Genomic DNA, 127,656 nt, shown 5'->3' with positions numbered 1-127,656 from the left:
GCCGTGTTTCCAGTGCCCTGGTGTCACGCTGAGTCACCAGCAGAGGAGAGGAGGCTTTGGCAGGGAACAAGCCCAAGTTTTGATAGTTCTACTGTGGGGAAAAAAAAAAAAAAAAATCAGCGTAATTTCCTAATTAGAGCAGCGCTGGGAACAAAGCAGGTCTGTCCCCATGGCCGGGAATGTGACCTTTGCTGGCTCCTGGTGCCAGACGGGAGCTGCCACTGCTTGGCAGGGCTGAGGTGCCTCGGCAGGGCTGGAGCTGAGATGCCTGAGCAGGGCTGAGATGCCTCGGGAGGGCTGAAAAGCCTCAGCAGGGCCTGCGCTGATGCAGGAGCCAGAATTCTCCTCCTGGGGGACACAGGACCATGGCAATGGGTGGGAGGAGCACTGGGAGGTGGCATTGTCCCCGTGTCAGTGTCACCATTTTTGCTGCCCTGCCCTGCCCTGCTGTGGAATGTGGCTCCTCAAGTCGTGGGTGAAGCCGTGGCCACGCCGGGTGTCCCCAAGGGCCAGCGCTGCCACGTGATGGGTGTCCCCTGCCCGTGTCCATGTCCATGTCCCCAGCCTGTGTCCGTGTCCCCATCCCGTGTCCATGTCCCCAGCCTGTGTCCCCAGCCTGTGTCCGTGTCCCCATCCCGTGTCCCCTGCCATGGCTGTCACTGGGGCAGCCCAGCAGAGCCGTGCCAGGCTGCTCCGGGGCTGGCTCCCTCGTTAATTAGCAGGAGAGGAAACGAGAGCAGAGCAGTGCCAGGGCTGGGCTGTGTCTGAGGCAGGAGGAGCCGCTGGAGATGCCGAGCAGGGAGCTGGGTTTGGCCTTGGGGCTGGAACAGGAGCTGGGGAATTCAGCACCGTGGCTTTCAGGCCTGAGATGCAGCTTTGGGCTGCTCCCCGAGCTGGGATGGGCAGGCACAGCCCTCAGGAGTGCCCGTGGGACAGCAAACGTGCCCGAAGGGCTGTGGGGCTGTGACCAGCCCAGTGCCAGCTTGAGGGGCACAAGGGGGGACACGGGCAGGGGATGGCAGCGCGACCTGAACCTGTCCCTTCTGCCACCTCTCTGTGACTGCATGGTCACAGGCAGGGCTGGGCAGGGGGAGGCGGCCCCAGAGGTGCCCAGAGCCCCCCAAGGTGCCCAGAGCCCCCCAGTTTGCCCAGAGCCCCCAGCAGCACCTCGGCTCTGCCCCGGACGCGTCCCCGAGCTCAGCAACGTGATGCCAAATCCCATCATACCAATTATGCAAATCGCATAAACTATTCCTGCTATTCGGCAGGATCCCCAGAGAGCTCCTTAGCGCTGTAATTCAGCATTACTCACTCGTGGAACAGCAGCTGGGGCAGGTGAGGAGGGACAGTGAGGGGGTCCTGGTGCGTTTTGGGGCTCCCCCAGAGCACAGTGCCCTGCTCCCCCAGCCCCAGGGCCATGGCATGGCTGGGTGTGCTGTGGAGCCCCCAGGGATGGCAGCAGGGATGTGGCACAGCCAGTGCCAGCCTTGCTGCCCTTTGCCCTTGTGCAGCAGCCAGAGCCTCCCTGCACCCCTCATTCCTCCCTGCACCCCTCATTCCCTCCTGTATCCCTCCTTCCCTCCTGTATCCCTCCTTCCCTCCCTCCATTTTCCCAGGCCCAGCACAGCATCCACACTGCTTTGTTCTCCCACCCACTCCGTGTTTCCTCCATCACTCTGGCTCCTCCCTGAGCCTGCCCTCCCCGGGGAGAGCCGAGGCTGCTCCGGCCCTGCCAGGGCAGGGGGACACGCAGGGGACACGGGGCAGGGCTGTCCCCTCGGCCAGGGGGACGCTGCTGGCACCAGGAGTGTCCCAGCCCTGCCCGGCTGCCTGCAGCCCACAGCCATGGGGAACGGTGCTGGGGTCCCTCTGGGGGTGCCACCAGTGTCCCCAGGGGTGGCACCCAGTCCCTCTGACCCTCGCCATGGGCAGGGCCAGGTGCTCGGAGGCACAGAGTGACACGGGTGTCACACCGGGGAGCAGAACTGTCCCCAAATCCCTGGGCACAGCACTCGCACTGCTGGGAGTTTGCTCAGCTGCTGCTCCCAACAGGAGTAGGGGAGCCCTGGGATGATGAGAGGCCAGGTTCTGTGCCGTGCCTCAGTTTCCCCTGGGTGCAATCAGCCCACCCCACTGGCCCAAGCCTGAGGTGGGAGCTGGGATGGCTGGGTCCAGCCTGCAGAAGAAGGGCCTGCGTTGCTCATCCTTGGCTAATCCCCAGTAAATGGCTTTGCTGGGTTTGCTCAGCAGGATTTAACTGCTGCGAGCTGCTGGCACACACAGGATAGCTCCAACCCAGACTCTCCTGAGTCTGAGCATTGGATGGCTCAGGGAGCAGCTCCCACCAGCACCAGCAGTGACAGGATCGTGGAATGGGCTGGGCTGGGTCTCAGGTGTAGCTGGGTGTGAATTCTATCACCATCTGTTAAAGGTGGGGCAGTTATCTTCTGTTAATTGGGCAGTTTTCTTTATCTTTTCCACAGCCAGTCCTCCCTCCAGGAGATCTCTTCTGTTAATGGCCATTTATCATTAACTATCTTCTGTTAATGGGCCATTAATTATTAATTATCTTCTGTCCATGGCCACTGAGTGTCCCTGCCTGGCTGATCCAATCCCAGCATCCCATGGGGAGATGCTCCGCCCAGGGGAGGAGCCAAGCATTCCTCCCTGGATCCAATCTGAGCTTTGGGACACCCCAGCAGCCTTTGCCCCCTGCATTGCCAGAGGAGCAGCTGCCTCTTCCCCTGGAGCTGCAGAGGAAAACTCCCCCCTTGTGCAGGATCCCTGCTGCAGCAGAGCCACAGCTGGCACTGCAGGAGGGCTGAGCCCCCCTGGCATGGGGCTGGGACACACAGGTTGTATTCTCTCCCTATCAGTGGTTTGTATTTGTCTGTACTATTGCATTTATATTTTAGTTTTCCTAATACAGAACTGTTGTTCCTACTTCCATATTTTTGCCTGAGAGCCCCTAAGTTTCAAAATGAAACTATTATAATTCAGAGAAGGGGGTTTCCATTTGCCATTTCACAGGAGGCTCCTGCCCTCCTCAGCAGACACCTGGCTGTTCAAACCCACACAGGTGGGAGGACCTTAAAGCTCATGGGACACTCTGCTACCCCTGGCTGCTCCAAGCCCTGTCCAGCCTGGCCTGGAGCACTTCCAGGGATGGGGCAGCCACAGCTCCTCTGGGAAAGCTGTGCCAGGGCCTGCCCACCTTCACAGGGCAGAATTTATTCCAATATTTATCCTAAACCTGTCAGCTGTCAGCTCGAGGCACCTGCTGGAATCCTGGTGAGCAATGACTGCCCTGCATGGGAGAGGTGAGTTTGGGAGGATGCTCCAAGACCTGGAGCTGTGTGGGGTTTCCTGGCCCAGCTCCTCAATGAGGTGCCCCAGAGGAATGGGGGCACAGCCTGGGGTTGAGGAGGGGCCCCTGAGGAGGGCAGGGGGCAGAACTGAGGGAGGTGTTCAGGGAAAACACATCCTGTGCTCACAGGGGCTGGTTTGGCTCAAACGCACCTGGCTGACTCCCCAGTGACCCCCAGATGTCAGAAAAATCACGTTTGGGTTATTCTAGAAATAAAAACTTCCTGACACAGCACAGGGAGGGCTCACAGTGATGTCAGGGCTCCAATGGAGAAGCCATCTGCCCAGTGCCACAGGACAGGCATTTCCTGGGAATGTCATTAGCACGGTGACACTCTGCACACACCTGCCCTGCTCAGGCTGTGCTGGGCACCCGGGGCTGGCTGGGCTCAGCCTTCCCTCAGCACACCCTGAAAAGAGAGAACCAGGGGCTGCCACAGAGCCAGCAGGAGTGGGAGAGGAGATGGGGATGGGGATGGGGATGGGGATGGGGATGGGGATGGGGATGGAGATGGAGATGGAGATGACTTTTTATCCTGGTCCTGTTCCGTGCCTGGTCTCTCCTGCTCTGGCAGTGCCAGGAGAACCCAGTGACCACCTGGAGCAGCTGGGGCTCGATCTTCCTTGGGAAACTCCGAGCATTTCCTCGGGGACTGTGACAAAAGTCAGCACTGTCCCCTCTGCTTCCTCCTCTCTGTGCTGGCCAGTGCCACATCCCTCTCAAATGCCCCAGGGATTCCAGCCCACCTTTATTTCTCCTCTCTCCTTTCTTTTCAAGTCGCTGAGGATGTGGCACCTCTCGGTGACCCTGCAGTGCCACATTCCCCTCCCTGGGCAGTAATGCTGCCCTGCAGCACCTCCCTGCCGTGTGCCTCCCTGGCAGGCACCGGGGTGGCATTTTGGGAGCAGGGACAGTGTCCCCAGGCTGGGAACAGACAGGGAACTGTCCCTTTGTGCAGCTGTTGTCACTGGCCTCGGACATCACTGCTCCAGCGACTGCTGCCATCGGTTGTCACTGCCCTGGTTGTCAGTGTCACAGCCACCACTGTCGCGGCCATCACTGTCCCATCCCCACCCTCGGTCCCTGTGCCAGGCACTTGCCCCGTCTGGGAGCGCTGGCACGGTGCCACGCTGGTAATTAAGAAGGAACCTAATGAAACTTCGAAAATAGCACAATTTCCTCCCCACACCTGCAGCCGAGCGGGGTGGATTACATAAGTGATTGTTGCCACAGCAACCCCGCTCCACCCGGGGCTGGAGGTGGCCGGTGCTGCTGGGAGGGACGGATGGATGGATGGATGGATGGACGGACGATGGATGGATGGATGGATGGATGGATGGATGGACGGACGATGGATGGATGGACGGACGATGGATGGATGGATGGATGGATGGATGGATGGATGGATGGATGGATGATGGATGGGTGGATGGATGGATGGATGGATGGATGGATGGATGGATGGATGGACGATGGATGGATGGATGGATGGATGGATGGATGGATGATGGATGGATGGATGGATGGATGGATGGATGGATGGATGATGGATGATGGATGGATGGATGGATGGATGGATGATGGATGGACGATGGATGGATGGATGGATGGATGGATGGATGGATGGATGATGGATGGACGGACGGACGGATGGATGGATGATGGATAGATGGATGGATGATGGATGGGTGGATGATGGATGATGGATGGATGGATGGATGGATGGATGGATGGATGGATGATGGATGATGGATGGATGGATGGATGGATGGATGGATGATGGATGATGGATGGATGGATGGATGGATGGATGATGGATGGATGGATGGATGGATGGATGGATGATGGATGATGGATGGATGGATGGATGGATGGACGGATGGATGGATGGACGGACGGATGGGGGATGGATGGATGGACGGATGGGCCCCTGCCAGCCCCGGCGCTGCTCCTGCTCGTCCCACTGCTGTTCCCAGCCTGCCGTGGTGTTCCCCACGCTGCACCCACGGCCCGTGCTGGATGGGCCCGCCCTCACACGGGCACATGGAGCAGGGGGTGCAGGTAACCCACGGGGCTCTGGCACCATGGTTACCCTGGGCACGCTCCAGCTGCCACCGAGCCCCGCCGAGTGAATCACCCTGACAGAGAGGCAGCGAGCAGCAACCAGGAAAAAAAAAAATTTAAAAAATAAATCAAAGGCAATCAAAGCAAAGGCTGAGGCACGAGGCAGAGGCAGGTTTTTCCTGCTGAGAGCTCCCAGGGTGCTGCAGGGTGGCTATGCCACCATGGGCTTGGGCACCGCTCCAGCATGGGCAGCCCTGGGCACTGCCAGCCAGGACTGGGACCTGGCAGGGGCCAGGGACAAGGATAATTCGCTCCATGTGGCTCTGACTGTGGGGAAATGAACTCCCTGGATGCTTCCAGGGGGATCTGAGGGAGAAAGGTTTCCAGCACTCAAATTCCAGGGGATAAGGAGAAGCAGAGCACGGGTAGAAAGTGGAGCGGCTGTCTGCGAGCAGGCCTAGATGGAAGAGATTCTCTGAGGGCCGTCCCAAAAGGCCTCTTTTATTATCAGAAATTACAAATCCTTTTATCTTCCTCACCAGAGGAACAGCTTGTTTGAATTGCTGGGCTGTCACACTGGAATTAGATGCAAGAACCCCCCCACATCCATGACGTAGCGAAGAACTTACATAACGTAACTAAAAATAAGGTGATGGAGAGGCAGGGAGAGGCACTCTACTCCTGGCTGCTTGATGCTGAATCCTTCACTGGAGAGCCAGAGAGGTGCTGGTGTCTGGCTGAGGGAGCTGACTGTGTCTGGCCACGTGGGATGGGAGGGAAAGTGGCACCGTGGTGTCCCAGCAGCCACACAGGCAGCCAGGGATTCCTCGGGGGACACCTCCAGTGCCACAGCTGCTCCCTTTCCTCAGCCCCAGCGGGAAAGGGTTAACTGGGCACTCCAGAAACATGAGAAAAATCCTTCTCAGGGGCTGTAGATTCATCGCTGTGCTCTGGAGTGTGGAACCTCCGAGGCTGAAGCCAAAAGGAGACCCAGAGGCAGCCAGAGGGAGCAGCTGCCCCTCCTGGGCCTTGCCAGGGCTGGGAGGGAGAGCGGGAAGGGGAGCAGACACGGGAGGTTTGGGACCAAGGTATCGACCTGGGCTCCTTGTTCTGGGAACTGATGCATGTGAGGGAGAATAACGCACTCAGCAGCTTAACTGTTTCACTGCTTCTCACAGCAGAGAGCAGGGAGAGGAAGGCTCAGCCCAGGGGCACAGCCTGGCACTGGGGCTCCCTTTAACCACGGCCCACCCTGCGGAGAGCGGCCGTGCCCAGGGATGGGGACACTGGCCCTAGGGCACGGGCCTGCTCCTGGTGTCCCTCAGCAGGGCACAGGGGTGGGGACACTGGCTCTAGGGCCCCTGGTGTCCCTCAGCACCTGGCCAAAATCCACTGTTGTTGGCCCGAGGCATGGGAAGGACAGGGATGGCTTGGGTGTCCCACAGGGACCTGAGAGAGCTCTGGCAGGAGCCTCCCTTGGGAATCCTGGCTGCCCAGGTGGTGGGACAGCCTGGGGACAGCAAGGTGGGTGCCAGGGGCTGCTCTCCCTAGGGCTGAGCATCCCCAGCCGTAGTCATGGTGATGGCTCATCCCACCCTGGAGCATCCCACCCAAGGTCATCCCACCCTGCTCTCCTGGCTCCCTGCACAATGTGCACCCTCCTTCCCGACACCCCACAAACCACGGGCAGCTCTTCCTTCTCATCCCCTGGCCGGGGCACAGCTGGGGACGGAGCACAGCCCCAGAGAGGGGGTACAGCAAGGGATGGAGGGGGGGACAGCTCAGGGATGTGGGGCACAGCGAGAGCCGGGAGTGGGGTAAAGCAGGGGGATGTGTGGGGTTGTGGGCTGTGGGGTGAGGCACGGCAGGAGAGTAGGGTAGGTTATGGGGTGTGGGATGGGCAGTGGGGTGGAGGAGGGACATGGAGTGTGAACGGAATGGGGTGCAGCATGGGGAATGGGGATGGGGAATGGGGAGGGAATGAGAATGGGGAACGGGGAATGGGAATGGGGATGGGGAATGGGGGATGAGGATGGGAAATGAGAATGGGGAACGGGGAATGGGGATGGGGAACGAGCATGGAATGGAGAATGGGGATGGGGATGGGGGATGGGGGATGGGGAATGGGAATAGGGATGGGGAACGGGCATGGGTGATGGGCATGGGGAACGGGCATGTGATGCCGCACGGTGGGCACGGCGCGGTGCATCCCTCCCTCCCTCCCCCGCGCCGCTCGTACTCCCCTCGTTACTCCCAGCCCGGCACGGCCCGGAACAGCGCGGCTCCTCCCCGCGGGGCTGGCCGGGGCGGCGCGGGGCGGGCACGGCTCCGGGAGCCGATAAAAGGCTCGGCTGCCGCCGCTCCGCGCTCTGCCCGCGCTCTGCCCGCCCGGCTCCGCCCGCCCGCAGCCGCCCATGGTGCTGCCCGGCCCGCCCGGCATGGCCCGCTCCGAGGAGGTGCACCGCCTCACCGAGAATGTCTACAAGGTGAGTCCGCAACAGGTGCCCGCCCGCCTGCCTGCCTCGGAGTTATTGGAATTATCGTTGAATTATCGCGTTTCTCCTCCCCGGGACGCGCGGGGGCAGCGCGGGCGGAGGCGCCGCCGGGGCCGGCCCTGGGATGTGCCCGGAGCCGCTCGGCCGGGCCGGTGGGGCCGCTGGGGCACCCCGAGCCTTCCCCGGGTACCCCCGGGCACCCCGAGCCTTCCCCGGGCCCTCCCCGGGTACCTCCGGGCACCCCCGGGCCCTCCCCGGGCACCCCCAGCCTTCCCGGGGGTACCTACGGGCACCGGTGCCCCCGTGGGGATGCCCGAGCCCGGGTGGGCAGCGCTGTCCCCGCATCACCCCGCAGCGGGGCAGCCCCCGGCACTCTGCTCTGCCCCAAACCAGAGCCTTCCCCGTCCCCTGGAGTTCGGGAATTCTCAGTTTTCCCCTCTGCTTTGCTGCCCGCGTCCTGAGAAAACGCAACAATTCAATTTGTGTGGTTCGAGTTCCCCCCGAAGGAAGCGGTTTGTGCTCTGCTGGCTCTGAGAGCAGGAGTAATCAAACTGCTGTGGCCGAACGTGGAACGCAGGATGTCGTTTGTTAAACTGGGAAGCTTGCACGATTTCCTGTGATTTAAGGGCTTGGATTGAGTTACCTGGGAGCGCAGAGCAGGGAAGGAAAAAAAAGGAAAAAAAAAAAAAAAAAAGCTAGAAGAATGTAGTGCAGAAAGTACCGAGGCGGTGAAGTTGTGAAGTGCTGGTTTTGGAGATTCTGGGGTGTAACAGCGGTTCGGGCCGAGCTGTGGCACCCGAAATCTTGGTCGCTCTGAATCTTGGTGGCATTTTGCTGTGGTCCCTGGGGCTCCCTCGCAGCCTGGCAGCAGCTGCTGTGCCCCGACATGCCCCGTGCCCGCTGTCCTTGGGGCAGAGCTGGCACCCCGCGCTGTGCCCTGGCACTGCTGGCACCGCCTGGGCAAACAGGGGCTGGGAGCAGCCCCGGCCGTGACTCAGTTGTTGTTTGAGGTGTGGAGCCCTCGAAGCACGGGGATAATGGCAGGGTTGGGGTGCGGGTCACCGTCACCCCGGGCCCGGCCCAGGGCTGTCCGTCTGTCCCGGCACGTGTGGAGCCCATCCGGGGCTGAGGGGCCGCTGCTGCCCGGCTCTTCTGGGGCAGGGGGTGCCCGGGGTGGCAGCAGCCGGGGCTGGGGCTCTCCATGCGCTCTCCATCTCCAGGGAACTCCTCGGCTCCCCGGGATGCCGGTGGGAGCAGCCCCATGCAGGAGATGGAGCTGCTGGAGATCTCGTGGGTTCCCCCAAGATCAGTGTCTGGGTGCTGGGAGCTGCAGGAGGGTGGTCCTGGCTCCGGTTGTGTTCCTGTGGTGGGCAGAGGCTGCTCTGAAGCCAGCAGTGCTTTCCTGGCCTCCGGAGATGTGTGTGTGCCATGTGGTGCCTGCAGGAGCCTGGCGTGTCCCGGTTCCATTGAGGACTTCGGCCACTCTTGGGGCCACCTGGGGCTGGGGTCTTCTGGACCTGCTTGGGCTTTGGACTCCAAAACCAGTCCGGGTGCTTCAATCCCAGTCCTTCAATCCCCATTCCCCAGGTGGTTTTTTGGCCTGTGCAGGAGCCTGAGCCTTTCCACGGGCAGGAGGAGACAAACCCAGGGAGGGGGGCGATGCCACCGAGCCCCATCCTGCGGGGACCAGGCTGGGTGCCCGACCCTTGCCGTGCCCCCTGCCCATCCCGGGGCACCCCGATCCTTGCCGTGCCCCCTGCCCATCCCGGGGCACCCCGACCCTTGCCGTGCCCCCTGCCCATCCCGGGGCACCCCGACCCTTGCCATGCCGCTGCCCATCCCGGGGCACCCCGATCTTTGCCATGCCGCTGCCCATCCCGGCAGCTTTGGGTTGGCAGCAGCAGCCGCCCATGCCCATCCCCGTGCCCATGCCCGGCTCCGTCTCTCCCGGGCGCGGTGCCGGGAGCCAGCCCATTGTCATGGTTGTGCAGAAGCAGCGCTCGCCCTGGGAGTGAGTGTGCTAATGAGCTGGTGCAGGAGCTGTCAGCCGCCCCCGAGCCGATGCTGCCACTACAGGCAGCTGCCTACACGCGGGGAGTAATTACAGAGGGAGACGGAGGCTGCTGGCACCTTCCGCCAACGTGATCCCACCTTGGGCGCTGCTGATTCACTGCCACAGCCCCGATAGCGGCACAGCTGGGCCGGGCTCTGCCCCGAGCCCCCGGGGTGAGGATGAGGATGGGCAGCTCCCTCCCCGCCCAGCCCCTGCTCGGGATTGTCTTTTTGCAGAAAGCAGGGACTGGCAGATCTTCCTTCCCCCGAAGACAGATCTGTCTCCTCCTGCCAGATGAGATTATTGCCGTTTACAGCCCAACCTCCATTTCATTTTAAAGCCATTTTTCCGTGCGGGAGATGGGTTTGCAGTGGTGCTGTGCGAGTGGCTCTGCCTTTGAAGAGGTGTTTGCCTAACAACAGCCCCAACTCCAGGCTGAATTGTGGTGCAGGAAGGTGTGGACAGGATTCCCGAGGGTCCTTAGCTCCCCATCAGCCGTAATCAATTGTCCAGAAAGGTGTGGACACGATTCCTGAGGGTCCTTAGCTCCCCATCAGCTCTAATCCACGTTACTGGGGCACACAGCCTCTCCTCATGTCCTGAGGGATGGGAGTGATTCCTCCTCAAGGGGCTCTGAAGGGAAACCGTGGCTGCTTTGGTGTGTTTGGAGTGCAGGGATGATGAGTGTGGCACAGGAGGAAGGAGCCGGCCTGTGGCACCCCAAATTCCATGCCCTGGGCTTCCTGCAGCCCAGCCTTGGGAAACCTGGGGGGAGCACCCCAGGGCTCTGTGGTGAGCTGGGCTGTGGCACTGCCAGGGCTCTGAGCTGGGAATGCTGCTCCATCCTTCCATCCATCCTTCCATCCATCCTTCCATCCATCCTTCCATCCATCCTTCCATCCATCCTTCCATGCCAGGCTGGGAGAGCCCTCCTGGCCTCCCTGGAGATGGGACACCTTCAGGCAGGTGGGCAATGAGGTGTTGGCGAGCAGCGGCTCCTGCCTGCCCAGGGTGTCCCACGCTGCTGGAGCTGGGTGCTGCTCCCGGGGTGTCCCTGAGGTGCTGCTCCCCATCCCCAGGTGCTGCTCCCCTCCCCTGGTACTGATGCCCAGGTGCTGCTGTGCCCTCATGCCCGTGGTGCTGAGCCTGCCCTGGGTAAGGTTTCAGCCCTGCTGCTCGTGTTGCAGGGCAGCAGGGCACAGGGCACACAGCTCCTCTGGGCACAGCCTGGGGCTCAGCCCCTGGTGCCACCTCTCCGGGCACCCTCCTGGCTCCTGGGGGAGATGCCAGCCCCAAGGATTTGAGGATGGCCCAGCCTTGCAGGGGTGGGTGCTGAGGGTGTTCCCACAGTGCTGGGGGCTCTGAGCCCCCTCTGGATCCTCATCCCAGCTCTCCTCAAGTCCAGACCCCAACACAGCTCATTCAGAGCTCTTTCCCTGAGTCTTGGGTGCCCTCGTCCTCTGGCATGACAGCCAGGAGAAACTCAATGCCTTTAGATGGGGACTGATTTTTCCTTGACTTTCCCCCCTGATTTTCCCTGGGCTCCTTCTTGACAGAAACTTGGCTCTTGAAACCCCCAGGGCTGTTCCTGATGGTGCCAGGCAGGACAAGCTGTGATGGAGGAGGCAGCACTGGGCTTTGCTGGGCATTAAATATTGATGGCAAAATGATGAAAGTGCTCCTGGAGCGGGGCTGACCCATTTAGGCACAAAACTTCCTTGGGGCTGAGCTGTTCCTGCAGTGTGGCAGTGGCAGGGAGAGTCCCCTGGTGCCGTCCTGTCCCTCCAGCCTGCTCCTCGTGGTCACCCAGGGAATCATGAGTGTAACCCAGGGATGGGGATTACCCAGGGGATCATTGTGGTCAACCAGGGAATCCTCATGGTCACCCAGGGAATCCCTGGCTGGGCCCTGTGCAGGGTCAGCCGTGCAGGGAACCACAAAATCCTTAAAAATGTTGGAAAACCCCTCTGAGCCCATCAGATCCAACCGTTCCCTCAGTGCTGGAGCCACGTCCCCAGATGCCACATCCACGTGGCTTTGGAGCCCTTCCAGGGATGTTTTGGGAATGCTGCCCTTCAGCTGTTGAGCAGGACTTGCCTGAGCCACTTCCAGCTTAAATTCAGGATTGAGGAGCTGGAATTCCATGATCCTTGTGGGCTCCTTCCAGCTCAGGGTGTTTTACTCTTTCCCCTGATCCCAAACTTTTCCTCGTGGGTTAATTTAGGGCTTGGAGCATCCTGGCTGCAGCTGGAGTGTGCTCAGAGGGCAGAAAGGGACCTTGTTTGTGCTGCCTCTTCCCCCAGCCCAGGGAGCAGGGCTGTGTCCTGGAGACCTTGTGCTTTGCATTAGTTTCATTTTTGGCAGCTGAACAAAGCCGTGCCAGTCCCGGGGAGCTGAGTGGTATTACCCAGGGAATTCAGCTCAGTGGAACAAAGCAAAGCCCTTTCAACCCTTGGCTGCCAGGTTTTGTGTCTGTGTTTTTCTGAACTCTGCCCAGGCAGCCCATGGAAGGCAAACAACTTGTGGGTGCTGCTGAGGGGGCAAAAATCTGGGGAAAATGGGATTTGCTTTCATTGCCACAGTGCCACTGGATATTTGCTTTGCTGCTGGTGTCCTGCAAGCCTGGATTCACCTCTCCTGAGGGGGACAGAGCCCTTGGTGCCCCCAGAGAGGGGATGAGCCCTGTGCTGGCAAGGGAGCAGCTCCAGCACGTCCCTGGTGTGAGGGTGATACTGCTGAGCCATCCCATGGCACAAATTGTCCCTGTTCATTCCCCACTGCTCCTCCTTGCCATGGGGGTGATGCTGCTGAGCCATCCCATGGCACAAACCCGTTCATTTCCCAGTTTCTCCTTGCCAGGTCTCTCACCTGGAGCAGGGTGAGAAGGCTCTGGAGTCACCTTCTCTTCCCACCCTGGAGAGAGAGCACGGCTTGCAAAGGGCTATTTTTATTTTTATTTTTATTTTTATCTCTGGGGTGAGGAGCCCTTGTCACTGCTCTCATCCTGCCAGGCTGTTTTTGTTGGAGGCTCCAGACAATGTTTTAAAAACATTCACTTTCAGCAAACTTCCTCCTGGGGGCTGGTGGATTTTATTTGGCCAGCTCAGAGTCACCTTCCCGCTCCTTCAGCCGCCCCACGAGCCCCTCTGGGGGATTTTATCTCTTTATTTGTTGCTTTAAAATGTCTGCTGTGGATCCGCGGGGAGCAGGACCTGCCCTGAGCAGTGCCAGGGCTGGGCTGTGCTTTGATTCCCCCTGCTTTGGGCGAGCTGTGCTGGATTTTGGCCGGTGCTTTGCCCGGGGAGGCTGTTCCATCATTAATTCCCCGGGTTTCATGCTCAGGACGATGTGTTTACACGGGCACTGCTGAGAAAATCACACTATTTACATATCCCCGTGCACGTCCTCGTACACAAACACTGCTCTGAACCTGCGAGCCGCCCAAAAATCTCCTCCCTGCAGAAATTCTGCCAACATTTCTGCTGCTTAACTCTTGCTCAGGCTCAGAGAGCTTGGGCTGAGCCTGAGTGTGGGGCAGGGGATTGTCCCTGTCCCTGCTGTGGGCAGGGCATTGTCCCTGTCCCTGCCATGGCCGCTGATCCCAGCCTCTGGCTGATCCATGGGACAGCCCAGGAGCATTTTGGACTGGAGTTAGACCTGATGTGGGCGGGATGGAGCAATCCTCCAGTGCTAATTAACTGCTCTGCAATTGTCTCCTGCAGGCGGAGAGCACCTGGCTTGTTGCTACAGGTTCGTTTCTCTCCTCTCAGGCTGAGCGCATCCACCAAAGTGCTCTGAGCTGCCCCAAAACGGCTTCCAGGGGCCCTGGTGTTGGCCTGCAGCCTTAATTAGCGGGGCAGCTCCTCGTTAGCCTCCACAGTCATCTCCTGCCCTTTGCAGCGGTGGCTGGTGCTGTGGGGACATCCCCGGCCTGGCAGGACGAGCAGATCCCTCCTGAAACAGCAGCACTGGGGTGATGCCACCCCTCTGGCTGTGCCCCACACGGATCCTGCCCACAGGAGCCCCAGAAGGGCTCTGGCTGAGCCCTGCACACGTGGGGAGACGACAGTTCAGCTGTGGGGAGGCAATTCAGCTGTCAGAGCCGAGGCCCGGGCAGCAGGGACTGACTGGGATAAAAATGCCTCGGGCAGAAAATGAGCTTTATAGTGTTGGGGCAGCCTGAGATGAGGTGACAGATGCTTAATCAGCTTATTCCCTATAAGTGTCTGCCTGCCTTCCCTCCCTGCCCGGGCTGGGGCTGTGCCAGCAGCCTGGGGGTGCAGAGCCCCTGTTCCCAGCAGGGATGCCCCATTCCCATCTGCAATGCCCTGTTCCCAGCAGGGATGCCCCATTCCCATCTGCAATGCCCTGTTCACAGCAGGGATGCCCCATTCCCAGCAGGAATTGCCCCCATTCCCAGCGGCAATTCCTCATTCCCAGCAGCAATGCCCCAGGAATTACCCCTGTTCCCAGCAGGAATTGCCCCCCATTCCCAGCACCAATGCCCGTGGTGCATCCCCCCTCGGGGGCACTCTCAGCTCCATTTTCTGGTGCCACCTGGGCAGGACGGTGTCCCCGAGGTGGGGCAGGGGCTCAGGCCCCGCTCTGGGGCTGGGCTGGGTGCAGAGGATCCAGGCAGGAATGGGGATCTGGGATTTTGGGGTGGGCCGAGGGCCCTGCCAGGGAGGGCTGTGCGCACACAGAGCCCTCCTTGTTCTCCTGAGCCGATTATTCCTCCCCCCATCCGAGCTGAGGGCCCTGGGGCCAGGCAGGAGAGCTCAGGGTGTGTGCACCCTCACCCTGGGCAGTGCCAGGGGACCCTGGTGCCATCCTGGTGTCATCCTGGCGCAGCTCAGGGAGTGCTGCCCACGCTCAGCCCATCCTGGGCAGTGCCAAGGGGCCCTGGTGCCATCCCTGGCACAGCTCAGGGGGTGCTGAGGGCTCTGCTCTGCCCCACCCTGGCTGCACATTTGGGATTCTGTTCTCTGTGCCCATCCTGAGGTTGGGACATCACCTGCCACCATCCCCAGCTCTTGGGTCACCTCCCTGGCTGGTCTGAGGCTGCTGCTGCCCCAAACAGCCACCTACAGTTGCTATTATGGTTATTTTTTATATATCTGGTAATTTTCTGGTTGGTGCGTTCACTTTCCTGGGGAAGCACCTGGTGCTGGGGCACTGCAGACCCCCCTTGTTCCTTATTCCTGTCCCTCGTGGTCTCAGACCCACCATGGTCTTCCTCAGTGGAGGATCCTGGGGCCTCTAGTAGGGAGATGGGAGGATTATTTTTTGTTGTTGTTCTCTTTTTGTATTTATCAGGACAGAGCTGCTCACCCCACTCCCCATGACCCCTGCTAATCCCATGTTCTCTCCCCTTTAGACGATCATGGAGCAGTTCAACCCCAGCCTCAGGAATTTCATTTCTATGGGGAAGACCTATGAAAAAGCCTTAGCAAGTAAGTGACATTGGGGCTGCCAGGCTGGGGAGGGGGAAAGCTGCAAAATCTTTAAGGTTTTTGTGGAAAATCTTTGGGGGGTTTTGTGGAAAATCTTTGGGGGTTTTGTTGAAAATCTTGGGGGTTTTTGTGGAAAAGTTCCTTGTTCCCATGGGGAAGGAATTGGAGGGTGGTGATGTGCAAGGCCATGGATCCAGGAGGGATTGCTGGGAGGCAGCAGGATAACAAAACACATCTGCAAACAGTTCTTTAAATGTTTGTTTAAAGTATTGAGAATGGAGGTTTTAAGCCCTGTTTAAAGAGGTGCTGTTGAAATGTTTAAATTGCCCAGAAGAATGAAGAGAAGGGAAAAGCCCCCAAGTGTTGATGGCAGCTCTTGATTGGGAATGCAGGGAGGTGCCATTAGGGAGGTGTGGATTTAAGTGATCAAAAGGAAGCTAGGAATTGATTAAACCCCAAAATGGGCTATTTTGACTTAAACTGGCTTTGTGCACTGCCTGGGCCCTCCTCGGCTGGGTTTAAAGGAGCTTTAAGCTCTGCTCCACCCAGAGCTGTGTTTTTCCAGGGAGGGCTCTGCACCCTTCAGAGCTGCACGTGTCTCCTGGATTTGATTTTGGAATAATCCCAGTGAAAATGTCCGTGGGGCAGAGCCTGTCATCACCTTCAGCCGGGGGGAAATATTCCCTTTGGTGCCTGAAGCGTCAGGGTTGGGACCTGACCTTTGGGGAGGATCCTGCTCCCTGCCTGCAGCACCTTTCCTTTTTCCTTTTTCCTTTTTCCTTTTTCCTTTTTCCTTTTTCCTTTTTCCTTTTTCCTTTTTCCTTTTTCCTTTTTCCTTTTTCCTTTTTCCTTTTTCCTTTTTCCTTTCCCTTCCCCTCAGGTGAGCTCCTGGCCATTCCCAGGAGGGTTTTTGAGCCCTCCCCCTGTCCCCAGGTGCAGACACAGGACACAGCGTCCTGCCAGCTGGGCACTGCTTTGAGCTGGGGTTTAATGGCTCACCCAGCGTGACGGGGCAGTGCCCGTCCAGCTCCACTGCCCAGGGCCCTCTGAGCCCCGGCAAGGGGGCACAGGGCACCTTCCACACAGGCAGCAGGGGCACAGAAATTCCAGGGGCACAGGGCACCCTCCCCACAGGCAGCAGCTTTCCCCAAATTCCAGGGACACAGAAATTCCAGGGGCACAGGGCATCTCTTTCCATAAATTCCAGGGGCTCAGGGCACCTTTGCCCCTGGCAGCATCTTTCCCCAAATCCCAGGGCATCCCAGCAGAATGGGGCTCCTGGTTTGGCACTGCCTTTCCCTGCTGGTTCCCTCCTGGCAGCACAGTCAGGTCTGACAGGGGAGGAGCTGCTGACCCTTGGGACTGTGTTGGACTGTGGTTTTTATTGATTCTCCTGATGTTTAACCACCTGGGGGAGGTGGAGCTGTTTGTGCTGCCCTGTCCCACCACTCTGGGATGAGCACTGGGATCGCTGCCTCTGTGCCTTTCCCACATCCCTGCTGTGCAGCCAGGGATCTTCCTGTGATTTTTAACTTGGCCTGGCTCATCCCTGCCCTGCTCTGAGCTGGGGCAGCTGGAGGAAGGGCAGAGCCCAGGGGGCAGAGCAGAGGCAGCGCTGGAAGCTGGAGCTGGGGCTGTACAGCGCGTTCTGTGATTAGAGGAAACCCCCTGCTTATCTGATTAGAGTCAGTGTGGAGCTGGAATGTCAACAAACAAGGCTGAGCTGTAATGAAAGTCTGTGATATTCAATTATTCTGCAGTGAGTTCTCCCAGCAGCCCCATGCTTGCGCTGCAATGGAAACCACCACAGTCCTGCGTGCACCTTTTTAAATCCTGAATTACCCTGTAATCTCACTGCTGCAGCTCCCTGTGCTGCCTTTCCTCTGTTTGTTGTGTGCTCCCTCCCCGTGGGGTTGGGCCCTTGGAGGTAATTTAGCCTATTTTAGTGTCCAGAGCCTCCTCAGTGCCCCAGAAGTTCCAACAGCCTTTAAGGAGAGCATAACCTCATTTTTTGGTGCTTTTTAGGCATGACATATGCAGCCAAGGGGTACTTTGATGCCCTGGTGAAGATGGGGGAGCTGGCCAGTGAAAGCCAAGGATCAAAAGAGTTGGGTAAGTCCCCGTTTGCTGCTGAATGGAGATTGCTGGAGATTCCCAGGGCTGAAGCAGATCTTTGGTGCTGCTGGGGAGCGGAGCTCAGCGTGGAGCTGGCCCTGCTGTGTCTCAGTGTCTCTGGATTTACTGATGATGCAGCCTGGAAAGCCCCTGGTACCCTGAGTGTCAGGGCTCCGCCCCAGGGCGGTTTTGTGGTGGTTTGTTCTCATTTGGAGAAGGGGAAGCAGCGGATTTTGGCCGGGGAGCTGGGGCTGAGCTGCCCCTCTGGAGGGGCAGGGGAGAGGAAAAGGGGCACACATGGGGGTCCCCCAGTGCTGTGGGGCTGGAACTGTGCCCTGCCTGCAGCAGCTCTGCCCTGCTGGAGCCTCCCTGTGCCCGCTGCCAGGGTTCGTGTTTGCCCAGTCCGTGGCAAACACCACGAGCTGTGGCTGCTGCTGCCTCCTTCCCCTTTCTTCCCCCTTCATTTCTCAGGAAATCCTTTAAAGGGCAGCTGCTTTTCCAGCCTCCCTCCTGCCCAGGCATCCTCCTGTGTCCTTCCTCCTTACAGCCCTGCTCTGGGGGGACCCTCCAAGGGTCTGAGGGGACCCTCCAAGGTCCTCCCCATGCTTTGAGGGGACCCTCCGAGGTCCCCTCATGGTCTAAGGTGACCATCCCAGGTCCTCCTATAGTTTGAGGGGACCCTCCCAGCTCTCCCCATGGTTTGGGGTGACCCTCCCAGCTCTCCCCATGGTTTGGGGTGACCCTCCCAGCTCTCCCCATGGTTTTGGGGTGACTCTCCCAGGTCCCCCCATGGTATAAGTTGACCTTCCCATCTCAGCCCGTGGTTTGAAGCGACCCTCCAAGGTCCTCCCTCAGTTTGAGGGGACTCTCCCAGCTCCCCCCATAGTTTGGGATGAATCTCCCTGCTCCCCTCATGCTTTGAGGTGGCTGTCCCAGCTGCCCCTGGGATGCTGCACCTTGTTAAGGCTCTCATGGAATGAACTGGGCCTTGGTCTGCTGTGTGTGCAGTCCCAGGTGAGCCCCTCCTCCTCCTCCTCCTCCTCCTCCTCCCCCTCTGCCTCCCGCAGCTCTGGCCAAGCACTCATTAAAGCCTCTCTCCGGGGCAGGCAATTAGCAGAGCTGGAGCTGGAAGGGCTCTGAGGGCTGCAGGCGCCCCTGGGCTCGGCTTTGGTGTCAGAGCTGCTCCCCCAGCCCCGCTGCTGCTGCTGCCTGGGAACGGTGCTGGGGAAGCCGAGGGTGTCTATGGAAACCGAGGCTGGATTAGAGCTGCCTGCAGCAATCTGCTGCTGTTTAATAAATAAAACAAAGAGTCCTGTGTGCTGCAGAGCCTGGAGGAGCTGCCCCTGCTGCTCTCTGGGGCTGGGCACAGCCAGCTCTGCCCTCCTCTCCTGCCAGGGAGCTTGGGGCAGCCTGGGCAGGAGCATGGGCAGTGCCAGGTCTGCTCACACCTGGATTTGGGCACTTCTGGCCTTTTTTCCTCACCCAGGGACAGGGATTTGCTGTCCTTGGTGCCATCTCCATGTATGTGGCTGGAGGATTTTGGTTTGAGATGCTGCTTGGGGCAGCCTGAGCAGGGGCAGGAGCCTGGGCAGCCCCATCCTGGCTTTGGGCACCTCTGGCCACGTTTCTTCACCCAAGGACAAGGATTTGGTGTTCTGCTCACCCTTCACACCTGGCTCTGGGCACTCCTGGCCCTGCTTCTTCGCCCAGAACAGGGGTTTGGTGTCCTTGGTGCCATCTCCCCGTGTGTGGCTGGAGCATTTTGGGGTATGAAGTGTTCCTACATCGCTGCTCCTTCCCCTGCTGGCGTGGGCACATCCCAGGGAGGCTCCTGGCTGTTCCTGAGCCTCTGCTGATGCTGCTGATGTTTGCTGTGATGTGGCAGCTGCCCCGGGCATGAGAGAGCCCAGATAACATTGGTGGCTGCAGCTTGGTGGAGCTGAGAGCAGCTGGGGCAGAGCTCCCTCCCAGCAGGGCTGGCAGTGTCAGCAGGGCTGGGGCTGCTCTGGGCCAGGGTGCTCCAAGCCCCATCCAGCCTGGCCTTGGGCACTGCCCGGGATGGAGAATTCATTTTAGAGCTATAAATAGGAATTCTCTTGATTGCTGCTTCTATTCCAAAATAGGAATTCTCTTAATTGTTCCTTCCAATGGAAGGGACCTTAAAGCCCCTCCAGTGCCACCCCTGCCATGGCAGGGACACCCCATTGTCCCAGGTGCTCCAACCTGGCCTGGGACACTGCCAGGGATGTGGGGAAATCACTTTAGAGCAATAAATAGGAATTCTTTCCATTGCTGTTTCCATTAATGATGTGTCCCCAGCTCCCTCCCTGAGTGGGATTTTCTTCCATGAGTTTTTAGGGAAAGCCGCTTCAAGCAGGGAAGGTGTAGGTTGGATATTGGGAAGAAATTTGTCACCAAAAGAGTAATAAAGCACTGGAATGCTCTTCCCAGGGAGGTGGTACAATCACCATCGCTGGATGTGTTTAAAAAAGGACTGGACATGGCACTGGGTGCTAGAGTTGAGGTGTCAAGGCACAGGTTGGACTTGATCTTAGAGGTCTTTCCCAACCTCATTATTCTGGGATTCTGAGATTCTGTGACACACTCTGACTCCCAGGAGAGCACTGCATTTTGACCTGAGGCCATGGAAAAGGCTCCTAAAATGGATAGATAGCACTGAGATTATGGCTGTGCAGTTGATTAGAAGTGTGTAATGTCACTTTTCTGCCAAAATCCGGCAGGCAGAAAGGCAGGGATGGGACCTGGGATGGAGCTGGAAGGAGAAGTGGGGGGCTGAGATTGGGGCGGCCCAAAGAGCAGATGTTGGAGCTCTGGATGCTGAGGATTTTAGCGTTTCTGTGCTCACACATGTGTTTAAAAAAAGCCTGGCCATGGCACTGGGTGCCACAATCCAGCTGAGGTGTCAGGGCACAGGTTGGACTCGGTGATCTCGGAGCTCTCTTTGAACCTCGTTATTCTGTGGTTGTGTGAAGGTGTCAGCCAGGACTGGGATGCTCTGTCAGGACTGCAGCTCATGTTCCTGCATGGGGAAAAGCTGAGGTGATTGTTTTCCCTGCACACCCTCTCTGTGCTGAGCTGGGTGCTTGTCCCTGCCGTCCCTTCTGCCCCAGGACTTGTCCCAAGGCAGGGGACACCTGCAGGTTCCTCTCCTGGGACACAGAGCCCGCTGGAGCTCAGCTCCTGCCCAGCACGGGGCATTTCCTGAATTCCCCATGGGATTTTGGGAGCTGTGTGCAGACAGGATAATCCTGTGTGGGAAAGGAAGGGTGGCAGCAGGAGCAGCAGTAATGCCCTGCAGCTCTAATCGGCTCTGGGGGCTCAGTTCCAGGTGCAGTGTCTGCTGGGGCTGGCTGGGCTTTGGGGGCGGTAGAACTGGGGCTTTGGGGTGTCCCCAACCCCATGGAGCTGTCATTGTCCCAGGGCAGCAGAAGTCACTCTGCCCTGTGCAGGTCCCTGGCGTTTGGGATGGGCTCTGTGCCCTTGAGAGGCTCCCAGGTCTGTTCTTCGCCCCTTGGATGTGGTGGTTTTAGGGAAAATAATTGGGGAATAATTCTGTAAGTAATAAATAATTTAGGGAAAATAATTTTGGGGAAGATGATCTGAAATGAGGAGCCTATGTCTGCCCAGATAATCTGAAATGAGGAGCCTGTGTCTGCCCAGGGAAGGTTTGCAGCCCCTTCCAACAGCTCCAGCTCCTGCCCGAGTCCTCAGGTGACTTTGGCCCTTGCCCAGCTCCTCCTGGCTCCCTTGGATGCTGCTCAAAATGTCATTTCTTTCGTCCTTCTCGAAAACTGGGCCGTGGCAAAGTCATGGGGAGGGGTTTTGTTGTGCTGCAGAGCAGAGCTGGAGCGTGTCCCCCGGGATGTGGGGCTGAGCAGCTCCTGCAGGCTGGGGGCGCATTTTGGGAGTGCATTTTGCTGTCTGGAGGTGCCTGGGGAGGGTAAAGCTGCCCTGGGTGACACACGGGCTGTGAAAGGGCAGCAATTACCGAGCCATTGTGCAGCTGAAAGGAGCCCCTGGCACATCATGGCTTTTTATTTCCACCCTAAAATCGGGATGTGGCATCTTGATGGCTTGGGAGAGATTTCACAGCTCATCCAGCCCCACCCCTGCCATGGCAGGGACACCTTCCACTGTCCTGGGTGCTCCAAGCCCTGTCTGGGACATTGCCATGCATCCAGGGCCATCCCTGGCTCCAGGCTCTGGCAGTTCAGGGGCTTTGTGCTGCACCAGATCCTTTAGGATCAACCTGGAATTGGGTTTGGGGATGGTTTGGGCAGGTGCTCCCTGCCCTGCAGAGTGTGGATGGGGTGGAGATGGATCCCATAGGGATGGAGAGGGATCCCACAGGTGTGCACAGGGGTGGATATGGATCCCACAGGTGCCCAAGGTCCCCCTGCAGCCCCAAGGGGCTCAGTGACTGCTGGGGCTGGGTTTGGTGCCCACTGGGACCCAGTCAGGGCAGTGCCCAGGGGCACACAGAGCTCCAGGAAATATTTTCCTGTGGTTTGTGGCAGTGTCCCTGCTCTGGAGATGAGCTCCTTTTGGGGATCCTTTAAATTTGGGCTTAACAAGGCACCTGACACCTTGTGGGTGACAGCTTGTGCTGCTGGAGGAAGGGAGGCTGCAGGAATGAGGGTGCAGAGACACCTCTGAAAGACTCTGCTGCCTTGGGAAGGGCTTTTCCAGCCTTCTGCTGCCTTTGATGGGGTTTTTCTGCTGCCTCCATCCCTGCCATGAGGAGCAGACAGCCCAGGCTGGTTCTCTCTCACCACCTGTGTTGGGAGGAGGAGGAGGAGGAGGAGGAGGGTTGTGAATGAGCATCTGCGAGGCCCATGTGGCCTGGCTGGGGCTGCCAGCGAGTGGCAGAGGTGTGCAGAGTCTGGGTGTCACCTTCCCTGCGATGGTGACAGCTCCCAGGGTCCCCACCTGCCCTGGGCCTGGGCTGGGGGTCCTGCAGGGATGCTGGGGGGCACCTGAATTAACCAGTACGGCCCTGAATTAACCAGTACAGCCCTGAATTAACCAGTGCCACCAGTACAGCTCTGAATTAACCAGTACAGCTCTGAATTAACCAGTACAGCTCTGAATTAACCAGTACAGCTCTAAATTAACCAGTACAGCCCTGAATTAACCAGTACAGCCCTGAATTAACCAGTACAGCTCTAAATTAACCAGTACAGCCCTGAATTAACCAGTACAGCTCTAAATTAACCAGTACGGCCCTGAATTAACCAGTACAGCCCTGAATTAACCAGTACAGCTCTAAATTAACCAGTACGGCCCTGAATTAACCAGTACAGCCCTGAATTAACCAGTGCCACCAGTACAGCTCCTGGGCACTCACTGGGCTTGTCCATCCTGGCACAGCCCCAGCCCTGGCCCCATCCAGGGGGGCTGTGGGGGGCACACAACATCCCAGGGGTGCACCCCAGTGCTGTCTCCCTGCTGGAAGGCTCCGTGGCCACTGCCCAGCCTGATGGGACCCATGAGCTGGGAGCCCCATCCAGGCTGCCTCGGGAAGCTCTGCGGCTGCTCCCTTTACCTGATGTGTTATAAACAAAGGAAAATTGCCCCTGGCAGTGCCAGGCGGGGCTGGTGAGTTATCAGCACATGGCCCAGTGCTGGGGCTGGCAGAAGTGAAACCCTGGTGGGGAGGAAAGGGATGAGTCAGCGGCACAGGAGAAGCTGATTGTTTGGTTTCCCCAAGCTGATTGTTGATTCCCCGAGCTGATTGTTCCAACACGATGATTGTGTCCCTAAGCTGATTGTTGTTCCCCAAGCTGATGGTTCCCCCAAGCTGATTGCTGTTCCCTCACACACTCGTGGTTCCCCCATGCTGATGGTTCCCCCAAGCTGATGGTTCCCCCAAGCTGATTGCTGTTCCCTCACACACTCGTGGTTCCCCCAAGCTGATGGTTCCCCTAAGCTGATTGTTGTTCCCTCACACACTCGTGGTTCCCCCATGCTGATGGTTCCCCCATGCTGATTGCTGTTCCCTCACACACTCGTGGTTCCCCCAAGCTGATGGTTCCCCCATGCTGATTGCTGTTCCCTCACACACTCGTGGTTCCCCCATGCTGATGTTCCCCCAAGCTGATTGCTGTTCCCTCACACACTCGTGGTTCCCCCATGCTGATCGCTGTTCCCTCACACACTCGTGGTTCCCCCATGCTGATGGTTTCCCCGCGCCGTCTCCTTCCCCCTGCACACAGATGCTGCAGCTCAGGGCCTGGCCTGGGCTGGAAGGGGCTGCTCTGAGCCTGGGGCACGCTGTGCTGCTCTGGGGGAGCACACAAACCCTGCAGGGGCTCTCAAAAGGAATTGCTCAGGCTGGAAGAGCCCTCAGGGTCACTAAAGCACCCTGCAGGGGTTCCCAGAGGGAGGGCTCAGGCTGTAAAAGCCCTCAGGGTCACCAAGGCCACCTTTACCCCGTGCCCCCAGGTGCCACCTCTGCCTGTGATGGGTTTTGCTTTAAATTTGGCTGCAGCAGATCCTCAGCACCAAGGTGCTGTGTGAGCAGGGTCAGTGCTGGCTGGTGTTTGGGGGATGTGCCCAAGTCCTGACCCTGATCCTGGGGTACCCATGGTGCTGCTGGTGGGAGATGGTCCCTGGCACTGACCCTTGCAGGGCATCCTGGGCTGCTGCAGCCCTGCCCACCTTCTGTCTCTGAGCAGTTTACTCCGTGATTAATGCATCCTTGGTGTTTCCATTACAATTTACCCACATCCTGTTTTACAGGGGGGTCAGAAAATAACCCTGGGTCTGAGGGCTGCAGAGCAAACCCTGGGGAGCTGCCACTGCTGCACCCTGTGCAGGGGCAAAGCCGCCTGTCCTGGTGCCAGCAGGGATGTGGAACAACCTGTTTGCCCGCCGTGGGTGGGTGTGGAAGGGCAGGGCCCTCGGCAGTGCTGTGGTTCCTCTCCAGGGTGACACTGTGAGTCAGCCTGAGCACAGCTCCTCCTCTGTGGCCGTGCTCACAGGGGTCTGAGGGTCTGACTCCGTGCTTCAGAAGGCTTCATTTATTGTTCTAAGATATATATCGCATTAAAACTACACTAAAAAAATAGAAAAAGTTCTCCTCAGAAGGCTAAGCTAAGAATAAAAAAGAAGAAATCAAGGTCTGTGGCTCAGACAGAGAGAAAGCTAGCTCTGCCGTGATTGGCCATTAATTTTAAACATTTACACGACACCAATCACAGATCTACTTGTTGCGTTCTGAAGTAGCAAATAACCATTGTTTACATGTTGTTTCTGAGGCTTCTCAGAAAGAAAAATCGTAAAGAAAGGTTTTTAATGAAAAGATGTGTGTGACACTCCTCGCCATGCCGGGCTCTCTGTGCGCCCTGAGTGGTTTCCCTCCTGCAGGATGTGTGTTCTGGCTCTGTCCTGCGCCCAGGGCAGTTCAGGGGTTAATCCCCAAATCCCTGATGGGAACGGCCCTGCCGTGGGTGGCTCTGCTGCTGCCAGGGCTGCCACACAGCCCCAAACCCGGCCCTGCCACCCTGGGGTGTTCCCCCACAGTTTCACCTTGGCACAGAGCCACAGGCTCCTGTCCAGGGCAGATTTTGGGCTCTTGAGGTTTCCCAGCTGCCGTGGTGTCCCTTGGTCGCAGTTCAGTTCATCCCTGTGGCTCTGGGATGGGTTTGGGGTGAGATGTTCAGTCTCCCATGGTCTGTAGGGTTTTGTGAAGCAGCTCACAGTGTGCAGGTCTGTGACCGTGGTCACAGGGGTTTTCAGGATGAGAGGAGAGACGAGAATGATGACTGTATGATCAGAAGGCTTGATTTATTATTTTTTTATATATATATATTACATTATAACTATACTAAAAAGAAACAGAAGAAAAAGGTTTCTTCAGAAGGCTAGCTAAGCTAAGAATACAAAAGAAGAAAAAAGAATGAAAACAAAGGCAGCTCTCTCGGACTCTTGTCTGAGATAGCTCCTTCTTGATTGGCCATTAATTATAAACATTCAAGATGGCCTAATCAAGAATCTACCTGTTGCATTCCACAGCAGCAGATAACCATTGTTTACATTCATTTTCTGAGGCCTCAGCTTCCCAGAAGGGAAAATCTTAAAGAAAAAATTTTTAGTGAAAAAGATGTCTGCAACACAGGTCCTTTTGTGGGACCCCCTGGGCACCCCCCCTTTGTTTGTGGGGCACCCTGGGCACCTTTCCCTTTGTTTCTGGACACCCTGGGCATCCCTCCCTTTGTGGGGTGCCCCGGGCACCTCTCCCTTTGTTTGTGGGGCACCCTGGGCACTGTTGCAGCCCAGGGGCACAGGGGACAGCGGCCCTGGCACAGGCAGTGCCACAGCCAGGCCTGGCACTGCAGCACAGGGGGCAGAGCCTGCCCAGGAAGGGATTTCAGTGTTTGCAGAAGGGTTTGGGACGCAGAGTGTGGTGCAGAGCAGGGATTGCTGCGGGCAGGAGGGCACAGGGAGGTTGTTCTGGTGGTGCTGACACTCAGCTGGGCCATGGCCCACGTGCCCAGGGACATTGGGGACAGGCTGGGGCTGACCCAGCTGTGCTGGGGGAGGCTCCCCCTCATTGCTCACCCCAGGGAGATGCTGCCTTCATGTACAAACAGCCCCACAGGGGCTGGGAGCCTCCTGGGAAGCTGCAGCCTGCCGTGGTGGGAGGAAAAGCTTCCAGAGGCAGCCCTGAGAGGAGCTGACAGAGCTGGGCTGTCCCTCTGACCCACACACAGGGCTCCTGGTGCTGGCTGTGCTCCTGGGGGATGCTCTGAGTGTGTCTGGGCTGCTGCTGAGGCAGGACACAGCCCTTCCTGCAGGAACAGCGCTGGGCGTGGGCTGCAGCACGGGGAAAACCAGGAAAATGAGAGGAAGTGCCAGAACAGAGCTGGGAGTGCCCGGCTGCAGAGCAGAGCTGGGATCCCCTGGGTGCAGAGCAGAGCTGGGAGTGCCTGGGTGCAGGACAGAGCTGGGATCCCCTGGGTGCAGAGCAGAGCTGGGATCCCCTGGGTGCAGAGCAGAGCTGGGATCCCCTGGGTGCAGAGCAGAGCTGGGAGTGCCTGGCTGCAGAGCAGAGCTGGGATCCCCTGGGTGCAGAACAGAGCTGGGATCCCCTGGGTGCAGAACAGAGCTGGGATCCCATGGGTGCAGAGCAGAGCTGGGATCCCGTGGGTGCAGGACAGAGCTGGGATCCCATGGGTGCAGGGGGGATCCCAGGGCTGTGCCTGTCCTGTGCCCTGCTCTGAGTGCCAGGGCTGTGCCTGTCCCTGTGCTGGGCCTGGGGGCAAGGGTTGCCCCTGGATTTGGGGTCCTGCTCCTGGTTCCCCCTGCCTCCCAAGGTTTGTCAGTCTGTCCCAGTGTCCCAGGTGGGCTCATTGCAGCTCCCCAGGGTGGGCACAGGGGTCCCCCAGGTGTGTCTGGGTGCTCTCCTGGCTGCTGCCTCGCCCTGGGTGCCCCTGTGCTCGGTGCCCCAAGCCCTCCCTGTGCTGTCTTGCAGGGGACGTGCTGTTCCAGATGGCCGAGGTGCACAGGCAGATCCAGAACCAGCTGGAGGAAATGGTGAGTGCCCAGCCTGGCGTGCCAGGGCACTGGGAAATGCATTGTCCAGATGCCACCAGCCCCTCTGGCACGGCTTTGCTGAGCTCCAGAGGCTCTGCAGTGCTTGGGCATCCTCTTTGTGCCCGTCCCAGTGCCCCCCAAGCAATGCCTGTGTGTTTCCTCTCTCCTGCAGCTCAAGTCCTTCCACAACGAGCTCCTGACGCAGCTGGAGCAGAAGGTGGAGCTGGACTCCCGGTACCTGAGTGTGAGTCCGTGTGTCCGTGTGTCTGTCAGTCTGGCACTGCCCTGGGGCTTTCCTGTGGCACAGCGAGCCACAGCTCCTGTCCCTGCCCACAGCTGGGTGGCACCATGCCCAGGACAGTGTCCCCTGTGTGCCCTGGGCTATGGGGGTCCCCCTGTCCCCTGTGTGTCCCCCCTGTGTCCCCTGGGCTTTGAGGGTGCCCCTTTCCCAGAGCTGGGTGTCACTGGTGTCACCATGCCCAGGACAGTGTCCCCTCTGTCCCCTGCGTGCTCTCTGGGTTTTGGGGATCCCTCTGCTCACAGCTGGGTGTCACCACATCCAGGACAGTGTCCCCTGGGCTCTGTGGCTCTGTCCCTGTCCCCCCTGGCACTGGCAGGGCTCAGAGCTGTCCCCTGTGGTTCCAGGCTGCCCTGAAGAAGTACCAGACGGAGCAGAGGAGCAAGGGGGACTCGCTGGACAAGTGCCAGGCTGAGCTGAAGAAGCTGCGCAAGAAGAGCCAGGGCAGCAAGAACCCCCAGAAATACTCGGACAAGGAGCTGCAGGTACGGCTGGGGACACACCTGGGGACATCAGGGGCACAGCGAGAGCTGCAGGTACAGCTGGGGACACACCTGGGGACATCAGGGGGACAGCGAGAGCTGCAGGTACAGCTGGGGACACACCTGGGGACATCAGGGGGACAGCGAGAGCTGCAGGCAGGGCTGGGGACACACCTGGGGACATCAGGGGCACAGTGAGAGCTGCAGGTACAGCTGGGGACACACCTGGGGACATCAGGGGCACAGTGAGAGCTGCAGGTATGGCTGGGGACACACCTGGGGACATCAGGGGCACAGTGAGAGCTGCAGGTACGGCTGGGGACACTGGGGGACACCAGAGGGATAAGGAGCTGCAGGCAGGGCTGGGGACACTGGGGGACACCCCTGGGGCTGGTGGGGCTGTGCCAAGGCCCCGGGGAAGGTGTGGGTGGCAGGGGGTGGCAGCCAGCCCTGGCACAGGCTGTTCCCATGGGCACAGTGGGGCTGGAGCTGCCCACCCCTGCTGCAGCCTCCTGTGCCACTGCTGTCACCCCAGCAATGGCCCCAGGAGCATCAATTCCTGCTGTGCCCGTTCCATGGTGCCCAGGAGGGTGGGGTTTGGTGTTTTCTGGTGGTTTTGGTGGTTTCTTGTGTTTCTGGTGTTTTCCTGTGCATTTTCTGTGCCCGTGCCCCCTCCTGCGGGGGTGGCAGTGGTGAATCAGAGCAGTGTGATGTGTGCTGGGGGTGGGCACGGGGGTGGCACAGCTCCCACGGAGGGGGAGCCAGGCTTGGCTCTCACTGAGGGGCACCCCGGGCACCTCCTGGCAGTGCCCAGGGGCTGTGCCACTCGTGGGATCCAGAATAGGGGTTTGTGCCCTGTGCCCTCTGCTGTGCCCTCCTCCCTGTGGGCTTGGCCCCATCCAGGGATCCCCAGGGGTTCCTGATGCCCCAGGGTGCCCAGGGTGGCACAGAACCAGGGTGGCACCAGGGGTGCTGGGACAGGGAAGGTGAATTCCTGCAGCAGGAATGGTTTGGTCCTGTGCCCAGGGCAGGGGTGTGTGATGTTGGCACCAGGGGCTGTTCCTCACATGTCAGAGATCTGGGTCTGCTGAAGGGCACCTGGACACTGGGGGTGCTCCTGGGGGTGAATTTGGGGGCATTTGGTGATATTTAGTCTCTGGCAGAGTGATGTTTGTGCTGGGGGAGTGGCACAAACTGGTTCATTGCCAGGTGTGTTGAGCTGGCCCCAAGCCACCCCCGTGGCCCCTTGCCCAAGCCCTGGTGGTGTCCTGGGAGCTGCTGCAGCCCCTGGGGATGGCTTGGGGTGCTGATGGGTTTGGGGTGCTGATGCTGTGCTGATGCTGTGCTGATGGGTTTGGGGTGCTGATGCTGCTCCAGGCTGTGCCAGGGGAGCGCAGCCCCACCAGCCAGGGCTGCTGCAGTCTCCCCATGCCCTGGTTCCTTCTCCTCGTGGGAGAAGCTGCTGCTGAGGGAAGTGTCGCCTCCTTGGAGGCAGCAGTCACATCTTGCTCTTCTGGAGGCTGGTGCTGTGAAGCTGCTGGAGCAGCTGCCAGCCAGGAGTCTGGTGCTCTGTCATCATCTCCATTCATGTTTAATGCTGCAGGAAGCAGGGCTGGCTCCTCTCTGCCTCTGCACCACCTGTGGAGTGACCACAGCCTGTCACCACCTGCCAGGGAGAGGGGACACGTGGTGACAGTGACAGGGCTGTCCTGCAGGGACCCCGGGCTTTATGTAATGTGTGCCAGAGTCAGAGCAGCTCTGGGGCCACCCTGGCCCTGCTTTGGCAGGGGGGACAGCCCTGGGCTGTGCTCCCACCCTGCTGGATGGGTCAGAGAGCCCAGAGCAGGAGCTCAGACATCTCAGCTGTCCCATTCACACCTGTCCCACTCAGCTGCTCCCCTTTATAAACAGAAATAAACCCTGGGGTCCAGCAGGGACTGCACACGGGGAGCAGAGGCTTTGGAGCAGGGCTGGAGGGGGTGAGATGCTCACAGGTTCCTGCTGGAGGCTGCTCCTGAGCTGCACCATCCCCTCATGGCATGGACAGGGCTGGTCCGGGCTGCTCTGCACGTCCCAAATCACCTGGCCCTGTCTCCTGCTGCTTTTGGGGAGTTTTCCCAATGAGTGTTGCAGCCCTGGTCTGCAGCCCAGCCTCACTGAGCAGCTGTGAGCCAGCTCCAAGGGCTGCAGGAGCTGTCCCAGCTCCCAGGGCAGCAGCAATGCTGGGGTTGGGGTTATTCCTGCTGAGTGTCACATTAAACCAGGCTTTTACTCCTTGGGAATCAGCCCTGAGCTGCTGTTCCACACCAGGAGTGAGGGCTGGGAGCCTCACGTGCCTCATCTTCCTCACTGAGTGACTGAGGTGGGGCTTGACCCTGCTGAAAACCAGAACAAACCAACCCCACTCACTTCACAGCTCTGATGAAGAGGAATGAGAACAATATTAAGATTAAACAATGGCCAAGGAAGCTCAAGTGGTGTAATTTCATTAAAGGCTGGTAGTGATCAGGCCGTGAAATCAAGGTCATGATGGGTTTGGGACCTGGATTGAATCAGCAGCTCAGCAATGAAGTTATGTCGGTTCAAAGTATTTATCAAATCATATTAGCACTGTGAGCAATTGGATTTCTGCGTGGGGCTGAGACAAAACTGGCTGTAATTCAGCTCAAACAGCAGAGCTGGGGCTGGCTGTTTGTCCTGAAAGGCTCTGCCTGGCCCAGGTGACCCTGGGTGGGCACTGGGGCCGAGCTCAGCCCCTGCCTTCACCCAGCCCTGCTCCAAATGGGAATATCTCAAACATTAAACACCACTGTGCCAAATAACCTGTGGGGTTTTATCAGCTTTTTGTCATTGAAACCTCATTTGGGTATTCCCATCAGGAGAAATAATTTTAGGTGTAGGTCAGGCAGCTGGAAATGGCAGAGTCTGCACAAACCAGGTTATGAGGTTGGTGTGAAAGTCAAATGGGGAAGGACTCTGAGCTCAGCAGCTCCAGGGGACTCTGACCAGGTTTGGCTGGGATTGAGGCTGAGGGAAAACAGAGAAGAGAAGAGAAGAGAAGAGAAGAGAAGAGAAGAGAAGAGAAGAGAAGAGAAGAGAAGAGAAGAGAAGAGAAGAGAAGAGAAGAGAAGAGAAGAGAAGAGAAGAGAAGAGAAGAGAAGAGAAGAGAAGAGAAGAGAAGAGAAGAGAAGAGAAGAGAAGAGAAGAGAAGAGAAGAGCCCCTTCCAGTATCTAAGGCTCCAAGACAGGGACTTGGGACAAAGTGTGGAGTGACAGACAGGGGGAATGGCTGTCCAGAGGGCAGGGCTGGATGGGATATTGGCAGAAATTCCCATTCCAGTCAGGGTGAGGCCCTGGCAGAGGGTGCCAGAGGGGCTGTGGCTGCCCCTGGATCCAGGGGACGTTCCTGTGCAGCTCAGGGCTGTGCCATGAGCCCTTGGTACCAGAACTGTGCAGACTGAGCTGCTGCTCACGCTGTCCCTGCACTGGGGAAGGGTTTGGGTAAGAAAAGGTGAGGCTGGCTGGAGCCAGCATTCCCCTCTGCTCTGCTCTCTGGGTTTTATGTAACAGCCCATGTGTGCAGGGCTGGGGCTGCTGCAGATGTGACAAACCAGGGCAGACAGCCCTGCCCAGGGGAGGGGGCAGCCTGGCGTGCCCAGCTCTGGGGCTGCCTCCCTCCCCTGGCTCCCTGCTCTGCCTTTGCCATCACCCTGGATATCCATCAGCAGCCCTGGCCAGCTCTCATCCCATGGAGCTGAGCAGGGGAGGCTGATGGGGAGCACATCAGGGCTGCCCTCGGTGTTGGGGAGCACATCAGGGCTGCCCTCAGTGATGGGGAGCACATCAGGGCTGCCCTCAGTGATGGGCTGTTCCTGGCTGGACACAGCCCCCAGCCTGCCTGGGTGGCACACGGGGCTGGGGGGCTGCGGGAGGGGACAGTGCCACCCCCAAGGCTGCTCCAGGCCCTGCCAGGTGCCCCACAAGCAGCAGTTTGGGAATGGGGAAAAGCTCTGCGGAATTTGTGAATTTTCCTCATTTTGGGAATGAGGAAAAGGATCCCTCACTTTGCCTCTGTGTGTGCTGGGGTTTCAGCAGCTTTGCCTGCTCAGATGCCCTTCCCCTGCTCATCAACCCAACTTCTATTTTACCCTATCCCATTTCTAGCTCTTCTCCCCCGTGGCTGCCTAAGCAAACCCTCCCTTCTCTCTGTGTTTGCTCCTCCCAGGTATTTCAGGCTGCTGCATCGATCCAGCACAGCCCTCTCCCTTCCCTGACCTTTCCTTTCTCTTTTCTCACTGCTCCTGCCCAACCCTTCCTTGGCATGGGAGCTGCAGTGGGCACAGCCCTCCCTGCCCTGCATCCCTCCTGATGCTGGGTGGAATCGTGCCTGCTGCGTGCTCCCCTTGGCTTTCTGGCCCCAAAATTCAGGGCTGGGCTGTGCTGGTGACCCCAGGACCGCTCCTGCCTGCTCAGGGTCCCCTCCTGTCCCTGGGGCTGGCGCTTGGCTCAGCCTGGTGGGTGCCCAACACACCAGGAATGATCTGGAGTGATGATTTCAGTGTGGAGCTCAGCCCTTGGCTGCTGTTCCCCCTGTCTGCACGTTCCTGGCTGGGATGGCAGCTCTGAACTCAGTTCCCAGCCAGGCTGGGCTGGAGCTGCTCCACCTGCACTGACAGCACTGTGTGCTCCTGCAGCTCCTGCAGCTCAGGGCTCAGCATTTCTCAGCTGCTCCTGGATCTCCATCACTGAGCTGTCGCCGTGCTGGCCTTGGGGAGGTGGCAGGGCTCTGTGCCCTCTCTGCCTTTTTGTGTGCCCTCCCTGCCTTTCTGTGCAGGGTGGCTTTGGCACTGCCACCATGGCAGGGTGGCGCTGGCACTGCCCTCCATGCTAGGGTGGCTTTGGCACAGGCACTGCCCACTGTGGCAGGAATGGATTTGGCTTTGCCAGTGCTCACCATGGCAGGGTGGCTTTGGGACAGTCACTGCCCACCATGGCAGGGTGGCTTTGTCTTTGGCACTGCCCACCGTGGCAGGGTGGCTTTGGCACTGTCACTGCCCTCTGTGGCTCCATCCCCGCTCCTGTGCCCACCATGGGGGTCCCTGGCTGAGCCCCTCTGTACCAGGGGTGCCCAGGAGCCCTGCCTGTGCCAGCCTGGCCCCGTGGCACGTCCTGGCAGGCTCCCAGTGCCCAGGGCTGTGCCCCACGTGCTGACACTGCTAATTAGGTCAGCACTGCACTGGAAGTGTTTGCGGGAGGGGGGCCACGGCACGGGGGAGTTATTTGAGGCCTCTCCAACCTAGAAACCCAGAAAAGGTTTTCAGAGCTCCTGGGTGGCTCTGGGGTGTGCTCTGGCTTTGGGCACAGCCACCAGCCCTGCTTGCATCACAAGTAGGGTTTCTCTCTCCTCCTTCAAACGGGGATTTTATTTAGATGATTCTTAACGTGTTTGAGTTTGGAGCTGACAACCTCAATCAGTCAAGGTCTCAGTTTGCAGTGCTTTGTGCTTGTCAGGGGGGTTTGGAGAAGCTGCTGAGCCTGGCAGGGAAGCCCCTTCCCCCAGCCCTTTCAGGGATCAGGGATGCCATCCAAGCTGTGTTTGGCTGTGCTTCAGTGAGGGGTGGCTGAGATTTCCCCATTTCTGGGGAAGGGAGATGAGAACAGGTCTCCATCCTGCCCTGGGGTCCTGTGGGCACCTGGCTGCAGTGAAACCTCTCTCCTGGGCAAGGCAGAGCCTCTCCTTGGAGTGCAGCCCTGAGATCTCACACTGTGCTTTGTGTGTTGCTCTTCCCCCCGTGCATCTGGCATATTGAACGGGATTTTGATTTAAATCTGCCTTCCTGGGCGTTATCTGCAATCCCACTGTCACTCTGAGCGAACCCAAACTGAAAGCACCCCGCGAGCAGGGAGCGCGGCTCGCCATTTTGTGCTGGAGCGGCGTGTAAAAGCAGGCTGTGGGTAAATCGATGGCACACAGAGCACATTTCCACGAGGTATAGAAAGCTCTGAGCACCCAGTTTGGAGCGTGGGCTCTGCTGCGCTGCGGAGCGGCGTGTTCCGACGGGCTGAGACAGGCTCAGCAACCAGCAGCAGCCCTGCAGAACCAGCCTGGGGTGTCAGTAGGGCTGGGGCCCGTGGGTTTCAGTGCTGCTGGAGCCCTCACGCTGCCAGGATGAGGGTTTGTCCCTCCCTGTTCTGTGTGTGGTGTCTGGGCTGGAGCCTGGCCCGGGCACGGGGATCCTGCAGGGAGTCTGAGCCAAATGAGCTGCAGCTGAGCTCTCCTCGCTCCTCACCTTCTCCTCCTTGGTGGCCCAGTTAGTAAATTAGGCAGGATGGGGGGGGGAAATTGAATTAATTAATTAATGGCAATCAGGGTCTGTGTGTGCTCCTGCTATTTCGGGTGCTGTCAGGGTTGTGCTTTCCTTCCAGAAATGGGGCTGTGCAGGAGGGGGAGCTCTCCTGCCCCTTCCCCTGGGGCAGAACCTGCTTGTGGGGCTGCCCATGGTGTGGGTGAGTGGGGGCAGCAGGGCTTGGTGCATCCAGGCACAGCAGGGCTGAGCTGGAGGGGCTGGGGGCTCTGCAGGCTGGCGCCGGGGCTGGCACTGGGGCTGGGGGCTCTGCAGGCTGGCACCGGGGCTGGCACTGGGGCTGGGGGCTCTCCAGGCTGGCACTGGGGCTGGTACTGGGGCTGGCACCGGGGCTGGGGGCTCTCCAGGCTGGCACTGGGGCTGGCACTCCCCAGCTCCCATCACCAGTGCCAGGCTGCTGCTCTGGGCTCTGTCCCTGTGCTGTTCCAGGCTAATAATACCCGGGAGGAGGCGGCTGCTGCCGTCCTGAGCCCGCTGCTGCAGGAGCCTTCCCCAGTTCTCCTCCTCCTCCTCCTCCTCCTCTGTGTGCCCAGGCTGCTGCTGCCTCCTCCTGTGCCTCTGTGCTGGCGCTGCCTGGCATTCCCAGTGCCATGCCCCGTGCCTCTGCTTTAGGGTGATGCCCAGCCCTCCATCCCTTCCCCCTGTGTGTGCCCAGTGTGGGCTCAGCTCCCTCCGCTGACTCCTCCTCATGGCCACGGGTGTTCGCCCTGGATTTTCTCATTTTGGAGGGAAAAATTCTCTTTGAAATGGGGTTGTTGGTTGCAAAGCGGGTTTTTAATCCATTTCTCACTGGTGCTCTTTCCCTCGGCCGGGTTGGTGCAATGTGGGGAGACCCAAAAGCTGCTGGCTCTGGCACGAGCCCTGCACTGGGTTTTGCTCTTGGGGCTGCTCAGAGCAGGCTGGGAGCCACGAGCAGGTCCAGCCCCAGAATAATCCCCCTTTGAAGTCTGGCATGTCACCGAATCTTGCTGCTTTTGTTGGTTTGCTCCATTTTGTGCATCTCTTAATAAATATTGTAGCACGCTAAAAATAACTGATACCCGTGAAGAGGCAGCAGAGCTGCTCTGGGCCCTGAATTTCCAGTTTAATTCCCAGCTCAGAGAGGCTTGGGCTGCCTGCAGCAGGTCCAGCCTTGCCTGGGCTGGGGCTGTTGTGGCTTTCAGGTGTCGTGGTGCCGCTGTCCCACGGCAGAGGTGGTGGCAGGGAGGTGACAGTGATGGGCACGAGGTGCTGCTCTCAGAGCTGCTCCCCTGGCAGGTGGCAGCTGGGAGCATCCAAAGGGGTGGAGGGAGGGCAAAGTGGCCAGGTCAGGGAGCTGGGGGCACCTCTGTGTGCAGGGAGGCTGGTGCTGCCCCTGGAGTGCCCTGTGCCACCTTTCCATCACACAGGGCAAGGCAGCTGGGCACTGTTCTCCTGTGTGCTGCTGCTGCTGTGCCAGGTGTGGTGCTGGCAGAGCCCAGCGTGGCACAGCCAGGCTGGCACCATCACATTGGGAGAGCAGGAGGCAGCAGAGGAACCTCCAGCTGTGCCAGCCTGGCAGGGCCACCGTGTCTGCCAGCCCAGGGGTGGCACCAGGGAACAGCCAGGGCGACCTGTGCCAGCGTGTGGCACTGCCCAGCAGCACCTCTGTGTCCCCTGTGGAAAATACAGGCTGAAGGTGCTGCTGGCAGTTTCAGGGTGCTGGTGGCCCTGTGTGTGGCAGGGTCCCTGTGCCATCCCTGTGTGTGGCAGGGTCCCCTTGGCACCCCTGTGTGTGGCAGGGTCCCCGTGCCATCCCTGTGTGTGCCAGGGTCCTCGTGCCATCCTAGCAGCAGGCAGGGACCCGGCACAGCCCGGGCAACGCCATAGCAGGCCGGGATCTGCCCTGGTTTGTGCCAGGCTGAGCCGGGGGCTGTGGCAACCCCTGCCAGGTGCCAGGGCAGCCCTGGCAGCGCCCCCGTGCCCGGCGCTGAGCGGGGGCTGCGGGTACAGCTCGTGCCGGGCACCCACGGCTGAGTCAGCTCCACGTGGGGGTGCCGTGAGTAAGGGGCTGAGGGGTGTGCAGGCACACGTGTGTGTCCCTGTGGCTGTCCCTGGGCGTGTGTGTGTGTGTGTGTGTCCCTGTGTGTGTCTGTCCCTGGGGGGTGTGTGTGTGTGTGTGTGTCCCTGTGTGTGTGTCCCTGTGTCTGTCTGTCCCTGTGTCTCTCTGTCCCTGGGGGGTGTGTGTGTGTGTGTGTCCCTGTGTGTGTGTCCCTGTGTGTGTGTCCCTGTGTCTCTCTGTCCCTGGGGTGTGTGTGTGTGTGTGTGTGTCCCTGTGGCTGTCCCTGGGGGGTGTGTGTGTGTGTGTGTCCCTGTGTGTGTGTCCCTGTGTCTGTCTGTCCCTGTGTCTCTCTGTCCCTGGGGGGTGTGTGTGTGTGTGTGTCCCTGTGTGTGTGTCCCTGTGTCTGTCTGTCCCTGGGGGGGGTGTGTGTGTGTGTGTCCCTGTGGCTGTCCCTGGGGTGTGTGTGTGTGTGTGTGTCCCTGTGTGTGTGTCCCTGTGTCTGTCTGTCCCTGGGGTGTGTGTGTGTGTCCCTGTGTGTGTGTCCCTGTGTGTGTGTCCCTGTGTCTCTCTGTCCCTGGGCTGTGTGTGTGTGTGTGTGTCCCTGTGGCTGTCCCTGGGCGTGTGTGTGTGCGCGTATGTATCCCTGTGTCTGTCCTTGTGTGTGTGTGTCCCTGTGTCTGTCTGTCTGTCCCTGTGTGTCTGTGTGTGTCCCTGTGGCTGTCCCTGGGCGTGTGTGTGTCTGTCCCTCTGTGTCTGTCCCTGTGTCTGTCCCTGTCCCATGCCAGGGTCCCTCGCCCCCCTCTCTGCAGCCCTGCCTGCCCCGTGGCACTGCCTGCAGCCCCTTCCCTCTCTGTCTCCTGCAGTACATCGAGGCCATCAGCAACAAGCAAGGGGAGCTGGAGAACTACGTGTCTGATGGCTACAAGACAGCTCTGACGGAGGAGAGGAGACGCTTCTGCTTCCTGGTGGAGAAGCAGTGTGCAGTGGCCAAGAGCGCCATCACCTACCATGCCAAGGTGAGTGTGGCACCCCCAGAGCCTGCCTGGCTGCCCTGGCACTGGGGTGCCATGCCAAGGTGAGTGTGGCACCCCCAGAGCCTGCCTGGCTGGCCTGGCACTGGGAGGGTGCTGCCAGCTCAGGCTGCACCCCACAGAACAGCCTGGGATCCCAAAAACCACAGCTGGAGCAGCCCCACACACACACACACAGGGACAGGGACAAACACAGGGACAGACACACAGGGACACACAGAGTGACACACCCAGGGACACACACAGGGACAGGGACACACACAGGGGACAGACACAGGGACACACAGACACACACACAGGGACAGACCCAGGGAACGACAGGGTGGTGACCAACAGGTGACTCCGGGGAAGATCCTCCCCAGCAGGAGCAGCTGCTCCAAATCCCCCTTGCCCATGGTGACTCCACATCCCTGCTGCCCGTGCTGCCCCCTGGAGCAGGGCTGGAGCTGCCCCTGCCCGCCTGGGGAGCTGCAGCAGCTGCATGGGTGTGCACAGGATCCCCCCAGGATCTGGTGCTGCTCCCGCAGCCTCGTGCTCCCTTCTGGTTGTTCCCCAGCACCGCCCTGCGTGGCTCACAGCAGCCATCTGTCACCACCACGCTTGGCACTGGAGCAGGAGAGGGAGCTGGCATTAGTCAGCTCTGTCCTGGCACATCCACAGCACGGATCCGCGCTTGGGTTGGCGGGCAGAGTGCAGGAAAAGCACCCCCAGGGCTGGTGGTCAGCAGGAACCAACCAAAACCCTGCTGCAGCAGCGCCCACAGGCTGATTTTGCAGGGGGGACTTTGCCGGTGGCTTGTCCATGGTGTGATGTGTGTCCTGCTCAAAGCTCCATCCTGCTGCTGCCCCTGGCTCCTGCAGGATGCTCCACAGGGTCATGAGGCTGGACCTGCTGGCTGGTGTTGGGGAAATATGCAGGGACTTTGAAATTGGATTTAGAGGGGGATTTTGATATGCAGAACTACATTGTGTCTCCAGGTGAGGCAGAGCAGAGACATCGGGTCACCCTTGGGAGTGACCTCGAGGGGGCTGGGACATCTTCCCCCTCTGGGTCACACAGGGGGATGTGCTGGTACATTCTGGGTGAATAAGGACAAGTTTGGCTCCATCTGTTTGCCCCTTGGTGCATGGTGCTGCAGGCAGGGAGCAGTGGGGCTTGGATGCAGCACAGGGGCCTGCAGGCTGCTGGGGCTGAGCCCCCCAAGGAAGCAGCTCATCCCTGGGGATGTGGGGACAGCCTGGAGCATGGGCTGTGCCCTGCCAGGCTTTCAGCCTGGTTTTATTTATTTTATTTATATCTCTGCTCCACGTGGGGCCCAGCTCCCTGCAGCCTGGAGATGCTGCACACCGGATATCTTGATGGGGAGTGATTGGGTTACCTCTCCCTTCCCTCATTGCCATTTTTCATGATTCCTGCTGCCATCAGAGCCTGGAGCAGGGTGTCCCTGGGTGTTATCCTGCCTGTGCCACGCACAGAGCCATCGATCAGTCCCAGCTCAGCCCTGGCTGCCTGTGGTGCTGCCCAGGGAAGGGGGGCACACCAGCTGCACCCCCGTGCCCTCACACCTGGTTTGCTCTTGCAGGGGAAGGAGATGCTGACGCAGAAGCTGCCGCTGTGGCAGCAATCCTGCTCGGACCCCAACAAGATCCCGGAGCGCGCCATCCAGCTGATGCAGCAGATGGCTGCCAGCAGCAATGGCACCATCATGCCCAGCCCTCTGTCCACATCCAAGTCCAACCTCATCATCTCTGATCCCATCCCTGGTGCCAAACCTCTCCCTGTCCCCCCGGAGCTGGCACCTTTTGTAGGAGTAAGTATCCCTGTGCTGGAGCTGCCCTGCCCTTTGAGCAAAGGCGGAGGGACGAGCCCGGGCCGGTGTCACCGCTGTCCTCGGCAAGTTGTCCTTGGATGGGCTGGCACTGGTGGCAGGGATGGCAGCTCTGGGCCATCCTGGGGTGTGGGGAGGAGCCTGACCTGGGCACGGGCAGCCTGTCCCGCCCCATTCCACCAGAGTCATGAGTTCTGGGAGAGCAGAGATCCCAGGTGCTGGACCTGCCTGTCCCACCCCATCCCACTGAGCTCTGCAGAGCAGGGGCTCCCAGGAGCTGTTGGGGAACCCAGGAGCTGGACCTGCCTGTCCAGGCTGGTCCCTGAGCTGTGGGACTGAACCCAGGTACCCCAGAAACTGTAGCGAAAGGCCTGGAGTGACCCATGGGATGAAGGACCCTTCAGAACCGTGTCCCACTGATGTGGGGATATGAGTTGAACACAGAGCTCAGCAGGGAATTGGCAGGTTCAGGGGTGCTCAGAGCAATAAAATACCACAGAGCAGACCCCTCTGCTCCCCCAGAGCAGTCTGGTTTGGCTGGGACTAAACCCAACAGGACAAAGCTCTGATTTGCCTCTGTCCCTGGAGCTGTGTCCCACTGGGGACCTGCAGTGGGGTGTTCCTGGAGCTGCAGGGATGTTCCTGGAGCTGCAGGGATGCTCTGGAGCTGCAGGGATGCTCTGGAGCTGCAGTGGGACATTCCTGGAGCTGCAGGATGCCCTAATGAAGCCTCCGTGTCCCCCTCCCCTCCTGTCTCGCAGCGCATGTCGGCACAGGAGGCCCTGCCGGTGATGAACGGAGTCTCGGGCTCTGACAGCGATGGGTACAACCACTGGTCTGAGATGAAGCCAGCACAGCCCAAATCTTTATCTCCTCCCCAGCCTCAGAAGCAGCTGAGTGACTCTTACTCCAATACACTCCCAGTTCGCAAAAACGTGGCACCAAAAAACAGCTACGCCTCAGGTGAGGCCCCAGCCATGCCAGGGGCCCTGGAGCTGCCGCTGCTGCACCCAGTGCCCAAAGGGGGCTGCTTGGGGATGGTTTTGGGGGTGCTGCTGGTGGGGGACAGTGACCACAGCATCCCTTTGGTGTCAAGTGCTGCTCGTGCCTCCTGACCTGGGCGTTAGGAGATGCTGGAGCTGGGCTCTGCCCTGGCGTTTCACAGGATTTCCAGAAGGAAAATCTTGTGGAATGTGGCGCAGGGAAAGGAAATGCTGGAGCTGGGCTTTGCCCTGGCGTTTCACAGGATTTCCAGAAGGAAAATCTTGTGGAATGTGGCGCAGGGAAAGGAAATGCTGGAGCTGGGCTCTGCCCTGGCGTTTCACAGGATTTCCAGAAGGAAAACCTCGTGGAATGTGGCACAGGGAAAGGAAATGCTGGAGCTGGGCTCTGCCCGGGTGTTTCACAGGATTTCCAGAAGGAAAACCTCGTGGAATGTGGCACAGGGAGCCTGCTGCTCCCTTAGCCATGGCTGGTGGGTGATGCTGAGAGCCTGATCCTGCTGGGTGAGGGGGAAGGTGTGAGTCACACCGAAGGCTGTAGTACAACCACAACCTGGGCTGGAGCAAGGAGGGGTGGGGACCCGTCCTGTGCCTGGGCATGAGGGGGTGCAGGACTCGGGGCACCCACTGGTGTCTCTCCCCCCAGCTGAAAACAAGACCCTGCCACGCTCCAGCTCCATGGCCGCCGGGCTCGAGAGGAACGGCCGGACGAGGGTGCAGGCGATTTTCTCGCACGCTGCCGGGGATAACAGCACCCTCCTGAGCTTCAAGGAGGGAGACCTCATCACCCTGCTGGTGCCCGAGGCCCGCGACGGCTGGCACTACGGAGAGAGCGAGAAAACCAAAATGTGAGTGAGCTGGGCGGCCTGGGGAGCAGCTGTGTCTGGGACGCACCTGGCTTTGGCTTCATCCCCCCTTTGCCTTTCAGGAGGGGCTGGTTTCCTTTCTCCTACACACGGGTCCTTGACAACGATGGCAGCGAGCGGGTGCACACCAGGTAGGAGCTTCGTGTGGGGTGACAGGGTGTCCTTGGGGTGGGAATTAGGAATTCCTTTGGAATAACAGCACGGTGGGGTGATTGCTGGCTCTGTGTGGATGCCATGAGTGGATGGGTGCTCTGGGGGTCTCCACACGGAGCTGACACCTCTGCTCTGGGTCCCCCAGCCTGCAGCAAGGGAAGAGCAGCAGCACTGGCAACCTGCTGGACAAGGATGACATCTCCATCCCACCGCCAGACTATGGCATGGCCTCGCAGGCCTTCCCAGCACAGGGCAGCAACACCTTCAAGCAGCGGCCCTACAGCGTGGCTGTGCCCGCCTTCTCCCAGGTGAGCCTCTCCCACCAGCTTCTCCCACTCTGGGGGGCTTTGGAGCACTGGGGGATGCTGGACAGACCCCTGGGCACTGTCCCTGCTGCCTCAGCTTCCTGTCCCGATGGGATGGGATGGGATGAGATGAGCGGGAGCGTGCCCGGCCCCGGGATGCCTGGGGGTGCCAGGGCAGCTCTCCAACCTCTGTTCGTTGTTTTAGGACTACCTAATGCCCTATGGGTGTGCAATTAAAGACTATGCCAGTGGCCTCTGCCAAGCACCCTCCGCTCACTACAAGCCTTACACTAGGTCGACAGCTGTAAGTCCGACGCTTGCAATGTTTCCCTTGGGATTTATGGAAGTTTGGCTGCTTTGTGCCTGGTGATCCGCGTGCCTTGCCTGGACCTGCCCCTGCCGAGCTCCTCTGCTGGGCTGAAGGGATGCAGGGAGCCCGTGGATGGGGAGGAACGGGCAAGGCACAGGGGGCAGTGGCACAAAATGGCCCCGTAAACCCCCAAAGGACAACACTTGCCGACTCCATGGAGTCTCCCACCAGAAACAGGCTGCTCACAGGCAGCTGGAGGTGTTTTCTCTGGCACGTGCCACATCAAGCCGGTGACAGTGCCGTGGGGACACTGGGGCAGACCCTGGACAGGATTCCAGAGTGCCCAAAGCAAGCCCAGGGCTTCTTGGATAACAAGCAGGGAGGATGCACAGCAGATGGGATCAGCCTAAGCCAGGAGTGTAGGGCAGCTGTCCCACCACAATGAGCACAGTGGGATGAGCCACGCTGGCATCACGTGCTGGCAGAGGGGAGAGGATGAGGAGGGAGAGAGAAGGGCAGTGAGCACCAACCATTCCACAGGGCAAGTCAGCTGGGATCTGCTCCTCTCTGCAGGGAGTGGGCTGGAAGCACAGCCCCACTTCCTGCTGTTTTGCTGGGTTTTTCCAGCAGGATTTGCTGCTGGGGTTGGTGTTTTGGGACTGGGAGCATTCCTGGGAAAGGTGGGAATGTGGGTCTCTGGTTGCTGGTGCATGGCCAGCTCAGAGGCCAGGGACTCCCCCGCTTTCCTGGAGCTTTCTCCACGTTTGTCATGGAGAGCAGAGCTGCTGCAGTCGTATCCCAGGGCAGGCCCTTGCTCAAGGAGGGATGTCCTGGAGGGATGTTCTGATCCCCAGCTGCCCCTCAGTCCCCCCCTGCACAGCCTGCTCAGCACCGGCTAAAGGAGAAAATGGTCCAAAACCCTGTGGGTTTCTGGTGGGAGTGAATACAGGCAACCCCTCTTTCCACAGAGCATTTCACTGGTGTCTCTCAGTCGTGCAGCCCCTTTCCAACAGTGTCAGCAGCAGCCAGAGCTCTGTTCCTCACAGGGGCTGGGCAGAGCAGAGCAGGGCTCTCCCAGCAGTCGCTTTTCCATGTCTGGCCAGATAAATCCTACAGGGAGTGGTGGAACTTCACTCCCTGCTGTCTGAATCCCACTCCCGTCATCTCCATATCTCCCTTTCCTCTCCAAATGCATCAGCTCTCAGCCCTGGGTCCTGATGCACTTTGGTTTGTCCGTGTGACCCTCTGGTGGCACCTGAGCAAACAGCCCACACATCCCTCACTGTGCTCCCTCCTCTCCTCCCCACAGGGTCTCGATGACTACGGGACGAGGTCCGTCAACAGGTAAGATGTCACCTTGCTGTCACATTCCCTGCGAGCTCTTGGTGTTACAGGCTGTGAGCGAAGCCGTGGGGCTGTGTCCCCACAGGGGTCCCTGCATGGGCTCCCCGGGGACTGGGATGGGGCCAGGTCTCATCTGTGAGATGGGGGAACCCAGGGAGGGCAGGTCCCAGGGCCAGCCTGGTGTCCCCAAGCTGTGCTCCTCCAGAGTCGCGTCTCCCAACCTCACGCCTCCATAGGGGAGAGCCCACGCTCCTGGGCCTTTGCTCAGCACTTTCTCCATCCATCCATTCATCCGTCCGTCTGTCCCCTGTGCCTCGGAGCTGCCCCATCTGGCTCCCGGGGCCGGGTGGAGCCCGTGGCCGTGCAGGGTCCCCCCCTGCCCGCGGTGCCTGAGCTCGGTGCTGCCCCGCGGCCACTCTGGCATCTCTGTGCTTTGTTCCGCAGCGGCAGTGGCAGTTTGGTCTCAACGGTGTGAGGACACCCGGGCTCGCAGCGGCCCCTTGCTGCTTGGAAGAGCTTTCTGCTTCTTTTCCCCCCCCTTTTTTTTTCCTTCCCTTTCGTTTCTCTTTCTCTACTTCTTTTGGATTTGAAACTCTTGTGATCTTCAAGGAAACCATGGTGCTTCTCACCCCTCCCCGGTGTTCACAGTGCCCTTGTTTCTGAAGCCTTTTTGGAGCAGAAACTGCCGCCAGGTCTGTGCTCGCAGCCCAGGCGCAGTTGTCACTTAGTGGGACCCGGTGTTTGTCCTCCCGTGTGATGTTAGCGATGCACTGTCCCCCCAGGGGCCGCGCCGGCCGCCCCGCACGAGCCTGGACCAAACTCCCAGACTGGATCACATATGCATGGCCTCTGGTGTCCGTACTGTTACTGAGCATCCGGGATGCCCGCGCCCGGGATGCCGTTCCCGAGGGGGGGCAGCGTCCCCGCGCCTCCCCCGGGCCCGATCCGCTTCCGTCCCTTGGGAGAAGCGGATGGCACAGCGCTCCCGCCCCGGGCAAAGGGCTGCTTCTGGGCTGGGGTCCCGCCGCCCGCGGGAACCCGCCCCAAGGGTTACTCCTGGTTGTTTTATAAATATATATATATATATATATTTTTTGTAGCAAGGTATTGTTACCTCACGCTAGGGATGGGGCTCCGGGGGCTGCCCAAAGCCAGGCTGGAGCGAGGCAGCCCCGGCAGCGCCCGGAGGGCTCCCAGCCCGCCCTGGGGGTCCCGCTCCGCACTCACCCGGCCGTAGCCCTCCCAGTGCCCGTGGCCGTCTCCACTGCAAAGCTGTTCACGCTTTTTTCTGATGTGATTTTTAAGACCTCTGACATTGCCTGTTTACTGGGACATTGCTGGCAATAGACCCCCGACCCCCCCCCCCCCCCCCCCACCCCGGACCAGTTTTTGGGTTATCTCCTCGCCTCCGGGCACACTGTTCTGAGCCCCTCCTGCATCGATGTCCGAATTTTGCTAAGGATTTTTAACCCAGGATATTTCACGGTGAATGACTGACTGTAGAGGGGAAAAAAAAAACCACAAAAAACACAAACCCAGCCTAGCAAAGCCTGTGTGGAGATTGTAAAGTGCTGAAAAACCTTTTTTTAAAAGCCAGAGAGAATTGTGCCCTGTACTGAGTTATTGTTTGAATAAAAGTTTTATTTATTGCATTGAGCTGGGCCTCGGTGTCTTTTTCGGCTGCCGTGCCTGCGTGCTGCCCTCACTGCCTGCATCGCCCTCCGCGCATTCCCAGGCATTCCCAGGCCGTGTTTTTGTTCCCTGCTCCATCCCCGGGGACGCTGCACTAAACAGCTTCGCTGAGCGGGAGCAGCGACAGCTGCTTTAGGGCTGGCTGCCCCTCTCTGAGCATCCGAGGGGTGATGCTGCCCCTGCTCCGGCATGCCCAGGCTCCGAGGGGTGATGCTGCCCCTGCTGCTCCTCGCTGAGCATCCGAGGGGTGATGCTGCCCCTGCTGCTCCTCGCTGAGCATCCGAGGGGTGATTCTGCCCCTGCTCCGGCATGCCCAGGCTCCGGCTGTGTTTTCCCAGTGCTGGGAAAGCAGCAGTGGCCGGCACAGGGGGAAGGAAGCCGCCCCCTCCCTTCCGCAGCCCCCGCCGTGCCCGGCTGCTGCACTCCCACAGCTCCTGGCTGGCCGTGCCCTTCCTTCCCCTCCTCACAGCACCAGCGACTCAATAAACACCACTTTTCCTCCTTTTTCTTCTTTTTTCCTCCTGTTTCCTCTGCCTGCCGGCACTGCGTGCGGGGTAGCCAGTGGGCTCTCAGGCCGGCTCATGGCCTTAAGTCTCTCCTTAACCGCGACCTCCTGTTCCCATCGAGCGTCCCGGCGTGCTCCAACCTGCCTTCTGTTTCCCTTGCAGCCCCGATGTTGAAGTGGCCAGGTTTTGAGGTGGCCCTGCCCGTCGTTAGTAAGTGACGGTGTCGCGGGGCCGAGCCCTGGGTGCGCTGGGCAGCGGGTGAGGCCGCGGGGCTGCGCGGGCACGGTGCCACCGCTCTGCTTCGCGCCTCGCCGTCCCCTCCCCGCGTCGCCGCCGCTTGTCCCCGAGCCCCGGGGCTCCCTGGCTGCCTGTGCTGCTCGCCCCGCTGCCGTGGCTGCGCTTGCCGGGATGCTGAGCTGCTCTGCCCCCTCTGCCCGTAATCGGCTCTTTGGTTGTAGGTGTGCGCCGGCCCAGCCCTGCCCGCACTAACCGCAGGTTTTTTGAGCAGCTCTTTTTGTTGTAGATTCATCCCAGGAGCTTCCTGGTGCTGGCCCCAGGGATGGGATGCAGGAGCCTCCCCAGGAGTCTAGACCCTGCTCCTCGCTGGCACTGCAGAGCCTGGAGAGCTCCTCGCCTGTTTCTCTTTGATCCATGAGCTGCTTTCCCTGGAGCTGTGGGCTCCATCCCAGTCGCTCTTCTCTGCCAGTACACAAAGAGTTAAATGAGCCCCGGGTGACTCATCAAAGCAACTTTTCCTCTCCCTCCAGTCCTGAGAATCTATTTTGGCATCTTGGGAGGGAAAGTGATCTAAGCAGCTGCATTAATTAGGTGTGAAATTAATTACCCTATTTTTAAGCAAAAGTCATTTATCTTTTAAGGAAGGGAAAAGCGAACGTGGAGAGGTGAGGGATGGCAGAGATCGGGCCTGGGGCTGACAGTGAGACCCTGTCCCAGAGGGGGTGCAGGTCCCAGCATCTTCCTTCTGCTCCGGGAGATGGCTGGGGACATCCCAAAGCTGCTCGGTGCAGGTGCACATGGTAACCACAGCACTTTACCTGAACCCACGCCAGGGGTAGGAGGGCTGGGGGCAGTGGGCACACAAGACAGAGGGGCTGCAGGGAGGGCAGGGGGTGCTTGGTGGCTCCCCAGGCAGCCAGAGGGGACCTCCTGGAGAAGGGGTAAAGATGCTCCCTGTGCCAAGGGAATCCTTGCACCCTGTCCTGGCCAGGTGACGATGGCAGCAGGAGGGTGCTGGGGACATCCTAGGTAGGTGAAACCCAAGGTCAGCCAGTCTGGGCCCTGCACTCTGACAAGCTCCTCCAGCTGTCCTTAGTGTACCACACTCTTCCTCTTGGATACTAACTTCCCCAGAGGCAGCACAAGGGTTCTGCAGGGAGCTGCCAGCTCTGCCCTTGGCCAGGAGTGAAGCCATAACCCCCTGCTCCAGGTCTGGGTCATCCCACAGTGCTCCACCTGTGGGAACTGCTGGAGTCCAGCCCTGGAGGAGGCTGGAGCAGCTTCATCAGCCCTGGCACCCCTGGCATCCCCAGCTTTAGGCTGGAGGAGAGCCAGGTGGGAGAACATCCCCCTGCAGCTGGGCTCGGCTCATCTCTGACCCACCACGGCTTGGCTGGGACAGGAGCAGAGTGGGGGCAGCTCAGGGAGTGGGGCAGCTCAGGGAATGGAGCAGCTGGCCTGGGGGCTCCACAAGGCAGAGCTTTTCCAGTTTAAGCCCTCCCCAAACGCTGCTGGTGCTGGGCTCTTGCCACTCTCGCTCGCTGTGCCGGTGCCCTGTGCTCTCCAGGCTTCCACACGCACCCTGTTAACTCTTCCTTCCTCTTCCTCTTCCTCTTCCTCCACAGGAACCCCTTTGCCAACGTCCAGCTGAAGCCAACGGTGACAAACGACCGCTCGGCCCCGCTCATCAGCTGATCCGGGAGCGCTGGCACCACGTGGCACCCGCCTCCTCCTCATCCTCATCTTCCTCATCCTCCTCCTCGCTGCTGCATGTCCAGCTTCCCAGGACTCCATTCCTAGGCGGAATTTATTAATCCTGCTGCTTTGAAAGCCAAAGGCTCAAGCTAGTGCCCTAGTTCTCTCTTCTCTAGACTCCCTCGGTGGCAGGGGGTCACAGCGCTGCCGTGTCACCTGTCCCCTGCCTGTGCTGAGTGTGGTGGCACTTCCCCGAGTCAGGGCAGCGTGTCCCAGAGCTGGGGGGGCTCCCAGGCCCAGCAGCAGCTTGCTGTGGGTGGGGAAAGGGGCTCAGATGGAGAACAACTCTCCATGGTTGGCTCACAGTGCTCCAGGGGGCAGCCAGGCAGAGAGGACACGGTCCCCCTGCCCAGATGAGAGGGATCCCCAGGCCAGACAGGACACTGGGACACCCCCAGGCCAGGCAGGACATGGGGATACCCCCAGGCCAGGTAGGACATGGGGACACTCCCAGGCCAGCCAGGACACCTCGGCCAAGCCAAGGCACGGAGGGTGGCACAGGCAGCTCCCAGGCTCCCACCAGACCCCGGTGCCCACGCCATGCCCAGGGCTGGGACAGGGCAGGGGGTGCCAGCTCCGCTCCCAGAGCTCCTGCCGTGCCAGGGCTCAGGGTACTGCAGGGAATTACGGTACTGCTGTAAAATATAAGCTAGGAAAAAACCACTGGTGGAGGCAGGGCAGTGTGGGAGCGAGCCTTGGGGTGCCCCTGATCCCTGCAGACAGGAGCTCCTTGGGGTGCCCCTGATCCCTGCAGACGGGAGCTCCCATCCGGACCTCTTGCTTGGCTCTTTGCTCTTCCTCTATTCCTAGGGCTGCATGAGAGAGAGAGATAGATAGAGATAAATATATATCAATATATATACACACACACTTGCTAAGCTTACTGCTGGGGGTGGCCACGAGCGAGGTGGCTCCCACAGCCCTTCCCGCAGCTCCTGAGTGACCAGGGTCACATCCTTGCTCCACAGACAGGGAGGAGAGGTTTCCAGGCAGGAACTGTGTCTCCCATGGGTGAGGGCTGGAACCTGAACAGAGTTTTTGCTTTTTCCGTTGTATTTCTCCTTTTGCACTTTCTGATCACTGGTGCAGCAAGTCCTGGTGCCCACAGCCCGGGCAGTGCCCGCTTGGCTGGGCACCGGGCAGGGCACAGAGCATCCCCAGCCCAGGGGGCTCGGTCCCAGTCAAACGTGGTGGCTCATCCATCTCTCCTGTGTCCCCTCTGATGGATTTTCCAGCTCCGCTGCAGGAAAACAGCTTCACCCGTGACTGCCCAGGCTCCAGCTCTGCACGAGGGCTGCCAGCTCCGTGATGTGCCTCCTCTTCCTCTCCCAGGGCTGGAGCAGATGGGTGGGGGGCAGAGGGGCAGGGGTGAGGGAAAGGGCTCTGCTGGGGGGTGGGCAGTGGGTGGGAGAGGGCTGGTGGCCACAGCCTGGGGTGGGGACAGGCCTGGGGTCCCCTCGGCCACTGCGGTGTCCTCTTCCACCCCCGTGCCGGGGGCTGTCCCCTGGGCCCCCCAAGCTGCCCCCCCTGGCTCCAGCCAGCCCCCGGGGGCTTCGCTGCACCTCCTGGCTCGGTGGCACCTGCAAGACGTAACCTGAAATGATTTTTTATGAGAAAACGTAATTTATGAGCAATTCAGCCTCCCCCAGCCCTCCCTCCTGCAGCGTTTCCCTGGCCAGAGGCTCCTGCCTGGTCCTGGAGCGTGGCTGGGACCCTCCCGAGCTGGCTCCATCCTGGGTGCTGGGCAATGATCGGGGCAGGAAACGGCTTAAGATATTTTAAAAACTTTATTATTGGCCCGATGAGATTTGACACACATGCTGGGAGCTGTATGGAAATCAGCACTGATAAAAAATACAGCAATTATGACCCGTATTGAGAAAATAGACCATGTAAGAAGAGCCTTTCTATTAAAAAAGTTACCCAAGCCACAGCTCTGTCCTCATCCCGGACCTGCGGCGCCATAGACCAAACCCGGGGTGTGGGGAGGGGCTGGGCCAGCACCCCTGGGTGCCAGGGGCTGGGCAAACCCCCCTGGTGTTGCGGGGTGCAGGGAAGGGGGTTCAGGGGTAGGAGGGTGGGTGCTGAGGGAAGGGAATCCCAGGAGCATCCCAGTCCTGCGTGGGGAGCAGCTCTGGGTGCTGCACCCTGGTCAGGGCAGGGGGTGGGCTCCTGCCGGAAAGGATAAGGAAAAAGCTTGGGAGAATTTGGGTGAGGGGGTGACAGGCCAGGTGGGGGTTAAATAAAACACTTAAATGAGCACTCATTGCTTAGTAGGGGGGAGGAACCAGCAGTGGGGGTATGGGGTGGCATGGCCACCCTGGGGATGAATTGGGGTCCCCCAGGGTCCTGGGCTGGGGAACAGCCCCTGGCCCCCTCAAAAGCCTCCTGAGCACCGAGGGCACTCCAGCTGGGACACAGCTGGGCTGGGCTGGCCATGGGAGAGGGTGGGAGAGGGATGGGTGGGTATAGGACACCTCTGCCAGGACCGATGCCAGGCTGGGGATGGGCACATCCCACTGGTCCTGGTGCCAGAGCTGTGTCCAGCCCAGGGTGGGAGCACTCTGTGGCATGGAGCAGAGCCCCTGGCACCAGCCCCATCCCACATGGGTGCTGTGTGTGCAATGTCCCTGCATGGGGACACCCGTGTGCCCTCATCCCCCTACACAGGAGCCAGGACAGGGGCAGGGGCTTAGGGGGGACATTTCTCACCTCAGGGTTTGGTCTATAGACCCCAAAAGGAACCAGCCCTGAATTCAAGGTTTCGCTCAGCTCCGCTTACTTCTATTTCCTTCCGGAAGCTGGAATTGCACAATTATCCTAAGCCTCGAATGAATTTAAAAAAAAAACCAAACAAAACAAAGAAAGAAACGAACAAACAAAAAAAACCCAAAACAGAACAAAGAACCACGAGCGCGCCCCCCTCCCCCCCTCCCCAATAAGTCTCTTTGGCAGCAATAACTTAAAATCGCGTCAATGTGGGTTCAGTCAACAGCAAGTTTTGGTTTTGGGGTGGGGTTGGGGTTAGGGTTTTTTAATAATTTTGTTTAAATACAAAAATAGTCAGGTTGGCGGGTCCCGGTGGGGGATACTCCCTCCACAACCAGCCCTCCACGTGTTGCTCCTCACTACATTGGGCAAGGGTCCCAGCAGTCCTCAGGGTCCCCAGCTGGGACTGATCCCTGCAAACCAAGGGAGGGGAGCTCCAAAGCCACGGGGATCGCTCTGGGTAGCCGGTGGCACCCCTGGCACAGGGAGTGACATCCAGAGTGGCAGCAGCCAGCAGCCCTCGGTCAGGAATGTCGTGGAGTGCCTCTGGGGCAGCCATGGGGCAGCCGTGGGACAGCCAAGCTGCCACAAGATGCAAGACTGAGCACGGGGCACAGGGAGGGGACAGCCCGGGGGAGAAGGGGTGTGGGGGACAAACTGCCTCGGGGAGCACATGTGGGCAAGAAGCCAAGGGAAACTTCACTGGGGAGGACACTGGGCAAATGTTAGCAAGGTCAGGGCACTACCCTCGGAACGCTATAATTTATATATATATATGTATATATATATATATAAGTGTCTATTTTACACGCACGCTCACAGCCACCCGCACGCGCGCTCGGCGTCACCGTCACCCACCGCCTGGCCCCGCGGGGGCCGCGCCGGCCCCGCTCCCACTCGAAGCAGCAAACGAGCTCCTTGTGACAAAATCTGCCTAAAAACCGAACTGCCCAGCGGGGTCTGGGAGCCCACGGGCGGCCCCCGCGCCGCCCCGGTGCCAGGGCAATGCCGGCTGCGTCCCGGCCGGCTCACTCCCGGTCACCGTCTTCGCTGCTGCCTGCAAGGAGCAGAGAGAGCCGTGAGAGGGTCCCGGACCCCCGTGGGACATCCAGCCCTTCACAGGGGTGCAGGGACAGGGCTCACAGTGTGGATGGCACTGGGGCACGGCTGCTCTGGGTACCCACAGGGCAGCATCCCAAGGGAGACTCACCTCCTATGGAATCCATGTCCGAGTCGGAGACGTGGGTGATGGAGAACCGGGACACCGGGGCAGGTGACACCGTGAACCGGGAGAACTGGATGGGCAGCACCTGTTTCTGCGGTGGCACCACGGCCGCGGGGGGCTCCGCCGGCGTCCCCGGCAGCGAGGCCACCAGGGACTGCTTCACTGGCATCAGCGGGAAGTCGTCGTCCCACTCGAAGCCACCACCTGGGATACAAAGTGAGGGGGCTGAGCCCACTGTGAGCCCCATAACCTCTAACCCCATCACCCCATAAATGGCCCTCCATCATCCCATAACCGCTGTCCCCATGACCCTGCAACTGCCTCCCCATGATCCCATAACTGCTGCCCTCTCACCACCCCACCATCACCAGCCCCATGAGCTCCTCCTGGTCTCACTCTCTTCCGAGGCGTTGCCATCCGAAGAGTCGTCGGAGGCCCCGAGCCTGTCCGTGGGGCTGGGGGGGCTGCCACTGGCAGGGGGCTGCCCCGAAGGTGAGGGGGGCTGCCCCGAAGGCAGGGTGGGCTCTGGGAAGCTCTGCTCAGCCAGCTCCCGCGTGGGGCTTTCCTGAGGATGGGGAAACAGCAGGGAAGAACATCACTGGGGGCTCGGCTGGGGATGGCTCCCATCACCAAAATGGCACGGAGCCGTGCCCAGCACCTGGCTCTGTCCCCAGGGCACCCACCTGGTCGAAGAGGTAGATGGTCACATCGTCGTAGAAGGAGACGGCCTTTTTCTTGCGCTCCAGGTCCTCGCAGAAGGACTCGGACAGCAGGCTGGGCATCTTGAGGAGGCTGCGCAGGTTCCGGCCGCTCTGGCTCTCGGCCACCACGATGGGCACGGCCGCCGGCTCCTCCTCGCTCTCCTCGCTCTGCTCCTGGATGTTGTAGCAGCGCAGCTCCTCATCCGACTCGTCGCTGTCTTCCGTGTCCTCCTCCTCCTCCTCTGGCTCCTCTCGGCGCTCGGGGGCAGCCGGGGCCGGGGAGAGACCGGGCGGTGATTCTGCCCCGGGGAGCAGCGTGCTGGGTCCCCCCGGCGCATCGCCCACCGCGGGCCCCTCCAGGGGCAGCCCCCGCTCCCCAAGCCCCAGCGAGGGGGTCACAGTCTGTTTGTCCCCCACTGTGGCCCCCCCAAGTCCAGGGACGCCCTCGGACACGCAGGTCCCTCCAACAGCTGATGGCTCCCCAGGGCTCACAGGCACCGGGGTCAAGAGGAAAGTCTTGGGGGTCACGGAGCCCGGGGGACAGGTGTCTGTGTCGGGGCGCGGGGGGCTGCCCGGCACCAGCCCCGTGCCAGCGGGGCTCTGCTCGGTGCCAGGCACCTGCTCCGGTGAGCTCCCGGCCCCTGTGGCCACCCAGTCCCCCTCCAAAGCCACGGCCGCCGGCGTGGGCACCGCCACCGCGACGCCAGGCGCGGCCGGGGGGCTGCCGGGTGCCCCCGGCGGGTGCAGCGGGTCCTCTCCTCGCCCCGTGTCCTGCAAAGGGGAGCGGGGACCCTCCTCTGCCTCCGGGGTGCGGGAGCCATCGCTGTCCCCCTCGTCCTTGTGGCCGCGCTCGGCCTCGGCGTCGCAGTCGGAGAAATAGGCAGAGTCGCGGTACGGGCTCTTCTCGGCCAGGCCGGGCACCTCGGTGCCCGGGCCGCTGGGCAGCCGCGTCTCGGGGGCCGCAGCCTCGCCCTCGGCCCCCGGCAGCCCCGGGGGCGGCTTCCCCAGCTGGCTGAAGGCCTCGGGCTCTCGGGGCTCGTGGGGCTCCTTGAGCACGAACTCGGGGGACTCGTTGTTCTCGGTGTCGTAGCCGCTGTCGAGGGCGCGGGCCTGGCCGGCGGGCACGAAGGCGCCGGGGCTGAGCACCTCGCAGGAGCTGCCGGTGGAGGGGATGTCCAGCGACTCCAGCGAGTCCGGCGTGCCCACCTGCTTCTGCAGGGACCTGAGCGCCGGGGCCGCCTCCGCCCGCTCCGTGTACTCCCCGGAGAAGTCGGTGAAGACGCCGGAGGTCAGCTCGGCCGTGTCCTCGTCGCTGCCCTCGTCCACGCTGGGGAAGCTGCTGCTGGAGAAGGTCTTGTCGGGCGTCCGGTCGGCGTCGCTGGCGGCACAGGCGCCGCTCTCGGCCACGGCCTCGGCGGGCGCCTGGGCGGGCTCCGCTGCGGGCTGGGCGCCGTCCGCGCCGGGCTGCCCGGGGGGGCCGGGGCTCGGGGCGGCCGTGCCAGCCGTGGGGGGGGCGGCCTCGCCCGGGCCCGAGGCGGCGGCGGCGGGGGGCGGCGGGCTGCGGGCAGGGCTTCCCCCGGCCGGGCTCTCCTCAGGGTGGGCATCGCGCGGGGCCCCCGGCGCAGGTGGCGGGGCCGCGGCGGGGCCCCAGGGCGCGGCGGGGCTCTCCGCCAGCGTGCCGGGCTGCGCGGGGCCGCAGGGTGATGAGTCACGGCCGTGCCAGGCCTGCCGCCGCGGGGAGGGCGAGCGGCACGGGGAGGAGGAGCCGCCGGCCATGGCGGGGGGCTGATCCTGCCGCGGGCGGAGGAAGTCGCGTCCCGGCGGGGACCCCCCGAGCTGGGGCTGCCCGCGGGGCACCGTGCCCAGCGGCTTGGCCATGAGCCCGCGGAAGGTGATCATGCGGCGGTAGCACCAGCTGTCGCCGGCCGGGGGCTCGCGGGGGCTGCCGCCGCCGATGTTGTTGTTGGAGGAGCTGTTGGAGGCCCAAGGGTGCCGCTGAGGCGGGGGGCTGGCACCGGCCGCCTCGGGGGCGCTGGGGGGGCTCTCCTCGCCCAGGTCCAGCGCCACGCAGTCCGGAGGGGCCCCGCTCGGGCCCGCCGTGCCCCCGTACCCCGGCGGGCTGTAGGCGCAGTTCCCCGACGGCGAGACGCCCAGCGGGTCGGCAAAGACACCGGCCTGGAAGGCGGGCACGGGCCAGTCCTGGCCGCCCGGCTGGGGGGCCTCCTCCTCCAGCAGGTACCCCTCGGCCCCGCGGCTGGGGGACGGCTCGTATCCCCGCGGCTCCGGCCCGGGGCACGGGTACGGGTAGTACTCGGCGCACTCCCAGGAGCCCTCGGCCGCGGGAGCGTGGCCCAGCAGCGGCTCCATGCTCAGGGACACCGTGGGGCTGCCCGAGTCCGAGTCGTAGGCGCCGCCGCCGCGGCCGCCCTGCGCTCTCCAGCAGGCCGGGGCCCGCGGGCCGCCCCGCTCGCCCGCCGGGCTGTAGGTGCACATGGCGTAGTCCAGCTCGGCGCTGCCCTCGCCGGGGCCCTCGATGCGGATGTAGTACTCGCTGCCCAGAGAGGGGCTGTGCGCGCCCAGGATGGGCACCACGCCGGGCGCCGGCACCCCGGGGCAGCCCGACGCCTTGCACTCGTAGCAGGACGGGGACACCCCCAGGCTGAGCCCCGCCGTCGTGGCCGGGTAATAGAGGTCGTGGTAGCGGGCGGCGCTGCTGGGGCTCAGGGACCCCAGCGGGGCCTGGAAGTGCTCGGTCTTGGTGTGCTCCCACTTGTACTCGAAGTTGAGGCCGTGGCTGGTCTCCATGACGGTGAGGATGTCGTCCCCGTCTGAGGGGAAGCCGTCGGCCGAGAACTGCTCCAGCAGCGGGAAGGACGAGAGCTCGGGGCCGTGGTGGCTGCCGCTGGCGCTGCCGTTGGGCTTCATGGAATTCCAGCGCTTCTCGAAGTCCTCCTCGGCCTCCGTGGCGCCCTTGGCGCACAGGTAGGACAGCAGCAGGTGCACCTCCTCGGCCGTGGGACGCTGCTCGGGCTGCAGCCAGCAGAACTGCATCACCTCGTACCTGCCGTGGGGAGCGGCAGCGTCAGCCCGGGCCCCGCCCGTGCCGCGGGGCAGGGGAAGGGGGCACCTCGGGCTCCTCACCAGCGCTCCGACAGCGACAGCTTCAGCTGGGGCTTGGGCAGCTTCAGCTGCTGCTCCTTGATGGCGTAGGCCAGCACTTGGCGGTCGGAGTAGTGGTCGTAGGGCTGGCTGCCCAGCTCAAACAGCTCCCAAATGGTGACGCCCAGCGACCTGCGGGCATGGCACCGTGCTGGGGCTGCAGGGAGAGCCCCATCCCGCCCCCTCCATCGGCCCAAAACCACCCCGACGCACCCCGTGAGGCTGCAGAGCCCCAAAACCACCCCAATGCACCCCAGAGATGAGGCTGCAGCCCCCCGAGCCCCCCAGAGCCGCTCACCAGACGTTGCTGGCCTTGGTCTGGTCCACCACGAGCAGGTTGCCGTGCACCTCATCGATGAGCTCGGGCGCGATCCAGCGCAGCGGCACCCACAGCTGGTCGGCCGTCACGAAGTAGTCGTCCTGCCAAGTGTGCAGGGTCAGTACGAGAAGAGAACGTCAATCCATGGCGTCAGGGACCGGCCACGCCACCATCCCCTGCCTCCCCAGCCTCCATCGCTACCCCCGTGCCCCTTGTTCCCCCACACTGCCCCCAGCCTGTCCTGCTCTGCTCCTGGCACCTACTGTCCCCTGTTGTCTCCCCTCCTTGCCCCCTCTGCTCCCCCACCTGAGCCCCTCCAGACCCCCAGTTCGGCAATCCCAGCTCTGCAGGAGCTGTGGGCAAACTGGAGCAGGGCAGAGACACAAATGGACAACCCCACCCTGCAGCTGCCTGGCAGAGGGGCACGTCTGGGCCAGCCCAGGCAGTGTCACCCTGCTGGGTGGGTGCCAGGGCACACCGGGTGGCACTAAGGGTCCCTCACAGGGTGGTCTGAACCCCCCTGCCCCCAGCAAACACAGAGGTGCCCCGACACCGCTGGGCAGGGGGAAGGCTCATCGGGTCTGTGCCAGGGTGGGTACGGGGGGATCGAAGCGCCAGCCCCAGCCCCCTCCTCCCTCCAAGCAGCCTTACTTTGTACTTGCAGTGCGAGAGCCCGTAGTCCCCGATCTTCACGGTGAGGTCGGCGGTCAGGAGGCAGTTCCGCAGGGCCAGGTCGCTGCCAAGCAAAGCCAGAGCTGTCACCGGCCCCGAGAGCTCGGCGGGCACCACCGGGACCCGGCTGGGGCGGCCGAGCGGCGGCGGGGCCGGTCCCGCCCGCTCCGGGCGTGCCCTAACGCGGCTCTCAGTGCACAGCAGGAATGCCTGCGCGGCTGTCCGTCCGTCCATCCGTCACACGCCGAGCCAAGCAGAAGGAGCCTGTTCCCGGGCAACGTGAGCCCTGGCACGGGGCCGGGCACCCGGGCGGCTGCTCCGGCACTGGGCGGGCACAGACAGGACCACCGAGGCTGGGCTGCCCTAAGGGAGTCCCTCTCCAGCACAGCTGGGAGCCCCGTGTCCCCCTCCCACAGCTCCAGCACCCTCGTGGGGACCCACCTGCAGAGCCAGGCTCGGCTGGGGACGCTCCGGTGGCCCCCGACGGCAGCGCGCCCCCTCCTCAACAAAATCACTGATGCTGGAGTCTCCGTGTGCAACTCACTCAGCACCAGGATATTGTTGGGCAGGAGGAGCAGTGGCGGGGCAGGAGCGCTGGCACCTTGGGGACCACCGTGCAGACCCCTCCCTGCTCCCCAGAAGGCAGCCCAGCGTACCTGTGGATGTAGTTGTTCCTGTGCAGGTGCAGCACGCCGCAGGCCACCTCGCACGCCATCCTCTGCAGGGTCAGCAGGTCCGGGGTCATGGCCTCGGCCCCCCGGCAGCTCCGCAGGTACCCCTTCAGGTCACCCTGCGGGCAGTGCCACTGTCACCCCCCGTGCCTGGCACCCGGGGGCGCCGCGGGCAGCGGGCACAGGGACTCACCAGCGGGCAGAACTCCATCACCAGCAGGTACGGCGTGACCTCGGCGCACTGGGCCAGGCACTGCAGCAGGTTGGTGTGCTGGAGGGCTCTGCGTGGGCACAGCAATGGGGGGGTTTGTGCACCGCCACCCTGCCTGTGCCAGAGGGATGGCAGCAGTGCCCATCGCCCTGCCCGTGCCAGGGGGATGGCAGCAGTGCCCCAGGAGCCATCGTCCTGCCTGCACCACAGGGGCTGCTGGGAGCGGGTACCAGCACGTCCCAGCGCCCGGGATGTGTCACAAAGGGACATTTGTTCAGCTGTGCTGGGGCAGGAGCAGCCCTGTGCCCCCCCCTTGGCCCAGCTCTGCCCATGACCTCACTGCTGCCCCATGGCATGGCTGTGGCCCCACAGAACCGTGCTGCCCCAGAGCAAGGGGCAGCCACGGCTCTGCCTGGCAGCTGAAGGTGGCACGGGGTGGATCTGCCCCCATGGCACAGCATCCCCGCTCCCAGCACTGTGGAGTGACCCCAGAGGTACCTGTAGGGCTGCGCTTCTTCCAGGAACTGCATCTGGTCCTGCACGCTCGCACTCGCCTTCAGCTCCTTCACCACCACCTGGGTGCTGCTGATGCCCGAGTTCACCTCCCCCAGGAACACCTGGGGTGAGGGACAGGCTCATCCCTCCATCCACACCCCAAACCCCCCTGGCACAGCCGGGGCCCACCGGGTTGGGGGATCCGGGGGTCCCTGGGCTCACCTTGCCAAACCAGCCATGGCCAATCTCCTTCAGGTACAGCAGGCTCTGCCGCCCCAGGTCCGCCGACTTGAGGAGCTGCACTGTAACAGAGCCCACCCAGCTGCCCGCGTGTCCCCCTGCCCGCACATCCCCCTGCCTGCACATCCCCCTGTCCCCCTGCCTGCACATCGCCCTGTCCCCCTGCCTGCACATCCCCCTGCTCCCCTGACACACATCCCCCTGCTCACACCTCCCCCTGTCCCCTGCTCACACCTCCCCCTGTCCCCCTGCCTGCACATCGCCCTGTCCCCCTGCCTGCACATCCCCCTGTTCCCCTGACACACATCCCCCTGCTCACACCTCCCCCTGTCCCCTGCTCACACCTCCCCCTGTCCCCCTGCCCACACATCCCCCTGTTCCCTGCCCGCACATCCCCCTGTCCCCCTGCCTGTGCTCCCCACCAGCCCCAGCCAGGCCCTGCTGTCCTCACCGTGCCACCCGGTGCCACCCCAGGATGCCCCGGAGCGTCCCTCCCCGGGAATCCTGCATCCCAGGCATGCTCGTCTCCAGGCATCCTCCCACGGTCAGGGGATGTGGGCTGTCAGTGTCCCCGGGCGGGATGGCAGCAGAGCTGGTCCCTGCCCCTCTCCTCCGCAGGGTGTGCAGAGCTGAGCCCGGCACAGCGCTGGCATTTAGCCCCTTCCCAGCCCCCCGGCACAGCCCGGCCCCTCGGGAGCCCGTGCCAAGGGCAGGCAGCAATGGGGCCATTGTTGGTCCGTCCTGCCCTCCCCTCTGTGGCCATTCTTTGGGCAGGGAGCGACACGGGGTGGGAGGGGGCACAGCCAGGCGCCCCCCACATTCCTCTCCCACTCAGGGCCTTGTTTACACGGGCCAGGGCTCGTGGATGTCACTGCTCAGGGTGGCCGTGTCCTGTCCCACCCTGTGCTGCTCCCCTGGGCTGGGACACACCAGAGGGACGAGGGACCCTCACACAGGGGGACCTGCAGCGCTCCCCAGGGACCTCGGCTGCCTGTCCCTTGCCAGGGCTCTGCTGGAGCTGTCCCTCCGCTGCAGGGGACACCCAGCATCCCCACATCACCCGCGCCCAGCGATGAGAGACCCCGGCCGTGGCACACAGGGGTCCTGCCCCGCCCTGCCTTACCTGAGCGGCCCGGCTGCTTGGCCATGGGCAGGGACACCTTGGTGAGGGGCAGCACGTAGACCTCGGGGCCATGCTGGGGGGCAGGCGAGCCCTGCGCCGACAGCTCTGTCACGTAGTCGTCCCCCTCGGCGTTCTCAAACTCCTGGTTCGGGTGCAGGGGGGTGACACACCGAGCAGAGACAATGACCCCACGGGCTCCCCACTGCTCTAGTGCCCCGCACACCCCTCTGCCCCGGCAGGCTCATTAAATCCCCCCTCCCTGCACACGACCCTGCCCACCGGCCATCCCGTTACCTGTCTGTGCCACCCCGGCAGCCCCCGGCTCCCAAAGGCCGCCCGGGCCAGCAGGTAGGACACGGTGAGCATCTCTCCGTGCCAGGCTGTGCCTCATGGCGCTGCCAGCCCCGCGCCGCGTGCCATGCGCCACCGCGGGCCACGCGCATGGCACACCGGCGCGGCCGCTCGCACATAAATACGAGTGCGGGGGCACCGGGGGGTCACTGTCCCCCCCCGGCGCGCCGAGGTGCTCCGGCGGTGTGGGACGGTGCACAACACCCGGCGTGTCCCCCCCGGCCTGACCCCCTCCCGCCGCGGGCGCCTCAAGCCTCCACAAAAATCTCAGCAATTAGGGAAAAAGCGTTTTCTCGGCACATTCTGTGCCTGTGAGGTCACGGTGCCTCCCACCCTCGGGGGCGTGCGGGTGGGACCGGGCCCTTAACCGTGCGTGGCCTGGCCGGGAGCACGGATGGGTCAGGATGCGACCCCAAGGATGCTGAATCGCACAGACCCACACTCTGTGGGGCTGGGATCCAGGATGTGACCTCAAGGATCCTGAATCCCAGAGAACCACGCTCTGTGGGGCTGGGATCCAGGATGTGACCCCAAGGGTCCTGAATCCCACAGATCCATGCTCTGTGAAGCTGGGATCCAGGGTGTGACCCCAAGGGTCCTGAATCCCACAGACCCACGCTCTGTGGGGCTGGGATCCAGGATGTGACCCCAAGGGTCCTGAATCCCACAGATCCATGCTCTGTGGGGCTGGGATCCAGGGTGTGACCCCAAGGATCCTGAATCCCAGAGAACTACGCTCTGTGAAGCTGGGATCCAGGATCCAACCCCAGTGTGCTGAACCCCTCCCTCCAAGCGCTGCTCTCCTGAGCCAGGACACATCCACTGGGGTGGAGAATTCTGCACCAGGAGCCTCCACACACCTCCATCCCTCACTAGGTCCCTGGGAAGAGCCCCCACCCCAGCCCGGAACCCCTCCAGGCCCCTCAGCTCACCTTGAAGCCAATGTCCCCCTTCTTGCAGCACAGACAGGCCAACATGAGGAAGATGAAGGTGAAGAGCCCCGAGAAGGAAACGGCCACAACAGCCAGCGAGGAGGACCAGGAGAGCTCACTAAGGGGGGTGCCGTCTGTGGGGACACGAGGTGGTCAGGGCTGGGGGTACCAGGGAGGGGTCACAGGGCATGGGGAAGGGACACGGCTGCACTGCCTGGGCACTGCACCCTCTGGGCACCAGCACACCCCAAATCCCAGCGCCTGCCCCCCACTCCAGCTGTGCGGTGTCCCGTGGGGTGGCAGGGCACACGGTGGCAGCGGAGGTGGCCGTGTCACAGCTGCCCATCCCCAGCAGGCCCCGCTGTCAGCTGCAGCTGCCACATTACTATTCTGCCCGGAGCCTGCCCAAACAACCGGCGCCCTTGTGGTGGGAGCAGCCGGAAGGTCGTGGCACTGCCAGTGGAGGTGGGCACTGGAGACCCCCAGAGCCCTGCGGTGCCCGGCTGGGACAGTGCCCTGTGCCCAGCCAGGAGTCTGGCACAGACCCTGCCAGTGCCCTGTGCCCAGCCAGGAGTCTGGCACAGACCCCACCGGTGCCCTGTGCCCAGCCAGGAGCCTGGCACAGACCCTGGTGGTGCCCTGTGCCCAGCCATGAGCCTGGCACAGACCCCACCGGTGCCATGCTCCCTCCCTGGTCACCAAGCCCCTGCCGGGGATGCTCGTGGCACACACGTGGCTCCAGCACGTGGCCCACGGAGTGTCCCTGTCCCTGTGCCCTGGCCACGCTGCCCTGCTCCACAGCTCCAGCTCGGGCTCCCCTGTGTCCTTGAGACTGGCACCTGAAGGGCACCAGGGCTGGGGAAGGTTCTGCTGCCCTCATGGGCACCAGCAGCACCCGCTGCCCCCAGGCACTGCCCGGCACCACGCAGGGTGGGCACAGGGCACCCTGGCTCCCAGCATGGTCCCACAGGCCTTGGCACAGCCCAGCCATGCCAGGGAGCGGGGAAGGAGCTCCAGAGCCATCTTCGGAGGCTCGGGATGCAGAGCCGAACCTGGGAGGAGCGGGGGGCGGCGTGCCCCCCCTTCCAGCTGGTTTCCATGGTGAACACACTTTGTGCCGCCAACGTCACCATTTTCCCTGGATAGTGGGACAGCGAGAGAGAAAATGACTCACTGAAAAGAGCCTTTGAACGGCAACGGGAGCAGAGCACGGGGACGGGAGCCCGTCCGAGGGCACCGTCAGCTGAGCTGCCCCGAGCTCGGGAACTGGAGGTTCCCAGAGAGGACAATTGGCCAGGGAGATCCAGCTGGGCCTGCCTCAGTTTCCCCTCCTGCACAACCAGAGACCTGGGAGCCGTGACCAGCCCAGACCGGGCAGGGGCACCACCACTGCCATGGCCCACTGGCACCTTCCCTCCCTGTACCCACAGCAACGGGGATGGGAAGTGTGGCATCATCTCAGATGCCAAATTATCCCAGATCCAGGTCAGGTGCACCGGCAGCAGCAGCTGCTGGAGTGCAGGGACACCAGGACACGAGGGGCCCCCGGACACAAGGGACACCAGGACACCAGGGACACTGGGGCACAGTGAGTGCAGCCTGAAGTACCCCAGGACCCTCAAGAGAAACCAGGGCCCTCCATTCCCGGCTCTGCCTCCCACTCTGCCAGCAGGAGTGAGGTTCCCTGGCACCAAAGCCATGCCCTCTCCTGGCCTTCCTCACCGCAGGGGTGCTCTGTGCATCCCCCAGAACCGTGGGGTCACTCACAACCCCTCACCCAGCGACCCCAGAGCCAGGGATCACCCACCCTCACCCGGCCAGCCCCATGGCAGGGGACAGCTGGGGGCTGCTGGGGCAGGTAGTCATGGGGCTGGTGGCAGCAGACAGGCCACAGCTCCAGGGACACCTGCCCAGCCTCACCCCCAGCCCTGGCAAACGGGAGCAGAAGGGACGCAGGGAAAGGGGGGGATGCTGGATGCAGTGGGTGCAGCAGGGTGTAACGGGGTGCAGTGGGATGCAATGGGGTGCAGTGGGGTGCAGTGAGGTGCGGCAGGGTACAATGGGATGCAGTGAGGTGCAATGGGGTGCAGCGGGATGCAATGGGGTGCAGCAGGGTGTAATGGGATGCAGTGGGATGTAGCAGGGTGCAGCGGGGTACAATGGGATGCAGTGGGATGCAGTAGGGTGCAGTGGGATTCAGCGGGGTGCAATGGGGTGCATTGGGATGCAGTGAGCTACAATGGGGTGCGGTGGGATGCAGAAGGGTGCACTGAGGTGCACTGAGGTGCAGCAGTCGCCCTCCCACCCCGCGGCAGGCACGGCGCACCCGCGGCCAGCACGGCCCCGCCCGCGCCGTCCCCCCGCCTGTTGCATCGCCCACCCAGCGCAGGTCGCGGCTCCGCCGGGGCCGGGCAGAGCCCGGGGCGTCCCTCCCGCCGCCGCTGCTGACTCACGGCCCCGGGGCTGCCGCGGCCCGGCCGGGGCTCCGCTCCTCCCGCGGCCGGGGGCGATGCTGCGGCCGCCCGGCGATCCCGGCCCTGCCGGCGGAGCCCGCCCGGCCCGCGGGGCTGACGTGTGCGGAAGGGCCGAGCCGGGGCTCCCGCGGGGCCGGCGGCAGCTCGGGGCTCCGACCGGGCATGGGCACTGCCCCCGGCTCCGGGCACTGCCCCCGGGCACTGCCCCCGGCTCCGGGCACGGTACTGCCCCTGGGCTCCGGGCACTGCACTGCCCCGGGCTCCGGGCACGGTACTGCCCCCGGCTCCGGGCACTGCCCCCGGGCACTGCCCCCGGCTCCGGGCACTGCCCCCCGGGCTCCGGGCACTGCACTGCCCCGGGCTCCGGGCACGGCACTGCCCCGGGCTCCGGGCACTGCACTGCCCCCGGCTCCGGGCACTGCCCCCGGGCTCCGGGCACTGCCCCCGGGCTCCGGGCACGGCACCCCCCGACCCCGCTCCCACCGGGGCCCTGCTGCAGCACCTACCGCTGTGCCTCAGTTTCCCCACCGGCGGTTCCCAGCTTTCCTGGGAGGGCTCGCAGGGTCATCCAGGAGGGGATGGATGCTGCTCTGGCGCCTTGGGAGCATGGGCCATACATCCCCCCTTCCCTCTGGCTGCCCACCGCGGATTCCAGGCTGGAAACATGCCAGATCCTGCTGGGCAGGGTTGGGTTTGGGCAGGCAGAAGGCCGGATATGGGTAGGAAGCAGCGCAAGATTGGGGCAGGAAATGGGGCAAGATTGGGGCAGGATTTGGACAGGGAGCAGGGCAGGACTGGGATGGGATTTGGGCAGGATCAAACACTCACGTCCCTCAGCCCCTCTGGCCACGGGCTGCTCGCTCCCATCCCAGCCCCATCCACTCTCCCTGGCATCACTCACTAATCCCCGTGCCCATGGGCAGCTTCCAGGGAAGCAATTTCACAGCCCACAGGACACGCTCTGCTCATCTCCTGCTGCCCTTGGGGGTGTGAGCACGGGCTGGGCCTGGGGGCTGAGCAGCTCCGGGGGAAACTGAGGCACCCGCAGGAACCACCCTGAGCTGTGCCCTGAGCCTGGAAGCCCCTGCCACGGGAGCAGCCATGGGGCTGGCAGTAGGCACGGTGCCAGCCAGGAGCCTGGCACGGAGCTGGTGCCCACAGCATCCTCCCCTGGGCTGCTCAGGATCCTGGCACCCCTCAGTGGTACCCAGAGCCTGCTCCGCTGCAGGATCCAGGCATCCCCTCACCAAAAGCAGGGGCAGGGAGCAGCACCCTTTATCCCACTGCTGGAGACCTTTTCCCACCAGGACGAGCCAGAGCCACTGGAGCAGCCTCTCTGGTGATTAACAGATCAGTTAATTGTGAATTCCAGGCACGCCTGGCTAATCCCTTCTCCTTCTGTATCTCTTAGAGTGGCGTATTTCACCAAAAGGATTGATTCTGCCCTTTCATTCTGGTTTTACCATCTAGGGCTGAAACAGCAACAAAAAATAAATAGGTGGAAAATAACAGAAAATCATCCATCGTTTTCTGAAGCAACGAAATAAAAACAAGGATTGTGCTAGGGACAAGCCGTGCTCTGGCGTTGCTGCGCGCACACACCACGCGTGTCAGCCTGATTAGGGACAAAAAATCAAGTTCTTCCATCAAAGCCCGCCCTGATGCAGAGCCAACAATTCCCTCTGTTTCCACAGAAATTAATACTAATATAATTATAATAATATAATTATTATAATGTAATTCTTATAATACTATAATAATAATAAATGGTAATAATAATGGCTATAATAATAATATATAGTAATAATAATATATTATTATTATATAGAATATTATAATTGCGTATGGAATTGTGTATAGATTTATACATGGAGTTACATATATTGTATTTTTAATATAATTATATAGTCTATACGGATTATAGAATTATTAGTATTATAATAATATATTGTAATTAAAAAATATAAAAGGCATGCAAAGCAAGCTCAAATGGATTATTGAAACTGAGCTTGTTGTTCTCAGTGAGTGCTGTGCAGCCCATCCCACACCGTGGAGCCCGGAATCCCCGTGCCGAGGGCAGTACCAGGGCAGTACCAGGGCAGTACCAGGGCAGTACCGGGGCAGTACCGGAGCAGTGCCAGGGCAGTACCAGGGCAGTACCGGGGCAGTGCCAGGGCAGTACCAGGGCAGCACCGGGGCAGTGCCAGGGCTGTACCAGAGGGAGTACCAGGGCAGTACCGGGGCAGTACCGGGGGCAGTACCAGGGCAATACTGGGGGCAGTACCAGGGCAGTACCAGGAGGAGTACCAGGGCAGTACCAGGGGGAGTACCAGGGCTGTACCAGGGGCTGTACCAGGGTAGTGCCAGGGCAGTACCGGGGCAGTACCGGGGCAGTGCCAGGGCAGTACCAGGGGGAGTACGAGGGCAGTACCAGGGCAGTGCCAGGGCAGTAGCAGGGCTGTACCAGGAGCTGTACCAGGGCAGTGCCAGGGCAGTACCAGGGGCAGTACCTGGGCAGTGCCAGGGCAGTACCGGGCACGTGCCCCCGGCCCGCCGAGGCTCGCAGAGCCCGGAGCCTTTACGTAACAGCGGGAGCGGCAGCGCGAGAGGGGCGCCCTATTTATATCCCAAACGCTCGTTATGAAACGAGCAGCTCCGGCTCCCGAGCACGGCCCGAGCAGGGGGAGGCCGGCGGGTGAGGGTGTCCCTTGGCACAGGAAGGAACCCGGGCTCAGGGTCTGGCTCTGCCCCCCAGCACGGCCCAGATCCCATTGCCCAGCCCTGAGTGGGGCTCAGCATCGAAGATGCTCAGGACACGGAGCTGGGCAGGGCCTGGCACCTCCCTGCCCCACGTCCACCCTCGGGTCAGTCCGTGGTGCCCAAATCACCTGCAGGCACGGGAACACACAGAGCAGGGCGGTGGAAAATCCCTCCTTCCCCACAGGGACGGCAGAGGGTGGGCAGCACACAACCGCAGAGCTATTTTGGAAAGGTGAAAATGGTGGCTGCCATGGTGGCTGGGCAGCAGGACACCCTGGCACAGCTGGGGCAGGAGCCTGGCAGCTGGTGGGTGCCCTGCCAGCCAGGGCAGAGCTGTTGCACTTGCTGCGTTTGCCCACACTGGAATTTTCCTTCGCTCCAGTAATTAAAACAAACGGCGCTAACCCCGCTGCTGGCACCCGGCTGCAGGGAGAACGTGGGCACGGCTGGCACAGGGGAAGGGGTAGGGAACAGGATCCCCCCAACAGTCTGGGCTGTGGGACAGCGGCTCTGCAGGAAATCCTGGGAAATTCCCATTCCTCCAGTGCTCAGCCCTCCCAAACCCACGATCCCCACGCACTCACTGTCCCTTGGCCCGTCCTGAGCTCCACCAGGAGCCCGGTGCCAGCTGTGGAGCATCCCAGGGGGCTCTGTGTCCCCTCAGTGTCCCTGGTCATCAGGGCCTGGGCCGGCCCTCGGAGCTCGGCCGATGGCAACGATGGCAGCGGCAGCCCTGAGACGGCTGTGCCGTGCTCTGATGGTGCTTCCCGGGCTCGCAGGGGGATTCATGCCCCCAGGAGATTGATTTTCCTGCCAGTGGGCACGCTGAGTCAGCACTGAGCAGCTCCTCTCGGGCCAGCCCTGTCACCCTCCAGCCCTGTGGGGTCCCTGTGGCTCAGGCCACCCCAGGGAGCAAATTCCCACTGGGGATCTGAGGGGCCACTTGCTGGGGCAGGAGAGCATCTGGAGCCCTGGAGTGGCAGCAGTGCATGGCCAGGACCGTTGTCCTGCATCCCATCATCCCTGGATCCCACCGTGCCATGGTGCCACCATCCCTGGATCCCACTGTGCCACAGTGCCACCATCCCTGGATCTCATCATGCCACCATCCCTGGATCCCTCCGTGCCACCACCCCTGCATCCCACTGTGCCACCACCCCTGGCAGTGCCCCCGGCCCGGTTCACTTGCCGGATCAGTGCAGCAGCACAGGGTGGGAGCAGGCTCAGCCATGGCACCGGAGCAGCCCAAGTGCCCCTCTGACCCAAATCCTGGGATTTTCCAGCCCAGCAGTGGGATGGCGAGGAGGTGACGTCACACCAAGGATGCTGCCTGGCTACGGGCACCGAGCACTGAACACAGAGCCCGGATGGGTGTGAACCCCTCCCTGGCACCACGCTGGCAGTGCCACCTCTGCTGTTGTCCCCGGGGTGCCAGGGCTCGGCTCGGGGGCATCGCAGCCCTGCCCCGGCCGGGGGACGGTGCCAGGGAGGGCAGAGCCACGGGCTGGCCTGGCACAGGGTGTCCCGGCAGGGCTGGGAGTGCCAGCCGGGCAGGGAGCCCGTGAGTCACAGCCCCGCTGCCCCCGGCGGCGCGGGGCCCTTTCAACCCCGGCGTGTTAATTTCTGCTAATTGGCCCTGACAGGGATGGGTGTCAGCGTTCCAGAGCAGCCCGCCCGTGAGCGTGGGGCAGGAGGGAGGGAGGGGAGAGCGGGGAGCGAAGTGGCACCCTCAGGGAACGGGATCCTGGCTCTGTCCCCTCACCGAGCCAGGTGGGGCCTGGCTGCCCTGTTGTGCTGTGCCAGTGCCATTCCCTGTGCCAGGACAGGGGGTTTGCCACATGCCACCCCACTCTGCCTGCCCCCAGCATCCCTGTGGGCACTGGGAGTCACCTCCTGGCTCTGTGCCCAGCTCCTGCTGCCCTCCAGCCCGGAGTGCCATCCCCCAGTGGGAAACATGTGGCAAGACAGGACATTGGGCACGGTGCTGCCACCACTGTCACCGCCCAGCCAAGGAGCTCCTGCGGTCCTGCCCCAAATCCCCTCGGTGTGTCCAGTCCCAACAGCACCTTCCCCTGCATGGCCTGGTGGGTGCCAGAGCGTGCCTGGCCCTGGTTTGGGCTGCCAGGGTCCTTCTGCCTGCTGTGTCCCCTTTGCCACCAAATCCTTTCCCATCCTTGTGCCAGGAGCAGCCGGAGGCACCGGACACAGAGCACCAACACTCACCATGCTGCTGTCACCGAGTGTCACCGAGTGTCACTGCATGGCTGCAGGTGCCAGGTGGACCCAAAACCACAGGACTGGGGGGACCCCTGGCCTCCTTTTTCCTCGACTCCCCAGGACAGGGAGTGGGCGCCCATTCCCCCTGGAAGCCCAGGAGATGTGGGGGGCACGTTGGGGCAGGCAGGTCTGGGCTGTGCCCCGCTGGTGGCTCCAGTGCTCTGTGCAGGAGCATCTCCAGGCCTGGCCTGGGACTGGGTGAAGAGAGATGGGAACCACGAGGCTGCGGGGCTGGGACCCTCCCCCAGAGCCCCCAGAGCCCCCAAAGCCCCCAAAGCCCCCAGAGCCTGGAAGGGAATGAATCCCTGGCAGAGCTGATGCTGACATCCCTGACACAGGTGTTGGGACAAGCCAAATCCAGCAGGTGAGGCTGGCACAGGAGCAGCTGCAGTGGCACATCCTGTGGCACCTCCACCCCAGGTGACACTGCTGTCACTGTCCCGTGCCACCAGGCCACCCACGGCCCAGCTTCCAACCGTGCATGTCCAGGGAATGCAGGACCAGGAGGAAGGAGATGCTCCCCTCAGCAGCTCCAGAGCCCCCCAGGCCTCTCCTGTCCTGCCCCAGCTGAGGTGCCAACGTGCCCCACAAACTGCTGGCCCAGCTCCTCGCTGGCACAAGGCACCCCCAGGGAGCCAGGCTGGCACACGGGCAGGAGCTGCTGCCACATGGAGCAAATCCACAAAGCCGTGAAATGCAGAATGTGGTTTGTTCCCCCTTTAATTCCTCTCCCGGTGCGGGTAGGTGGCAGCTGCACGGCAGCGCCGAGCCCTGGGCCTGGCAGCACAGCACAGCAGCGATGCGAGCAGGGATGGAGCTTTTGAAACCAAACCTTTTTGAAACCAAACCGGCAGGATTCGCGTGGAGCGGGGCCGCACCAAAAACCAAAGCAAAATCTCCAGAAGGAGAGGAGAGCCTGGCAAACGGCTCCGTGCCGGCACTGCCGCAGTTTGGATGGAAATAATGAGATTTCAGAGGCAAATAACGAGCGGCTGGGGACAAAGTCCCCGCTCGGGGAGTCCTGCTGCGGCTCATTTCCAAATCCCCCCACGGATCCCGACCGTGCGCGGAGCGGCGGAGGAAGGAGGGAGCGGGAAGGCGGCGGGGAGGGATGCGGGAGCCGGCACCGACAGCGGAGCCTCCGGCAGCACCGCGCCCGGCACGGGCACCGCTCCGCCGCCCTCGCCCGGCACCGACCCGCGTTATCCCGGGCGGGCAAACAAAGGGCCGGAGCCGAGCGCCCGCCGGACGCTCCCGCTCGGGGTCCCGGTGGCCGCGCGGTGCCAGCCCCGCACCGGGAGCACGCGGGGCGGCGGCGGGGGCGGCGGCGAGGGGCGGCTGCGGCGGCCGCAGCCCCGAACAGCACCGCAGTCGCCAGCCCCGCGCTGCTCCGCGGCTGCAGCATCTTCCTGCAGCTGCGCCGCGGCCGGAACACGGCGCTTACATAACGGCAGCGCCCCGAAACGCCGCTGCCCCCCGAGCCCCGGCACCCCCCGAGCCCCGGCACCCACCGAGCCCCGCCGGCCCCCCGGCCCCGCGGGGACCCTCAGCCCCCGCTCCCGGCGCCGCGGCGCTCAGCCCCGGCTCCGTCTTCCTCCCTCTCACCATCACCATCCTCCCTGTTGTTATTATTCCGTTCCAAGCCCGGAGATGCCTTCAGAGGCAGCGCAGCCCCGGGATTCCTCCGCGCTCCAGCCCGCCGAACAAAATGCCGCCCGGCTGCGGCAGCGACCCCACCGCACCGCCACACCGGGGGACACCCGCCACACCGGGATGTCACACGGCCACACAGAGGTGTCCCCCCGCCACACCGGGGTGTCCCAGCACCACACCGGGGTGTTCCCTCGCCACACCGGGATGTCCCACTGTCACACCGGGGTGTCACACCGCCACACCGGGGTGTCCCAGCACCACACCGGGACGTCCCCCGCCACACCGACTCGGCTCCGGCTGTCAGACCCAGCACAGTGACGCTCCCGGCGATGAGGGCGCGGGGATGCTCCGCTCGCGGTGCAGCGCGGTGCGGGGATGCCGTTCCCGGTGCACCGGGAGGGCAGCGGCGCGGGGCTGAGCCGGGCACACGGCGGAGCATCGGGGGAGGCTCGGGGCGCGGGTCCGGCCCGCCCCGGGGCTGCGGCACTTACCGGGGTCGAAGTGGGAGCTGAAGGCGAGGCTGGGGCTGAGGAAGGCGGCCGCCATGGCAGCGGCGGCGGCGGGGAAGCGGCCCATGGCGCGGCGGCGGCGGGAGCCCCACGGCCGCCGGCTGCCGCTGGCCCCGCGCTGGGCACGGCGGCGGCGGCGGCGGCGGCGGCGGCTCCTCCTCCATGGCGGCCCCGCGGCCCCGCGCCCCGTGCCCCGGGGAGGGGCCGCGCCGCCGCCGAGCGGCGGGACCGGGCGGGCGGGGGCGGCAGGTGGCGGAGCCGCAGCCCCGGGACCGCGCCGGGACCCGCGTCCTCCCCCCCGGGATGAGCCGCCGCCGCCCCCGCGCGGTCCCGCCGGGAGGGATGGGGGACCCCCGGACGGGGACGGGACCCCCGAGGGGCAGCGGCCACCCTGGAGGGGGAGCGGGACCCCTGAGCAGGGACAGGATCCCCCGGGAGCGGGGCTGGCACCCCCCAGAGCGGGGCTGGCACCCCCAGAGCGGAGACAGGATCACAGGATCCCCCCAGAGCAGGAACAGGATCACAGGATCCCCCCAGAGCAGGGACAGGATCACAGGATCCCCCCAGAGCGGGGCTGGCACCCCCCAAATGAGGAACAGCCCTGGCACCGACCCATCCCGGGCACCGTCAGCTTCCTGCACCCAGGCATGGGAAACAGGGGCGGGATGGGCAGCTGTGCCCCCAGCCAGCCCCTCAATTCCCCGCACCCCATCCCTGCCCCTGCAGCCCAGCACAGCCTCACCCTGCAGAGCCCCCCAGCAGCCCCAGGCAGGCCCGTGGTGCGGGGTCCCCCTTGGATTGGGGGGCTGCCCCTTGTGGGGCCACGACTCGGCCTCGTGTGCTCGATGCTACAGCCCCGGCACGTGGGAGTGTGCCCTCCAAACACGGGGTGCTCCAAACACCAGCAGCCCCAATTCCCGGGCAGGGAACATCCCACGGCTTCACCCACACCCCTGGCAGCTCCCAGCCAGGCCCTGGCAAAGCTCTGGGTGCCACTGGTCACCGAGCCCGCTGGGAACCAGGCTGGGCTTTCCTTCAGGGCCATGGAAGGACAGTCCTGTCCCATCCTGTCCCATCCTGTCCCATCCCATTCCTGGACACCCCCTTGTCCCAGCCCTGGCTGGGCTCAGCTCTGAGCACGGGGCTCACACATCCCCACCGCCAGTTTGAATATTTAAAGCCGAATTTTGCGTACACGATTAATTTTTTACAAGCCTTCAAGCCTGCACAGAACAGCACCACGCTGCACATGTCACGTTGCCACAAATAGATACAGGCCTGGAAAAATTACCGGCTGCTGGGAGAATAAACACGTTGGAGCCAGTTTCTCCCTTCTCCCCTGCCTCCACATTTCTCTGCTCTGGAGCAGCTCTGTCCCACAGGAACCCCCAGTCCCCCTGCCAGGGTTAGCAGGCTGATGCCCCATCACTCATTTTGGAGACCCCCGGTGAGGTGCAGCTCATGGGCACCCCATTTTTGGAGACCCCCGGTGAGGTGCAGCTCATGGGCACCCCATTATTCCCATTGTCCCTCCCCCACTGGGTCCCTGGTCCTTTCTGGATGTGCAAATGGCCTTGACCCCACATGTGGGACACCCTGAGCTCCATCATGAGCCCTCCTGGGCCTCAGAGCAGCTGAACAAAGGTGGCACTGACCTGGTACAGCCACATTCACCTGGTGCAGAAGCATTTGGAGTCTCTCGGAGCTTTGGTGCCATTGGTGCCCTCTGGACAGCCATGGTCCCGTGGGAGCGGGTGGCCACTTGCCCCTGGGGTGGTTTTCAGGGCAGGCCCACTCTCTGTGTGGCTGAGCTGGCACTGGCTGAGTCACAGCCAGGTGGGATGGGGTGGGCAGCTGTGCTGAGCCCACACAGGGCACCCACTCACCCACCCTGGGCACCCAGCAGGCCCAGCCACCCCCAGCACACTCAGCTGGTCCCAGACGAGCTGAGGCCTCCGTGGCACTGGGCAGGGGGGTTTTGGTGAGTGAGAGGGGAAAAATGCACCCGATGTTGTGTTGGGGAGGCAGCCCCAGTGCCCGGTGTCCCTTCCCTCCTGTGTCTGGGAAAGGGTGGGATGGGGAGGAAAATGAGGATGAGGATGAGAATTAGGATGGGGGGGATGGAATTGAGGGTAAGATAGAAAGAAGACAAGGACAGAGATGGACTGGGGATGACACTGGGATAGGGATGGGTGAGAAAGGAGTGTGTGCCTGCCCAGCCCTGCTGTGCCACCCTGCCCTCCTTGGGAAGAGCTGGAATCCCCAGCTCAGCTGGGACACCAAGCACAGCACCCCCTGCCCGTCCATGCCACCCCCACAGCCCCATGTGACACAGCCAGGAGGAGGATTGAGCTGCCATGGCCACCCAAACCCACCACCTGCCCTGTGCCCCTGCCACTCGTCCTGCTTTCCACCAGATTTCCAACGTGGTTGTAAAAGGGAAAAACCCACAGGAGAATCGAGGCCCACAGCCTCAGGGAGCCCCTCAGGTGCAGCCCTGAGATCGGGGCTGTGGCAGCGCTGGCCCAGCCCCGGCAGAGGCTCAGGGTGGCACCGGTCCGTGCCCAGGTCCAGCCCCGGTAGAGGCTCAGGGTGGCACCGGTCCGTGCCCAGGTCCAGCCCCGGCAGAGGCTCAGGATGGCACCGGTCCGTGCCCAGGTCCAGCCCCGGCAGAGGCTCAGGGTGGCTCCGCTCCCCCGCCATCCCCGCCCGGCCCGGGCAGCGCCGCTGCCGCCGCCCCAATTAGCCGGGGAGATTACAGATCCTTGCCGAGGGGAGATTACCCTGCTCGGATCCTGCCACTCGCTCCGGCTCCCCGGCTGATTTGTCTGGGGCCGCAGCTAATCCCCCGCCGGGCAGACACCAGATTGAGCCGCGATTCCCGCTCGGCTGCCAAAAGCCCCCGGTGCTGCTCCTGAGCTCCCTCCGGGCCACCGCGATCCGCTCCCCGCTGATCCCGGGGCACGGGGGGCTCCTCCTTCACCGGGGAGCTGTGGCAGAGCCCGCAGCGTGGCCGAGCGGCTCGGCAGGGACAGGGACGGGGACAGGGACGGGGACAGGGACGGGGACAGGGACGGGGACACGCTGGTGCCGGTCCCGCGGGACCCCGGGCTGCGGGCGGGGGGCGCGGGCGGAGGCACGGGCAGCCAGCCGGGGAAAATCCGCATCCCCGTTATGCAACGGCGCTGATTTATTCATGCCTGAACCGGGCACTGGCCTAGAAATTAGCCCGGGCGATGGCGGGGAGGGGCCGGGACGGTGCCGGGAGCCCCGGGAGCGGCGGGAGCGGGGCCGGGCACACCCCGGGCACCGTGGGTCGGTGCTCACCCCACAGCGGCGATGCCCGGGGTGCCACACCGGTGCCACAGGGCTGGGCACAGGCACAGCACCCCTGGCCGGGCTGTGGGTGGGCTGAGCCCCCTTCTCCCACCGCCGATTCCCGGAGCCGCCGGCTCGGGCTGGGCAGGGCCGGGCTCGGAAGCGGCGCTCAGGAAACTCCTTGGAAATGGAACAAGGGCGGAACAAGCGCCGTGCCCGGCCCTTCCCGGCACACTGGGATGAGCTGTCCGGCCCGGCACAGCGGCCAGAGGGGAACAGGGACCGGCACGGCCACGGCTCTGCTGGGCAGGACCCGGGCACCCTCTGTGTCCCTGCCCCGGCATACGGAGCTGCAGGACGGGTGGGAAACACCAGGGAATGCTGAGAAAACATCTGCCGGCCCGGGGGAGGGCCCAGAGCGGCTGCAAAGCCCGGCCGAGAGGAAACAGATGCCACCGGCCCAGCCCAGGCATTTCCCGGCCCTGTCAGGGGGCGTGGAGGAATCTGCAGGTGGCAGAGGCTGTGGGATCACATCCTGCCCTGCATCCTACTGGACAGTCCAGTTTAGGACCCAAGGCATAGATTGGGGTGCTGGGCACCCCCAGAGCAAAGGGAGGGATGCAGGAATGGGGTTGGGAAGGTGGGAGTGGAACACAGACCTCGTGGAAGAGCCACTCGTACCCTGGCACTGATGTGCACAAGTATGGAAACAGCTGTAGAAACCAGCAGAGATTTATTATCACAACAAAACTCCCAACAATCCAAAGGCCACCGAGTGTCCCAGCACGGCCAGGGCACTGGGAGCAGGCTGTGGAGACGAGGGGAGGAGGGAGGGGAGGAGGGAGGGGAGGGCCCGAGCCCGGCCCAGCCCCGCTCCCTGCCCGCAGGATGTCACTGTCACTCGGCTGCCAGCTCCCGCTGCCGCTGCAGCAGCGATTCCAGCAGGCTGGCTCTCTGCACGGCCGCCTGCACAGGGCACAGCACAGGGCACAGCACAGGGCACAGGGAGCTCGCCGTGCCCGCCCAGCCACAGCCAGGCCAGGGCCAGGAGCCCTCACTCACCTCGTACTGCTTCCGCAGGCTGCTCATGCTCTCCTCCTTCCTCAGCACTGCTGCCTTCACCCTGACATGGACACGGGGGCTGAGCATCCCCCCGTGAGTGCCAAACACGGGGCTGGGCCTGCCCCAGGGGGGACTGCAGCCCTGGGAGCTCAGCCCCTCTCCCCCAGCCGCAGCTGGGCTCCACGTGCCATCACACACTGGCAGCACCTTTATTCCACCGTGTAGTGTGGACTAACTTGTCTACAGGAAGAAAGGCACATTAGCTTCCTAAGGTTTAACTACCACAGCATTTTGGGGATGTCCCAGCTGCCCTCAGCCCCTGGGGCTGTGCCCTGACCCTGGGCTCTGCCCCTCTGGAGAAGATCACATGGCTGCAGTCACAGGTATCATGTGTGAGCCACAGAGAGCCCCCAGGAGGTGACAGTGATGCTGGCCAGGGCTCCTGCCAGGGAGGAACGCACACAGAGCTGCGCTCCACTGGCCTCTCCTGGCACTCATGTCCTCCATGCAGGCACAGGAGCAGCCCTGGGGACACGATGGCACAGAGCAGGCCAGCAGTGACAAGGGACAGAATTCAGGGTGGCTGAACAGCAGCCAGTTCAGACAATTGGCTTTCTGCCTGGTTTGCCTGGACAGGCCTGGAAGCTCGGGAAGTGTTCCCAAGGATGCAGCACTGAGCTCCTGAACCCCACCTGGGCTCCTCACCTCCTGTGCACCTCCTCTAGCTCCTGGTCCTTCTCCCTCAGCAGCCTGTCCAGCTCCAGGTGCTGCCGGGCCCTCAGCTCCGCCATCTCTGCCTTCAGCCGCGCGTTCTCCTCCTCCATACCCACCAGTCTGCCCGCAAATTCCTGCCAGATCCCCTCAGTCAGGCCCCTGTGCCCTGGGACAGCTGCTCCCACTCACCCAGGCAGGGCCCTGGCTGTGCTCCTGGCTCACCTTGCGCATCTCCTCCAGCTCCTGCTCCTTGTGCTTCAGCAGCCCCTGCAGCCGCGTGCTCTCCCCCTCCAGCTCGGCCAGCCGCCCCTTGAGCTCGTTGCAGCGCTCCTGCAGCTTCCTCTCCGAGTGCTCCAGCTCCTGCAGCTCCACCTCGTACTTGTCCCGGATCCTTTTGATCCTGTGGGCAGGAAGGACGGGCAGCTTGGCTCATCCTGCTGCTGCCTGGTTCGTCCCAGCCCCATCCCTGCTGCAGGAGGGATCAGGCCACAGCAGCCAGGGCAGAGCTGTCCCACAAGAGATCCAGGGCTGTTTCCTCAGGTGAGAGGTAAACTCTGTCCCTGTGAGCTGCTCCCTCCTGCAGTAACACTGCTCCAGAGCTCACTGGAGAGATGCCCAGGGGACAGGGAGAAGGGCCCAGCCTCTGGAGGACCTGGGAGCTCCCTCGTCCCTGTCCCCCTCACCTGCTCTCCGCTGCCCTCTCGCACTCCTCCTTGGCCAAGGATGTGTCGGCCTCCAGGCGCTGGATCACCAGCTCGATCTCTTTGTCCCTCTCCTTCCTCATCTCCTCCCGCAGCTCCCGCTCCCGGGACAGCAGCCAGGCTTCCTGCAATGGAGACAGCAAACGTGGCCTCAAATTCCTCTTAGGGCCCATGGGTGGCACCTTTGGAGGACAGCTCTTGCCATTACCTCCTTCTTCACGTAGTTGGCCTCCCAGGCTTGCTTCTCCAGCTCCAGCTGCTCCTTCAGCACCTTCAGCTCTGCCTGTGAGGAGAAGGAAAAACAACAGCTCAGCCCTGGGAGTAGCTGTTGGGACTGCTCCTATTGGGTCCAAGGCTTGGTGGTGCCAGCACCCAAGGGGCTGGAGGTGAGGGGAACCAGACCTGGTGCCGCCTCTCCTGCTCCTCCTTCTCCTTGGCGTACTCGTCCCGCAGTGCCCGGGTCAGGGCTGAGCTGTTGGCCTCCAGCTGCCGCCGCAGCTCCTCTGCCTCTGCCCGCTGCCTGCACAGACACAGCTCCCAGCATCCACACCAGCCCTTCTCCCATGGAAATCCTGCCCAGGGAGCCCGGCCCCACAGTTCAGGGCTGCCCCCAGACCCCCAGGCTGCCCACCTGGCTGCTTGCTGGCTCAGCCGCTCCTTCTCCTCGGCCACCTCGGCATAGAGGCGGCGCCGCTGCAGCTCCAGCGCCTGCTCCTCCTGCTCCAGCTGCTGCTCACACCTGTGGGACACACACACACTGCAGGATGTGCCTTCGAGCACTCTCCATGATGCCAGAGGATGCTCCCAGCTCAGCAGCATCTCCCACTTGAGGCTGCTGGAGATAAAAAGGGCTGCTCCCCATGGAGCTGCAAATAATGGGATATAACAATAATCCCAGCAGCAGCCTGGTGCTGGACAGCACCCCAGATCTGTGAGCCCCAAAGCAGTGCTGAACCCAGGGTGACCCACCTCTGGCGGGCCCGCTCGCGCTCCCGCTGGCTCTGCTCCTCCTTCTCCCTCTCGAGCAGCCCCCGCAGCTCCTGCGCCTGCCGCCCGTAGTGCAGCGCCGCCCGCTCGTCCGACTGCAGCAGCTCGGCCTCGTGCAGCAGCTTCAGCTGCCGGATGTCCTCACGGTGCTTGGCCAGCAGCTTCTGGATCTCTGGCTCCAGCCCTGGCACAGGGGAAGGATGGGCATGGCTCAGGCTGGATCCCACAGGTACCCTCAGCCGGCTCAAGGGGCTGCCAGGAACAGGGCATGAGCACAGAGGGGGCATCTGCTCCACCAAAACCAGGGAGCAAACACTGCCCACAGCAAGGAGCTCTCCCCAACCTCTCCTGCACCACCCTGGCACTGCCCTGGCTCCAGCTGCTGCTGAGGGAACCTGCCCGTACCTTTCACGGTGATTTCTTTGATCTTTTTGGTTTTCTCCTCAATCCACTTCTCCCGCCGGACTTTCTCGGTTGCGCTCATGAGTTCCTTCAGCTTCTTAATCTCCTGTTTGGAGGCAAATGGGAAAAGCTCAGCGAAGCTGGGAGAGAAAAGCCCTGGGAGCTGGGCTGTTGGGAAGCTGTGGAGCGGCACAGCCCTGGCCAGGTGTGCTCTTCCAGCTCAGAGAAGTGGCCACACACTCAGTACCTTCTCCTCCATCCCCTCGGGAAATGCTCACTGCCAAGACCTGAGAGCACCAACAGAGAGGGAAGGGGAACTGGGGGCTGCCCAGGGTCCCTGCATGCAGGGCAGCCCATCTGTCCCTGTGTGCTGGTGCTTTCCTCTCCAGCCTTCCCTCTCCCTGCCATGGAAAACCCCCTGGCAGGGGCTGGAGCAGGGCCAGAGCAGGCCAGGGCACGAGAGCAGAGGGCAAGGCACAAAAGAGAGCAAAGACCAGATTTACCTCACAAAAGGGGCCCAAAGTGCGCCAGACCTGGGGAGAAAGAAAGGAGGGGATGGAGAGAGAGAGAGAGAAGGGGAATGGTGGCAGAGAGGCAAATCCACAGAGCCGTGTCTGTGGGAGCCACGGGCAGGGCAGAGCTGGGCAGGAGTCCATGGGGGTGAGAGGAGACAGCACAAGGGACAGGGACAGGGACAAGCCAAGGACTGGCCAAGAGAAGCCTGTGTGACTGGAGTCTGCTCCAGAGACCAAGGGACCCCCACGGTCTGTTCAGGCATGAGCTCAGCTCCAAGGTCAAGGACAAGGAGGGACTAGGATGGCAGAGCAGGGATGAGCCCAGTGGTGCTGCCCTCCTGCCAGGCCTGGCACAGGGCGAGCTGAGCTGTCTCCATCTGCAGGAGAAGCAAAATTCCTCCATGGCATTGGGTTTGTGCCAGCACTGCACCCTGGGCATCCCCAGCCTGGGACAGCTCTGCCTTCAGTGGGATTGTGGAATCACAGAATGGTTTGGGTTGGAAGGGACCTTACAGCTCATCCAGTTCCAACGCCTGCCATGGGCAGGGACACCCTCCACTATCCCAGGCTGCTCCAAGTCCTGTCCAGCCTGGCCTTGGACACTTCCAGGGATGGAGCAACCTGTGCCAGGTGTGTGGGAAGGGTCTCTCCAAGCAGAGCCAGGGAGCTCACACTGCCCCTTGGTCAGTGCCATGCTCCTGGCCTTGGGCAGCAAAGGACAGGAGCCTTGTGGGGAGCCAGGACAAAGCTCTGTGGTGACAGGGACCTTCTGTGCACAGGGAAGAGCTCCTTGGAGTGTCCAGGTCCCACTGAGGTGGCAGAGATTGTCCTGCTCTGGGCAGTGGTCCCATTTGAGCAAAATCAGCACACAAATGTCCCCCCATCCTCCCTGTCCCCTCACCAGCTCGTGCTGCTCCTGCATCTGGTTGATCTTCTGGCCATACTTTTGGTCCACTTGTTTGAGCTCTGCCACCACGGCCTCACACTTCTCACTCAGCACCTTCTTGTCATCAAGGAGCTGGGCAGGGCAAGGAGGCAGCATCAGGCAGGTGCAGCCACCTCAGGCTCTGCCTTCAGGAGCTGGGATGAGGGTTACCTGGTCAATGAAGGCCAGGTGCCTCTGGATGGCTGCCTCATACTGCTCCCTCTGCAGCCTGAGCTGCTGGCTGAGCTCCTTCTCGGTCTGTTTGACGTGGCGGTCGGTCAGTTCTCTCTGCTGGGTCTGTGGGGTCACACAGGTCAGACACCACATGGAAATCACCAACAGGCCAGGAAAATGAGGGACAGAGCTAAAGCAAAGCCCTGGGGCTCACATCTCCCACCCCTGTCAGCAAGAACACCCAGCCCCCCATGACAGAGAAGGGAGCTCAGCCCAGGTCCCAGCCAGGTGATCTTTATGGTCCCCTCCAACACAAAGAATTCCATGATTCTGTAAAATCAAGGGACAGTCCTGATCCTGTGCTTCATAGCCCAAGAACCATGAGTGAGGCTGACACACCAGAGCAGTCTGCAGCAGGCTGATGGCTCTCTTCTTCTCCTCCACCTCCAGCTTCAGCCTCATCATGGAGCTTGTCACCTCCGTGGCAACCGCTGACACCTGCTCCACGTGAGCCAGCTCCTCGTCCAACAGGAAGCTCTGCCACAGCAGAAGGAACATGACAAGAAGGTGGTGGAACCACCTGGGATGAGGACAGGGAGATGGGGGATGATTCCCACACCACAGACAGACTCACCTCCCGCTGCGTGGCTGAGGCAGCTGACCTGGGCCTCTCCTGCTCCGACTTCTCCATCTCATCCAGGAAACTGATGATGCTTTGGAGCTTGGCCTCTGAGAGCAGAGCCCCGTCCTCAGGGACCCCTGGAGGGTGGTTCAGCTTCCCAAACTTCTCCAAGTTATCAGCAGTCAGGGAGTTGGAGCTGGGCTCCTGCTGGGAATGGTGTGGTGGATGAGCACCCAGGGGAAGGTTTGGGAGAAGAGGTCCTGGCTTGTCTCCATCACTGCAGCCCAGTAACCAGCCTGATCCTCTGGGCTAAACCCTGCTCCACCACCAGCCTTTGCATGGCTTGCTGTTCCTTGCAAACATCCAAGCCCTCAGTGCACCAAACAATTCCTCTACCACCTCCATCTCCTCCTCCAAATTCCTCCACCACCCACTCCAAGCTCCTCCCGGCAGGGCCCGGCTGTTTCTCCCCAGTCAGCCGTCACTGCCCAAGGATGGGCACAGCAGCCTCGTGCCCCAGCTCACCCTGTCCATCCAGGCATATCTGTCCTTCTTGAGGAGCTTGGGTGGGGGCAGCAGCTCTGGCTCCTCCTCCAGCAGCCTGAGCGTGTCCAGCAGCTCGTTGAGAGTGACCTTGGATGGAGCCCTGCTGCCAACAGCCACTGCTGTCTCCAGGTCCTCGTTACCTGTCTCCCTGGAGCTCACATCCTAAGGGAGAAGATGAGAGAGTTTTCTGGCTCTCCCCAGAAGCCAGCAAAGGCCTGATGGTGCCCTGGCACAGCAGCTGCTGCCAGGGTCCCCAAAAGCACAGCCAGACCCACCTGCAGTTTGTCCTCTGCCCCAGGGTCCTGCAAGGGCACAGAGCCAAGAGCTCCCAGGCTGCTTCCTTCCAGCTCCGAGGCTGCTGAGGGGGAATTGGCCTCTGCAGGAACCAGGCTGCACTCAGGAACTGGCCCCAGGCAGCTCCTCAGAGCAAACCCCTCATTCCCAAAGCTTTGGGGACACTCCCCAGGGACTCACCGGCGTTGTTGGCTTTGGTGAGGCTGCTGGCTGGGCTGGCATTCTTGGCTGAGGCAGGTTTGGCACCAGGCTTCTTCTTGGGCACCCTCCTGCTCTCCTTCACCAGCACCTGCTCCTCTGCCGAGCGCTTCGTCTCCGAGGCCTTCTGGGCCCTTTTCTGCTGCAGCTCCTGCGGGGACAGAGGAGCCATGGATGTCCTGAAGCCTTGGGAAGGCACAAGCCTGTGTTTGCAAGGCTGTGGCAGTGTTTTTGTATTCTCCAGCTGCTCACTGATGTGTCTCCCCCAACCCCCTCCCCTGATGGAACACATTTCCAATTAGGGCAAAGAAAATTTGGGGTTTAAAACATCCCCAGCTTTACTGCCAACTCCTGCAGCCTGTGCCAGCCCCATCTGCACCACCAGCTGCAAGAGCGGGGTGACAATGACGTGTTGCTTCCTGCCAAGGGACATGGAGTGGTACTCAGCCCTCCCATAGGGAACCTGCTCCTGAGGAGGGTCCCACTCCCAGGGCACACACATCCTCGGCCATTCCACGGAGCCTGGAGTGTCCCTGTCTCAACATGGTCACCATTTTCCTGAGAACCACACAAAAACCAGCACTGTCTTCCCAGGCTCAGAGTGAGCTGCCAAGGCTTGGCAGGAGCACAGCAGGAAACTGCTCTGTGGCACCTCCATCTCCATTCCCCAGGCTGGCTCTGCTCCTGCCCCATGCCAAGGCTCTGGAGATGCAGAGAGGCCTCTCTGCCTTGCTGGATGATGCCAGCAAATGGTGTCACACAGGGCTGGCCTGGCCCTACCTGGATGGCAGCGTGCCGGGCCAGCCGTGCCTTCTCCTCTCGGATCTTCCTGCGCTCCTCCTCCTTCCTCTCCTGCAAATCCAGGATATTCCCCTCCTCCATCTGCTGCTGCCTTTCCTGACAGAGAGGAGGGTCGAAAATGTTACTGAGAGTTCTCCAGCACCCACCACTGAGAAGTGTGAGGGGCACCCACACCTGGGTCACCCCACAATATCCAGGCTTTCCATCCTCTCCTCAGCAGTGCGCCTGGAACCCTGGGCTTGGTGGTTTTTCCATCCTCTCCTTCCTCAGCACAGCTCCACTTTGGAGCAGCTCATTTTCTTCAGATCCTCAATGCAATTATTATTATTATTATTATTATTATTATTATTATTATTATTATTATTATTATTATTATTATTATTATTATTATATTATCATCTGGGTCTGCCACCACCGAGGAGACAAGGCTTAAAAATAGACTCACACGCAAGAGCAACAGAGCTTTTCATTACTGGGATAAATAATTGAACACAAGGAAACACAAATAGCTGTGAAACCTCGTCACTCTAACAGGCAGCTCCTTAGGGATTCATTAAGATGAGCAGAGATGGGGCATCCCTTCTCTGGCCAGCAGTGAGGCCCAGACAGTGCCAATTCAGGGAGACTGGTGCTGCTGCGGCCAGGATCTGACTGCTCCCAGTCACAGGGCTGGGGGAGCTGGAGCTGTGTGGTGCTGAGCCTCAGCTCCTGCTGGAATCCAGCCAGGCTAATCCCTGGACACAGCTCTGAGGGAACAGGACCCTCCCCAGCTCTCTGGACCACGGCAGGGCTGGTTGGATGCAAAGCCAGAGCCCCCGCGACTCTCAGAGCCCAGGTCTGGGGATGAAAGGGACCCCAAGTCAGTGGCCAGCGGGCCATGGCTGTTGGGTGGTCTGGGCCACAGAGCAGGGGACAGGACCAACCTCTCTCTTGGCAGCCATCAGGCGCCCCAGAGCCGCAGCCGCCGTCCTGTGCCGCTGCGAGTGGCGCCGGTACCAGCGCTGGATGGTGACAGCAGCCATGTTCACCCGCTGGATGAACCTGTGGGGACAGCCAGGGAGGCTCAGCACAGCCCCAGGGCCAGCAGAGCACAGCACTGGCACCTGCAGGTGCGCTAAGAGCGGCCTTTCCCCAGAGTGAAATGCCACAGGAGAAGAACAGGCTCCCCTGGAGCTCCTCACAGCTCCTGGCACCGTCCTCCTGCTCCTTCCCTCACCTCTCAGCCTCCTCCTCGGTCACCTCCCTCCTCCGGGGAACGCTGCTGTTGTTGTTGTGGGTCATGATGTTGTTGCTGGAGAAATTCTTCTGAGATTTCACAAGGCTGCTGCTGCCTTCCCCGTCCTCGTTCGAGGCTGCTTTGACAACATTGCTGGGACAGGAGATGAAGCCACTCAGCCCCGTCCTGTGCCACACACGGCCCCAGGGCCAGCCCAGCTGCAGAGCCAGGACACCCCCCACACTCACTTGAGGGAACTGGGAGCCTGGTTGGAGCTCTTGGGAGCAGGGCCCTTCTCAGCAGTGGAGTAGTTGTTGTGCACCATGGTGGTGACGCAGTTGCCCATCGCGCCCTTGTTGCTCCTTGTGTGGGGAGACAGGAGTGTCAGGAACAGCAGCTTCCCCCTCCAGGTGTTTTCTCCATGCAGTGGCACCCACTCTCCCCCTCAGGGCCCTCTGCCCTACCTGTTGTTGGCAGTGAAGTTGGCAGCCAGGAGCACTGTGGCTTCCTTCCTCCTCATGCCCGTGGGTGGCTCGAGGCCGTGGGAGCCAGAGGGGCCCGGGAACACTCGGGGCTGGTCATCCTGCCATGGGGTCAGCAGGGATAAGGACACCAAACCCACCTCCTCAAACACCACCAGGAGCACAGAGCCAGCCTGGCCCACCCGCTCCCAGAGCCTGCCGTCCTCACCAAGATATTCCAGGTGGTTTTCTTTTCTGGGGAGGTTTTGCTCAGAGCTGCCAATTTCTTCCTTCCTATTGGGTCACCCTCAAAGAAGGCCAGGAAGTCTCCTGTCTGCTCAGAGCTTCATCCAGACCCAGGGAAGGCAGAGAGGAGAGAACAGAGATAACTGTGGGATAACTCACAGCCACAGGACACACTCTGGCTATGTAGTGCACTTGGAAATCCCAGTGTGACAGGGGAGAAAGAGGCTGGAGAATCATTACATGGCCACAAAATCCATCAATGATTTGTTTTTACACAGAGCTTTGGGTTCCAGGGTGGTGTGTGGTGATGGGGATGGGCACAGACAAACAGGAGAATGGAAAATTCCAACTCAGAGGGCACTGGGAAGAGAGAACTTTTGTCTCCTCACACAGCCCAGTTATGGCCTGGAAGCTCCATGAGGGCTGTTGGAATCAAATGGAATGGTTTTTGTCACAGCCACAGAAATACACTCCATTTCCCCAAACAGAAATTCTTCCCTGTGATGGTGGAGAGGCCTTGGCACAGGTTGCCCACAGAATCTGGGCACTACTCTGACAGAGAAGTGTCCCAGGCCAGACCGGATGGAGCTCGGAGCAACCTGGTCTTGGGGAAGGTGATCCTGCATGGGACTTTAGGGTCAGGCCATTCCGTGATCCTATGGAACCCTAAACAAGGAACCTCCTCTTCAAAAAAATAACCAAAACACCAGACTTTGGTTTTCCAGGGCCAGGCTTTAACTCCTGAAGCGCATGACAGAGCTCAGGGTATTCTGGAAAGGCTCCTGTTCCCTCCCCAGGACCAGGGAGGTTGGACACAGGACTGGGGTGTCCCCCAGTGCCACCCAGAGGACAGAGGGACACACGGGGCTGTACCTGTGGGAGCTGTTCACCCGCTGGTTCACCTGGGTGGTGCTGTTGGACCTGCGCAGGTTGTTCATGGCCCGGGATCCTGCATCCTCCTGTGGAGAGCAGGGACAAATCCAGCAGGGACAAACCCAGCAGGGACAAACCCAGCAGCCACGTTCAGGATCAGCTCAGGCAGGCTCCCCACCCTCGCAGCCAGGGGGACACGGAGCTCCCAGCCCCCCAGGGCTGCCAGGCTCCCCTTGAGGCAGTGGGCAATGCCACCTTGCTCGGGCACTGCTGAGCCAGCAGGAACACGTTCCTCAGCACAAGCTCCTGGGAACACGGGTGTGGGAATGCTGCCAAGGGATTACTCAGCAGGAGCCCAGGCTGGATCCTGCTGGGTCCTGACAGAGCCCAGCAAGCACCCGGGGCTCGCTCCCTCTGTGAAACCCCCTCTCAGGAGCACCCAATGTGGCAGGAACAGGGGCAGGCTGGGCCCGGCACCCCGGCAGGAGACACCAGGAAATCGGGAGTTTGCAGATGGAAATGGGCACAGGGAGGTGAAGAGCGAGGAAGGGAAAAGAGGGAATCCTGAAACTTGCTCTTCTGCACCCAGCAGGGAGCCACGAGCAGTGATTGCCAAAGGCAGGACCAGAACAAAGCCAGGCTGGGGCCGGGGGAACCACGGTGAGAGGGACGTGGCTGTGCCTGGAGCCATCAGGAGGGGCAGGACAGGGGCTCACCGTGGCGTTCCTCTTGGCTTTGCCATCAGCAGCCACGGACACAGAGCGTGCCACCAGCTTGGCAGCAGAGGCGCTGCCGGGGCGCCGCGACACCGGCGCCGGGAGCCCCGTCAGGATCAGCTCTGCCACGTCAGAGCTCGGGACAGAGCAGCAGCTCCGGGTGCTCTTCATGCTGGAGCAGCAGGAAGGAGCCCTGGAAGCACAGCACGGCGCAGAGAGAGGGGAAGGCATGGAGCAGCCAGCCTGGAACAGGAGCTGCAGCAAACACCGGCACTAAGGGCTGGAACTGCCCCCCAGCAGGACAAAACCTCCAAATTGCCACATGGCAAATAAGCCACAGCACAGCCCTGGAGAGGCTCCAGGAGAGCTCCTCACTGCTTTCAGCCAGCCCTGCGGCTGCTGTCACATTGATGGGCCAGGATTCCAGCCAAGGACTGAAGGGAGGGAAAAGCCCTGCTCCCCATCCCGGGCTGGGAGGATGCAGAGGGGAAAAGGTGGGAATGTGCTGCCCTGAGCTGGGAGGGGGCCCAGCTCTTCCAGAGAGCTGATCCAGGAAAAGACCAGACTCCTTTATCTCTTTACATTTATTGCCCACACTGTCCCTAAACCTCTCCCCTGGCAGCCCTGGCCTCTCCTCTCAGGCTCCACCACAGCCTTGGCAGTGCCTCGGGCTCCACAGCCTGGGGAAACAAACGGCTCTCATGGAAACCGCTGGGCTCAGGCAGGAAAACGGGCTCAGGAGCCCAGGCCAGCACAGCCCCCTGAGCCCCCAGCCCCCCCAAACCCCCAAAGCTCAGACTCCACAGCCCCCCAGCCCCCTTAAGACCCAGAGGCAAGCCCTGAAGCTCCGAAATCCCTGAGCCCCTCAGGATCACCCAGGTCCCACACTTTCCCTCTAAGCTTCCAAAACCCAGACCCCCCAAATTCCCCACTCCCAGGATGCAGCACCCCAGCCACAGCTCCAAGCCCAATCTCCCAGTTCCTGGATGCCCCCAGGACGCCCCAGGACCCCCATGCCCGGGTCCCCAGCCCCCCAAGCCCCAGACCCCCACCAAGAGCCGCAGGGCTCCCAACCCCAAACCCTCCATGGCCCCCAGACTCCCCCCCAGGACGCTCAGCACACCCAGCCCCAAGCTGCCCACAACCCCAGCCCATATCCCCAGGCCCTCATGACCCAGATCCCTCCAGGCCCCCCCAGATCCCAATCCCCGCGGACCCCCAGCCCAGACCCCGAGCTCTCCAAGCCCCCCTAGACCGCAGCCCCCGGCCCCTCACCACCACGGTACCGGGCCCCACGCACCCACAGCCGGGTGAGACCCCCGCGGCCCGGGGACGATGCCGAGAGCGGGGCGCGGGCCCTGCCCCGCTGCCCCTGGAGCTCCCTTGGCGCCCCCGGACCCCCCTCAGCCGCCATTAAACGCCCCCATCCCCTCACCTACGGCCGCGCTCCGGACACAGCCATTGGGCGGGGCTGCCGGCCAGCAGCCAATGGGAAGGGAGGAGAGGGCGGGCGAAGAAACGCGATTGGCTGAGGCGGAGGAAGAGGGCGGGAATAAGGAGGAATGGATGAAGAAGGCGCGGCTGCCATCGGGGGCGGGGCTTACCGGGAGTTAACCAATGAGACATGAGGATTGAGATGGGCGCGGCTTTGAGGGCGGGGAAAGGGGCGTGGTTTTATCCATGTGGGCGGGGCTCCCATGGGGTTTTGTGGGGGGAAAAATGGGAATTTTGGGGGGAAAATGGGGATTTTGGGGATCTGAGAGGGGGACTGGGGCTACTGGGGAGCTGCGAGAAAGATGGGGGAGTCATAGCACTATGAGGGGCAGGTTATTGTTTTTGATACTAGGAAGTATAGAGGAAGGTTAATTGAAAGTGTATTGATGATAAGTGATTTGGATAATGTAGGGATATATGGTTTAATTATTTAATAAAAGAAAATTTTAAACGTCAAGATAAAAAGGAAATGGAGGCGTAAAATACAGCTCCAACGCCAGGTTGGGGAGGGGGTACTGTGGGGCAGGGGGGCTGATGGGACTATTGGGGGCCATGGGAAAAAGTGGGGCTATGAGGGGAGAAAGGGGGGAACCATGGGGCTGCCAGGGGGGCTGCAGCACGGGGGAGAGCAGTGGGGCTGTCGGGGGCCACGGGGGTGTCGGAAAATGTGGGGCTGGGGGTCAGGCAGCGGCGCAGGAAGAAGTCACACGTTCCCAGGCCCGAGTGGGGTTTATTGGTGGGTGCCATGGGGGTGGCACCTGCCCCCAGCCCACCCCACAGAGCCCAGCCTGCAGCTGGGGGCCACCCAAGAGCACCCGTGGCCATGCTGGGGTCCCCATGGCACCCCCAGCTCAGTCCCGGCGTGTCCCACACCCCTGTCCAGCTCAGGGGAGCGAGGGGCCGTGCCCCTCTGCCTGCCCTGAACACCACGAGGGACATTGTCACCTTGTCACCTGCTGGGAGCCCTGTGGCCATCACAGGCCGTGTCCCCCGAGGCACCAGGACAGCACAGGCCCCACAGGGAGGGGGGCAGAGCCCCCGCAGCCCCCGGGGCCCCACAGCAGCTACATGTTGAGGAAGGCGAAGGCTGAGGGCTGCAGGGTGCTGTCTGTGTCCGTCCCTCCGTCCGTGTCCGTCCCTCCGTCCGTGTCCCCGTCCTGGGGCCGGGACAGTGCCTGTGGCTCCGCCGGGGGTGAGTGTGGCTGGAGCATCGTGCCAGGACAGGCCACCAGCTCCATGCCAGCAAACAGGGACAGCCTGGGGGCCGCCATGTCCCCTGCCAGCCTACTGCCCCCGTCCTGCTGGCAGGGACAGGCTGGCACCGCGGTCCCGGTCGGCTCCGATGCCAGCCCCGGCTCCTCAGGGGGGGCTGCAGGGGGCACAGGGCTCGGGGCCGGGCTCAGGGGGGTCAGGAAGCTCTCAGAAGCCACGGCTGGGATGTCCATGAGCAGATCCCCGGCCGAGGGGGCTGAGGGTGGGCGTGGGGCCCTCGGGGAGGGCTGGGCCCGGCACAGGGCCTCGAACTGCCGCAGCATCTGGGATGGGGGTGGGCACAGTGAGAGGAGCATCGGCAAAGGGGATCAGCCTGGCACCTCCCAGGCACAGGGACTGTCCCCATGTCCCAGGGCTCAGAGGGAGCATCATCCCGCCCTGGGAAACTCAGCCCAACCACCCCTCTGGCACAATCACAGAGCCACGCCCAAGGGCTGTGTGTCCCCGAGGGCTGTCACACCTGTGCCAGGAGCCCCCACCCAAGGGACTGGGCACAGGGATGTCCCCAGAGTCACCTTTGTAGCTCGGTTGGCCACGGGCCCAGGGCTGCCTTGGCTGAGGTGCTGCAGGCGCTGCTGGGTCACAGCAAGGATCTGCTCTGGGGAGAGCAGGTCGGAGCAGCCGAGGGCAGAGATGGCACACATGGACCTCTGTGGGGAAGGGCAACTGAGCTGGCAGGCCCCCAAACACCACCCCAGCCCTGCCAGGGGAGCCCCCGTGCTCACCATGCGGACGCTGTCACTGGGATCCTCCAGCGCCCGGCCCAGCAGCTCCAGCACCACCTCACAGTTCAGGAGCCCACACCTGCCCAGGGACGGGGCCACAGTCACCTGCAGCCCCTTCCCACCCCAGAGTCCTGGCCTGGGCAGCCAGGAAAGGGAGCTGAAGCCCCCCAGCCCCAGGGAGCACCTGACACTCACTCCTTGAGGAAGTGCTGAGCTTCCTCCCTGGTGAGGAAGACCCTGGCCCCACGCGTCAGTCCCGACACCAGGCTCAGCTCCCTGCGGCAGTCACCCGGGCTGTCAGCGTCCACCCTGCTGGGGACACACCCCGTGAGGACAGGGGCCACCTGCTGCTCCTCCTGGGGTCCCTGCACACCGCTGGCACACAGGGACCCCCACCCTGAGCTCCGCCCACCCACGGCCGGCAGGACAAACACCCCAGAGGGAGCACAGCCAGCAGTGCCGGGCACTCCGGACCACAGGTGTGGGAAATGAGCAGAGGGTCTCTGGGGATGCAGCTGGGACAGCCCCCCCGGCCCCTCTCACCTGTCAGCCCCGTGGCTCAGCTCCCGGCTGTCGCTGCCGGATTTGCTGCCCGAGTCGGAGGCGCGGCCGCGCTCGTGGCCCTGCGAGGACTCGCGGGAGCTGTGCCCGCTCTCTGCCTCCTCCCAGCCTCCCCCGGCCTGCCCGGCCTGGTGGCTCACTGCAGGGACAGCGCTGCTCAGCTGGGCTCCCCAAGTCCCCCAGAACGGCTGGGGACCCCCAAACCCCCCCCCGGGACCCACCTCGGGACGCACGCGGTGCAGGAGGGGCCGGGGGCGGCGGGGCCGGGTTGCCGGCGGGGGACGGAGCTCGGACGGGCTCGTAGGTGTCCTCGGGGAGGTCCCCACGGGGCCGCCGGGGTCCCCCCGGAGCCGGGAGCACGGCCTGGGCCACGGCCTCGGCCGCCCGCTGCAGGCTGCTCAGCAGGGCCTCTCCTGTGGAAGCTGCAGAGATTGGGCTGTCGGGGGAGCCCAGCGCCACGGGATCACCCCAGCACCCCAGAAAGGGGGCTGAGGGAACTCTGGGAGCTCAGAGGACACAGAGTGACCCCCACGGCCCTGCCCCAGTTCTCAGCAGGAGGGGACCCAGCGAGGGCCCGGCCAGGACTCACCGGAGCCGCTCTTGTCACTGCTGAAGCCGAATCCCTGCAGGGAGCCACAGGGGCTGGGGCTGGAGCCCATCCCTGGGGAGGCACAGGGAATGTCAGGGGGGCACAGGCACCCAGGGTCCCCTCTGCTGCTGCGTCCCTGTCCCCCTGAGCGAGGGCCTGGCTTGGGGGGCTCTACTCACCAGTAGGAGCCGGGGGCCGGGCGGGCAGTGCCAGGGGCTGTGGCAGCGGGGCATCCGAGAACAGAATGCTGGCCAGGTCCTGTGGAATTGAGACACAGAGAGAGGAGTGTTGGCAGTGCTGGGAACCCCAGGGTCCCCGAGCAGGGGGCTGGGGGCTGCCCTGTCCCTGCAGCACCCACCTGCGCCGCCGCCCGCACCTTCTGGTTCAAGCTGTTGCCGTGGAGGGGGTCTGGGGGCCCGGAGAACACTGCGGACACACGGAGGGGAGGGTGGGGGACGCTCCCAGGCAAGGTAGGACCCTGCTCCTGGCACAGCAGGAGCCATTCTGGGGTCTCAGCCCCCCATTGCTGCTCTGCCCCGTCCCCCCAGGCCGTTACCCGCAGCCTCCCGGATGAAGCTGGCGTTCCTCTTCAGCTGCAGCACAAACTGCGGCGAGCCCTGCGAGCAGGTGTGCAGCAGGATCTTCAGCACCTGCCTCGGGGGACAAGGACAAGTCACAGCTGCCCTCCCTGCAGCGGGGGGGTCCATCCCCTCACCCCAAACACGAACCCACCTTCAACTTGACGTGGCAGGAGCTGCTCTGCAGCCGTGTGAGCAGATGCTCCAGCAGGCACTGGCTGCTCCCGGGGGACTCGTGGGAGATCTCTGGGCACGGGTTATGGATCCAGCCGGGATCGGAGAACAGCAGCAGCCGCGAGTGCTGGGAATTCAGCCCCTCACAGGGTCCCAGCCAGACCCCACAGCCCCACGGCTGCCCCCAGCCAGCCCAAAGCCCACCAGGGCCTGGAGCAGCCCCGGGGAGCTCACCCTGCCCCGGGATCCCCTCCCTGCCCCGGGATCCCTTCCCTGCCCGGTGCCCCCCGGCTCCCCGAAGGATACTGGCGATCTCCTCGAACAGGTACCCTGGGCACGGGGTCTCGTCGTCGGCCGTGCCCCGCAGCAACACGGGCAGCTGGAGGAGGAGGGGGCGGCGTGAGAGGGGGCGGACCTGGGCCGTTCCCCGGTGCTGGGGACCGGAGCGAGGACCCGGGCCGGGCCCGGCCCGGTCAGGGCGGAGTGAGGCCGCTGCAGAAGCGAGTGGGGGTGCAGCGATGACGTGGCGGGTGAGCAGTGGCGTCACGCCCCGGCAGCCCCCCCGCACCCCCTAAAAGCCCCGGTCCGTACCCGGCTCAGGAAACTCAGCCGGTCCCGCAGCGGCGCCGCCATGACACTGCCGGCACCGGCCCTGCCCGCTCCCCCGGCGGCCTCAGGGAACCGCCCCCCGGAAGTTGATTTCCACCAATAAAAGGGCGAAGCTCTGCCGTTCAACCAATCATCCGTGAGAGAGGGCGGGGCTCCAGGCGGAAGAGCCTCATGATATTGACGCCCGAAGGAGGCGGGAAGTAAACAACCGGCATTTCCACCAATCAGAGCCGCCCGCGCCGAATGCCCAATTCAAGGGGCGTGGTTTTGGTTGGCTCTGTCCAATAGACTAGCGCGATGTGTGACGAGCGGGACGGGCAGCCAATCGCGGCCGCCCGGGCATGGCGGCGCCCGTGCGTGAGGCGATGTCGGGGCGCGGAGTGTGGCTGCGGGCGCGGGCGCGGCTGCGGCGCTTCCCGGCGGCGCTGGCGGCCTGCGGGGACCAGGTGGGGCCGGTGGGGGCACACGGGAGGGCGGCTCCGGGGCAGGCGGGGCACAGGGGGGCGGCTGCAGGGGGTCCCGATGCCCCCGCTCCCGTCCCGTATGATCCCGCAGGCCGCGGCCTACGGGCGGTGCGTGGCGGCGGCGGCGGCGGGACCGGCGGAGCTGCGGCGGGACGCGTGCCTGCAGGAGTTCCAGGCGCTGCGGGAGTGCTTCGCCCGCGCGGTACGGCTCTGTCCCGGTCCCAGTGCCCGGTCCCGCTCCCCGTGCCCTGTCCCGGTCCCCGTGCTGGCGGATGGCGGCGGCCTGGGCCCGTCCTGACCGCGGCTCTTTGCAGGCAAAGGCGACGCCCAAGTGACCCCGGAGCCGCTGGTGGGGAACGAGACCCTCCAAGCACCGGATTGTCCCCAAATGACGGTGCCCCTCCCGGTCCCGGAGCTGCCCAGCCGCTCCCCGGCCTGGAGCAGGCTCAGCGCCGGGCTGGGTGAAGGTCACAGATCTATTTTTATTTATTAAAAAAGAAAATAATTCAGATCAGAATGCTTCAGCTTATTTTATTGATGGGCTCAGCCCGCACTCCGGGCTCTCCGTGCCAGCGTCCCCCGCGCCCCGGGGAGCCGATCCCGGCGGGACAAGGCGGCTGCCGCCCAGGCCGGGGTGCCCGCGGCATTCCCAGAGCAGGAATGTCAGGAGCATCAATGTCAGGAGCATCTTTGGTCCCTTCTGTTCACACACAGATCAACGAACGGGCGGCGGTGCCCCCGCGGGGCCGGAGCCGGCAGCACAGGGCACAAGGAGCCGATCGGGCTCCCTGGCACCGCAGGAAGGGAAGGCTGGATGTGGATGTGCCACAGCCCGGATCCCTGTCCCGGGACAGCCCTGGAGCTCCAGAGCCCGTCCCCGCCTCCCGGCCGTGCCGCTTGTGCTTGACGACAGCGTTAATGGAGAAGCTCGTTGGGTTCGGGGGGTTTAAGGCCACAGCGTTCTGGGGGGTCTTCCCAAAGGACTCCCCAGGTGGCTTCCCTGTCACTCTGGGCTGTGACACCCCGGGAGCACCAGGTGGGGACAGTCCCACCCCGTGCCAGCTCTGCAGGGGCCCACTGGAGACAGACTCGAGGTCGCCAAAGACATTTGGAGGTCGGGATAGAAAAGCCACCACAGTGATGAGGTCTGAGGGCTCCAGGCTGGGAATTCTCAGCCGGTCTAGGGACAGCTTTGGGACTGAATTCTGTACATTCGCAGGTCGGGATGTAAAAACACAAAACCCAAAAAACCCGAAGGGGTGAATCACGGGGAGCCTGAAACAACACAGAGCTCTTGGGGAAGCTCCTCCCTTCTTCACTCACCAAAGAAATTCCCAGAGGTGGAGCAGGGACCTGTCTGGATGCAGAAGAGGGCGGGGGGAGGCTGGGAAGAGCACAGGGAACACAGGCAGGGGCAGGTGGAGCCTCTGGATCCATCTGGCCCTGCCATGCTTTCTCCCAAACCACTCACTTCTGGCAGGAGAATCAAGCTGGGTTGGGAAGGGTCATGGGGAAGTTGAGCTTCTTAATGCACTTTTGAGAGGGGAAAATGGAGCTGGAGAGCACAGAGAGGAGCACCAGGAAGGGCAGAGGGGGCAGAGCTCTGTGTGATCCCAGTGTGTGCCAAGGAACCCCATCCCTGGGAGAGAGGCAGCACAACAGCAGTTGTGCCCAGTTAAGGCAGCGTTTCTACTAAATGAGGTTCCTAAACCACCACTGTGGCCCAGACAAATGAGGCTCTGCTCCCAGTCCAGCACTGGGGCGCTGGCTCTGCTGGTCCTCAGCTCACGGCCTCTCTGGGGTAAAGCCCTTCCCGAGGTGAGGATGGATCCCAGGCCCCCTCAGCACAGCTGGGCCATGGAGCCCCTTCCTGCTTCTGAGAGGAGCTGGGAGATGGCTGGAGAAGGCAATTGGATGTGAATGAGATGCTGGAAAAGCTCCTTGAAGCATTGGCCTGGCAGGGAGCCGAGGTGCATGGCAGCTCTGGAAGGCAGGGGACAGCAGGAATGTCACTTCCAGTGCCACCATCTCCTTGGCCACCCGCAGGCACACCCCAGGGTGGTGCTCAGGGATCCAAGGAGATCCCGTGGATCCCAGCACTGCGTCCAGCAAGGTGCAGCTGGCTCGGATCTCTCCACGCTCAGTGAGGCCGAGCCCTCCCTGCAGAGCACAGGCACACTGTCACGGGCTGGTGTCCTGTGTCACCTGCTGGATGTGGCGGCTGCGCACCAGGTGCTGCGCGCCCTCGGCCACCCGGCTCAGCCGCGCCTCCAGCGCGCTCCGCAGGTCGTTCACCTTCACGTCGGGGAGGGGGTTCAGGCCGATCAGAACCCCCCCTGCTCCTGCTGCAGCCTCCTCCCCGTCCTCCTCCTCCTCCTCCTCCTGGTCGGGAGGCAGCAGGTCCAGGTCCCGTCTCCTGCGCCGCAGGTCCAGCCCCCCCTGCAGCTTCAGCTCCCGGTTGGGTTTGATGTCGTGCTCCGGCTGCTGTGGATCTCTGGGGGGAGCTGCTCCATTCTCAGCATCCTGAGGGGCGCCGTTGGAGGGACCCCCACCCCCCCGGCCCTGCCGGCCCCCCGGGGGCTCCTCCCCGGGATCCTCCTCCTTCCCGTGCCCGTGGCCGGGCGGGTCCCGCTGCCGCCCGCCCGCTCCCTCGGCCTGCGCTGCTCTTGGCCGCTCCCTGTCCCGAGGGTGCTGCTCCCTCACTGCCACATTCCTGTTACTGGAAGAGTCCGGCACCCCTGCCAGCTCCTTGGGCTCCACCTGACTCAGAGTTTTGGCTTTAAGGTCTGTTCCTGAGTCTCTTTCCAAGCCCTTTCCTGCTACTCCCTGAACTTTGGCAGCCCCCGGCTGTTCTCTTTGGATGGGAGCTGTAGCTGCTTCCACGGCTTTCAGGAAATTCTTCTTCTGGTGGACATCTCTTCCAGCTTTGGCTTCACGTTCTCCTCCCAAATCCTCTGCCAAGGCCTTTTTCTCCAGGTGGTTTCTGGCTGCTGGAACACGCTGGGCATCCCCGTGGAGGGGATCCCGGTTCTCCACGGGATTTTTCACAGCTCTGTCAATCTCCTGCAGCGGCACCTTCCGCTCCTTGGGAGCAGCCACAGGAATGTCACGCCTCTGCCCAGCCTCCTCCAGCTTCCCCAGCATGTCCCTGTGCTGCCTGGTGGAATCGGGGGGCTGCTGGCCCAGCTGCTCCTTCCCGGCCGTGTCTCCCTTGGGTCCAAGGCCCTCGTCCTCCCTGCTCCTGGAGAGGGGCACAGCAGGCTCTGCCTGTGCTTCTGCTGCAGGACAAAACCCACATGGAAAACGTTTCTCAGGACATTCCCTTCTCCTGCCACCACATCCTGTGAGACACGAGATGGGGCCACGCAGGAGGAAGAGCAGAGCTGTGGGTATCCCTACAGAAATGGCCGTGCAAGGGGACTTTGCCATGTGCCAGAGGAGCTCAGGAGGAAGAGCAGAGCTGTGGTTATCCCTACAGAAATGGCTGTGCAAGGGGACTTTGTCACGTGCCAAAGGAGCTCAAATCTCTCCCAGTTTGATTTTAGAGCCACTCTGAGCTGTCAGCACCCTCTGGAAGGCTCCTGCTCCCTGGCCATGCCCTTACCTGGCTTTGGCTTCTCCTCTGCGCCCTCCTCCTGCCGCTGCTGGTGGATCTCCTTGTGCTGCTCCTGGATCACTGCCAGCAGCTTTGCCTGCTGGTCCAGGAGCTGCTTGTGCTGCACCTGCTGCTCCTTGATCACCTGCAGCAGCACGTTGTGGTCCAGCAGTTTTGCTGGCCCTGCTTCTGGAAAAGGGGAAAAAGACAGAGGAAGTAAAACCCCTGTGACCCAAAGCCCCCAGAAATCGTGTCAGCTCTGGATGGGCTGCAAGGGCTCTCCTTGGCAGGAAGATCTGACTCCACAAACCCTGCCAGGAGAGAGAGAAGGAAGCTGGAAGAGGATGGGATGAGAGAAAGTCCACAAGCACACAAGTCCAAGCTCAGGCTCCAAGCCCCAGTTGTCAGGCAGAGGTTGGAGGGAGGAGCTCAGCCCCAGGGACAGAGCAGCTGAGGCCTTGGGGGAAAGGAGCTTTTCCCTGTGATGCGTTCAGGTGTCCCCACGTGCCCCTGCCCATGCCCCTCCCGCTGTCCTGCCGGAGCAGTTTCACTCCTGTCTCCCCCTTCCCAGGGCTCTGACACAGGGGAGCAGCCAAGCCCAGGTGCCAGCACGACTCAGGTCCCTGAGTGGCCCTGCCAGGTGTGCCAGAGATGGGACAGGCACCACCTGATGCTGTGCAGGGGCTGTGGCCTCAAGACACCATCCTCCCACAGAGAGGGATCTGAGGAAATCCAAGCCCATCCCTGCACATCCTGAGGACACACACTCACCCCCTGCCTTCTCCTGCTTCTCCTCAGTGTTCTGCTTCTCCAGCAGCTCTGCTCTCTCTGGGAGGGGCAGCTCCTGCTTCTCACCTGCAAAGGAAAGGACCACAGAGCTTTGCTGTCGGTGCAGATGTTCCCTAGAACGCCTCCACGCCGTCCCGGCACCGCTCGCATCCAAGGCGCCGGCTGCGAGGGAAGTAATAAACCCAATATTTAACAACCCCGTGCCTGGTGGCAGCGAGCCAGCACTAACTACCTCGGCCAATTAACATGCAAGAACAGCTCTAACTGGCTTTTAGACGGGCACTTGGCAATGTGTTCCCTGTCAAGATCTCCCGGCTCCGTGTCCCCGGTGATTTGGGAGCCGTGCAGGAACAGCACGGCACCTGACATTTTGGCGGGTAGCGAACAACTGTTTGACAGCTCTTGCAGTAGCTGTCAAAGCCACCAGATTCCTCCCTTCCCGCAGCAGCTGCCGGAGGGGCTGTGCTCACTCACGTGCTCCACTCGTGGAGTTCAAAGGAAGCACCAGGATGGAGATGGGAATGACCAAATTGTCCCGACTCCAGGGGCACTACAGGCCCAGAAGAGATTGCTCAGCTGAGCTGCTGTGAAAGGAGCTTACCAGGGTCTGCTTCCTTCTCCACGGGCTTTGCAGCCTCCTCTGCTTTCCTGGGGAGCTGGAGCTGTGCCTTGTCCCTCTCAGCAGCCTCGGCAGTGTCACCGTCCAGCACGGCCGCCTGTGCCTTGGCTTCCAGCTTGGCTTGCCCTGGCTCCAGCTCCTTGTAGGGCGGCCTTCCCCCCTGCTGCAGCGCTGCCTCCGGGACCTTCTCCAGATTTGGGACAGGCCCACCAGTCCCTCCTCGCTGCTGGTTCTCAGCAGCCACTTCCTTGCCTTGCTTTGGCCCCAGTGCCTCCTTCGGGGGCTTCAGCCTGGCTGGCTCCTCCAGCAGACGGTCGCTGGCTCCTCCAGGAGCCGCTTTGTTCTCGCTGGATTCCTCCCGCTCCCGCCCCATGTCCACGACCACCTCATCGTGTGGGACCGGGGGCTCGTGGCGATGGGCCTCCCCCATGGGCACAGCAATCCCTGGGGACAGGCAGGGTCAGAGCAGCAGGCTCCCAGCACACCCAGCACACCCAGCACACCCAGTATACCCAAGCTCCATGCTGCCCTTGTCCAGCCCTGCCTTCTCTCCCTCATCTGGAGGCCACGTTCCCAGCAAGCCTCCAGAGCATCAAACACTAAATCACCTTCAACCCACCAACAGCACCACGGAGGTGCACTGAGGGGAGGGTAAGGAGGAGAGTTCAGGATCTGTGTCTCAGAATCCCAAAACATACACACACCCCCAGCTCCCAGGCCAGCTCCCTTTCCCAGGATCACCTTACCTTGATCAGGACGGTCCAGCTGCACTTTCTCTTCCACCTTCCCTCTCTCCTCCTCCCTCTTGGGCACCTGCACGGGCACCTTGATCTGTGGCTGCTCCATCTCCTCCTTCTCCTCAGGCACTTTGGGTTTATCACGGTCATCCTCAGGCTCCTCCACCACCGGGTTCTGCTCTGCAAACACACCATGGAGACAGGGATGAGCTGTGGGAGCTGGGAATTGCTGTGTCTGTCCCAATCCCTTCACCCACCCTGCCCAGCCTCTGATTTCCCTCCAGCCTCAGCACAGTGGGGCTGGGAGAGGTTTTGTTGTGGAGTCACCTGGTTGTTTTCCCTGTTGTGGGTTTGTATGGAGCTGCTGGAAGGGAAGAGTGGCAGGGATGGAGCGGGGATGGAGCGGGGATGGAAAGGAGATGGAGAGGGGATAGAGTGGGGATGGAGCAGGAATGGAGCAGAGATGGATAAGGATCAGACCGGGAATGGAGCAGGGATGGAGCAGGGATGGATAAAGGATGGAGCAGGAATGGAGCAGAGATGGATAAGGATCGGACCGGGAATGGAGCAGGGATGGAGCAGGGATGATACGGAAAGGACCGGGAATGGAGCACGGGGGGAGGAGGGATGGATAAAGGATGGAGCAGGGATGGAGCAGGGATGGATAAGGATCGGACCGGGAATGGAGCAGGGATGGATAAAGGATGGAGCAGGAATGGAGCAGAGATGGATAAGGATCGGACCGGGAATGGAGCAGGGATGGAGCAGGGATGATACGGAACGGACCGGGAATGGAGCAGGGATGGAGGCGGCTGCTGCTGCGAGGCAGTGCCACCAGATGTCAGCATCCCCCCGGCTCCCTGCCCCAGACCCCGGCTCCGGGAGAGCCCGAGCTGGAATCCACACCCGGATCCCGCGGCACTGGGAGAGGCAGAGCTGCGATCCAGCCCCGAACCCCCCAACACCAGAACCCGAGCTGGGCTCCAGCCCAGCTCCCACCTCCCCGCGGCTGTTTGCTGTCAAACGTCTTAAAACCTTATTTATTTTGATTTTTCCCCCCCTTTTTAGTGCCCGAGTGTTCCCACAGCCCTTCAGATGCCTCTCAGAGGAGGAGGGGTGGGGAGGTCTCCTTTTCCCGCAAAAGTTTTGAGGAGGGGGATTAAACAACAGGCATTAATTAGGGGAAACTCCTGAGGGAGAAGGGGGAGTTTTCCCCCACCTTGCCCTCAAAGAGACAGAATGTTTTTGGAAGACATATCCCAGTCAAACCAGTCACTGTATTCAGCACTGGTATGACCAGTGTATTCCACATGGAATCTATTGCACATTCCATGGGATGGGAAGGGTCCCTTCCACCCCCAGCATGGCAGAAAACCCACACAGGGAGTGAACTCTTCCTTTGGAGAGCAGCAGAGAAGGAAATCGAATTGTTTCCCAGCAGTGAAGTTGTTCTGCAGATTTTTTTCCATCCAACAAACTCTTAAAAAAAAATCTATCTTCTGTAACAAAAAAAAATTCCCAACTCTTTTCCCCTTCGCCCTCCCCCGTGTGATTTCCTTTGGGGAATTAATTCTATAAACATCTTTCCATTTTCTCCTCCCCCTCCGCAGGGCTGGTGCGATTTATTACGAGATGAACTCATGGGAAAGAAGGGATTGCCACAACTTCAGCTGCGTGGGCCTTGCCTGAGCTGGGGAGGGGGGGAAACAACAAAAATTCACAAAAAATTAAGTACAAACTCCTGGCCCAGAGGGATCTGTGCCAGCAGGACCCTGAGCCTCTCAGAAACGCAGAGTCCAGCCCCAGCTCCACACCCAGAGCAGGGACGTGTGCGGGGCTGGCCAGATTTCCACGTTCCTTCACTTGGGGAGTGACGGTGGGAGGGGAAAAGGACTCGGATTTTCTGAGAAATTCGAGTCCAGTACCCAAGGGTCCCCCTCTCCATTGAGGGACTTCCCAGGGTTCAGCAAGTCAGGGCAGGACGCTCCTCCTTTTCAGGAAAAGCTGGGCTGCAGGAACGGGTGCCCAGCCCTGGCCAGGGGCCCTGGGAAGCGGGAGGCCGAGGCCGGGGAGGGGAGCTCGGCACGGCTGCGGATGTTCCCAGCTCAGTCCTGGCCCCGGTGCAAGAAATTATTTACTCTATTGGAGGAAAGTTTCTCGTTAATTGGTTCGTGGAGGCGGGAGATGGCTCCGGTCGGAGAGGAGCGGGGGATCCAGAGAACCCCAGCGCAGGCAGGGCTGTTCACACAGCGACGAGCCCAGCAGCGAGACGATGTTCAAGGGGAAATAAAAAGGAACGAGGGGGAAATAAAAAGGATGAGAGGAGGAAATAAGAAGGGAGAGAAGGAAATAAAAAGGAAGGAGGGGAAATAAGAAGGAATGAGGGGGAAATAAGAAAGGAGGAAATAAAAATGAAGAGAGGAGGAAATAAAAAGGAATGAGGGGGAAATAAGAAAGGAGGAAATAAGAAGGAAGGAGGAGGAAATAAGACAGCAGGAAATAAAAAGGAAGGAGGGGGGAATAAAAAGGAATGAGGGGGAAATAAAAAGGATGAGAGGAGGAAATAAGAAGGGAGAGAAGGAAATAAAATGGAAGAGAGGAGGAAACAAAAAGGAAAGAGGGGGAACTAAGAAGGAAGAGAGGAGGAAATAAGAAGGGAGAGAAGGAAATAAAAAAGGAGGGGAAAATAAGAAGGAAAAGAGGACGAAATAAAAAGGGAGAGAAGGAAATAAAAAGGAAGGAGGGAGAAAATAAGAAGGAAAAGAGGAAATAAAAAGGAAGGAGGAGGAAATAAAAAGGAATTAGGAGGAAATGAGGAAATAAGAAGGAGGGAGGGGGAAATAAGAGAGGAGGAAATAAGAAGGAAGGAGGGGAAATAAGAAGGGAGAGAGGAGGAAATAAAAAGGAATGAGAGGGAAATAAGAAGGGAGAGAGGAGGAAATAAAAAGGAAGAAGGGGAAAATAAGAAGAGAGGAGGAAATAAAAAGGAATGAGGGGGAAATAAGAAGGAAGAGAGGAGGAAATAAGAGAAGAAGAAATAAGAAGGAAGGAGGGGGAAATAAGAGAGGAGGAAATAAGAAGGAAGGAGGGGGAAACAAGAGAGGAGGAAATAAGAAGGAAGGAGGGGGAGATAAGAAGGAAGGAGGGGGAAATAAGAGAAGAAGAAATAAGAAGGAAAACACGGGAAGCTCTCCTTGCCAGCAGGACGCAGAGGAGTTAATCGCAGCCGAGCCCCTGCCCAGAGCAGCAGGTGAACCCCCACGGGCCCAGGGCAGCCCGAGGGGCCGGGGGAGGCCCCGCTCTGCTCCGGGAGTGTCCCTGGCAGCTTCCACCATAAATCAGGCAGAGGCACGTTCCCCGCTCTGCAAACAATGCAGGAAAAGCCCAAAACACAAACAAAACACAAACCCAAAAGTCTCCACGCCGCAACAAGGCCAAGCTGCCTCGAAGCCATCATTTGCTCAGCGGGAGACAAAATTAAGTTCATCATCAGGGCGTGAATTAACAACCTCTCAGGCTGCCTGGAAATCCATCCGGGGCTCCGGCTGCTTTGCAGGGAAGAGTTTTGCTGGGGCTCTGCCTCTCTTCTTTGCCCTCCAGGTCCCTTTGGAGCGTCCTCCAGTAACGCTGCGCCTCGTCGTGTTTTATGGGCGGCCTTGGACATTACAGGCAAGGCCTGAGAGGCTGTAAAAGCTTTTTGGCTCCCAAGGAGAGGCCGGGGTGTGAGGCAGCACCGAGAGGCTTCGCTCTGACCCCCCGGCTCTCCGGCAGCTCTGCTCACACGAGGGGAAGCTGGGGCATCCTGCAGCTGATTTGTGTGTGTGCGTGCCTGGGTGTGTTGTGGTTTGGCAACAGCCTCTCCAGGCTGCCATAAAATTTCACGATTAGCAACCTAAAAGCTTCCCTTCTCCCCCTGCTCCTGGTTCGGATCGTTGCAATGGTCCCAGGCAGGCACTAAATCCCTCCTCACACTTTTTCCAGCCTCTCGGAGCTGAAATGTGCTCCCACAGCCCCTGCCCTGGGCAGAGGCAGCGGGATGGGCCCTGCTGTGCTCGCCCCTAGTCCAGGTGGAGCCCTAGGGACAGCACAGGGAGCTCTGGGACTCACCCCCCACTCCAGGGCATCACCCCAGGGCTGACCCGAGACATAAGGTTCAGGACCTGCTTGTGCCAGTGCAGCTCCAGATCTGCTGAAACTCCTTCATTGCGTGATATGGAGCAAGATTCAGGAGCCTGTGCCAAGGAAAACGGAGCCCAGCAAGCAGGGCAGAGGGCTGGGGGCACACTCTGCCCTGGGACGTGCCGAGCACCAGGAGCAGGGCAGGGCCAGGCCCTCCCCGGGGAGCCCCCGGCCCAGCTGCGCCTCCAGGAGCCCTCCCTCCCCCCGAAACGGGTCCAGATTTCACAAGGTTATGGAATGGCATCCCTGAAATTAGTTCACAGTTGTCTCCTGACGCACCAGCAGTAAAAACCAACCCAAATTACCAGAGGCTGCTGGTTCCTTTTCTGTGTCACAGGCACTATTAAAAGCTCGCTCGCACAAAGCACCAGGGAGAGCCGCGGCGGAGCCAAGCTGTTCCTGCAGGATGCAGGAGCCACGTTCCACACATCCCCGGGGCTGCTCCGCCGGGGAATGCCGGCAGGGACCGTGGGCAGCTCGCTGCTGAGGGGCAAAGCACGGGCATGGAGGGTGCAGGGATGCACGACACAACCCCAAATTTTACCCTAATTCAAGTAACAGCACCCACCCCAGTGCCCAGGACAGCGGGATGGCTGGAGCAGGGTGCCCGGCACACCACACCGGGAAAAGGGTTCTTGCACAAGGAGCCTGAATCAGGGCTTTGTTACCCAACATTGCACAACAGCAGGGAGAAGATGAAGCAGCAACGATCAAGTAAGGAGCTGAAAAATATTACAAAATCTTAATCCCCCCCCGAGACCCTCGAGGGTGCTTTAAATACGGAGAGAAATTGCCTAATTAGCTTTTTTTTTTTTTTTTTTAATGGATAATTGCCTTCCTGAGCTTTCAGAGGCAGCTTAGCAACCTTTTAACAGAGGCGCAGCCGCGCAGGACGGGGCTGGAAGGGGTTTTATCCCTTTCCCGAAGAGCTGCTGACAGTAAAACCTCCAGCACCACAGGCTGGGGCTGTAATGGGCACTTGGGTGTCGTTAGGAAAAACACGATTCCGAGGCCGTTGGTCAATACGTGTTCACATAAAAGGCCAATGTTCTAATATTCATAATCCCCGGGCCCACGGGGCAGGGCTTTAATGAAAGTCTCTCCAGTTCTGGGCTCCACAACATCAAAGAGGCCAATAAAACTCCTCTCACACGCTGACAGGCGGGAGGCAGACGGGGAAGGCAGCGCTGGGGGAAGGCCCTGCGGTTTGCCTCGGATGGGGCAGCACGGGCAAGGGCATGGAACAAGCCTGTGCCCAGAGAAGGGGCTGAGCACCTTGTGCCTGGAAGGAGGGGTCTGGAAGAACCCTTCACCCAGGAAAAGGGCTGGGAGCAGCACCCTGCAGCCAGGAAAGGGGCACCCTGTGCCCTGGGGAAGGGGCTGAGCAGCCAGCAGGGCTGAAGCCGTGGGATCCCGCTGAGCCCCGGGTGCGGAATTCGGCCCATCCGGAGGGCACCCAGGTGCAGCCCTGCCTGCATCCTGCGGCCCTGCAAGGACAGGATGCAGCTGCTGCGGCAGCTCCTGCTCTGCAAAACAAGGCGGGCGAGGACGAGGGGGAGCCGCGGCGGGGGATGAAGGGCACCATTTAACGCCTCTCATTGCTAGTCAAGCCGACATCCTGCAGAGGCACAGGGAGGCACAGATCCAAGGAATAGCAGCGCTGGCTCTCCCGGGGCAGCCCCATATCCACCCCTGCAGGTCCTTGTCCCCCATCTTCCTCCTCCCCGGGGAGGGAGCCCCATTGGCAAAGGGACCTCGGGGGACAGCTGAGCTTCCCCTTGGAGCTGCAGGGCTCCTCCCTGGGAAGTTTATGAGCCGGGAGCACTAAACCCGCCTTCCTCCCGGGTGGGATTATTTAATCCAGCAGCACTCAGAGCTGCTGCCGGCGGGCCCCGGGATCGCTGGGGTGATCAGAGCCTGGCATCCCGCTCCACCGCCCCGGCTCACGCCGAGAAGGGGAGAAGATTCAGCAAACTCCTGCAGACACTGTGTTTTATGGGGTTTTTTATTTTCCCAGTCAGAACACGTGTCATTAGCGATTCCTCCTGAAAGCAGCAGCTGTTCTTTGGCCATTACTGCTCCAAAATTAACCAAGACGGAAGAATTCAATCGCATCCCTCCTCCAGGCCCTGCTGAGGGCTCCATTAAGGGACTGGGAGCGTCTTTTGCTCAGAGTTCACCGGCATCATCCGCGTGCCCGGGAAGGCATACACGGCCTTGAGTAAGCCACGAGCAAACCACAAGTAAACTCCACCGCGGAGCAAGCCCAGAGTGAATGTTATCGGCAGCAGCACCGGTGTGGGAGACGCTCCAAGCTGCCGGGCAGGAACCCAGCCAAGAACCAGGAGGGAGGATAATCTCCACTAGAGCCAGCCCCTTTCTCCCTTCCGCTCTCAGTCTCTGCGAGGGTATTTCAAGGCCTCCAAAGAACAAAAAAAAAAAAAAAGAAAACCCCACAGGAGCAGGAGGAAACAAAAGTGCAGCGAAGGAACAGGACGCCGAGGGGCAGCGCGGGGTCAGGCGGCACCTGCGCGCCACGGCCTCGCTCCGCGGCAGCTGGGAAAGGGAGGAGCAGCCGTAATTCCATCAGCAGCCCCAGCAAACAAATAATAAATAACAAGGACCGGTAAACAAAGCTGAGGCATAATCACAGGCTTTGTCAGAGAGAAAGACGAGGCCAAATTTATACCCTCGGCACCAAAAAAAGAGGCAGTTCCCATAAATCTCCCTTCCTTCGAGGGTGATGGATGGATGGATGGTCCTTGGCCTGGCACAGGGGAGAACAGTCCTGTGGGCCAGGTGGGCACTGGGCTCATCCCAAACAGGAATCCCTATTCTGTCCCTCCAGGGGATCCAAACCTGCACCACACCCTTCCCTTCCCAAAAGAACAACTCCCACAATGGACCACTGGAGGTCACAGTGGCTTTTCCAGCAGACAAAAGTGCAGCTTTTCCTGGGAAAAGGCCCCAGGAAGCTGGGAAGATGCACAGAGCTGCCTGGAGATTACCCTGCTTCCACCACACTTTTAAAAAAACAAATTTCTCCTTTTTTTTAAGAGGTGACCTGGGAACAGGGCTGGGAAACCCAACTCCAGCAGCACATACCTGGAAGTTTGACTGAATCCTGGTCAATTCTGCTCTCCTCTCTGTCCAGGTGCTCCAAGCCCACTGGTTCTGTCCTCACAGGGGTGTCCTCGGTGGCAGACAGGGTGGTGTAGGTGCTGATCACCAGCATGCCCAGCCCAATCCACAGGATAATCTGCACAGAGGGACAGAGGGACAGTGAGCACAGGAAATCCAAGGGGACTGCTCCCCACGGCATTCCCACGGTGCCTGCACAGAATTCCAAGCTCAGCACGGTGACATGTGTTAGGGAGAGAAGAGAAATGTCAGAGGGAAACAGGAAAACCAGTTGCTCCTGGCTGAGGTTCATTTTTGGGTGTAGAGCCATGGGAATGGAAGCTGTTTCAGAGGCTGGAAGCTGTTGGAAAGGCTTTGGAAGGGCTCAAAAGTGAGTGAAGTGAGTGGGCAGGACCCAGGGATAGGAAAATGCATGTGGCAGACAAGTCCTACTGCAAAGACTCATTTCCTGGTACTCCCAGCATAAGAACTCCATGAAATCAGGTCTGGCTGAGCACAGAGCCTGGCCTGGTTACAGCCCCAAACCATTCCAGGCAGCTGCTTCAAAATCCTTGGGTTTGAAAGCAAGGGTAACATGTCCACACACAGATCCTGGTCCCAGGGCTCAAGAAGCTGCTGAGAAACGACTCCCTGATTCCCAGAAAGCCAGGATCAAACGGGGTAAAAATAGAAGGGTGGAATCTGGATCCCATGGAGGGAAGGGCTCTTGGAATTCCTCTACCTCAAAAAGGAGAAAGTGATGAGCAGCAAAGGAATTTTTACAGCTTGTTATGTGATGACAAATTGATCTAAAAGGATCTAATTCCACATGAGTCATAGGAAGTGTTGGATGGCACTTGGACAACCTGGTCTAGTGGAAGGTGTCCCTGCCCATGGCAGGAGGAGGAACTGGATGAGCTTTAAGGCCCCTCCCAACCCAAACCATTGCATGATTCCATGACTCCCGATCCTCACTGTGCAGATTTACATCCCAATTCACAAAAAGCACAACAAAAAGATGCTTCTCAGTGTGGGGAAAACCAAGAACGGCCACAGGGAGCACTTCACCACTGGAAGAGCTGCCAGAAAACTGCAAATCAAGGGGAGAGGTGAAATTGGAAGGAGGAATTAAAACATTGGCACTTCCAGAGGGGGAGGAGGGGCGGGTGCTTTCCTCACCCACTGGGGGAGGTCACCCAGAAGGGAGCAGCGTGGTCAGAGCCGGGCTCAGGGGACCCCGCAGGGCCCGTTCCCAGCACGCCCCGCAGACAGCCCGACGCCTTCGGAAGGAAAAGGCTGGCGGGACGTGGAGCGGCTCTGCACCAGGGGCAGCGTGGCCAGGGAGCAGAGGCCAGACCTTAGAGCTGCTGCAGAGGAAACGGGAGCAGAATGCGCTGCCTGCCTTGCCCGGGGTGCACAAAGAGCAGATATCCTGCCATGCACCCCCCCGGCCCCGGGCAAACGCCGAGTCAGCAGGTCCTGCACTGCTGCCCTGGGCCGAGCTGCTCCACTTCCTCCCCTCCCACAATCCACAGCCCCGGCACAAATGCATTTTGTGCCTGGGACGTTGTTCTGGCACCTTCCAGAAACAACAGCGCAGAGGAAGAGCGTTTCCACAAAGAGGATCTATTCTGGTGCCACAGGAACCAGGAGCAACGTGGGAGAGGAGGGAGCTGTAGGAAACGGCTGAAAACATTAAATGCTTTAAAAGGATTTTTGTTGTTTCTTATCTTGGTGGGGAACCAGGGGCTCAAATGGCTCGGATTGAAGCCCCTTTGATTGTTGCACATTTGGAGTTCAGCTGCGAGCTCCCGGAGCAGCGGGTACGGGCACACGTGGCAGCCGGAGACAGGCTGGGCTGTCCCTGAGCCGCCCTCACCCCCTCCCCAGCTGAAGACCAGAATAAAGAGGGCCACGATTTGGCTTCATTCCATGGAGATGCTTATGCCATGGAAAAGCAGGCGGGTTGTGCTCAGGGAACCACCGAGGCAACTGAAGGAACGGGACTGAGGGCTGCAAGGACTCGAGAGCTCAAGGAACCAATCCAGGCAGAGGAGCCACCAATCCCCAGAGCATCCAGAGAGATCCTGCAGCGAGGGGAGGCTCAGCACTGCAAGGCACTTCTGAGCCAAGGGGAGTGATCTCCCCCAGAGCCAGTGATCCCACTGAGAGCAGAGCCCTTTCTGCAGAAGCCCCTCTCAGCACAGACACGGGAGAGGCTGTGGGAAGCCCTGGGGCAGCTCAGCATGGCTAGGACACATCTCCTGGGAGCCACGCTTGGAGCATGGACAGGAATCCAGCAGAGGAAGTTCACGCGGCCGTTTCCTCGGCCGGTCGTGCTCCCCTGGCCCTCCTTCCTCCCAGAAATGATCCAGCCCCGCAGAGCAGAGCCATTAGCTCAGCCCTGTCCTGCAGCCACGGGAAGCAAACACGCTGCATTTGTGTGGCGTGACGCCATCCCCGTCCTCCTCCTGGACACCAGCGAGCGCGCCGAGGGACGGAGTCATGGCGAAGGAATGCAGGGCCCCGGTCACTGCCAGCCCCCTCCTCAGAGATGCTGTGTTTGGGGGGCTGCACCCTGGATGTGCTGCTGGAGAAGGTGTGCTGGCCCCTGCGCTGCCAGGGAAGGGCAGAGGGAATCTCTTTTCCACCCGCACAGGGGCGAGCCCAGGGGTCACTTCCTGACCTCCGGCAGCTCCTCTTCCCCAAGTGGGACAAGAGCAACTCCGGCCTCCCTAGGAGGGGCCTCTCGGACAAGCTTGTGTCAACACTGGGAAGGCAACACCTTCCTGCTGGCAGCTCCACTCCGCTCACAGACCCCCACACAGCCCAGAGCAGCTCTGCCAAACCGGGGCTCCCGGGGAGCGGCGGGATGCGGACCTCTACAGCAACAGATGCTAAGCCACAAGAAAGGGAACACTCTCCCTGCTTCAGTCACAGCGCTGTGTGCCTGACTCTGGGCTTTTTAACTGCTCTGGGACCTGCCTTTCCAACCCAGGGCACTCCCAGCCCAGCCCAGCTGAGCAGCAGCTCCAATCCTTCCCAGCTCCTCAGCAGAAGCTCTTTGCTGGCCAGCAAACATCTGCCCGTTTCCCTCCCCCATCCGAAATCCTCTTCATTGCTTTTAGTGTTCCGCAGGCTCAGTTTGCACCTCTCCTGTAAAAACCTGGCCTTTCACGTCACCACCTGCCCCACACTGGACGCTGCTGGGTGCCAGAAGTGGCCCGATAAAAGCAGCCAGTCCTCAGCAGCACAAGAGCCAAGATAACCCAGAGAAGTGTAAAAGCTGGCGCTGAGGGTTGCTGCTCTGAAGGAGCTAAAGCTGATGCAGGGAAGGAGGGAGAACGTCCCTGTACCCTGTTTGGACAGGGACAGGAAGGGAAGGACAGCTGAGCCCAGGGCTGGCATTCTCCCCTCGCCCGCCACCTTCGTCAGGAGCTGACTTTGATGGAGTGGAGCACCTGATCAAAGGAGTGCAGGAATGAAGGAGGAGACCAAAGACAGAGCTCCAGGGAAAGAATAAATGAGCCTTTGCAAAGACCTGGAGGGAGGAGAGGGCGGGCTGGGAGCTGGGCTGTGGAGGCGGGGAGGTGCTGAGCGGGGCGGGCAGGTGTGTTCTCGCTCCGAGCAGGAATGCAAACCTGACAGGCCATGGATCACTCAGGGAAGGCTGGACAGCTTGCTGCCAGCCCCTCGACAAGTAACCCGGGGCCTGATGCTTTAGATAAGCCCTTCCTCCTTTGTGGGGATTTCTGCAGGACAAACATCTCCCTGAGCCTCGTGACAGGCTCTGGGGTCAGGCATTGTGAGGGCCCCAGTGTCCCACCCCAGCAGCCGGGCTGAGAGCTCAGCCTGTCCTGAGTGCAGCCCCGAGGCACTGCAGGGAAACGCTCTGGCTCAGCCGGAATAGAAAGCAATTCTTGAAAGTGCTCTTTGTTTCCCTGAAAAACCCAGGCTGGCATTCAGACTCCTGCTCGGGGTTTCGCTCAAAGAAGTTCGGAGCTAAGTGTCAGAATTCAGAGTGAAAGCTGGAAAGTTGGACTACTTCCTTGTGTCAGGGAAAGCACAGGGAAGAAAAAAAACACACCCTGCTTAAAAAATTCACGTAGGTTTGCAAAGCCACAAGTCATTAAGCAGAGAACAAGCCACCAGTTCTGTGGGCCCCACAAAAACGTGCTGCTCTCCCCTGCTGACTCCACACTGTGCCCAAAACCTTATTCCCAGCCCAGCACTGTCCTGACTGGGAATGTTGGGACAGAGGCCTGTGAAAAAGGCAGTGGATTAAATTATTGTTAGGGAAAAAACCCAAAACCTGTTAATTTCAGCCCACGGTGTTTGCAGGAGCAGAGAGATCAAGCCCAGCAAAGAGCCACTTTGTTTCAGTCCCTGAGGAGGCCAATTCAAACTGGAGCAAAAGGAAAAGTTAAACTTCTAACAGCCTCTGAATGACCCCAATCCCTCAGAAAATCAATTCCTGAAGCAACACCTCTATGTGTGTGTTCCTTTTTACTATTATTTTAGTTGAGAGCAGAAAGCTGAGGGTCGGCAGCACAAACCACATCGTGGAGCCCTGTTTGTTTTACCCAGCCCAGGCAGGTCGGGATGTGAGGCTTTAAGGTTTTACAGGCTGCCTGGATTTCCTGTTCTGAGGATCCAAAACCTGAATCCCACCCCGAGGAGGACTGGAAGCAGCATTTTATGCACAAAATGACTGTTTCACTTGCTGCTGGAAGGACAAAAAGAGCTGGTGTTCCAGCTTGGGCCAGCACCTCTGCTGCTGTCTGTGCATCCCAAAGTGGTGGACACCCACCCAGAACAGCTCCCACCTGTACTGGGCAGACTGGAGGGGGAGGCTGGAGGAGGTGCTGAGCAGTTTCTGTGCTGCAGCCGAACGAAGCACGTTCCCAGGCTCTGCAGAGGGCTTAGGGGGATGTCAAGCAGCATCAGCACTGACCTGTGAACAAAGCGCATTCTTGTGGATCTTCTTGTAAATAAGAGCTGGGCAGATGAAACAAATGAGGCTTCCCATGGTCGCACCTGTCAGGCCCAGGACTGTTTCCACTGGAGAAAAAGAGGAAAAGTCAGCAAAGGTCTTTTCCAGGAGTGCCAGAGCAGCAGCAGGGACAGCTGCCAGAGCCCCCGGGCAGGATGGGGTGTGAGTCTGATCACCCCAGCCAGGAAAACAAACAACAGAGCCCAGAGAAAGCAGCCAGCCCTTGTTCCCAGCTCCTCACTCACCATTGGGGATCATGATGCCTCCGACCATGGTTCCAAACACAACAGCCAGCGTCAGGGCTTTGAAGCGCAGTGGGGGCATGTAGCCCCCGGCAGCGAAGGTGCCGTCCTTCTGCTGGGAGGGCAATGGTGGAGAGGGGAGAGTCAGCTCTGGTACTGCAGCCCCCAGCCCCTCAGCAATTCCCTCAGCCCCCCAGCAATTCCCTCATCAATGCTGCCTGCAGCTCCAGCCCATCCCAGCCGCGATTCCCCCTCAGCAGGGACTCAGGGAACAGCCCAAGGGCAGGAGGAAGGAGCTCAGGGGTGCAGCTGGAGGGAGAAGCTGCAGAGGAAGAGCTCTGGCTGTGCCAGGGAGAGGTGTTCCCCAACAGCTCCGGGAGCAGGGCCATCCCCGGCACAGTCTGACATGGAGACACCCCAGGGAGAGCACAGGGGAGGGTGGGAGCTGCTGGGCAGCTGCTGGAGGAATTCCAGAGGCCCTCTGCTTCCCATCCCATCCCATCCCACCTCCCGAGTGGGAGGTGTGGAAGGCAGAGGCCCCAGTGTGCCCTGCAGACCCAGCGGGTCCCAGCTCTGCTGCTGCTGCACAGATGGGGGAGGAAGGCAAAGCGACACCTCCAGAGCCCAGCCAGCCACGAGCCGAGCCCAGGCGAGATCCAAAGTGCTCCCAAGTGTTTCCAGCGCTTCCTCCTCTGCACCCGCTGGCTCTCACCGAGCCTGCCCCCATCCTCAGGCCCTCCCAACGTGAGAAAAGAGCCGGGGGCTTCTCACAGGCAGAAGTGGCAGGATTTAGGGCTATAAATTGCTCAAGTTTTATTTCCTGCCTAAGAGGTTTCTATTTATGCGGATACACAAAGGCCTCAGAACATTCCCACAATCTCTCAGTGTTATTTGCTGAATCCCATCGGCGCGCTCCGCGCGCACAATGCACAGAGGAGAACACGCCACTGCCACAAGGGACCCACAGTCTCCAGCACACAGACCAGCCTCAGTCACAAAGGCTGCCTGAGGAGCTGGCCCTGGGAAAGGTGGAACGTGTGGGAGAGGGCTGGATCCCACATCCCACCGCCCGCCCCGGCACCGCAGCCCGCGAGGCGCTGGAGGAAGGGGACATCCGAACCCACAGAGGAAAGGGCTGCTCCAGGGCTGCTGACAAAGGTGCTGGGTGAGAATAATGGAGCAGGAATCAGCAGGCACACAAGGAAGCAAGAAGAAATGGGGGTGGGCTGGGCTCCGAGGCCGGGAACGGGAGCTTGAGCTCAAAGAGTTGGCCAGCAAAAGGACGGCAGCTGGAGCAGCAGGAAACGAGGAGGCTCTGCTGCTTCCAAAAGCACATTTCTCCCTTTTTCTGAGGGGAAGAAACCACCTCGGCTCTGAGCTGTGTAACGTGTCTGTGCCAGAGCTGGAATCCCCAGCAGAGCAGGGAACAGCAGCCACGGGACATGAGCTCTACACTGGGAACTCACTCCTTTGGCCCATGGAATTCCTCTGCAGACAGGACTCAAAGCTCCAAGTGCCAGGGATTAACCACTGAGCAGAGCAGGATTTAGAGATGGCCACAGGCCCCTGCTGCACTGTCACCACACCCTGGGCACTGAAGGTTTTATGGGAGTTGAGGTTTTGTCCCTCTGGATAGTGAGTACCTGCCACATGCCATTACCACCAGAGCCTCAGGAAGCCAAGGCCGGTTTGGGGCCCAGTCAGAAACCAAAGAGTCACAAAAACCTTTCAGAAACCAAGCTTCACACCAAGGCAGCTCTGGGATCTTACCTGCTGCTCAAAGAGCAGTGTGTTGAGAGCCTGTCTGCAGGGCAGGATCATCATGGGGAACCCCACTGCCACGGACATCATGAACCCCACTCGGATCATCTCCGTCACCACGTTGGAAGGGAAGTTCATCAGCACGTTCCCAGCAATGGCCTCGGTGTAACTCACGTAGCCAAAGAAGCCCACCTGGAGAGGGGAGGGGGGTTGGACTCCCAGCATTTCACACCTGTTCCTCACAGAGGGGACAGGACAGTGACCTCCCGTTGGAGCAGCCAGGTGGGAGCGTGAGGTCACTCCAGGGGCACCCCAAAACCTGGGACAGGTCATTAATCAAGAGTGGGAACTGCCTCAAAGCAAGTTTCTCATGAAATCCAGGGGTTTTCCTAGAGGAAAGGGTTTTCCTTTCTTGCTGCCAGGCCCTTGGACTGTCCCTCTCCAACAGAGAGAGGGGGCTGTCACAATTCCCTGCAGCAGCCTGGCTCATAGGCCAAGGCTCTCCTCAGGAATTATTAACCCAGTTTTATTAACTGCTGCCTTATGAGGCATAACTTCCTATCAAACAGGCTGGAAAAAGCTCTCCCAAACTCTGGGCAGCAGCCCCTGCTCCAGGCTGGGCCTGGGAAGAGCTGGGTTTCACTCTGCCTCCAAGGAAACATGCTGCTCTGAAAACCTGGATTCTCCCAGTGCCCCCCGTGCCCTTGGGTTCATCACCTCCCACCTAACTCTGCTTTCAGCACGAGGACTTATCTGTCAGAATAAATACAGATAAGCAGAAACCAGCCCCAGCTGTAGATAAAGCCTCGTCCCTGTGGCCCCTCCAGATTTCTGGCAATGGAAGAGAAGGGGAAGCTCCTACCATGATGTAGAAGGTGGTGACCACGTTTAGGGAAGAAGCAAATATGGAGCTCATGATTTTGACAGACGGCTCATCCAAGCTGTCGTAAGTAGGCAAGACCTGACTGTAAAAAGGGTAAAATATTTAAGGAAACCTGCAGGAAACGGGAGAAAAACCCCCAATCCCAGCCCATTCTCTGCCTGAGCCCAGCAGCAACGAATCCCTGACACCTTCCCCCTCTGGAGCATAAACACCTGCTGCTATTCCACAATTTATACTGCTAATGCCAAGAGATTTCAGAGCACTCATAACTTTTAAGTGTTGCAAAAATATTCCTGCTCTCCCCACCCCACCACGTGGAGCGAAACGTGTGATGTAAACATTTGGGTTCAGGAAGGGTTGCAAAATGAATGACCGTTTGTTCCCGGGGCCACGGGTGGCTCTGGGCCAGCCCCAGCGCCAGAGATTATTGTTCTTGGAGCTCTCCGTGCTGATAATTAAAGCAACACAGTGTTTACAGAGGAAAAGAGGGAAGAAGGTTGGAGCATCCCACTGTCTGAAGGAAAATTAAACAAACAAACCCCAGCGCAGCAGCCTGTCCTACTTCAGCTCGCTTCACAGAAAGCCACAAGTGCCAATTCCCTGGGATTTGGGGTATTTACAGCCTTGGAAAGCACGGGGAATGTTCCTTTTGACATCAGGTGCATATTTTAGCAACTCATTAACCTCTTGTTACTTTAATTCTAGCGGCTACATCCCAGAACTCTCCTGAGATGGGAAGGGTATCCCCAGCTCCAGTGGGCCCCAAGCCATCCCCAGGAAGTGTGTCAGGCTGGGGCCCTGCAGAAACATCCTTAACCCTTAATCCCTGAATATGAAAGGAGGCTCTGGGGCTGGAGGTACCAGCAGGGAGCAAGGACTTCCCTGGGAGTCTCCATCTGGGATTTCTCCCTGGCACTGAGGAGACTGGCTTCCCTAAGTCTCTCAATTTAGGATTCCTCCCTGGAGAAAGGAGACTGGCTTCCCTAGGAAATCTCTCCTTTTGGGATTTCTCCCTTGGAGAAAGACTGGCTTCCCAAGTCCCTCCATTTAGGATTCCTCCCTGGAGAAAAGAGACTGCCTTCCCTAGGAAATCTCCCCTTTTGGGATTCCTCCCTGCCCTCTCCACAGCCACCTCCAGCTACATTCTGGCCTTCAGCTTCCAAGGGAAGGGTCCAGCCAAACATTCAGGCTTGGGAAGGTAAAAAGAGGGAAACAGGGAGGCCCTGCAGTGTGTGGGATAGTTAAAAAGGTGATTCTGAGGTTAGTAAAGTTAAATCTACCCAGCTGAGGCTACATAGAAAACTACACATAAAGAAAGGAATAAAGTATATTCTATATATGGTGGGTAGAGAGAGAAAGAGAGAGAATACACAGATGGAAAGAAATTTTAAAAAAATATATAAATACTGCCTGGGCTGGGAACAGGGTATTTTCCTGGTGTTTGGAGAAAACACACAGCTTTAGATTGGGTTAGCCACAAAAGTGCTGCCATGGAGCCCATATTTAGGCACACACACAGGTCCAGACCAAACCATTTCCCCACATTTCCAACTCCCAGGAAAATTGTTCTGGGTACTGCATGGCTTCCATAAGGAAAAAATAAAAGGGATTTGTTAACAAGGTAAAGCTGCAAGAGAACACAATTCCCTTTGCCAGCTGTAATGGAGACATTAAACAGCAAGCCTGGAGTGTGCTGGGGTAGGATCTGAGCTGCCAAGAGAGCCAGTAAGTGGGAAATGATGATTTGGATCTTGGAGTGGGTGTAAACACAGCAGTCTGAGCAAATTTTATCTGTCACATTCATTTAGTGCTGGCACGAGACCCGTTAGCTGGAGCTACAAGGGGGAAGCCCAGCTCTGCCAGAGGAGGATGCTCCTTCCAGAGCAGGCCAGTCCTCCCCTGCCCAGGGCTGGATTTACAGGGCTTAGAGCTGTCACACAGCACCCACCTGCTGTCCTGTGCAGCAGGGAATGCTGCTGGAAACCTGGGACAGCCTGGCCTGCCCTCACCTTCTTCCACTTGTCACAGAAACCCTCCCAAAGCCAGGGAACTGGGCAGGTGGAAATAGCCTGGTCTGCTCTCAGCTCCTTCCATGTGCCACTACACCCAGGGAGCTGGAAATGCAGGAGTTACAGAATATTCTGGAAATGCAGGAACACCCCTCCAAAGCCAACACCTGTGTGACCTTCAGGGTGCTCTCCAGGAAATGTGGGGGATCTAAGCAGCCCCCAGCATTCAGGGGGTAGCACAGCCTTTCCTGGAGCTCCAGCATTCCCTTCAGTGCCCCCAGCATTCAGGGGGTCACACAGAGGTGGCACAGCCTTTCATGGAGCTCCAGCATTCAGGGGGTCACACAGGGGGTGGCACAGCCTTTCCTGGAGCTCCTCCATTCCCTTCAAGAACCAGGGGAATTTCATCCTCCTGCAGCTGCACCAGAAGCTCACGAGGAGCTGTTTGGCTCCAGTGCTCTCATGTTGCTCCATTACAAGAACTCCCAGGTGAAATGGAACAACAAAAGGGTCTGGGTAACAAAAGGGTCACGACTGAATGAGAGGCTGAACTTCAGCGAGCTGTAAAGCAGCCTGATGAAAACAAACCACCAAAGCAGATGGTATCTATCCCTTGCAGACCCTCCTGACCCTGTGCCCCCACACAAACCCACTGCAGGAGCAAGTGCCAGGGCTGGGGAAGGCAGGTACTCACGACTGGCAGGCAAAGGACATTCCAAAGATGGGGATGCAGCGGAAAATGCCCTCCCAGCGCACGTAACTGACCCTCTGCAGCCACTGCCCGCCGAACAGCCCGTGGTTGAAGGAGGACAACACCACCTGCAGCAGGGCAGACAGCAGGATGAGCAGCCAGCCCCAGACAGCTCCAGGGCAGCAGCAATGCCAGGCTGGTATAAACCAAGCTGCCAGCACAGTCCCATCCCAATCCCCCAGCTCCACATCCCACCCACACAGCTCCCGGGGCCACCAGGGATCCCAGGGAGCATTCCAAGGGATCTGTGACATTCCCCCCTTGTTTAATGCCATCAGACATCACAGCACACACAGTTTCCACCAACTGTGAGAATCATTGTTCAAAGCAACCTCTTTTGCACTTTTTGAAATGTGTTTTTAAATCCAAACAGGAAGCACTGCTGCCCTCAGAGAATCCTGTTCAGCAGAGAGAGACAAAGGGTCCTAAAACAGGATCCCACCTGCTGCTCCAGGGCCATTTAACACCAGCAGCTCACCAAAGAGAAGGAAAAGCTTTATGGAAAGAGGGAGGAGCCGAGGCCAGAGAGCTCCCTTGCCATGGACGCAAGAACTGGCAGGAGTTGGGTTGCACAGGAAGCAGAAGGTAAATATGTCTGAATGTCTGTTTATAATATCCTTGGATGGGGTTTCTAATCCCCAGAGATGGTTCAGTGCAGCCAGCTCTTGTGAACGTTGTGGTTTCTTAAAGGCACAGCTTCTGGGAGGTTCCACAGCTCCCTGAGGGGGCAGCTCCGAGGTGTGACCTGCACAGCCTACTAGAAACGTTACATGGAGAGAATTCCCACAGCTCCCTTTCCTTCCAGTCCTGAAATTTGGGTGAGGCAGGGCTGGAGCTCCAGGAGGGAATCACAGGAGCATCTGGGATGTGAAACTGGTCACCAAAAAGGAACAGAAAGGAGGGAAAGGGGGTGCCCGCTGTCCGTACCCACCACGAACATGAACACGCTGTAGAAGATGAGAGCCATGGCACTGAAGGACTGGATGGAGGCCATCATGTTCCTCTGCAGGCTCAGGGGAAGGACAATGCACAGGGACACAGCGAAGAGCAGGACAATGCGGAACGGACCTGACACCTGCACAACAGACCTGCATCAACACCTGCACGGGGAGGACACCCCACACACCCCCAGGCAGCAAACCCTGGCATGGCTCATCTTCCCAGAGGGAAAAGCAACTTCAAACAGTGCAATTCTGTGTCTGGAGGTGTTTGGAGACGCTGCAAGCTCGGGCTCTGTCTGTGCTGAGCCGAACAGTCACTGGGTGCCACTGTCGCTCTGCAGTGTGTGACAGGTCCGAGCTGGAAGAATTTGGGGGGTGGCTGGGGGGGTTAAATGGTAATCCAGCACAAGCTACTTAGGTATTTTCATGCAATTAAATAAAACCTAAATTTACTTGGGGAGACGAGAAATTGAAAGGGTTGAAAACTCCAATCCAGAAAATTAATCAAAGCCTCACACTGCTATTTATTATAGCAGAACACTCTGGAATGCTTGGAAATATTTAATACCTAATTTGGCTGCAGCCTCAACGCATCTTTTTTAACTTCACAGTCCCTTAATCTGAGCTTAGGAGCATCAGGCAGCACAGATAACACTCCACCAAAAATCCTTTTGCTTCCCTGCATGGCCCTTATGCCGGCTCTGAGGAGCACCTCTTGCCTCTGAGCAGCCTGAGCCAGCAGCAGGCTCATCACACGGCTGAGGAGGCAGGAACACAGAGACTCAGGCCACAAAACCAGCCAGGGACAGGACAAAAATCCCTCCTGAACTACAGGGAGGAGAGCTCAGGCAGAGGAACCGCCTGTCACTACCCACTGGGGCAGGAATTAAGGCAGGAAGCACTATCTCCCCCAGGAATCTGCTCCAGAATTAATAAGGGACCAAGTTAAAAAGAATTCCTTTTGATGGAAATGCCTTATTGGAGTTTTACACAGCTGATTGTTTGCCATATGTCTGAGCTCCCCAGACTTCCCAGAGCAGAGGCTCTGTGCATGAGGATCTCCATGAGGGGACCACACAAAGCCCCCTGAGACCTCAGGGGTGCTGAGCAGGAGCTCTGCTGTCCCCAGGGCTCAGTGCAAGGGCTGGGAGCACTGCAGGATTTATTCACCTGCAATCCGAGCATCTGGGCAAAGAAGTTGGAGCCCAAATCGCCGATGACGACGTAGAAGGCGATGCAAGTGCCCAGCATCAGCCCAATCATGCTGCAAACACAAACAGGGACAGGTTAGCAGGGCCACATTCCATCCTCGGTGCTGGGAGGAGCAGGACACCCCTTCTGCGCTCCATCCCAACAAAACAGCCACCAGAGAACCTCCCTCCACACCAAACACTCGGGGATGCAGCTCTGCCCACAACCCACACAGGGGTTTAACTCCTGTTGGGAGCCACGGGGAAAAAAACCAAGGAAAAATAATCTTGGAGATGACAAGAACTCCTTGAACTCCTGGAACAATTCAAAAGAATCAGCACAAGGCTCTCAGAGCCCCACACCCACTGCAGGACCCTGCCATGAGAGTCTCAATATCCAGTGGGCTCTCCAACGTCTCTCCACACAATGGACCACACTTTAATGAAAAGATTGTCCATGAACTGCTTCTCCTCCCACTCCTGGACCACTTTCCTTCCCAATTCCAATTATAGAACATCCCTGTGGCAATTACAGCCTCTGCTTGCATGGACAAGTAACATCTGAGGAATATTCTGTGTATTTTTAGTGCTGAGCAGAAGTTTGCAGCTGGGAAGAGCCAAGGAGCCGGCACCGCTGCCAGCCCTGGGCTCAGCATGCCTGGAAAAGAATCCCGGCTGGAAAAAGCAGGGCTGTGAGCATTGTGCCATCACCTGACATCTGCACTGGGGTCATGGGAGGAAGCAGAGATGGAGGCAGGATTCCCCCTGAAGGCATCTCACAGGGCAGGGAGCACAGAGGGCAGGAGCAGAGCAGATCCTGGGATCCAAGGAAGGAAACACTCCCTCCCACCAACCCACCAGCAGGGATGGCACCCCTGGAGAGCTGCCACGAGTGACACGGCTGGGATTTCACAGCAGAGCAGCTCATCCCCTCCTTCTGTGCTCCCAGAGCCTGGGAAGTGCTGGAAGGGATGGAATTGACACGTGGAGCTGTGCTCAGGGCATCTCACCCAGCTCCTGTGGGATTCCAGCAGGAGGGAGAGCACAGCGAGGCTCAGAAAGGCTTCCACCACAGACACCCAAACTGTTCACACTTTGAATCAGCAGCAGATTTACCTTGTTTCCACCAACATTTTTCCTGCTTTTCCATAGGCATGAAATGCTGGCATAAAAGGGAAAAAAGAGTGGAAGTTAGTCAAAGAAAGGTCCAGAACAGGGCAAGATGTCAGTTCACAATTAGACACCAGCAGTGACACAGGGCAGTGCAGCAGGAACCCACCACTGGTATTTTGGGGCCGTTTCCCTCACCCTCCCACTTTCTTTTCGGCCTTTCCCTTTGGAAACTGAAAACCACATAAGACAGGAGCAGGGATGAGGGAAAGCCAGCAAGCGGGTTCTTTTTTTTCTATTTAAAACCAGAAGTGGTGTGAAGCAGCAGCCACACATGGCAGCCATTAAAGGCAATGGGAGAGAAAATATTCCTGTACAAGATTGTGTGTGGCGAAAGTTAAAGTGGTGCAGAATTCCAGTCCAAGTCCCCTTTTTATTTTTATCTTCCCCCTCGAACTGGGCTGCCCGACACGGCTGGCTGGGAGAGCTGAGCTGGTGCCCAGAACGCTCAATCCCATTCCCAGAATACCCAGTGCTCCCAACCCACACCAAAGGGCTGCTGCCAAGGCTGTGCTTTCCCTCCCTCCCATCCTGGGGTTGGAGCACAAAATGCTCACTAGTCCTCAAATCACTGGGTTTTCTCTTAAAAAGACAATGCCAAGAAAACTTTGCTTCTATTTTTAGCTCCTGCTGGGCAGAACGGGAATGGGGAGCTCCGGTGCCAAACCCAGACCACAGTGCCCAAATCTGCCAGTGAGGTCCAGCATGAACCCACCAGCCTGGAGTCCCCTCTGCCTTCCCTCAAGGCACAGCCCAACATTCCCAGAGCCCGCCAGAAAACAAACTCAGATCCTTTCTGGAAGCTTCTTCTGCTATTTTAAATATTAGCTTCAACTCTTGATTTCCTTGGACTCTGCTCCAGCTAAAAGTTCAGGAAACGAGATGTTCTCCCACAGAACGAGCAAAAGGCACGGCAGGGACCCACAGCCCCGAGCAGGGATGTGGGGGAGCACCCAAAATAGCAGCTGGATCAGTGACAGGGCAGTGGGACAGGCACCACCAGGCAGCGTGCCCAGGCACGGGGAGCGGCCTCCTCTGGGAATTCACAGCCAGGAGGGAAAAGGCAACAGCTCTGAGGGGGTCACAGACAAAGGGGTTGGGAGGAGAAAGAGGAGCCAGCAAGAGGAAAACATCCCTCTGGAGATGGGGCAGTAACAGGCTGAGCTCGGGGCGGGGGGATGGAGGAATGGGGCTGCTGATCCTCCCAGAGCACATTCCAGCCTCTGCATACGGACACAGCCCTGGGTGATGCTGGAACCAGCCCATCTCCCCTGTTTGCAATTTATGCTCAAGGAGAACGAGCCTCCAAACACTGTGGGCAGGAGTCCCCACCTAGGGACAATGGAAAAATGGGATTCTTTATCTTCTCCAGGAAGTAACGAAAGTAAAATAAATGGTAGAGTCAAATCCTTGGAATGGGATTTTGGAATGCCCCCAAACTGGGCAGAGCTTGCTCAGTACCTGGAGAAGCCTTTCAGACCAATGTGGTTCCTGGGACAGAGGTTCAGCCCCTGGCCCTGCAGGGCTGAGCTGCCCAGCACAGCCCCAGCACATCCTGAGTGCTGCTGGAAGGGGAGGGATTCCCTCATCTCCTGTTAAAACCCATCTGGGATCTTCCTGCCCTTCCCTCCTCACCCTGCAGCCCTTCCCCTTCCCTCATTGGTGAGGGGCAGTGCCAGCCCCGGCCCGGGCCAGCCTTTGTGCCCGTGCCACGGCTGCTGGGGTTCCTCCGGAAGGCTGTGCCCGCCTGCAGCGAATGTGCACAAGCTCCCTCGGTGCCAAAGCCTCCCAGGAGTGCCCGCAGATGTCCCCGGGCCCGGGCTGAGGGGACAAAGGGCTCTGTGTGGAGCCGCCCGAGCCCGGAGCATTGGGATGCGCGTGGCACCTCTGCCAGGGCCCGGCGGCGGGCACGGCGCTGCTGCCAGCCCCCCCTGCCAGGAGGAAGCTGGGAGGCACTGCTGGCCCTCTCTGTATGGCAGCCCTTGGCTCCTGGGCGGGCAGAGGATCCCTTCTCCCCGGGACACGCTCCAAGGCGCGGGGACTCTGTGTCCTGCGGGAAGCGGCACAAAGGCGCCCTGTGAGGGGCAGGGAGCGGCAGCAGCTGGGAGGGGGCTCCCCCTTCCCCTGGCACCAGAACAGCCTCCCAGCCACGGGGCTTCTCCCTCTTGTCTGCTCCTAGCAGATACAAGCAGGCAGAACCCGGGATGTGCTTCCTGAGCAGCACCTCGGGCGCCCTGAGGGAGGAGCAGCCCCATCTGTCAGCAGCTGCTGGAGCCCCTGTGCCAGGGCAGTGCCAAACAGCGCCTCCTCCCACACAACAGCACGGCAGGACGAGGGAAAGGAGACTTTTCCTGCTGCTCCATATGCCAGCAGCAAGGAGAGGAACCCAAACACCTCCTCCTGCTCCCCAGGGCAGCCAGAATCCCAAAAGAGGCCACGAGCAGAGGCCAAACCCGGCGCCAGCGCTCAGCTCCGAGGTTTTGGCACGGCCAAAACCCACCCAGGGATCTTCCACATGTTTTTGTTTTCTCAGCCCTCTGGAAGCTCGCTCTGTTTCCTCTCTGCTGAGCCATAAAGGAGCTCCCAGCTCGGATGCAGGCAGCCTCCAGCTCTGTGCCAGGCTGGCAGGACCCGCTGTCCCGGCAGCACTGGCTGGGTGGGTGGGGAGCTCGTGCCCAGACCCATAATTAATTCATCCCAGCCCCACGATTCATCCCAGCTGGCTCCCGGGAGCTGGGGTTTGGATCCTCTCCTCCCTGCCCTGCAGAGTCAAAACAACTCAGCACCCATTCCCAGGGCTGTGGGAGCAGGATCCGACCCAGCACCGCCCCGAGGAGAGGCTGAGGCACAACAGGGAAACTGGGAACTGCAGCAAGAAAGAAAAATTTGTTGTTCCAGCAGCAGCAATGAGGAAATGCAGCCTGGGAGGCCAAGGAAGGTGGTGGTGCTGTCAGAGCAGCAGCGGGGCTGGAGCAGCCCCAGAGCTGGGTCTCACCGAGGCCGGGGTAGGTCCTGCGCTTGCTGAGGTTGGCTGATTTCACCAGGAACATGCAGGACTGGTGGGTCATCCACGAGCAAAAGATCAGCAGCATGGCTCCCAGGAGGATCCCACACTGCAAAGGAGCAGGGCAGGAGATGGGGGTCAGCCCCCCAGCACAGCCCAGCCACCCTCCCTCAGCACCCTCAGCCTCCCCCCCTGTGTTCCAGCCACGTTTTCCCTCTTTCAGGAAGTTCTGTCCCCTTCCCACCAGCTCCACATCACCCTGTCCGCGGCCCAAGGACACGTGGAACACACACCTGCTTCCCACAGCTCCCAGCTGCACCAGTCTGAGCCCTGAGCACCAAACCGGGAGCACAATTCCCACCCTGGCTCACCCCTCCAGGGAGCACACACAGAGCCCGAGGTGCCACCTCTGCTGCAATCTGATTTATCCACAACCAGCTGGCATCACACACTGTCCCTGGGCAAGGCTTGGCACAGCCCCAGATGCCAGGGAGGGGCAGGGGGCACAGTAACCTGGAAAAGCCTCCAAGTTACATTTATGATGTGGGCAAATCCTTGGTTTTCATTCTCCCTTCTCCTTACAAGACAGGCAGAAATGATCAGAGAGACCACAGGGCAGGGAAAACCCAGAGCGTGCAGCAGAAGTTTTGAGTTGGAGACGTCACCGCTGAGACAAACGCGGTGTTTGGAACACGAGATGCCCGCTCTGGCTCTGAAGCGTTTCTTTCACTGATTTTCCTCTCCAGCCACGGAACCACCCCACACCCGGCCAGAAGGGCAGAGGCGGCCGCTGCCCGGCCCTGGAGGAGCCCGCCGGGGCTTTCGGCTGCCAGGGGCACGGCCCGGCCCCCGCCGCAGCCCGGGCACACCGGCCGGTCCCGGCGCTCACCTGTCGGAAGCAGAAGGGCACGGTGAGCACGCTCACCCCCACGATGCTGTTCACCACGTTCATGATCAGGCCCCAGTTGGAACCCGCCGCCGCCGCCATGGCTCGCAGCGGAGGATCCCCGCGCCGGGACACCCGGTGTGCGGCCGCTCCCCGAGCCCCGCGGCCGGCTCGGAGCGCCCGGTGCCCCCGGTCCCCCTCAGCCGGCCGTGCCCGCCATGGCCCCACCGGGCACGCCCCGACCCGGCACCGGCCACAGCGGCACTTCCGGCTTCCGCCGCCGCCGCAGGAAGTGACGTGTCCGCGTGGGGCCGCTCCTGCCGGCCCGGAGGTCTGGACTCGCTGGTGGTGGAGGACCAAGGGGGGACCCGTGGTTAGGGGCACCCCCGGAGAGCCCAGCACGGCCAGGGAGGTACGGAACGCACCAGGACACACATCCGTGCGGATCCGTGCGTGGACTGGCGCGGATAGGGGCGTGCGTGTGCCTTTACACGCATGTGTGCACATACACACATGAGCACACGGCTTGTGGCCTTGCTGGCACCCGAGAGGGGGTGCCCAGCCTGATGGTGGCCTCTGAAAGGCCCCTCGAGGGCAGCCCATCACCCCCAGCACCCCCTCCCCCCGCACATGTGGGCACGCATCCAGCTGTGCGCACACATCTGCTCCCCATCCCACCCGCAGCCATGCCCAGCTCCGCGCCCCACATCCCACGGGAGAGGGGAAAAGAAGGAAAGATGTGGGGGTGGGATTCTTTATCTCTCGGGGGACTCTGGAAGGGTCCCCCGAGGCCAGGCTGGCGGCAGCTCCGGGTGCCACCCGCCAAGGGCACGTTCCCATTGGAACGGAACGAAGCACAGCGCTCGTATAATTTGCAGGAATTGCGATGGGAAACCGCAGGAATTCGCTCTCCAGAAGGTTTGCAGGGAGGTGAACGGGCGGCCTAATTCCCTCCAGGTGTGCTGCAGCATCGGTAGCTCTGGCTGTGATTTCCTGGCTCCTGTGCCAGAGCGGTGGCTGTGTCCGTGTGTGTCCTCGGGGTGGGATGAGGGAGCCCCTCAGGAATGTCACCATGGCCAGGAAAGGGCTCTGGTGGCTTCTCCGTGTCCGGGTGGGAGCCAGGGGCTTGGGAAACATGCAGAGCCAGGCAGGCGTGGCAGTGACACGGGATGGGGACACCAGGGCAGCTGCCCCTGCTCTGTCTGCCATCCTCCTGTGCCACAGCCCCGGGTCACATCCATGCCCATCCCAGGGAATGGGCTGTGCTGCACCTCCTCAGGCACCACCAGCTGCTCTGCAGCCCCAGACAGCCCAAATTCTGCCTCCAGCAGGAGCCAGGTCCATCCCAGCAGTGCCAGGTTCCCATCACACACCTGCTGAGAGCAAGGAGAATCCTCTGGAAAGCTCCAACCACCAGGGACCCCGCCCGGCCCTGCCGGCAGGGGACACCGGGAGCCGGGACAGGGCCCTGAGGGGTTTGGGAGCCAGCGGCAGCGTTCCCACCGGGAATCCCAGGTGGCCCGAGGCCCTTGCCAGCCCTGCCCCGTGGCCCAGATTCCTCCCACGGAGAACAGCCAGCCCCGGGGGATGGCACAGCCAGTGACTGTAATTAGAAATGGGGGCTCAGGGCTGGCAGAGCCCGCAGGGACCCTGCCCTGCTTTGTGGAAGCACAAATCCCTTGGGATGCCCAGGGGCTGCTCTGCAGGGATGTGCCCACATGTGCTGGCACTCTCGGAGCTGAGCTGAGCCCATTCCCAGCTCCCACGGGTGATGCTGTCCCAGGAAAGCACCTGGGTCCATCTCTGCTCCCACTCTTGCTCAGGGATTCACCTCAGTGGCAGCTCTGTGCCAGGGGGCTCCCATGAACCTCCCATGGCACAGGGATGCTCTTCCCTGGAACCATCCCTGCCCTCCCTTCCCGGGGGACACAGCACAGAGGGAATGGCAGGAATGGGAACCCCCCTTCTCCAGGGCCGGGGCAAGCCCACCCACCCCCCATGTCCCCCCTTCACCCCACCCAGCAGCCAGGGCCACCCTGCTCCAGGTTCCAGTGACAGATGCCTGGCAGATCCCCGGAACCAGCCGGCAGGGATTGAAAAACATAAATTAAAACGAATTGCAGTTTTATATTGCAAATAAGGGCAGTTTGATGGGTTTTATTGCAGAACAACCATTAATGAAGTGCAGTTTCAGGCACCTTAATTGCTCAGGGACCAAAGTTCAGTCCGTATCTGCAGCACGAGCTGGGAGCTGCCGTGTGTCCCGCGAGGGCCGGGCAGGTTGGGAACGGGATCGGGGATGAATTTATGAGCACGGTGAGGAGGATGGAGGCAAGGGGCCGAACCCACCTGGGGGGGTTAAAGCAGCATGGGGAAAACAGCACGGCCCGGGCTGGAGGGAGGGGAGAGAGAGCCCGTGGTGTCCCTGCCATGGTGTCACCCCAGTGTCACCCCAGTGCCAGCCTGGGGCCCCACAGCGGGTACTCACCATGGCATGCATTTTGGGATGGGAATCCCCAAGCACTTGGGATGATGGGGCTGCCCCAGGGGCTGGGCAGGAGCGATGCAGAGCCAGGGCCGTGGGGCACCACGGGAAGCCCCCCAGAACAAAGCACGCGTGGGTGTACAAGGCACAGAGGGGCGTGCAGGCGGACACAGCACCGGGGGTACAAGCACGGGGGATCCACGCGCAGCCCGCACACCCAGGACACGATCGCGAGCCCCGGCACCGTCACACCGCGCGTGGACCCGCTGCCCACCTGCACGCACCCACGCCTAGCACAGGCACCGAGATGTACCGAGCCGTCCCGAGCTGCACGGTGCCATAGCGGAACTTACCGGGCCGCACGGAGCCTTACCGGACCTTACCGAGCCGCACGGTGCCTTACCGGACCTCACCGGACCTTACCGAGCCGCACGGTCCGGTGCCGCGCCCCCGCGCGCGCCCGTTCATTCACCCGCCCGCGCCGTGGGAACGAGCCGCGCGCGCCGCGGGCGGGAAGCACAGCCCCGCGCTGGCCCCGCCCCTCCCCGCGCGCATGAATGAGCGCGCCCCGCCCAACTCCATATAAGGGCATCCGGCGTTGCTATGTGGGCGGGGCCTAGCTCGGCCGCCCCGCCCTTTATCTCCGCCAATCAGAGCGGCGCGCTGGGCCCCCCGCCGGGCTCCGGCCTTTGTTTGTGGAGGGCTCCGAGGCCAATGGGAACGCGGGACGAGGGTCGCTGGGCCAATGGGAGCGCGGGACGAGGGGCTCTGGGCCAATGGGAGCGCAGGACGGGGGGCGCTGGGCCAATGGGCGCGCGGGGGGGCGCGGGGCGGAGCGCGGGGCACGGCCCGTCCCGGCCACGTGCGCGCGGAGCCTCCTCCGCGGGGACCGGGGACAGCGAGGGGACCGGGGGGACCCCGGCGCCACCGGGCTGTGTTCCCAGCGGGCGCCCCATCCCCAGCAGTGCCAAGGACACGTGCTTGTCCATCCGCTATCCGTGCCGGATCCCGGTGCCACCAGCGGCTCGGCACCTTCTGCTCCGGTAGACCCGGGGATCACGGTGGAGCGGCCCCAGCCCAGCCGCAATCCTCGGGCGCAGTCCGGGTGTGCTGTGGGTCGGGGCAGGCCCCGGCAGCCGGAGGTGGCAGCAGGGTTAGTTCGGGTTTGGCTGCCTGTGGCCCCTCTCTCCCGTCATTGCCGGGACTGGGGCGGGGGCAGCAAATCCCAATCGCTGCAGTGCCCATGCAGACGGAGCTGCCCCACACAGGGCTGGGACAGAGCCACGTGTGGAGCTGTGCACTGTGCCCAACACGGAGGGGACTGCACCGGGCAGGAGCCTCCCACGCGGTCCCGGAAAGGAAAATTTCCCACCGGGAAATCCCATCCTGTGCCTGGGATCTGCTGAGAAATATCCTGGTCCCAACCAGCCCCAGCGCCATGGGCACACTGATGGCAAAGCCGGGGCACTGCCAGCCCAGGGCAGGAGGAGCAGCTCTGTGCTGGAAGGGTGAAGGTCACGGTCGTTTCCTCCGTCACAGGCAGCTCCCAGCTCCATGTTCGTCCATCCCCGTCCCTCCAGTGCTCCAGGACACCGCCACAGCCCGGCTCAGTGTCACACCGACATTCCCGGCCGGGAGCCGCGGTGGCGGCTGCTGCTGCCCGGCCCGGGGGTGCTGCTGGTTAGCCCTGGCGTGCTGCCTCCGCTCCGTTCGCTCCCCATCCCCGTCCCCGCCTGTCCCACCCCAGCGCACAGCTCCGGCTCCATCCCCCCTCCAGCCAGGCCTGCCTGCGGCGCTGCCAAACCCCGGAGCAGCGCACCGAGCACCGGCCCGGGCACGGCCCCGTGCCTCCCGATGGCCGGGCCGGCGGGCAGCCCGGGCCGGCCCCGCCGCGCTCTCCGGCAGCCGGGGAAGCACCGGCGCATCTCCCGGGGCCCGGCGGAGAACAAAGAAGGGCAGTGCAGCGGAGGGAGCGGCGCTGCCGGATGCGCTGCAGCGCGGCTAATCCGCCCCGGCACAGCCCCCGGAGCACCGGCACGGCCCCGGTGACCGGCCCGAGGCGTGAGGGCTGTGCGGGGTGCGCAGGGGGCTCATTCCGGCTCCCCCGGCCGCCCCATCCCGGCTCCTCCGGGCCGCCGTGCCCCCCGTGCCCCCCGTTCCATCCCCGCGGCCGCGCTCACCCCGGCTAATGCCGCGCCATAAAGGAACCGACTTACATTAACGACTTTTGTCACCAAAGTCATTAACATAATAGGGCTTCCACATCAAAATTGAATATTAATGCTCCGCCGGCTGCGGAGGGAGGCGGATAATTGCTCTAATACATTTTCCAGTCGGATTTTCGCATCGCGGCAGCAATTGCATTAGCAAACCCGATTATTCCCACGGCCGCTACAATGGGACGGTTAATGGGAGTTAAGTTCCTGCCTTTTTGCTCGGACCCCCGAGCGGCTGCGGCTCCGCGCCCCCCGCTGTCCCCATCCGCGGGGGGCGCGGGGCAGGGCACGGGCTCCCCGGGCTGCGGAGCCGCCTCGCCCCTCCGCGCCGGCAAACGCGACCCTTGGACGGCAGACGGCCTTGAGACACCGGGGCCAGCTGGAAAAGCGCCTGGCCCCGGAGCCGTGCTGTGCCGAGCCGTTCCGAGCCGCGGGGAGCCATGGGATGAGCCGTGAAGGACAGCAGAGGGGACACGGCAGCACCACGGCGGCGTTGGGGACCCGGGCTTGTTCCCAGCTCCAACCCCAGTGGGTCAGGGGACCCTCGAGCCTCCTTTCCCTGCCGAGGGGGTTCGGCAGCTCCTGGGCGGATAAAGCTCAGGAAAGCAGCCGAGGAGGGGGGAAATGCTGGGATTGCGCTGCACCCCCAAACGTGTCCCCCGTGCAGGGACAGGCCGTGCCCTCTGCCACCACACCCCCTCCTCAGAGTCCCCTCAAAGGGAACACCATGCTCGGGGGCTCTGTGGTGGTCCAGCCCCAGCTGAGGGGGGCACAGGCACCGTGAGAGCAGCAGCAGCAGTGGACAAAGGCAGCTGCAGGGCTGGGGGGTGGATGTGAGGGGGGATCCTCATTAAACTGACTTTAATTGTGCTCATTTGGCCTCACTCCATTGATCAGCCTCACACAGCAGAGTTATCCCCACCGGGTAGGGGGGCTGCCCACCGTGGGGGGCTGCCCACGGGGTTTAGACACCCACAGTGGGGGTCGGGGGCTGCCCAGTGGGACTGTAC

At 61.1% G+C, this 127,656-nt stretch overlaps 6 protein-coding genes across 8 annotated transcripts; 2 read left to right on the top strand and 4 right to left on the bottom strand.

Moving 5' to 3' along the window:
- Window positions 1–7,810: 7,810 nt before the first annotated feature.
- BAIAP2 (BAR/IMD domain containing adaptor protein 2) lies at window positions 7,811–48,648 on the top strand. Of its 3 annotated transcripts, XM_059485975.1 has the most exons (15): window positions 7,811–7,917; window positions 15,357–15,432; window positions 17,458–17,544; window positions 27,044–27,105; window positions 27,278–27,349; window positions 27,751–27,888; window positions 37,134–37,286; window positions 38,884–39,111; window positions 39,891–40,092; window positions 40,777–40,978; window positions 41,059–41,127; window positions 41,295–41,457; window positions 43,074–43,108; window positions 45,469–45,516; window positions 47,169–48,648. In XM_059485975.1, exons 1-14 carry the CDS (start codon window positions 7,846–7,848, stop codon window positions 45,494–45,496), a joined length of 1,587 nt encoding a protein of 528 aa, XP_059341958.1. In that variant the 5' UTR covers window positions 7,811–7,845; the 3' UTR covers window positions 45,497–45,516; window positions 47,169–48,648. The 3 variants fall into 3 exon arrangements, with proteins under 3 accessions (XP_059341958.1, XP_059341956.1, XP_059341957.1); XM_059485973.1 differs by lacking the exon at window positions 45,469–45,516; XM_059485974.1 differs by lacking the exons at window positions 45,469–45,516; window positions 47,169–48,648 and adding an exon at window positions 43,553–44,722.
- A 934-nt stretch (window positions 48,649–49,582) lies between these two features.
- AATK (apoptosis associated tyrosine kinase) lies at window positions 49,583–62,697 on the bottom strand. The gene is made up of 14 exons (XM_059485977.1): window positions 62,547–62,697; window positions 60,167–60,300; window positions 58,884–59,025; window positions 57,743–57,822; window positions 57,524–57,642; window positions 57,008–57,095; window positions 56,800–56,933; window positions 56,123–56,207; window positions 55,451–55,572; window positions 55,135–55,284; window positions 51,976–55,054; window positions 51,689–51,857; window positions 51,278–51,496; window positions 49,583–51,124 (listed from the first exon to the last, which is right to left on the bottom strand). Exons 2-14 carry the CDS (start codon window positions 60,209–60,211, stop codon window positions 51,096–51,098), a joined length of 4,461 nt encoding a protein of 1,486 aa, XP_059341960.1. The 5' UTR covers window positions 60,212–60,300; window positions 62,547–62,697; the 3' UTR covers window positions 49,583–51,095.
- Window positions 62,698–73,909: 11,212 nt separating this feature from the next.
- Window positions 73,910–84,820, bottom strand: CEP131 (centrosomal protein 131). Its single transcript, XM_059485811.1, has 25 exons — window positions 84,611–84,820; window positions 83,895–83,980; window positions 83,005–83,119; window positions 82,779–82,897; window positions 82,563–82,676; window positions 82,315–82,467; window positions 82,022–82,139; window positions 81,078–81,194; window positions 80,280–80,448; window positions 80,081–80,181; window positions 79,785–79,967; window positions 79,272–79,463; window positions 79,037–79,174; window positions 78,635–78,760; window positions 78,440–78,556; window positions 77,027–77,129; window positions 76,604–76,805; window positions 76,266–76,373; window positions 76,037–76,154; window positions 75,843–75,917; window positions 75,617–75,759; window positions 75,156–75,333; window positions 74,925–75,067; window positions 74,220–74,280; window positions 73,910–74,123 (listed from the first exon to the last, which is right to left on the bottom strand). The coding sequence occupies exons 1-25, from the start codon at window positions 84,779–84,781 to the stop codon at window positions 74,055–74,057; spliced, it is 3,219 nt and encodes a 1,072-aa protein (XP_059341794.1). The 5' UTR covers window positions 84,782–84,820; the 3' UTR covers window positions 73,910–74,054.
- Window positions 84,821–86,828: 2,008 nt separating this feature from the next.
- TEPSIN (TEPSIN adaptor related protein complex 4 accessory protein) lies at window positions 86,829–90,676 on the bottom strand. The gene is made up of 13 exons (XM_059485860.1): window positions 90,595–90,676; window positions 90,310–90,382; window positions 89,984–90,075; window positions 89,808–89,901; window positions 89,610–89,677; window positions 89,431–89,509; window positions 89,252–89,323; window positions 88,884–89,084; window positions 88,645–88,801; window positions 88,297–88,410; window positions 88,102–88,180; window positions 87,892–88,026; window positions 86,829–87,639 (listed from the first exon to the last, which is right to left on the bottom strand). The coding sequence occupies exons 1-13, from the start codon at window positions 90,634–90,636 to the stop codon at window positions 87,169–87,171; spliced, it is 1,677 nt and encodes a 558-aa protein (XP_059341843.1). The 5' UTR covers window positions 90,637–90,676; the 3' UTR covers window positions 86,829–87,168.
- A 278-nt stretch (window positions 90,677–90,954) lies between these two features.
- On the top strand, window positions 90,955–91,593 carry NDUFAF8 (NADH:ubiquinone oxidoreductase complex assembly factor 8). Its single transcript, XM_059485970.1, has 3 exons — window positions 90,955–91,058; window positions 91,168–91,278; window positions 91,391–91,593. The coding sequence occupies exons 1-3, from the start codon at window positions 90,978–90,980 to the stop codon at window positions 91,409–91,411; spliced, it is 213 nt and encodes a 70-aa protein (XP_059341953.1). The 5' UTR covers window positions 90,955–90,977; the 3' UTR covers window positions 91,412–91,593.
- SLC38A10 (solute carrier family 38 member 10) lies at window positions 91,593–122,193 on the bottom strand. Its single transcript, XM_059485969.1, has 16 exons — window positions 121,949–122,193; window positions 121,051–121,168; window positions 118,002–118,047; window positions 116,866–116,959; window positions 115,686–115,829; window positions 114,698–114,822; window positions 111,974–112,076; window positions 111,121–111,303; window positions 109,354–109,465; window positions 109,070–109,176; window positions 104,101–104,254; window positions 96,826–96,996; window positions 96,062–96,523; window positions 95,443–95,526; window positions 94,681–94,860; window positions 91,593–94,354 (listed from the first exon to the last, which is right to left on the bottom strand). The coding sequence occupies exons 1-16, from the start codon at window positions 122,045–122,047 to the stop codon at window positions 93,258–93,260; spliced, it is 3,279 nt and encodes a 1,092-aa protein (XP_059341952.1). The 5' UTR covers window positions 122,048–122,193; the 3' UTR covers window positions 91,593–93,257.
- Between the last annotated feature and the right edge of the window lie 5,463 nt (window positions 122,194–127,656).

This window comes from Ammospiza nelsoni, chromosome 19, assembly GCF_027579445.1.
Source record: "Ammospiza nelsoni isolate bAmmNel1 chromosome 19, bAmmNel1.pri, whole genome shotgun sequence".
NCBI lineage: Eukaryota > Metazoa > Chordata > Aves > Passeriformes > Passerellidae > Ammospiza > Ammospiza nelsoni.
This window is presented reverse-complemented; position numbering and strand designations above follow the sequence as displayed.

Coding starts and splice junctions, on each gene's coding strand:
- BAIAP2 (XM_059485973.1), top strand. CDS start 7,846: ATGGTGCTGCCCGGCCCGCCCGGCATGGCCCGCTCCGAGGAGGTGCAC. Junction 17,545..27,043: donor CCAAGGATCAAAAGAGTTGG/GTAAGTCCCCGT, acceptor GCTGTCTTGCAG/GGGACGTGCTGTTCCAGATG. Junction 37,287..38,883: donor CCATCACCTACCATGCCAAG/GTGAGTGTGGCA, acceptor TTGCTCTTGCAG/GGGAAGGAGATGCTGACGCA.
- AATK (XM_059485977.1), bottom strand. CDS start 60,211: ATGTTGGCCTGTCTGTGCTGCAAGAAGGGGGACATTGGCTTCAAG. Junction 55,055..55,134: donor CTGTCGCTGTCGGAGCGCTG/GTGAGGAGCCCG, acceptor TCCCCACGGCAG/GTACGAGGTGATGCAGTTCT. Junction 51,497..51,688: donor TGGCAACGCCTCGGAAGAGA/GTGAGACCAGGA, acceptor TTTGTATCCCAG/GTGGTGGCTTCGAGTGGGAC.
- CEP131 (XM_059485811.1), bottom strand. CDS start 84,781: ATGAAGAGCACCCGGAGCTGCTGCTCTGTCCCGAGCTCTGACGTGGCA. Junction 74,281..74,924: donor CTAGAGGAGGTGCACAGGAG/GTGAGGAGCCCA, acceptor TGTCCATGTCAG/GGTGAAGGCAGCAGTGCTGA. Junction 74,124..74,219: donor GCCTGCGGAAGCAGTACGAG/GTGAGTGAGGGC, acceptor TGCCCTGTGCAG/GCGGCCGTGCAGAGAGCCAG.
- TEPSIN (XM_059485860.1), bottom strand. CDS start 90,636: ATGGCGGCGCCGCTGCGGGACCGGCTGAGTTTCCTGAGCCGG. Junction 89,510..89,609: donor AGGTGCGGGCGGCGGCGCAG/GTGGGTGCTGCA, acceptor TCAATTCCACAG/GACCTGGCCAGCATTCTGTT. Junction 88,802..88,883: donor TGCACCGCGTGCGTCCCGAG/GTGGGTCCCGGG, acceptor CTGTCCCTGCAG/TGAGCCACCAGGCCGGGCAG.
- NDUFAF8 (XM_059485970.1), top strand. CDS start 90,978: ATGTCGGGGCGCGGAGTGTGGCTGCGGGCGCGGGCGCGGCTGCGGCGC. Junction 91,059..91,167: donor TGGCGGCCTGCGGGGACCAG/GTGGGGCCGGTG, acceptor ATGATCCCGCAG/GCCGCGGCCTACGGGCGGTG. Junction 91,279..91,390: donor GGGAGTGCTTCGCCCGCGCG/GTACGGCTCTGT, acceptor GGCTCTTTGCAG/GCAAAGGCGACGCCCAAGTG.
- SLC38A10 (XM_059485969.1), bottom strand. CDS start 122,047: ATGGCGGCGGCGGCGGGTTCCAACTGGGGCCTGATCATGAACGTGGTG. Junction 114,823..115,685: donor ACAGCGTGTTCATGTTCGTG/GTGGGTACGGAC, acceptor GCCCTGCTGCAG/GTGGTGTTGTCCTCCTTCAA. Junction 109,177..109,353: donor AGGCATCATGATCCCCAATG/GTGAGTGAGGAG, acceptor CTTTTTCTCCAG/TGGAAACAGTCCTGGGCCTG.